Source organism: Lepidochelys olivacea, assembly GCF_965140295.1.
Source record: "Lepidochelys olivacea isolate rLepOli2 genome assembly, chromosome: 13".
NCBI lineage: Eukaryota > Metazoa > Chordata > Testudines > Cheloniidae > Lepidochelys > Lepidochelys olivacea.
Genome location: NC_140423.1, coordinates 36,375,811 through 36,489,536, shown reverse-complemented (window position 1 = coordinate 36,489,536; position 113,726 = coordinate 36,375,811). Strand labels below are relative to the sequence as shown.

Below are 113,726 nucleotides of genomic sequence, written 5' to 3'. Positions count from 1 at the left end.
CTGGAGGAGAGCGCGGTGCCTCCCGGGTCGACAACGAAGGGACGGAAACGGAAGAGGCGTAGTGTCCCAAGCCAGCCCGTGACATGGGGAGCAGTAAAAGCATTGGTCGCCGCGAGTCAACGACGGCTGGCAGCAAACCAACAGCCAGAGACTCCTGAGACTTTGTTTGTGGCAATTCTTGCCCAAATTACTGCTAATTCTGTATTGGTTGTATGCCTTTTGTGCCTGCTATTTCCTGTAGGGGTTGGCTCGGGAGCGCTTTCTCCGTTACGAGCCCGAATGACATATAACCTATGGGAAAGATTGGCTTCAATAGCAAATGTTACCCACTTTTGTTTATCTAATTCTGTAGCAGCTGGAGAATTGTTGGGTACATGCCTTATCCCAGTATGTCATCACCCTGAAGAAATAGGGAATGAGACGATGCTCGCTGCTTACACGAATCTCTCTTCCCAATACTCTGGTATGGCTAATTGGGGCCCGGCCAATTATACTTTGTCTCACCCGGCCATATCCCTCCACACACCGTACCCGGCCGGGGCCAACAATGTCACCTGTGCACATGTGGTTAACTGCACTAGTACAAGGGTGCCCTTGGGCTGTCGGCAAGTTTCTCAACCCTTTTTAAATTGTTCCCATGCCGTAAATGTTTCATACAATTATGGCCATATCATCCTACCATCAGGATGGTTTTTTACTTGCGGTTCACGCACCTTTAATTATATTCCTGCAAATTTAAGTGATGGCACCCTTTGCTGTCTTAGTAGAATGACACTTATATTGCCTTTTGCTGGTCAAAAACCTAGTAGAAGAAGTGTACCCCTTTCAGATGATTGTATTGCAGATGTTGAGCTTTTTAGTCGTGCTGAGTATACTGCTTTAGCGGCCTCTATTGTTGGGGTCCCCGCGCTTGCCATTTATACAGCCAGAACTTCAAATAACCTGGCATGCTTTGCGGCAAAGGCAATAAATACAACATCCCAGGCAATTGCCCTACTTAACACAGAGCAACACGAATTAAGGGATGTAATTTTGGATAACAGAGCAGCCATTGATTTTCTGCTCCTGAAACACCATCTAGGCTGCTCCACGTTTCAGCACATGTGTTGCTTTAATTTAACTGATAATAGTCGCTCCATAGAAACTAGACTGGCCGAATTGGCCAATCTTACAGCACACATACGCCAAGATCTGGGGTTTGAGGGCTTTTGAAATTGGCTTACAGGATGGCTGCCCTCTCTAGGATGGCTGCGACAACTTTTCACTTATGCTGTGTTTGTAATTGTTGGGCTTATATTTTGCTGCTGCTGTATATAATGTATTCCCTCCTTGCTAAGGCTTTGCAGAGATCTGCCCTGGTAGGCTCCCCGAGTTATGTCCTTGTCTGTCCGGGAGTTGAATCACTTACAAAAGCAAATTGATGGCTACCATGAGATGGCTGAGCATAAATAATAACAAAAGGGGGGATGAAGGGTTCATGTAGCGTTCATGCACCTGAAAACAGTCAGGGCACACCCTGACTGTTGTGTAGGAGCAATGCACACATTGCTCTGTTCTGTCCAAGGACACGGACCATGAAAACATGGACCATCTGGGAAGTCAAAATAAGGACATCAGCTGTGGGAAGCTTCCTCGGCCGAAGCTCAAGGCCTGAGAATAAAGATTGTAGTAGATAGAGGCTAGTAAATAGGAATATTAATCAAAGTCATATTATTTCCTTTGTTGATGCCTTTTGCGGTCGGTTGGGGTATGTGATGCGCAGGGGGGGAGAGAAATAAAAGAGGTGGAAAAGCTGACAGGGACGATCCCATCAGCAGACCAGCCTGCTTGCTTTCCTAAAGCCGTGTCCTGTCTTGTATTGAACCGCCACAAACCTCAGCCTGGACCAGTCCACACAAGAGATCCACTTTCTGGACACTATGGTCCTAATAAGCGATGGTCACATAAACACCACCTATACCAGAAAACCTACTGACCGCTATTCCTACCTACATGACTCCAGCTTTCACCCAGACCACACCACATGATCCATTGTCTACAGCCAAGCTCTACGATACAACCGCATTTGCTCCAACCCCTCAGACAGAGACAATCACCTACAAGATCTCTATCAAGCATTCTTACAACTTCAGTACCCACCTGCTGAAGTGAAGAAACAGACTGACAGAGCCAGAAGAGTACCCAGAAGTCACCTGCTACAGGACAGGCCCAACAAAGAAAAGAACAGAACGCCACTAGCCATCACCTTCAGCGCCCAACTAAAACCTCTCCAAAGCCTCATCAAAGATCTACAACCTATCCTGAAGGACGACCCATCACTCTCACAGATCTTGGGAGACAGGCCAGTCCTTGCTTACAGACAGCCCCCCAACCTGAAGCATATACTCACCAGCAACCACACACCACACAACAGAACCACTAACCCAGGAACCTATCCTGGCAACAAAGCCCGTTGCCAACTGTGTCCACATATCTATTCAGGGGACACCATCATAGGGCCTAATCACATCAGCCACACTATCAGAGGCTCTGTCATAAATATAAAGGGAAGGGTAAACACTTTTAAAATCCCTCCTGGCCAGAGGAAAAACCCTTTCACCTGTAAGGGTTAAGAAGCTAGGATAACCTCGCTGGCACCTGACCAATGAGGAGACAAGATATTTTCAAAACTGGAGGGGGGAGAAACAAAGGCTCGCTCTGTCTGTGTGATGCTTTTGCCGGGAACAGAAAGGAATGGCATCTTAGAACTTAGTAAGTAATCAAGCTAGAGATGCGTTAGATTCTGTTTTGTTTAAATGGCTGAGAAAGTAAGTTGTGCTGAATGGAATGTAGATTCCTGTTTTTGTGTCTTTTTGTAACTTAAGGTTTTGCCTAGAGGGATTCTCTATGTTTTGAATCTGATTACCCTGTAAGGTATTTACCATCCTGATTTTATAGAGGTGATTCTTTTACTTTTTCTTCAATTAAAATTCTTCTTTTAGGAACCTGATTGCTTTTTTCATTGTTTTTGAGATCCAAGGGTTTGGGTCTGTGTACATCTATGCAAATTGGTGAGAATTTTTATCAAGCTTTTCCCAGGAAAGGGGGTGTAGGGTTTGGGGGAAAGACATTTTCAAGCAGGCTCTTTCCCTGTTATATATATTTGTTAGATGCTTGGTGGTGGCAGCAAAAAAGTCCAAGGGCAAAGGGTAAAATAGCTTGTACCTTGGGGAAGTTTTAACCTAAGCTGGTAAAAATAAGTTTAGGGGTTTTTCATGCAGGTCCCCACATCTGTACCCTAGAGTTCAGAGTAGGGAAGGAACCTTGACAGGCTTGTTCACCTGCACATCTACGTTTGGGATAGATGCCATCGTGTGCCTGCAATGCCCCTCTGCCATGTACATTGGTCAAACTGGACAATCTCTACGTAAAAGAATAAATGGACACAAATCAGACGTCAAGAATTATAACATTCAAAAACCGGTTGGAGAACACTTCAACCTCACCCACCTTGTCTCTCTCATATCCTGGGACTAACATGGCTACCACAAAACTGCATACATTAACTAATGTGTGTGAGTTTCACAGTTACAGTGCTAGCTGCACCTTGTGCCTTTTCTGAGAGCCTCATGTCTTGGGTCTCCGACCCTTCCCTGTCCTGGGATGGTATTTTGTGCTTCTCCCACTGTTAAAAGGGGACACAGCCCTATGCACAAACTACTTATCACCCTGCAGGGCCAATTGAGCCAGAGAATGAAAATGACGCTATAGCCTGGTAGTTAGCGTGCTCACTTGGGTGAGGGGAGACCAAGGATCCACTCCCTTTGCTGCAATGGATTATACAAAACAGAACAGATTCAAGAGGAGCATTTGAGAGAAAGAGCTCCCCCATAGCCCAGTGGTTAGGGCTTTCCTCCAGTATCCCAAGTTCAAATCCCTCCTTCACTTCAGGCACATTGGAGAATCAAATGTGGGTCTTGCACATTGCATATCAATCCCCTAACCACTGGGGTAAAGCTTATAAAGAAGTAACCACCATCACCTCCCCTTGGTATTTTGTGAATTCTTTTCTTTACTTTGGCCTGAAAAACGAAACACAAAGTTCTAGATCAAAACAAAATTAAGCATTTCTATTTGATATTGCCGAAATGTTTCCACTGTTTTGGTTCCATGAAAACTAGTTGGAGAACTCTGCATGAACTTCAGTCTGCATTTTTCAGTGAATAAACTATTTATCTGAAAAATTTCACCAAGATCTAATTTACACTACTGACAATGTAGAATCACACCTCTGAACTCAAATCAATAGTGATTCTGGATATACATGGGTGTAACTGAAGGCATATTTGAGAGTGATATACCTGCCAAGCAGGCAGAGGGGGATTTTTACTCCTTCCTTTCTGCTGTTTTTCTCCAACACTTCCTCTTGCATGTGAGTTACTATCATTTTGCCACAAAAGCTACCATGACCAATTGGTGCAAATTGCACTGATTTTTCCATTTAAACCCCCTTTTTGTGTGGTCACCTTATGCCCAAGGTCTGAGTTTGCTGCCCCCTAAGGGCCACTCCAGTAATTTGGATGAAGTTACTCCTGAAAAGATCAGAATTAGCACCTGTCAAGGTTCCTTCCCCATTCTGAACTCTAGGGTACAGATGGGGGGACCTGCATGAAAAAAACCCTAAGCTTATTTTTACCAGCTTAGGTTAAAACTTCCCCAAGGTACAAACTATTTTACCTTTTGCCCCTGGACTTTATTGCTGCCACCACCAAGTGCCTAACAAATATATAACAGGGAAAGAGCCTGCTTGGAAACATCTTTCCCCCCCAAATCCTCCCAAATCCTACACCCCCTTTCCTGGGGAAGGCTTTATAAAATCCTTACCAATTTGCTTAGGTGAACACAGACCCAAACCCTTGGATCTTAAGAACAAGGAAAAAGCAATCACGTTCTTAAATGAAGAATTTTAATAGAAGAAAAAGTAAAAGAATCACCTCTGTAAAATCAGGATGGTAAATACCTTACAGGGTAATTAGATTCAAAACATAGGGAATCCCTCTAGGCAAAACCTTAAGTTACAAAAAAGACACAAAAACAGGAATCTACATTCCATTCAGCACAACTTATTTTCTCAGCCATTTAAACAAAACAGAATCTAACACATATCTAACTAAATTGCTTATTAGCCCTTTACAGGAGTTCTGACCTGCATTCCTGCTCTGGTCCCGGCAAAAGAAACACACAGACAGAGAGAAACCTTTGTTTCCTCCGCCCTCCAGCTTTGAAAATATCTTGTCTCCTCATTGGTCATTTTGGTCAGGTGCCAGCGAGGTTATCTTTAGCTTCTTAACCCTTTACAGGTGAAAGGGCTTTTCCTCTGGCCAGGAGGGATTTAAAGGTGGTTAGCCTACCCTTTATATTTATGACAGCACCATTGACTTTAACAGAGTTATTCTTTATTGACATGAGGTGTAAATGAAAGAAGAATTAGGCCCATATACTTGAAACGAATGAGGCCACCTATATTCAGACTGAAGAAAGTACTTTTCCTCCCTTCAATAGTCTAAGTATCCATCTATCGCAATATTAGCTCATCTAGCTGTAACCCATGAACACTGAGTGTGGAGCTATGTCCCCCTCTGCTGGTGACTGGGCCACATAGATGTTGATGGGTGTTGGCTAACAGAGATGGCTTTTTTAGCAAAGGCAGTAGAGGTTCATGTCTTAAGTTCCAGAGGTCCCAGGTTTAATTCCTGCAGCCAATAACCTATCCAGGGCCATGGTGCTTCATATCTATCTATTTTATAAGGTTTCCCACCACCATGGTGTCTGAGTGCCTCTTCACTTCATTAGGAGGTGAAACATCATGATGACATGAAAGAAAGAAACAAATCCACTGCAATTGAGTTCCTCCTCCTGGGATTTTCTGGTCTCCCTAACCTGCCAGTTTTACAGTTTATGTTGGTCCTAGTTACGTACATGATCATCCTGCTGGGGAATGCTCTCATCGTTCTTATAACATTTGCTGACCCAGCCCTTCACATCCCCATGTATTTTTTGATCTGGAACTTGTCCTTCCTGGAGATCTGCTACATCTCAGTTACCATCCCCGAAATGCTGGTCAACCTCCTCACAGGGAGAAAACCATCTCATTTTCCAGCTGTGCTGCACAGATGTATTTCCTCATCTCCCTAGGGGGCACAGAGTGCTGCCTGCTGGCCCTGATGCCATATGACAGATATATGGCCATATGCCGCCCCCTGGTGTATACTGTCATTATGAACAAAGGCATTTGCATGCAGCTTGTGGGCCTTGCATGGCTAAGCAGCAGCCTTGTGACACACTTGGGTATTTAATCTCCCCTTCTGCCCACCTAATGAGATTGACCATTTCTTCTGCGATGCTCCACCCATACTGGAGCTGGTCTGCAGAAACACCTACATTATTGAAATTGAAGCCCTTACCTCAACTGTATTATTGATCATGATCCAATTTGCGCTGATACTTTGGTCCTACATCTGCATCTTGGCCACAATCCTGAAGATGCCATCTGCTGAGGGATTGCATAAAACCTTCTCTACTTGCTCCTCACATCTCACTGTGGTGGTCTTGCTCTTCGGCACAGCTGGTCTCATCTACTTCCAGCCCAAGTCCAGTAGTTTGCCTAGTACCAGAAAATTCTTGTCCCTCTGCTACACCATCCTCACACCATTGTTAAACCCAGTTGTCTACAGCCTGAGGAACAATGAAGTGAAAGGAGCTCTAAGGAGAACCTGTGGCTGGATATTATCTTCCTGGGGACAACCATGATTTTGAGACAAATGAGTCTGGACTGAAATTTGCAGATCTGATTGTGACCCCAGAATTGGGATTACAATCTGGATCAGCATCTGCCTTTGCCATTCAAAAAGATTATTGAAAACTGGTTCCTCTTCATTAAGACTGTGGTGCACAAGCGATCTATAGAATTGATTCTATTGTCCATCACTTCTCATTCTGGGATGCTTTCTGCTCATCTGGACTCAGAATAGGACTCCCAGGAGTTCCCTCAAAGAGCTCAGCACCATTCTACTCCTGCTTTTTGCCTCAGTTTGCCTGATATTTCTTTTAGTGCTGGTGAACAAAATTATCTCAAAAACGTTTTTTTACAAAAAGGAAGTTTTCACTTAAGGAACCTACTTTCCATGGCAGTTTTCCATTTTTTAATCAGGAATACAAATCCTCTGCACATATTCCTTTGTTAGATTGGTTAGTTGGTTTTGGTCTTTTGTTTTGTTTTGTTTCTCATTTGCTGAAAACCAAAACATTTTTCTTTCTTTCTTTCTTTCTTTCTTTCTTTCTTTCTTTCTTTCTTTCTTTCTTTCTTTCTTTCTTTCTTTTTCTTTTTATTTTTGACAAAAATTTGAAATTTTCCAAAGGAAAAGAAATTCTGGCCCACTTTGATCAAATTTGTTGAAACTCTAATCAAACTTATTCACTCTAAAATTGGAGGAGAAAAAAACATGCAGAAGAAGAAAATGAAGTGGTGGTGGATGCAGTCAGTAGAAAGAGATGTGGTAATTACAGTCTCCTCTGCATTTAAGTTCTGTCTGTCTGTCCATCTAGGATATTTCTCTTATTATTGTTCACTTATTGTAATGATTTATGTATTTGCTTTTAATTGTATACCTCTCAATAACTGACACCGAAATTTCACTGGTGTAAATGGGACCAAAATTTCTCAGAACCTGTGTCATAACCATAAGGGTAGCCTAAAATTCCTCCTTAACTGTAAGGGGTTAAGAAGCTTAAATAACCTGGTTGGCACCTGACCAAAGGAACCAATGGGGACAAAAGATACTATCAAATCTGTGGAGGGGAGTGGGGGAGAGGGTTTGTTTTGGGTTCTTTGTTTCTGTGGCCATTCTCTCCTGGGACTGAGAGGGGCCACACAGAAATCCATCTTCTCCAACCCATCCTAATCCAAGTCTCCAATATTGCAACCAGTATAGGTAAGCCAGGCAAGGCAGATTAGTTTATTTTTTGTTTTGCTTGTGGATTTTCCCTGTGCTAAGAGGGAGGTTTATTCCTGTTTTCTGTAACTTCAAGGTTTTGCACAGAGGGGAATCCTCTGTGTTTTGAATCTGAATACCCTGTAAAGTATTTTCCATCCTGATTTTACAGAGATGATTTTTACCTTTCTTTTTTTTTTAAATAAAATCTTTCTTTTAAGAACCTGATTGATTTTTCCATTGTTCCAAGACCCAGGGGTTTGGGTCTTTGATCATTTTGTAACCATTTGGTTAGGATATTATTCTCAAGCCTACCCAGGAAAGGGGGTATAAGGGCTTGGGGGGATTGCTGGGGGAAGAGGAACACCAAGTGGTCCTTTTCCCTGGTTCTTTGTTAAATCACTTGGTGGTGGCAGCATACCTCAGTCCAAGGACAAATAGAGATTTGTGTCTTGGGGAAGTTTTTAACCTAAGCTCATAGAAATGAGCTTCGGGGGTCTTTCATGTGGGTCCCCACGTCTGTACCCTAGAGTTCAGAGTTGTGAGGGAACCCTGTTTTCTAACCTGGGTTCTAACTTTTTCTAACCTGGGTTCTAACCCTGTTTTCTAACTTTTATTCAACATGAAATGTACAAATATATATATATATATATATATATGAATGCTGTGTTAGGCCCAGACACTTTCATGACATTTACGCTTGCTTACTGTGGATTTGCTCCTGGATAAATTCAGTCATTTATATGAGGAGGAAAATATATGTACAAACAAGCATATGCCAATGATGGATAGAGAAAGAGAAAGAGAGCCTCCCTCTCTCTCTCCTTTTTTCTTGGTCAGTAATTCAGATTAGATGTAGCTCATTGCAGAAACCACAAAGTGCTCATTTCTAACCAATGAGAGTAAAATGTTCAAGAGTGTCTTCTTAGGAACCTAAGTCCCATGTGTAAAAGTGACATAGATGCCTAAATCTCATCAGCCTTGAACGTTAACTTACTATATTTGTTAGTCTATTTTTCTCAGCCCTCGCTGATTCTCTAGCTATCTGTCTGGTCTCAGTCTCTTTGGTATTTAGGTAAGTCAGTTATGTATGTGTGTGTATGTAGCTATAAGAAAAGGTGTGGCACCTTAGAGACTAACCAATTTATTTGAGCATAAGCTTTTGTGAGCTACAACTCACTTCATCTGATGCATAAAAGTGGAAAATGCAGTGAGGATGTTTTTATACACACAGACCATGAAAAAATGGGTGTTTATCACTTCAAAAGGTTTTCTCCCCCCACCCCACTCTCCTGCTGGCAATAGCCTATCTAAAGTGATCACTCTCCTTACAATGTTTATGATAATCAAGGTGGGTCATTTCCAGCACAAATCCAGGGTTTAACAAGAACGTCTGAGGAACGGGGGGGGGGGGGGTAGCTATGTGGTCAAATGAGTGAGAACCCATGTGTGTGCCATCAGCACCTTGAGTCATTCCTTCTTTCTCTCTGGCCCAATAGTTATTTAAATATGTAATGTAAAATGGAACAACTTCAGCAGGATAGAGCTCCACCTAAGAATACCCTATAGACCAGTGGTTAGAGCATTCATCTGGAATGTGGGAGGCCAACCGTTCAAGCCACACTTCTAAAATCAGGCAAAGTGCAGACTCAAACCTAGGTCTCCCACACAGAGGGTAAGCTTGAAGGAATAGAAGTATTCAGACACAGACCTCTCTGAATGTCTCTAGAGCTGCTGCACCTTGTAGAACTGATGACATAGTCATCAGATCAGGGTAAGAATGATTGGTTGCACTGATTGTTTGGACACTCAACTAGAAAGATGGAGCCTTTGGTTCTAGTCTTCATGCCAATGAAAATATAATTAGCCTACAAAGTGGAACAGTTTCAACAGGGAAGATTGAAAGCCACCTTCAAATACTGTAGCCCATGGATTAGGACACTCCTCTAGGAAATGTAGGTGCGAGGCATTGCTTCATAACATATTAAACAAGGGTCTCCCACTGTGAGGCTGGCAAACCAAGTGTCACTTCTGACCAAGGCCATAGGCTAAGCTAAGAACTGACAAACTCAGAGCTGGAAACCAAACCAGCTCACCTGTATGGCAGTTTTGTTCAAAATAGTTATTAGTTGTATAAGAATGTATTTAGTGTTTAGCCTCTATGAAATGTGTGTAAATTGCTGCATGCATTAATCTCACTTGTAATGTCTGTATCCCATGCTATTAGGAAATACATACATTTTGCTTTTTAACTATGTAAATGTTTGCTGTGAACTTGTGAACCCAGGCACGGGAATCATCTCCCCCTGCCCATTCAGGAGGCCTATCAGGATTAAACAGGTCATTAAGGAACATTGCAATACAAAGGATCAGTGAATGGCTCTACCACACCTTGGAAATGCTACATGCCAGGAAGCTCCTCTCATAGACTGGAAGGCCAAATGTAAAAGATAAAGCAGGGTCACAAAAAATTGTCATCTCTTTGCTGTTTGAGGGCCAGAGGCATTAAACTAAGGCAGCTATCCCCAGGGGTTACTCCTAGATCTGCCCTGAAAGAGATTTTGAATTGACAGATTACTACATCTCTGTCATCTTTAGGAATCATAGATGGTAACTCATTTGTCTGTATCTGTTTGCTTGCTTTAACCTGTAAACAACTCTCTTATTTCTTTCACCTAGTTAATAAACTTTAGATAGTTGTTTACAGGATTGGCTACAAGCATTTTTTTTTTGGTCGAGGATCTAGAGTACCAACTGATCTGGGGTAAGCGACTGGCCTCTTGGAACTGGAATCTACCTGAATATTTTTTTGATTTTTGGTATAAGTGATCATTTATCATGAAGTCTAGCTTGTTTGGGTGGCAGGATAGACTGGGGAGTCTAAGGGGAATGTCTGTAACTCCATGTTAAACCTGTTATAGGGATGCAGGAGTTCATATTTGTTTCTGGGTTGGTGAAAACTAATGACAGAAGACACCAACAGTTTGGGGTGTCTGTCCTCTTTTTGACAGTCTGCCCTGAGGTGGGCACCTATGGTCATGACCCACTCCAGGCGTGCAACACCCATATTTGAGAGGTATGTTCTAACTACTAGGCTACAGGATTAAAAGGGGCCCCAGCACCTCCTCCTCTGGGTGGGTTTGCAAATGCCGGAAAATAAAAAATTACTCATTAACATTTATGAATCTATGAAAAGCCTGTACAGAGGCTTCCCCACATTACAACATCATGGCCACTGAAAGCATCCATAGTGAGACAAAGAACAGCAGCATCACTGCCTGATGCTGTAGGTAGTGGCCAATGGAAGCAATTCAACTCAGTGATGGGCAGGACCTTCTTTGTGGAGGTCCACTCCTGGAAGTCATTTAAATTCTATTGAGTTTAACTCAGAGATTTGGCCCTGATGCACCACTCCTGCATTATTCCAGTTCTATGGACTCCGTGGATTAAAATAGGTTTATATCAGCTAAAAGTGGAATAGCACAGTTGTGAATCTGGCTCATATTCTTTCAGAGTATTTGAGATAATTCTACCAGGATTTATGAACTCTGGGCCAAAGTCAGCCCTGGTAGAAGTAGTACAACACCTCTGCAGCCAATGGTCATCATACAGACACCAGTGCTGAAGTTGTAACTTCTTAAGCACTCAGATAATGAAATGTGATAGAATATATGGGCCAAATTCTTGGCTGTTGTAAACTGGCATAACTTCACTCAAGATAATGGTCCATATCCCCAGATGGTGAAAATCAGTATCTCTCAATTAGAGGCAGTGGATGAGACATAGATAATAGATCCTCTATCTATCTATCTATCTATCTATCTATCTATCTATCTATCTATCTATCTATCTATCTATCTGAAGGGTTAATGTCTAGCTATTCCACCTGGAAGCAGGCGGGGCACACCCTGACTGTTTCCTAGAAGCAATGCACACATTGCTCTATCCAAGGACAAGGGCTAGATATGAACCCTGAGAACTTGATTGCTTGGACAGCAACTGTGGGAGGTTTCTTTAGCCTGGGCTCAAGGCCTGAGAACCAGGATTGTAGTAGATAGAGGATGGTAACTAAGCATATGAATCAACGTCATACATTCCTTTGTGTAGCAGTGTGTAATGCTTAGGGGGAGAAATATAATAAAAGGAGAAGGTGGAAGGCAGGGGGGGCAGAACAGCCCATCTCCGCTGACCAGCCTGCTTGCTTGCATAAAGCTGTGTTCTGTCTCATCACTGAACCGCAACAACTGGCACCCAAACGTGGGGCCCTCAGCACTCACCTCGCCCGGCAAGGGTTTCAGACACGTCACTCATCCACTTCGTGGATCCCGGTGAGTAATTTTCATTGTGGTAAGTATGGGAAGCTCCCTCTCTGCTTTGCAAGTGCAACACCGCAATGAGCTGCAGTATTTGCTGCGTAAGGCTCAGCATGACTGCCCGGCTCGAGAACTCACTCTCCTGCTACAGGAGGTGCGTGCCAAGTGCCCGTGGTATCCTGAAGCTGGAAGCCTTAAGCTAGCGGACTGGGAGCGATTGGGCCAGACATTGCACAAAGAGCCTCGGGCACCCGTGCAGGCTTTACATGCCTGGCACCTCTGCCGCGACGTGGTACAGCGTGTCGCCTCGGACAGACCCTCCCTCGCGAGGCTGGTGCTCTCGTCGCCCCCGTCCGCCCCTGCAGCCATCCCCCCTCCTGGCGATGCGACACAGCGTGTCGCCTTGGAAAGGCCCTCTCCAGCACCAACAGAGGAGCTGCCGATCCTGCCACCCCCGTCCGCTCCTGCAGCCATCCCTCCCCCTGCTTCGCCCCCAGTGCCTCTATTACCACCGCCTCCCTGGCCTTCCCCACCGGAGCCGGTGTGTGATCACCCTCCCCCCATGGGGCCCCCCGGAGAGTCATCTGCATCTGCTCAGAAGCTTTCGCTGGTGCAACAAATGGTTCACGCGGCGAAAGCTCGATCAGATCTTACAGCAGAGGAGCTGGCTGATCTGGTCTCCGTTTGCCCGGTGACCTGGCAGAATGATGACCAGGGCAACCCCGTGGGCACCTGGACCACTCTGCCATACTCGGTGGTTAGAGAGGTAAAGAAAGCAATTCGTGAATTTGGCCTGACTAGCACCTTTGTGCGTGGTCTCATTGAAGGGATGGGTGCTGGGTACTCCCTAATCCCTGAGGATTGGAAAACGCTGCTGCGCATGATGTTGTCACCCAGTCAGTATGTTATTTGGCTTAGTGAGTATCGGCAGATGGCAGAACGCCAAGCCCAGGTATATAGAGAGCAAGGTATCATTTATGAGCATTTGGCAGGGGAGGGCCAGTTTGCTACTATTGAGATGCAGTCTCAACTCCCTCAGGCCGTCTTCCCCATTATTTCCACCTGTGCCCAGCATGCTTTCAAGAAGGTCCCGGATTCAGGCAAGCCTACCAAAAGCTTTGTCAGTATCCGTCAGGGTGCCTTAGAGTCCTTTTTGGATTTTACCAACAGATTGCAGGAGGCTATCCTCCGACAGGTGGATAACACTGAGGCAGCTCACGAGCTCCTGTTAAAATTGGCAGTTGAAAATGCAAATGAGGATTGCCGCCGTGCTCTCCAGGCAGCACAAGTCTCTGGTATTTTAGAGCTCTCAGACATGCTGCGGGCGTGCCAGAACATTGGCACACAAGCCCACAAGGCTGGAGTTCTGGCTGCCACCCTCAGAAAAACTGGGAAGGAGGGGAAGCGCTGTTACCGCTGTGGAAAGGAGGGTCATTTTCAGCGGGAGTGCCGCTCATCTAAGGCACCAGCCCGACCCTCAAAGAAGTGCCCCAAGTGTGGGAAAGGTTATCACTGGGCTAATCAGTGTCGTAGCGGGTCAGGAAACCGCGCGACGGGTCCCCCCCGAACCCAGGGCCAAACGGGGGTGTTTCCTACTCAGGCAATCGCTCCTCTGCCTTGGAATCCGTAGACTCTATGAGGGCAGCGACTGCTGGAAGTGCAGGGCTTGATTTGATCATGCAGGAGGACACTGACTTTCAGCTGCCAGGGGAGGTCTGTGCCATACCTACACAGGTGACGGGACCTCTCCCTGCCGGCTTTGTAGGTCTTGTTCTCCCTCGCTCACATGCTGGGAAACAGGGCTTTTTTGTCATTCCAGGGGTCATTGATGCTGATTACACTGGCATTATTAAGGTTCAGGTGTGGACTCATCTTCCACAGTCGCTCCCGCGTGGACGGTCAATTGCACAATTGATTTTAGTCCCCTATCAGGTGCCAGCTGCCGAGGATCGAACTCGGGGTGGAGGAGGCTTTGGATCGACGTTGTCTCACTCGCCGTCTCACAGCGCGTCTTCTCCACTTGTTGCTCTGACAATGTCAGTCCGCCCCTCGAAACCTCAGTTAACACTTCTTTTAAATGATGTTCCTTTTACAGGGCTGGTGGACACTGGAGCTGACGTTACAGTGATTCGTGATCTGGAGTGGCCGGTTAGTTGGCCAACGGTTCCTTCTAAAGAGTTGTGGGGGATTGGGGGTAGCAAACCCGGGCGCCAAAGTTTGTCTTGGGTCACGGTCTCTAAACCAGGAGGCCGTGCCCTTGCTACAATCCGCCCTTTTGTGCTCCCTGTCCACCTCAATATTTGGGGCCGTGATTTACTTACAAAGTTAGACACCACCCTCGATATTAACATCTGATGGCTCTCCCCACCGAGGTGTAGTCACTTATCAGTTGGGTGACCCCCCTCATTGGCATTCTCGTTTTACACTGCCTCAGCGTTCTGCACAGCGTTCAGAATTGGCTGCTGTTATTTTGGCCTTTCAACTTTTTGCTGATTGTCCATTTAATTTAATTGTGGATACCCATTATGTTTATCAGGTAATTGATCATTTACCCCTTGCCCTCATTACCCCTCAGGTTGATGCAGACCTCCTTCGCCTGTTTTTGTCTTTACAGCATCTTCTTGCCACTCGTTATTTCCCTTACTTTGTTGCTTATATTTGCAGTCATACCCCTCTGCCTGGGCCACTCACTGAGGGCAATGCACAAGCCGATCGCGCGTTGCGTGGTCAGGTAAATTCCCTTTTTTCTGACCCCATTGAAAGCCATGCCTTTTTTCATCAGTCTGCCTCTGTTTTGGCCCGGCAGTTTCACATTCCTGCTGATCATGCACGTTCCATTGTTCGTTCCTGCCCCCACTGTGCTGCTGCTGCTCCTACTTTTTCTTATGCCGTTAACCCCCGAGGTACCGCAGCAAATCAGCTGTGGCAAATGGATGTTACTCATGTACCACAATTCCGCCCCTATTCATTTTTACATGTTTCCATTGATACCTATTCGGGATTCCTCTGGGCAACCCCACAGCGTGGGGAAGCCACTAACAAAGTTATTCACCATTTGCTGGCCTGCTTTTCTGTTATGGGTCGCCCTTGCCAAATTAAAACAGATAATGCCCCAGCCTACTGCTCTGCAGCCCTCTCCACCTTTTGTGCCCGCTGGGACATCCGTCTTAAACACGGAATCCCTTATAATTCCACGGGCCAAGCCATTGTTGAATGTGCCAATCGCACACTCAAAACCTTGCTAGATAAACAATTAAAACAAGGGGAGCTGCGTCTCCGAACCTTAGGAGACATTCAACAACAAATGTATATCCTCTTGTTTACTTTAAATAATTTAACACTGAATGCAGATCAGCAGACCCCTGCGGATCGGCATTTTCACAAATCTGAGGTACTGGAAAGACCGCGTGTCTTTTACCGTCAGCTGCCCGATCCACAGTGGCTGGGCCCAGCACCTCTAATCACTTGGGGTCGGGGATATGCTGCTGTGTCTCTCCCTGCAGGACCGTTGTGGGTTCCAGCCCGGTGCGTGCGACCAGCACTTAAACAACATGGCATGGCACCAGGGGCTGTCGAATCCCATACCAGAGTTTCAGCTGACCTTGGAGGAGACCGCGTTGCCCCCCGAGTCCACAACGGCGGGACGGAAACGGAGGAGGCGTAGCGTCCCAAGCCAGCCCGTGACATGGGGAGCAGTAAAAGCGTTGGTCGCCACGGCTCAACGAAAACTGGCAGCAGATCAGCAGCCAGAAACTCCTAAGACTTTGTTTGTGGCGATTCTCGCCCAAATCACTGCTAAATTCTGTGATGATTGTGTGCCTTTTGTGCCTGCTATTTCCTGTAGGGGTTGGCTCGGAAGCGCCTCCCCCGTTACAAGTCCGAAGGAGAATAAGATACTGCTCTTTGCTTATGCTAATCTTTTCTCCCAGTACTCTAGCATGGCTAATTGGGGCCCGGCCAACTATACTCTGCCTCGCACGGCTATATCCCTTCACACACCGTACCCGGCCGGGGCTCACAATGTCACCTGTGCGCGTGTAGTTAACTGCACTAGTACAAAGGTGCCATTGGGCTGTCAAAAAATTTCTCAATCCCTTTTAAATTGTTCCCATGCTGTTAATGTTTCATATAATTATGGCCATATCATCCTATCATCAGGATGGGTTTTTACTTGTGGTTCATGCACCTTTAATTATATTCCTGCAAATTTAAGTGATGGCACCCTTTGCTGTCTTAGTAGAATGATACTTATATTGCCTTTTGCTGGTCACAATTGTAGTAAAAGAAGTGTACCCCTTTTAGATGATTATATTGCAGATGTTAAGCTTTTGGTTATTTTGTGTTTGTAATCATTGGGCTTATTTTTTGTTGTTGCTGTGTACAATGTATTCCTTCCTTGTTAAGACTTTGTAAAATTTTGCCCTGGAAAGCTCCCCAGGTTATGTCCTTGTCTGTCTGGGAGTTAAATAGCATGACAAAACAAATTGGCGGCTACCATGAGATGGCCAACTTCAATAAACAAAAAAGGGGAGATGAAGGGTTAATGTCTAGCTATTCCACCTGGAAGCAGGCGGGGCACACCCTGACTGTTTCCTAGGAGCAATGCACACATTGCTCTATCCAAGGACAAGGGCTAGATATGAACCCTGAGAACTTGATTGCTTGGACAGCAACTGTGGGAGGTTTCTTTAGCCTGGGCTCAAGGCCTGAGAACCAGGATTGTAGTAGATAGAGGATGGTAACTAAGCATATGAATCAACGTCATACATTCCTTTGTGTAGCAGTGTGTAATGCTTAGGGGGAGAAATATAATAAAAGGAGAAGGTGGAAGGCAGGGGGGGCAGAACAGCCCATCTCCGCTGACCAGCCTGTTTGCTTGCATAAAGCTGTGTTCTGTCTCATCACTGAACCGCAACAATCTATCTATCTATCTATCTATCTATCTATCTATCTATCTATCTATCTATCTATCGCATGTTATAATTGCCTCCACAGTTCTGCAAACAAAAATCTGATCTCAGTGCTTAATTCAATGAAGTTCCAGTCTCACTACTTGCTACTCTGACATAAATTGGTGGAACTGATTTTAATCAATGGGGCCAGAAGCCCAGCTGACGTCAATCAGGGTAGCCCCAGCAGAGTCTATGGACCACTTCCCTTGCTGCTGCACATCAGCAGAGCTCCACTGAGATCAATGGGCCAGATCCCCAGCTTGGGTAAAGCAATGAATATCCATTGAAGTCAGTGGGCCAGATCCCCAGCTGATATAAATCAGTGTAGATCATCTGAGGTCATTGGGCCAGATCTCCAGCTTGGGTAAAACGATGTAAATCCTCTGAAATCAATGGTCAGTTGCCCAGATCCCCAGTATAGTTCCATTGAAGTCAGTAAAGCCAGCGTTATAAAATGGAATTATGGAGATTTAAGCATTTGAGAACATGGCCCATAAAAGCAGTTCATGGTTGAGAGTTACTTCACAGGGAGGCATCTATGCCTTATTTCTGCCTTTGGTCCAAATAATTGCTTTGTGTAATACTTCCAGGGTGGGGAGAAGTTGAACCCAGTGGTGGGGTATCCATCCCCTTGAGGGACTCTGGGACACCACACACACACACACCCTAAAAACTGGATGGGATCTTGGAGTGGGAGGATCAGGTTGCATGTTTACACTGAAAGGTTTTGAGGTAAGAAGGGTGGATGAAATCTCCTCCCCATATGTACTAGAGAGAAAAATTAAACAGGACCCCTGATGTATGGTGGCCTGCTAGCAGAATGTTTATTATCTGAATAGTTGAAATGTGAAATTCTGGAGGGTCATGGCAAAAAGGTCATCTAGGGAATAAACTTTTCCAGGAAATAAATCACTGGGTTCCTCTCCAATGCTTGTCAAGCATCCTATTTCCACCCATTTTTGTATAGGATAGATATATGTCACAGTTCAGTATTACTGACTCTGTATTCCCTCTCCATGGTCCCTTTAGGGCAGGGGTTCTCAAACTGGGGGTCAGGAACCCTCAGGGGGTCATGAAGTTATTACATGGGGGGTTGCGAGCTGTCAGCCTCCAGCCCAAACCCCACTTTGCCTCCAGCTTTTATAATGGTGTTAAATATATGAACAAGTGTTTTTAATTTGTAAGGAGGGTTATGTTCAGAAGCTTGCTATGTGAAAGGGGTCACCAGTACAAAAGTTTGAGAACCACTGCTTTAGGGCACACACTCTTGTATGGAAACTCCTCAGGCAACTCTCTGGAGCTGAGACATGCATCTCTCTCCCTCCTTACTGGGTTTTTTTCCAGGCTACACAGCCCCTTGCCTACACTGTGATATTCCCAGAAAGCTTAAACAGGCCAACATCTGCATTTTGCTTTCTCTTCTAAGGCAATGAATAGTGTAACAGCCTGTAGTGATAAGTTACCACGCGAGTCTTTCTAAGCAAGCACATTTGTACTTAAGGTGAAAGCATTACAGAGAAGAAATATGGAAAACAATGAAAGAATTTAAACACATGCTAAAAAGCTTACTAGAGGTCACCCCAACTCCAATCTTGGGCTCTGGTAGATGACAGTCCTTCAAAAACCACAGCTGGTTACAAGTTCATAACTGTCTCAGATTCAGAACAAGAACAACCATGAATAATTCATTCTTTCCTTTAGATAGCTCAGGCCTTTAATCTTAGCATCACATAATAGGTGATCAGAAGACAATACCATGGCGTCACAGTCTCAGTGCTGTGAAAAAGCTCTTAATGAAGCTTAGCCAGGACTCTGGTGCAGTGTGTCTCCTCTCAGGGCACTCTTTCACTAGGGCAAGAAGCCTGCTTGGCTTCCGTGCTTCCTGGGTCTGACTTTGGAGTGTTCAGCACCCTGTTCACCCTGTGAACTCCCTGCAGCAAGTCCATCTGGATGTCACACCTGGAGAACCTTATACACCCCCAAAGGGCCCATGCACACCAACTTTGCAGTCAGAAGTGACTCTCAGCCAGCACTGTAAAACAGAAGGTTTTATTAGTCCAAGGGAACACAGGATAGAACAGTGTTTGTTAGCACAGAAATCAGGAACTTTCAGTAAAGTCCATCTTGGGGGGACCCAGAACTCCAGAGCCCTGGCCCTCCGCCCTGAGTCACAAGCCAGGAGACTGACCAGCTTCCAGCTTCCTGGGCTCAGTCCCACCTGTTGCCTCTCCATCCTTTGTCTCTTTCTTGGACAAATGGGTCACCTGGCCTGCACCTCTCACTTTGCTCTCCAGTCTCTGGCTGATTCTTGTATAGGATGGGGCCTGGCCATCAGTTGACAGGCTGCAGAGTGTCGGCCATTCTCTGTCCCCAGGCAGCAAGTTGGTAGTCACACCTACCCTCCAGGGATTTCTACAATGATCACACACCCTTATCCCACCACCTAGATACTTGAGTAATACATATGGGAAACTGAGGCACACACAGTATTCAGAGAAAACATTAAGAATATTCCTACTTTGTCACATCTCTCCCACATTCAAGACCAAACTGAGCTGGTCACTTTATCCAGTGACCTGGGGAATTTCAAACCCCATCTCCCCTCATGACAAAGCATGGGCTATAACACTGGCATTCCCCGTAACATGGACCACTTCCATATCATAATCCTGGAGGGCCAGACTCCATGTCAGCATCTTGGCATTAGCCCCTTTCAGTTGGTGCAGCTTTTTAAGACTCCACACCTGGGCCAGAGAAAGGCCCCCTTCTCAGAGCAGCGCTTAAAAAGGCTGGGTTGGTGCAGAACCAGAGGTAGGAATTTACATTCACCTCCCCCTAGAGATTCCCCAGGCAAACCACTTGACTCAGTTTGCCTCTAAAGACCATTCTTGTCTGGCCCATTGCTCACTAGAGTCCTTTAAAGTTCATAACATTTCCCATGGTTCACATCACATCTCCTCCCTGATGATGATATGTACAAACACAGCCCAAAATAATACATAAACGTTGAATTGAGCACATGGACTCCAAAGACTTTCAGGGACTTACTGTATCTGTCCCATGCACAATGTTTAAAGACCACTTAGAAACGCGTAATTGATCTGGCCTGTAGTGAAGCCTCCCAGAACTGTGTTCTGTTTAAGAGAGTTTTCACAATGCACCCATCATCACAGTACCTTAGTGCTATCCTGTAGCACATTCATAAACAACTCTATAGTTAACTGGGATCCTGCTGTTCATTTATGAATATGAGCCACTGGACTGGGGAGGGAATATTAACCTATATACTTATTAAGAAGTAAAAAGGATCTTGGTGAAAAAACATCTTGCTTATAATTTTGCCCAGAGCTTCTTTTATCTCCTGGTTTCTCAGACTGTAAATGAGCGGATTTATTAGTGGGGAAACCACAGTATATACAACACAGCAGCCAGCATGTCCTGATACAGGGAAGATACTGATACTGGCCTTAGGTACGTATATATTCCAGTGCTGATAAACAATGAAAACACAACTAGGTGTGGCAGACAAGTGGAGAAGGCTTTATACCTGCCCTGTGCAGAGGGGATTCTCAGCACAGCAGGAAAGATGTGAATGTAGTACACAAATATTGAAATGAAGAAAAATAAACCCACCAAAGCACTTAATACAATAACCACAATTTCATTAGTGCTTGTATCAGCACAAGAAAGTTTCAGGAGCTGTGGGATAATGCAGAAGAACTGATCAACAACATTGGACCCACAGAAAGGTAATAGAAAGGTATTAGCAGTTTGGAGCAATGAATAGATACAGCTGCTTACCCAGGAACCAGCTGCCATCTCTGCACATGCCCCTCTGGTCATGATGATCCTGTAACGCAAAGGATGGCAGATTGCAATGTAGTGGTTATACGCCATTGCTGTGAGAAGGGTCACCTCTGCAAAGGCAAAGGTGATACCAAAATAGAGTTGAGCAGCACATCCAGAGAAAGAGATCAGCCTGGTGTTGTTTAAGGAGTTCACCATGGACTTGGGGACAGTGACGGAGATGTAGCAGATGTCTAGGAAAGACAAGTTGCCCAAGAAGAAGTACATGGGGGTGTCAAGGTGGTGGTCGAGCGCTATGGCTGTGATGATGAGAAGATTGCCCATCAGGGCTGCCAGGTAAATCACTAGAAATACCAAGAAGTGTAAAATCTGCAGCTCCCGAACATCAGAAAATCCCTGGAGGAGGAACTCAGTCACAGTGCTTTGGTTGGTCATTTCCTACCATGTGGAGAGAAATGCAAGGGTAAAAGCCAAGGTGAGGGTAGAAAAGAAGAAAAGAGGACAATATATGTACTTATTCCTATGTAGAAAAAAATCTGGTTCCTAGAACTAATGCAAAGGGTTTCCTTCTTCTCTAAGGTCATTGAGATCCAAGGAGAAAGTACTAGCGACCAATTATTCTCAGTGAAACATTTATTTGAGATACTTTTTACCTATTTCATGTTCATGATATGTCCTAGAGCAGCTTGCAATTTTCCCAAACTTATTTGCTTTTCAAAATGATTCACCCTCATTTACATCTAGAGAAACCGGTTGGGTCATATTCTCTGCTACTGTAAATTTTTACCTTCTATAAAACTGTGTCAGCTTACATCAGTGGAGAATTTGTCTGGCTGTTTTCAAATTATGCCCTCAATTATGGCAAGTAGAATCCTTATAATTAGACTTGGCAGAATTCAATATTTATTTTTGTAACTTCACCAGCCAATATCAATCTTAATTTTTAAACATTAGTATTACCAATTTATATTTTCACAGCTGCAAAAATTTATGAGTTTTAAGCATTTTTTCCTGGCATTTTATCTATTTAAATTTTCACAGTTGCAGGGAATTATTGGAACGGTATCATACAATGGGGGAGACAGACAATGCTTTTTAACGACATTGAGATTCAAAAAATTTAAGGTTTGTAACTATTAAAATACAAATTGTTAACATCATGTCAAAATATACAAAATTAAATAGTTAAAACTCTACTAAGTTCTCAAGTAGCATTTTTCTTATTTTATCGAGCAGTATCTTTTTATTATTATCAATGGAAATATGTTTTGTTGGTTTGTGTGTGTATGGTGAAATTAATATTTACTAATATTTACCAGAAAATCTCTAATTCTTCCAAGCCTACTTATAATTCAATACAGAGGACATGGGGGGAAAGTATCAACATTTTTATATACAGTACATGTGGAACCACATTTCTTTATAATTTTTCTTTCACTGAGATCTGGAAAGGAGATCTGGAAAGGAGATCTGGAAAGGAATACTGTCCTGTGATTTTGCCCTCAATGACACCCATGAAAGAGAATTGGCATGAGAAGCGGCTCTTGTAGATGCAATTTCTATTGAATTCAATCTCCTAATAAATTTGTGCTTAAGATTTACTGTAAGTGAAAACTGGAATTGTTCTGTCAGCTAGGCAAAAATAGACTTGCATGTGCCCTGAACACAGCAGTCAAATATGAATAGAATAATCTCTCATTCTGTTCCCTGCTCAGCACCTGGACACTTAGGCTGAGATTTTTTAAAGCTGCTGAAGGGACCTTGATGCCCAATTCCCATTCAAGTAGTGGGAGCTGGATGTGCAAATCCTTTAGGCATCCTTGAACATTTTAGCCTTAATCCTGGGGAAGAATTTACTGATTTACTGAATCTGTCAAATGAGAATAACTTTTTATTGCATTTGTTATTCTCTGGTAAAATTGCACAGTCAATGGGCATGTATTTACAATGTTATTTGGTGTTTGTTTATACTGCCAAAGAGCATCCGTTAGCTGCAAATCTCAGAGCCTACATCAACTTACTCGGGCTCGTACCACTGGCTAAAAGTAGCAGTGTAGACATTCCCGGATGGCCTGGAGGACCAATTCTAAAACCCAGTGAAGTGAAAGGATCTCAGAGCCCGGCTCCAGCCTGAACAGGAATGTCTACCCTGCTATTTTTAGCCCCGTAGCCTGAGACCCGTGAGCCCAAATCAATTGACTGAATCTTTGAAGCTTGCTGCTATGGGATTTTTTTTCTTCTTTGCTGTATAGACGTACTCATGGTGTCCAAAAAAGCCAGTGCTGTTTTTGGTGGAATAAACAGAAGGTGGTGATACGAGTCCCATTCTATCTAATTCCACGGGGCACCTAGAACAGAACACCCAGTGCTGGGCATCAAACAGAAAAATCATAAGAAATGAAGGCAGAAGTGGGGAGGAACAGAGTTTTTATAGGTTGGAGTGATTTAACTGTGAGGAAAGCTTATTCTGTCATAGAATCATAGGACTGGAAGGGACCTTGAGAAGTCTTCTTGTCCAGTCCCCTGCATTCATGGCAGGGCTAAGTATTATCTAGTCCATCCCTGACAGGTGTTTGTCTAACCTGCTCTTCAAAGTCTTCAATGATGGAGATTCCACAACCTTCCTAGGCAATTTATTCCAGTGCTTAAACACCCTGACAATTAGGAAGTTTTTCCTAATCTCCAACCTAAACCTCCCTTGCTTCAATTTAAGCCCTTTGTTTCTTGTCCTATCCTCAGAGGTTATAGAAGAACAATTTTTCACTCTCCTCCTTGTAACAACCTTTTATGTACTTGAAAACTGTTATCATGTCAGGTTTCAGAGTAACAGCCGTGTTAGTCCGTATTTGCAAAAAGAAAAGGAGTACTTGTGGCACCTTAGAGACTAACCAATTTATTTGAGCATAAGCTTTCGTGAGCTACAGCTCACTTCATCGGATGCTGTAGCTCACGAAAGCTTATGCTCAAATAAATTGGTTAGTTGCTAAGGTGCCACAAGTACTTCTTTTCTTTTTGTTATCATGTCCTCTCTCAATCTTCTCTTCTCCTGACTAAACAAACCCATTTTTAATCTTCCTTCATAGGTCATGTTTTCTTGACTTTTAATCATTTTTTTTTTGGTTCTTCTCTGGACTTTCTCCAATTTCTCCACATTTTTCCTGAAATGTGGCACCCAGAACTGGACACAATACTCCAGTTGAGGCCTAATCAGCTCAGAGTAGAGCAGAAGAAATACTTCTCTTGCTTAACACTCCCGCTAATACAACACAGAATGATGTTCACTTTTTTTGAAACAGTGATAGGGTTATTTAGCTTGTGGTCCACCATGACCCCCAGATCCCTTTCCACAGTACTCCTTCCTAGGCAGTCATTTCCCATTTTGCATGTGTGCAATTGATTGTTCCTTCCTAAGTGGAGTACTTTGCATTTGACCTTATAGAATTTCATCCTATTTACTTCAGACCATTTCTCCAATTTTTCCAGATAATTTTGAATTATAAACACATCTTCCAAAGCACTTGGAACCCCTCCCAGCTTTGTATCATCCGCAAATGTTATAAGTGTACTCTCTATGCCATTATATAAGTCATCCAACCATCCCCATAAGCATCTATCTATCTATCTATCTATCTATCTATCTATCTATCTATCTATCTATCTATCTATCTATCTATCTAATCTGCTTTACTTTTACAAAGTGCAACACCATCCTCTTGAATCAGACAGCACAGGACATCAACATTTATCATGGTAAATTATCCCACTAAAAGAATATTGATAGAGAGACAGATCTGGATCTCAGTGGAGAAATAAATTATAGAATCATAGAATATCAGGGTTGGAAGGGACTTCAGGAGGTCATCTAGTCCAACCCCCTGCTCAAAGCAGGACCAATCCTCAACTAAATCATCCCAGCCAGGGCTTTGTCAAGCCTGACCTTAAAAATATCTAAGGAAGGAGATTCCACTACCTCCCTAGGTAACTCATTCCAGTGTTTCACAGCCCTCCTAGTGAAAAAGGTTTTCCTAATATCCAAACTAAATCTCCCCCACTGCAACTAGAGACCATTACTCCTTGTTCTGTCATCTGCCACCACTGAGAACAGTCTAGATCCATCCTCTTTGGAACCCCCTTTCAGGTAGTTGAAAGTAGCTATCAAATCCCCCCTCATTCTTGTCTTCCGTAGACTAAATAATCCCAGTTCCCTCAGCCTCCCCTCATCAGTCATGTGTTCCAGTCCCCTAAACATTTTTGTTGCCCTCCGCTGGACTCTTTCCAATTTTTCCACATCCTTCTTGTAGTGTGGGGCCCAAAACTGGACACAGTACTCCAGATGAGGCCTCACTAATGTCAAATAGAGGGGAATGGTCACGTCCCTCGATCTGCTGGCAATGCCCCTATTTATACAGCTCAAAATGCCATTGGTCTTCTTGGCAACAAGGGCACACTGTTGACTCATATCCAGTTTTTCATCCACTGTAACCCCTAGGTCCTTTTCTGCAGAACTGCTGCCTAGCCATTCGGTCCCTAGTCTGTAGCAGTGCATGGGATTCTTCCATCCTAAGTGCAGGACTCTGAACTTGTCCTTTTTGAACCTCATCAGATTTCTTTTGGCCCAATCTTCTAATTTTTCTAGGGCCCTCTGGATCCTATCCCTACCCTCCAGGGTATCTACGTCTCCTCCCAGTTTAGTGTCATCTGCAAACTTGCTGAGGGTGCAATCCACACCATCCTCCAGATCATTTATGAAGATATTGAACAAAACCGGCCTCAGGACCAACCCCTGGGGCACTCCACTTGATACCGGCTGCCAACTAGACATGGAGCCATTGATCACTACTTGTTGAGCCGGGCAATCTAGCCAGCTTTCTATCCACCTTATAGTCCATTCATCCAGCCCATACTTCTTTAATTTGCTGGCAAGAATACTGTGGGAGACTGTGTCAAAAGCTTTGCTAAAGTCAAGGAACAACACGTCCACTGCTTTCCCCTCATATATACAAATATATACAAATATTACACAAACTTTGCATTCATTACAATGGACTCCAAAGACTTTGAAACTTAATACAGTCAGGTTTTTTCAATGCTATTGCAGGAACTTGCCACATCTGTCCCACGCACCATGTTTAAACACCACTTAGAGACACATTACTGATTTTAGCATGTAATGAAGACTCTCAGAATTGTGTTCTGCAGTACATGAGTTTTCATAATATACACACCATCACAGTACCTTAGCACTGTCCTGTAGTGCAGGGGTTCTCAAACTTCATTGTACCATGACAACCTTCTGACAACAACAATTATTACACAACCTGAAGCCTGAGCCCACCTGAGCCCCTCCACCCAGGGCAGGGGGTCAAATCCCAAGGGTTTCAGGCCCAGTTAGGGATCTACAACCTGAGCCCCTCTGCCCAGGCCTGAAGCCCTCCAGCTTCAACTTCAGCATTGGACGGTGGAGCTCAGGCTTCAGCCCTGGGCCCCAGAAAGTCTAAGTCAGCATTGGTGACCCCATTAAATTGGGGTCAGGACCCACTTTGGGGTTCCGACGCACAGTTTGAGAGCCGCTGCTGTAGTGAATTTAAAAGCATCTCTTCATTTGAAAGGAATTCCGCCATTCATTTATGAATACGAGACCCTGGACAGGGGAGGGAATATTAACCTATATACATATTAAGAAGTAAAAAGGCTCTTGGTAAAAAATATCTTGCTTGAAATTTTGCCCAGAGTTTCTTTTATCTCTTTGTTTCTCAGGCTGTAAATGAGTGGATTTATTACTGGGGTAACCACAGAATACAACATAGTAGCCAGCATGCCCTGATATGGGGAAGATTCTGATCCTGGCCTTAGCTACATGTATATTCCGTGCTAATAAACAATGAAAACACAAGTAGGTGTGGCAGACAAGTGGAGAAGGCTTTATACCTGCCCTGTGCAGAGGGGATTCTCAGCACAACAGAAAAGATGTGAATGTAGGACACCAATATGGAGATTAAGAAAAATAACCCCACAAAAGCACTACATACAATATCCACTATTTCATTAGCACTTGTATCAGCACGAGAGTTTCAGTAGCTGTGGGATATCACAGAAGAACTGATCAACTGGACACACTGGACACACAGAAAGGTAATAGGAAGGCATTAGCAGTGAGGAGCAATGAATAAACACAGCTGCTGATCCAGGAACCAGCTGCCATCTGTGCACATGCCCCTCTGGTCATGATGACCCTGTAACGCAAAGGATGGCAGATTGCAACGTAACGGTCATATGCCATCACTGTGAGAAGGACCAACTCTGAAAAGGCAAAGAAGATACCAAAATAGACTTGGGCAACAGAGCCAGAGAAAGAGATCTGTCTGGTGTTGGTTAGGGAGTTCACCATGGACTTGGGGATGGTGACGGATATGTAGCAGATGTCTAGGAAGAAATACATAGGGCTGTGAAGATGGTGGTCGAGGGCTACAGCTACGATGATAAGAAGATTGCCCATCAGGGCTGCCAGGTAAATCACCAGGAACACCACAAAGTGCAAAATCTGCAGCTCCCGAACATCAGAGAATCTCAGGAGAAGGAACTTGGTCACAGTGCTTTGGTTGGACATTTCCTGCTGTGTGGAGAGAAATGCAAGATAAAACCAGATGAGGGTAGAAAAGAAGAAAAGAGGACACTATATGTAGTTATTCTTCTGTAGAAAAGATTCTGGATTCTAGAACTAGTGCAAAGAATAGTCCTTTTCTAAGGTCATTCAGATCCAAGGAGAAAGTATTAGTGACAAATTATTCTCAATGAAACATTTATTCAGATACATTTTGCGAATTTAATGTTCATGCTATGTCCTATAGTCGATTGAAATTTTCCCAAATTTCTTTGCTCTTCAAAATGATTCAGCCTCATTTACAGCTAGAGAAATGCATTGGGACAAATTCTCTTTCACAATTACAATAATTCATGAGTTTTAAGCATTTTTTCCTTGCATTTTATCTATTTAAATTTTCACAGTTGCTGGAAATTATTTGGAGGACAACACAGAATGGGGCACAGACAATACTTGTGTAATGACATTGAAACTGAAAAAATTAAAGGTTTGTAACCGTTAAAATGCAAGTTGTCAATATCACGTCAAAATATTCAAAGTAAATACCCTGAAAACGAAGCACAACTAAGTTCTCAAGTAGGATTTTTCTTATTTTACATTGCTGCACATTTTTATTATTATCAGTGGAAATATTTTTCATTGGTTTTTGTGTATATATTGAAATTAATATTTACCGACTTTTCTTGATAAATCTCTTATTCTTCCAAGCATTCTTATAATTCAATAGAGAGGACATTGGCACACTCCATGGCCATGTATTTACAGTGTTATATAGGGTATGTCAGCATTGAAAAAAAACTCCCTTTAGCGATGAGTATCAGAGGCTAGGTCAACTGATTTGAGCTCGTGATACTGAGCTAAAAGTAGCAGTGTAGACATTCCCAGTTGGGCTGGAGGACCGGCTTTAAAACCCAGTGAAGTGAAAGGATCTCAGAGCCCAGCTCCAGCCTGAATGGGAATTTCTACTCTGCTATTTTCAGCCCTGTAGCCTGAGCCCCATGAGCTTGTGTCAGTTGACTGAATCTTTGAAGCTTGCTGCTGTGGGGCATTTTTATCCCCCAGTATGGACATACTTATGGTGTTAAAAAAAAAACAATGATGCTGTTTTTGGTGGGATAACCAAAAGAAACAGGTGGTGGTGGCTGGGAGTCTCATTCTATCTGATTCTCCAGGGCACCTTGAACAGTACATTCAGTGCTAGGCATCAAAAAGAAAAATAATGAAAAATGAAGACAGAAGTGGGGAGGAACAGAGTTTTTATAGGTTGGAAGGAATCAACTGTGAGGAAAATGTATTATGTCCCCATAAGCAGATATCTATATAACTGTCATAAATATAAAGGGAAGGGTAACCACCTTTCTATATACAGAACTATAAAATCCCTCCTGGCCAGAGGCAAAACCCTTTCACCTGTAAAGGGTTAAGAAGCTAAGATAACCTCGCTGGCACCTGACCAAAATGATCTATGAGGAGACAAGATACTTTCAAAGCTGGAGGAGGTGGTGGTGGGGAAGAAAGGGTCGGGCTGTCTGTGTGATGCTTTTGCCGGGAACAGATCAGGAATGCTCTTCAGAACTCCTCTAAAAAGTTAGTAAGCAATCTAGCTAGAAATGCGTTAGATTTTCTTTTGTTAAATGGCTGGTAAAATAGCTGTGCTGAATGGAATGCAGATTCCTGATTTTGTGTCTTTTTGTAACTTAAGGTTTTGCCTAGAGGGATTCTCTATGTTTTGAATCTGATTACCCTGTAAGGTATTTACCATCCTGATTTTACAGAGGGGATTCTTTTACTTTTTCTTCAATTAAAATTATTTTTTGAAGAACCTGATTGCTTTTTCCTTGTTCTTAAGATCCAAGGGTTTGGGTCTGTGTTCACCTATGCAAATTGGTGAGGATTTTTATCAAGCCTTTCTCAAGAAAGGGGGTGTAGGGCTTGGGGGGATATTTTGGGGGGAAGATGTCTCCAAGTGGGCTTTTTCCCTGTTCTTTGTTTAATACGCTTGGTGGTGGCAGCATAGGGTTCAAGGACAAGGCAAAGTTTGTACCTTGATGAAGTTTTTAACCTAAGCTAGTAAGAATAAGCTTAGGGGGTCTTTCATGCAGGTTCCCACATCTTTAACCGTAGAGTTCAGAGTCGGGAAGGAACCTTGACATGGTGGCAGAACAGTGGGATCAGTTTGAGATTATTTTTTGAGATCATTTTGAAGCAGAAGCACAGTAGGATTTTAAAAGAAATTTTTTTTCCCGTTTGGGCTGCTTAGAAGCAGGTTTTAAGCTGAAAGCAGTTAGAGTTTCGCTGTCTCTGCATGGGGGCCAGAGCAGCAGGCATAACAAACGGGATTTATCCTTTTTGAGCTGGAGTTTTTTCTACCTCAAGGCAGGGTAGTTAACCTCCTGCAGGAAAATTCACAAGTTTTTCACAGACCTGAAGAGGTTGTTTTTTTTCTTTTAAGCTAAGAGCAACTAGAGGGTTTTTCTGTCTATTTGCCTGGAGAAAAAAGATTTTTCTGTAGGCTAAGAATAACTATCAGAGAACATAGGTATCACATTACAGCACAAAAATTTTACAAGCCAGTTTTGTTTTGTTTTTTAACTCTCAGGTGTAAAGTTAGTTAAAAACAGAGAGGCTAAGATGACAGAACCCAAGGCAGAAAAAACCAAAGAGGCTGCCATAGGAGAGAAATAGAGGTAAAGGAAAAAGAAATGGAGGCAAAGGAAAAAGAGTGAAAGCATGCACTGGAGATGGAGAAAGCAAAGGCTCAGCAGAATATACCGGATAACCCTAACAATCTTTACCCAACAATCCACAAATGGGAGCAACTATGTCCACAGTATGATGAATCCAGTGATATTGCTGAATATTTTCTCACCTTTGAGAGACTGTGCACACTCTACAAAATTCCTGAAGCTCACAGAATGACCATGTTGGTTGCAAAATTGACTGGAAGAGATCTGGACATATTCAATAAGATGCCTATTGATGAGCCTTCTAACTATAATAAATTCAAGGATTTGGTTTTAAAGGAATTTCAAGTTACACCTGAAACTTACAGAGTAAAATTTAGAGCCCTTAAGAGAGGACCTGGACTAAGTAATGTGGCTTATCTAAACCAGATAAAGGATCTGTTAGATAAATGGGTCAAAGCAAGGAGTGTAACTAGGTTTTAAGGAATGTGTGATTTGATGGCTCAGGAACAATTCCTGAATATGTACAAGGAGGAAATGAAACAGTGTTTGTGGGATAAGGAAATGGAAGCAGAAAGTCTTGCTTCTTATGCTGATCAATACGAGCAGTCCCAGACCGCCAGGGAGGAGGGGCAAACCAGAACAAAACAGGTGGAGGAAAGAGAAAGAAACAACCCTGGTCGCAGTTGGAGCGGATACCAGAAGGGACAGCCTCAGACCTCACCCTACTACCGGTGGCGCCCAAGGCCCCAGCTACACCCCAAGGAACACTCCAGACACCTTATAGTCCTGCCACACTGTTCTTCAGCAACCCACCTCCCCCCAGTGACCCGTCAGCTGCATGATGTTTTAAATGTAACGAGCCGAGGCATGTAAAGGCCAACTGCCCCAAGAACCCCAACAGTTTACAGTTCATTGCACTAGAATAAAATCAGAGGTCCTCAGGCCCAGATACCTCCCAGATACCCTCAGAGCGGAGGGAAGCTGTGAGTGTGGGTGGGAAGAAGGTCACCATGTGGAGGGACACTGGAGCACAAGTGTCGGCTATCCATGCTTTCTTAGTGGACCCCAATTTAATCGACCCAGAGATCCAAGTGACGATTCAACCCTTTAAGTCAAACTCTTTTGACTTGCCTACAGCCAAGTTGCCAGTCCAGTACAAGGGCTGGTCAGGAACATGGACTTTTGCAGTCTATGATGATTATCCCATCCCCATGCTGTTGGGGGAAGACTTGGCCAATCATGTGAAGCTAGCCAAGAGGGTGGGAATGGTCACCCGCAGCCAAGCTAAGCAAGCTGTCACGCCTAGCTCTGTTCCAGAAACTTCTACCAGGACCCGGTAAGAGGTAATGGAACCAGACCCCATTCCAAAGTCTGCAAAGTAGTAGTGGATCCAGTCTCAGAGACCCAGACAGAGCCAGTCTCAGAACCGGAACTGGCAGAACAAACAGCACCAGAACCATTGCCAGCACTGAATCCAGTACTTGCAACCCCAACACCAGTGGGCCCCACTGAACCTGCACTGGCAGCAGCAGATAACCCTACACAAGAGGCTCAGCTGGAGCCTGAACCCCAACATAGTGCACCAGCGGAGAGCGGTTCACAGGCAACAGAAACAGCCCCATCACCTGCATCACTTCCAGAGGGACCACGCCCAAATCCACAATCCAGTGAGGAACTGATATCTTCAGCATCAAGGGAACAGTTCCAGACCGAACAGGAAGCAGATGAAAGCCTCCAAAGAGCTTGGATGGCGGCATGGAGCAACCCACTGCCTCTCAGCTCTTCTCAGCGATCCAGGTTTGTTGTAGAAAGAGGACTTTTATACAAGGAAACTCTTTCTGGTGGACACCAGAAAGACTGGCATCCTCAGAGACAGTTGGTAGTTCCAACTAAGTACTGGGTAAAGCTCTTAAGCTTAGCCCACGATCATCCTATTGGCCATGCCGGGCTGAACATAACCAAAGACCATTTGGGAAAGTCGTTCCACTGGGAGGGAATGGGCAAGGATATTTCTGCCTATGTCCGAACTTGTGAGGTGTGAAAAGAATGGGAAAACCCCAAGACCAGGTCAAAGCCCCTCTCCAGCCACTCCCCATCTTTAAGGATCCATTTCAGCAAGTAGCTGTGGATATTCTGGGTCCTTTTCCGAAAAAGGCACCCAGAAGAAAGCAGTACACGCTAACTTTCATGGATTTTGCACCCAATGGCCGGAAGCCGTAGCTCTGAGCAACACTGGGGCTAAAAGTGTGTGTCAGGCACTAACAGACATTTTTGCCAGGGTAGGTTGGCCCTCCAACGTCCTCACAGATGCAGGGACTAATTTCCTGGCAGGAACTAAGGAAAGCCTTTGGGAAGCTTATGGGGTAAATCACTTGGTTGCCGCTCCTTACCACCATCAAACAAATGGCATGGTGGAGAAGTTTAATGGAACTTTGGGGGGCATGATATGAAAATTCGTAAATGAACACTCCAATTATTGGAACCTAGTGTTGCAACAGTTGCTCTTTGCCTACAGAGCTGTACCACATCCCAGTTTCATGTTTTCACCATTTGAAGTTGTATATGGCCGTGAGGTTAAGGGGCCATTACAGTTGGTGAAGCAGCAATGGGAGGGGTTTACACCTTCTCCAGGAACTAAAATTTTGGACTTTGTAATTAACCTACAAACCACCCTCCAAACCTCTTTAGCCCTTGCTAAAGAAAACCTACAGGATGCTCAAAAAGAGCAAAAAGCATGGAATGATAAACATGCCACAGAGTGTTCCTTCTAAGTAGGGGACCAGATCACGGTCTTAAAGGTGCTCCAGGCCCATAAAATGGAAGTGTCATGGGAAGGGCAATTCACGGTCCAGGAGCGCCTGGGAGCTGTTAATTATCTCATAGCATTCCCCACCTCCAACCAAAAGTCGAAGGTGTACCATATTAATTCTCTAAAGCCCTTTAATTCAGAGAATTAAAGGTTTGTCAGTTTACAGCCCAGGGAGGAGATGACATTGAGTGGCCTGAAGGTGTCTACTATGAAGGGAAAAGTGCTGGTGGCGTGGAAGAGGTGAACCTCTCCATGACCCTTGGGCATATGCAGCGACAGCAGATCAAGGAGCTGTGCACTAGCTACGTGCCAATGTTCTCAGCCACACCAGGACTTAGTGAACGGGCATACCACTCCATTGACACAGGTAATGCTCACCCAATTAAAGTCCAACCTTACCTGGTGTCTCCTCAAGCTAAAACTGCTATAGACCGGGAGATCCAGGATATGCTACAGATGGGTGTAATCTGCGCCTCTGGCAGTGCATGGGCATCTCCAGTGGTTCTAGTTCCCAAACCAGAGGGGGAAATACGTTTTTGCATGGACTACCTTAAGCTAAATGCTGTAACTCGCCCAGACAACTATCCAATGCCACGCACAGATGAACTTTTGGAGAAACTGGGACAGGCCCAGTTCATCTCTACCTTTACCTTAACCAAGCAGTACTGGCAGGTACCACTAGATGAATCTGTCAAGGAATGGTAAGCCCTCATCACACATGTTGGGCTGTATGAATTTAATGTACTCCCTTTCGGGCTGTGGAATGCACCCGCCACCTTCCAAAGACTTATAGATGGTCTCCTAGCAGGATTGGGAGACTATGCAGTTGCCTACCTTGACAATGTGGCTATATTTTCGGATTCCTGGGCAGAACACCTGGAACATCTACAAAAAGTCTTTGAGCACATAAGGGAGGCAGGAGTAACTGTTAAGGCTAAGAAGTGTCAAATAGGCCTAAACAGAGTGACTTACCTTGGACACCAGGTGGGTAAAGGAACTATCAGCCCCCTACAGGCCAAAGTGGATGCTATACAAAAGTGGCCTTTCCCAAAGTGAAAGAAACAGGTCCAATCCTTCTTAGGCTTGGCTGGATATTACAGGCGATTTGTACCACAATACAGCCAAATCGCCGCCCCACTGACAGACCTAACCAAAAAGAAACAGCCAAATGCCGTTAAGTGGACCCAAGAGTGTCAGAAGGCCTTTAACGAGCTTAAAGCAACACTCATGTCTGACCCTGTGCTAAGGGCCCCAGACTTTGACAAACCATTCCTAGTAACCACAGATGCGTCCGAGCGTGGTGTGGGAGCAGTTTTAATGCAGGAAGGACCAGGTCAAGAATTCCATCCTGTAGTGTTTCTCAGCAAGAAGCTGTCTGAGAGGGAAAGCAACTGGTCAGTCAGTGGAAAAGAATGTTACATCATTGTCCACGCTCTGGAAAAGCTACGCCCATATGTTTGGGGATGGCGTTTCCACCTGCAAACAGACCATGCTGCGCTACAGTGGCTTCATACCACCACAAGAAATAACAAAAATCTTATTCGGTGGAATTTAGCTCTCCAAGATTTTGACTTCGACATCCAACACATCTCAGGAGCTTCTAACAAAGTGGCTGATGCACTCTCCCGTGAAAGTTTCCCAGAATCAACTGGTTAAAATCGTCCTTGAGATGTGGAAAATATTGTTAGTCTTTATATACTCAGTAGTATATTTAGAGGTGCATGTGTCTTATTAACTCTGTTTTCTCCTAGAGCTCCAGGAAGAAATCCCAGCCAGCGTTTCACCCTATCTGTGGTTTGGGGTGTGTGTCATAAATATAAAGGGAAGGCTAACCACCTTTAAATCCCTCCTGGCCAGAGGAAAATCCCTTTCACCTGTAAAGAGTTAAGAAGCTAAAGATAACCTCACTGGCACCTGACCAAAATGACCAATGAAGAGACAAAATACTTCCAAAGCTGGGGGGGGGCGGGAACAAAGGGTTCTCTCTGTCTGTGTGTCTTTTGCCGGGACCAGATCAGGAATGCAGGTCAGAACTCCTGTAAAAAAAATCAGTGAGCAATCTAGTTAGATATGCGTTAGATTCTGTTCTGTTTTGTTTAAATGGCGGATAAAATAGGTTGTGCTGAATGGAATGTATATTCCTGTTTTTGTGTCTTTTTGTAACTTAAGGTTTTGCCTAGAGGGATTTTCTGTGTTTTGAATCTGATTACCCTGTATTGTATTTACCATCCTGATTTTACAGAGGTGATTCTTTTACTTTTTCTTCAATTAAAATTCTTTTTTGAAGAACCTGATTGCTTTTTCCTTGTTCTTAAGATCCAAGGGTTTGGGTCTGTGTTCATCTATGCAAATTGGTGAGGATTTTTATCAAGCCTTCCCCAGGAAAGGGGGTGTAGGACTTGGGGGGATTTTGTGGGGAAAGACGTTTCCAAGTGGGCTCTTTCCCGGTTATATTTTGTTTGATGCTTGATGGTGGCAGCAATAAAGTCCAGGGACAAAAGGTAAAATAGTATGTACCTTGGGGAAGTTTTAACCTAAGCTGGTAAAAATAAGCTTAGGGGTTTTTTCATGCAGGTCCCCACATCTGTACCCTAGAGTTCAGAGTGGGAAAGGAACCTTGACAGCTGCTTAGCAGACTCTTGTTCATACTCCGACCTATTCATGATGATGACAGCACCTCCTTTGTCAGCCTTTTTTATTATGATGTCAGAGTTGTTTCTGAGGCTGTGGATGGCATTGTGTTCTGCACAGCTGAGATTATGGGGCAAGTGATGCTGCTTTTCCACCATTTCAGCCCATGCACGTCGCCGGAAGCTATCTATGTAGAAGTCTAGTCTGCTGTTTTGATCTTCAGGAGGAGTCCACCCACAATGCTTCTTTTTGCAGTGTTGGTAGTAAGGTATCTGTGGGTTAGAATGTTGTTCAGAGGTGTGTTGGAAATATTCCTTGAGTCAGAGATGTTGAAAATAGGATTCTAGGTCACCACAGAACTGTATCATGGTCGTGGGGGTGGAGGGGCAGAAGGAGAGGGCCCGAGATAGGACAGATTCTTCTGCTGGGCTAAGAGTATAGTTGGATAGATTAACATTTTTTAGAAATGAATTGAGTTTACTCTAGCAGCACCTCTTTGAGGGTGGTCTATGTTATTCCCATGCAGACAGGGAAACCAGAGCATGGGTGTTTGATACACAGCTTCCCAACAGGGGGTGGTAGAATACGATATTATGCTTCGGTATTGTGCTCTCTTTTCTTATGGATGACCACTGAACAATAAAGAAGATTTGGGTGGAGGGATAGCTCAGTGGTTTGAGATTTGGCCTGCTAAACCCAGGGTTGTGAGTTCAATCCTTGAGGGGGCCATTTAGGGATTGGGGCAAAAATTAGGGATTGGTCCTGCTTTGAGCAGGGGGTTGGACTAGAAGACCTCCTGAGGTCCCTTCCAACCCTGATATTCTATGATTCTAAGTGACTCAGCAAAGGTCATCCGGGGGTCTGTGGTTGAGCCAGGAATGTAACCAGGCTTTCTGAGTTCAACAATGATGCCTTCTGAATTAGTTGGTTGAAAAAGGAATGTTCTCCAGCCTAATTTACCAAATGAAACATAAGGGCAAATATGACCATTTTACTGGTTTCCAACTGGAGTAAAGTTGGTAATGTATAAGAAAATCTGCAGGAAATTCCTTTTTCACACTCTTTTTACTGTTTAAAGCAATAAAACCACCTGATTAATGTATTGTCTTTGAATGTAAATGGGATTTGAGCATCTAACTTCCTTAGTCTCCTTTGAAAATCCCAGCCATAGTTCATAAAGTCTACAATGTTATTGACTAACCTGAAAACAAATAAAAATAATAATACCAGCAAAACTCCACAAAATTATGGATCTTTTGACATGTACCATAGCTAATGTGGAACATTTCTTACCATTAAGCCATGATTTGAACTCTGGAAGCTCTCTGGAAGCCGTTTTGTGAAATGTTTTGTTCAATGGAAGGACCTGACATGGTCATCATCTCTTCTAAAATAATTCTTCTTTCTGCTCAGCCTACCGAAAGGATCAATGAGTAAGTGGCTGAGATTTGGGAGGTGGGCAATCCTGAATTTGACAGCTGTGTCCTACTGGTTCAGGAGGCATTGATGAGTTTTGATGTATTGATGAATTTAAGCTCCCAAGCTCATCTTTTGAAAGGTTTCCTTTGAGGATGAGGACTGAGAGGTCAGATATGGAGTGATCATTTTGTGAAAAGTGTTTGCCCATCAGTGATAGTTTGCTTTTGTCTTTTATCATTTTTCTGTGTGAGTTCTTTCATGAGCGTACTGATTGTCTCATTTCACCGATATTGTTGCTGTTGGGGTAGTTGGTGCTTTGGATGAGTTTTACACCATATGTTATGATTGGCATGTGTAGGCCTACAGAGTCTTAGAAGGACAAGCTTGTGTGACCAGAGGCTGGTGGTCTCAGGGAGCTAATCCACATCAGGCACAAACAAGTCTCCCTTGCACCAAGGACAGGTGTTGGCAAAGTGCCTCCCAAACCCAGGTTCCTCTGGGAAGCATCACCATGGCCACGGGAATTTAACCTGAAAGTTTCACCAAAATGACCAGCACTTCATCAATCCACTCATCCACCCCTCCATGAATGATTGTGATGTATGAAAAATATCAGTCCAGAAAGTTAATGAGAAATCTAGCTCAGTAGTAGAAATGGTTGAGATTTTCCATTAGAAACATGGAGGAGGGGGGCAGAGGGGAGGAGTTTGGGCAGAAAATGGCTATTTCATCAAAATGGACTTTTCCTTGGGGAAATGTCAATTTTCAATTTTTAAAAAATAGTGGTTGATTTTTGTTGTTGAAAATCTCAAAAAAATCATCAAAAAATGTAGCTGAAAATGGATTTTTTTTCCAAATTTTTTCATGGGATGTGTGTGGATGGAATTCCTGATTAGTTCTACTCAGAAGAAACCACAGCATGATAGGCATTGAATTTTATGCTCACAGCACAAACACAGAGAAATTTAGATGCAAACATAAAACACTCTTGCTGGAAGGTTGCAACATAATATAACTTTATTTCTTAGAATACAGAACGACAGTTCACAAAACCCCCAAACCAGTGGGAGACAAAGCAGGCTTCTCCCTCAGGCATAATTCACTGCACCTTGCTCTAGGTTGGCTCTGTGCAGACTGACTCCTACTCCTAGATTGCAGGCTTCTCTACAGAGCCCTTTGCCTGCATGCAGGACCAGTAAACCCCTTCCAAACTTGGAATGATAACTTGTGATTTTAACACACTTGTCAATACACAATACAATTCAATACATGGCACATTCAGTGAACACCTGTAAATCACATTGATTTCAGTGGGACTGACATTCCGTATGGTTTGTTTCAATGGGATGACGTTCATGAAGGACTGACTTGAGCCAGAGATAGCAGGATCGGACTCCGAGTTCAGATAACATGAGCTGCATCACGTGGTCTCCATTTTCATTTTGATCTAAAGGCATTAGCTTGAATTCTCTGAACTGCTGTGAAAGTCCCAAGTTTCCTGACAACTTTCCTCAGGGCCTCCTTTACTTCTTTGTTTCTCAGGCTGTAGATGAGGGGGTTGACCTGTGGTGTGAGGATGGTGTAGAAGGCAGAGAAGACTTTGAATCATAGAATATCAGGGTTGGAAGGGACCCCAGAAGGTCATCTAGTCCAACCCCCTGCTCAAAGCAGGACCAATTCCCAGTTAAATCATCCCAGCCAGGGCTTTGTCAAGCCTGACCTTAAAAACCTCTAAGGAAGGAGATTCTACCACCTCCCTAGGTAACGCATTCCAGTGTTTCACCACCCTCTTAGTGAAAAAGTTTTTCCTAATATCCAATCTAAACCTCCCCCACTGCAACTTGAGACCATTACTCCTCGTTCTGTCATCTGCTACCATTGAGAACAGTCTAGAGCCATCCTCTTTGGAACCCCCTTTCAGGTAGTTGAAAGCAGCTATCAAATCCCCCCTCATTCTTCTCTTCTGCAGGCTAAACAATCCCAGCTCCCTCAGCCTCTCCTCATAACTCATGTGTTCCAGACCCCTAATCATTTTTGTTGCCCTTCGCTGGACTCTCTCCAATTTATCCACATCCTTCTTGTAGTGTGGGGCCCAAAACTGGACACAGTACTCCAGATGAGGCCTCACCAATGTCGAATAGAGGGGAACGATCACATCCCTCGATCTGCTCGCTATGCCCCTACTTATACATCCCAAAATGCCATTGGCCTTCTTGGCAACAAGGGCACACTGCTGACTCATATCCAGCTTCTCGTCCACTGTCACCCCTAGGTCCTTTTCCGCAGAACTGCTGCCTAGCCATTCGGTCCCTAGTCTGTAGCTGTGCATTGGGTTCTTCCGTCCTAAGTGCAGGACCCTGCACTTATCCTTATTGAACCTCATCAGATTTCTTTTGGCCCAATCCTCTAATTTGTCTAGGTCCTTCTGTATCCTATCCCTCCCCTCCAGCGTATCTACCACTCCTCCCAGTTTAGTATCATCCGCAAATTTGCTGAGAGTGCAATCCACACCATCCTCCAGATCATTTATGAAGATATTGAACAAAACTCGCCCCAGGACCGACCCTTGGGGTACTCCACTTGATACCGGCTGTCAACTAGATATGGAGCCATTGATCATTACCCGTTGAGCCCGACAATCTAGCCAGCTTTCTACCCACCTTGTAGTGCATTCATCCAGCCCATACTTCCTTAACTTGCTGACAAGAATACTGTGGGAGACCGTGTCAAAAGCTTTGCTAAAGTCAAGAAACAATACATCCACTGCTTTCCCTTCATCCACAGAACCAGTAATCTCATCATAAAAGGCAATTAGATTAGTCAGGCATGACCTTCCCTTGGTGAATCCATGCTGGCTGTTCCTGATCACTTTCCTCTCATGCAAGTGCTTCAGGATTGATTCTTTGAGGACCTGCTCCATGATTTTTCCAGGGACTGAAGTGAGGCTGACTGGCCTGTAGTTCCCAGGATCCTCCTTCTTCCCTTTTTTAAAGATTGGCACTACATTAGCCTTTTTCCAGTCACCCGGGACTTCCCCGGTTCGCCACGAGTTTTCAAAGATAATGGTCAATGGCTCTGCAATCACAGCCGCCAATTCCTTCAGCACTCTCGGATGCAACTCGTCCAGCCCCATGGACTTGTGCACGTCCAGCTTTTCTAAATAGTCCCTAACCACCTCTATCTCCACAGAGGGCTGGCCATCTCTTCCCCATTTTGTGATGCCCAGCGCAGCAGTCTGGGAGCTGACCTCGTTAGTGAAAACAGAGGCAAAAAAAGCATTGAGTACATTAGCTTTTTCCACATCCTCTGTCACTAGGTTGCCTCCCTCATTCAGTAAGGGGCCCACACATTCCTTGGCTTTCTTCTTGTTGCCAACATACCTGAAGAAACCCTTCTTGTTACTCTTGACATCTCTGGCTAGCTGCAGCTCCAGGTGCGATTTGGCCCTCCTGATAACATTCCTACATGCCCGAGCAATATTTTTATACTTTTCCCTGGTCATATGTCCAACCTTCCACTTCTTGTAAGCTTCTTTTTTATGTTTAAGATCCGCTAGGATTTCACCATTAAGCCAAGCTGGTCGCCTGCCATATTTACTATTCTTTCGACTCATTGGGATGGTTTGTCCCTGTAACATCAACAGGGATTCCTTGAAATACAGCCAGCTCTCCTGGACTCCTTTCCCCTTCAAGTTAGTCCCCGAGGGGATCCTGGCCATCCGTTCCCTGAGGCAGTCAAAGTCTGCTTTCCTGAAGTCCAGGGTCCGTATCCTGCTGCTTACCTTTCTTCCCTGCGTCAGGATCCTGAACTCAACCAACTCATGGTCACTGCCTCCCAGATTCCCATCCACTTTTGCTTCCCCCACTAATTCTACCCGGTTTGTGAGTAGCAGGTCAAGAAAAGCGCCCCCCCTAGTTGGCTCCTCTAGCACTTGCGCCAGGAAATTGTCCCCTACACTTTCCAAAAACTTCCTGGATTGTCTATGCACCGCTGTATTGCTCTCCCAGCAGATATCAGGAAAATTAAAGTCACCCATGAGAATCAGGGCATGCGATCTAGTAGCTTCCGTGAGCTGCCGGAAGAAAGCCTCATCTACCTCATCCCCCTGGTCCGGTGGTCTATAGCAGACTCCCACCACTACATCACTCTTGTTGCACACACTTCTAAACTTAATCCAGAGACACTCAGGTTTTTCTGCAGTTTCGTACCGGAGCTCTGAGCAGTCATACTGCTCCCTTACATACAGTGCTACTCCCCAACATTTTCTGCCCTGCCTGTCCTTCCTGAACAGTTTATAACCATCCATGGTCATGCCTCGCAGTGTGTTGATGTCTGGGAGCAAGTAAACAATGATTAGGGTCCCATAGTAAATGGTCACCACCATGAGGTGAGAGGAGCAAGTGGAAAATACCTTTTGCCTGCCAGTGCTGGAAGGGATTCTCAGGATGGTGGTGATGATAGAAATGTAGGAAGTCAGAGTTAATAGAAATGGTGGTAGTGTGAATAAGGAGGACAGTAGGAAAGCCACAAGTACCATGCTGTGGGTGTCACTGCAGGAGAGTTTTATCACTATGTTGAATTCACACAGGAAATGGTCAATTTTATTGGGACCGCAGAACATTAACATCGATATCCCAGATACTATTATGGAAGCAGCCACAAATCCACTAATCCAAGACCCTATCATTAGCTGGAAGCAGAACCTATCATTCATAAGGGACACATAGTGCAGTGGTTTTCATATCGCTAAATACCTATCATAAGACATCGCTGCCAGGAGATAGCATTCTGAACATGCCAAGACTCCAAAACAATAAAGCTTCATGAAGCAGCCACTCACAGAAATGGTTCTGTCCCCAGTCCGGAGACTGGCCAGCATCCTGGGCAGGATGTTGGAGGTGTAGCAAGTCTCTAAGCAGGACAGGTTCCCCAAGAAGAAGTACATGGGGGTCTGAAGGTGCGGATCAGCCACAACTAGCACAACAGTGAGGATGTTCCCAGCCCTGGTCATGATGTAGATCACTAGAAACAACAGCAAGAGAAGAACCTGCAGTTCTGGGACATTCCCAAATCCCAGGAGGATAAATTCCATGATGAACGTTTGATTTCTGCTTTCATGTGTGCCAGGGGGAGTATCCATGGGAGGGGGGAAGAGAACGCTGCAATGATAATAAAGAGACATTTGCTTTTGTAGTACAGTGCCAACATTTACAATTCAATTATTGCAAAAAAGGACCCTCTGATGATTACCATCCCTAGTCTTACTTGAAGAAACTGGACTGGGGTGTTTACCACCAGCTATCACTGCTGCTGGAGAAATCTAAACATTTTCCTCAGCAGTATTGCTTGTATATTTCTCTTGACACATGATCCGTTGCTGGAGTGACACCTCTCCAATGCACTCTGGGTGGGCTGCATTGTAGCATGGAACTCAGAAGACCTGGGTTTTGTTTCCAACCTTTGGTCAGTCATTTCACCTCTCAGCTGAGAGACCATGCACAATGTTCTGCATTCAGAAATATAGAAACAACTTCCTCTTGCCATCATGTCTGCTGTTTATATTTATGCCCATCAGTGTGATTGTTTATAGCTATTTCACTATGATCATTCTTAATGGAGGACAGATGGAAGGATGCATTGATTTCTCTACACTGGACATTTTGGCTACCACATCACTTTACAACCACTCATTTTATTTTTAGTTTTTCCCCATGTCACCCTTGGAGCCCAATAGTTCAATGAATGGAAGTCAATGGGACTGATTATAGTGTGCAAAATTAAGTATGTGGGCAATCTTTGTAAGATCAGGGCGTTAGTTGTGATACCATAGTGATGTAGATAGATAGATAGGATCCTGGGAACTACAGGCCAGTCAGCCTCACCTCAGTCCCTGGAAAAATCATGGAGCAGGTCCTCAAAGAATCAATCCTGAAGCACTTGCATGAGAGGAAAGTGATCAGGAACAGCCAGCATGGATTCACCAAGGGAAGGTCATGCCTCACTAATCTAATCGCCTTTTATGATGAGATTACTGGTTCTATGGATGAAGGGAAAGCAGTGGATGTATTGTTTCTTGACTTTAGCAAAGCTTTTGACACGGTCTCCCACAGTATTCTTGTCAGCAAGTTAAGGAAGTATGGGCTGGATGAATGCACTATAAGGTGGGTAGAAAGCTGGCTAGATTGTCGGGCTCACCGGGTAGTGATCAATGGCTCCATGTCTAGTTGGCAGCCGGTATCAAGTGGAGTGCCCCAAGGGTCGGTCCTGGGGCCGGTTTTGTTCAATATCTTCATAAATGATCTGGAGGATGGTGTGGATTGCACTCTCAGCAAATTTGTGGATGATACTAAACTGGGAGGAGTGGTAGATACGCTGGAGGGGAGGGATAGGATACAGAAGGACCTAGACAAATTGGAGGATTGGGCCAAAAGAAATCTGATGAGGTTCAATAAGGATAAGTGCAGGGTCCTGCACTTAGGATGGAAGAATCCAATGCACCGCTACAGACTAGGGACCGAATGGCTAGGCAGCAGTTCTGCGGAAAAGGACCTAGGGGTGACAGTGGACGAGAAGCTGGATATGAGTCAGCAGTGTGCCCTTGTTGCCAAGAAGGCCAATGGCATTTTGGGATGTATAAGTAGGGGCATAGCGAGCAGATCGAGGGACGTGATCGTTCCCCTCTATTCGACATTGGTGAGGCCTCATCTGAAGTACTGTGTCCAGTTTTGGGCCCCACACTACAAGAAGGATGTGGATAAATTGGAGAGAGTCCAGCGAAGGGCAACAAAAATGATTAGGGGTCTAGAACACATGACTTATGAGGAGAGGCTGAGGGAGCTGGGATTGTTTAGCCTGCAGAAGAGAAGAATGAGGGGGGATTTGATAGCTGCTTTCAACTACCTGAAAGGGGGTTCCAAAGAGGATGGCTCTAGACTGTTCTCAATGGTAGCAGATGACAGAACGAGGAGTAATGGTCTCAAGTTGCAGTGGGGGAGGTTTAGATTGGATATTAGGAAAAACTTTTTCACTAAGAGGGTGGTGAAACACTGGAATGCGTTACCTAGGGAGGTGGTAGAATCTCCTTCCTTAGAGGTTTTTAAAGTCAGGCTTGACAAAGCCCTGGCTGGGATGATTTAACTGGGAATAGGTCCTGCTTTGAGCAGGGGGTTCGACTAGATGACCTTCAGGGGTCCCTTCCAACCCTGATATTCTATGATTCTATGATTCTATGATAGATAGATAGATAGATAGATTTTTCTGTCCGTGTTGCTAACCTCTAGCTCTGTCTGTTTCCTTCTGTCGTGTATGTCATTCAGAGATGTATTTGAAAATACTTTGGGTATTTCATTAACATGCCCCTTTCAGATAATTAACGCAGACATTAAATGAAATGTGAGGTAACACTGGCCCTCTAACTTCCATTTTTTTAAATCAACGCCCACTTGTATGGTCTGTTGGCCAATTCTCCACCACTGGCATTTCTCGAGAGGATTGAATAACACAGAACAAAGAAGTTATTTCATGAATTGCAGCTTTTCATCATTTCTATTACTTTCTTTTTTGAATTGTCTGAGAACAGAAACAAAAATTCTCCAATATATTCATGATATAAAAGTGCTCATAGAGTTCATCAGTAAAGAATATTTTGTCTCCAGATCATTCTCAGAAAGTGTGTTACTCAAAATTTACACAGTGCTGTTCTGTTACATTTCTCTGGCGGTGTTTCCTCCACCCTTCATTGGATGACTGCCTAGCCTGGCATGTACTATAAGTTGAGGCTTAAAGGTATCATTTAACTTTGTCTCCTGGGCTGTATTTCAGCTTGTTAATCTTAAGGGTCATGTCCTCAGCTGATATAAATCACAATAGCTCCACCGGCATTAATGCAGCTACATCAGTTTATATGAGGTGTGGGTCTGGCCTTGTGTGCTCATATGTTCATGGAACGCAAATGCAAAAGGGTTGTGTGACCGAATGCACCCCTCTATTGCAGTAATCTTGGTACAACTTATGCCTTGTGAGGTATCATTTGAAAACTAATAACTTGCTGGTCAATACTATTCTGGTGAAATGTATGTAGCAAAATGATATGTCAAATTATGAAATCCCCCTCTATGATGTTATAAGCCCATGTTCAAAAGCACATAGCCCAAAACAAAGAAATGCATGTTTACCTCAGTTTACATATAAATAGTAAACAGGGTCCTCTGGACAGCAAGAGGGGGTAGACTGGTTTCTCAAAGACAAAGGACAAGCTGATGCCTCTAGCCATGTGTTATCAAAATTGATGGGCAATTGCCTTTCAGGTGGCCATTCTTTGAGCAACTGGTTTGGAATGTAGTATCCAAAACAGAGATGAGAAAAGTATAGAACAAAGCAGCAAGTTATGGAGCTGTTACAAACTGGTGGGTTGGATTTTCATGATGTATAGCGTTTTGTAACTTATCAAAATGTATTATAAAGGTAACTAGCTTCAATGCATATTTCTGGAGCATATCTTTTGATTTCCATCCTCTTTGAAACAGCCCGTCACATATTGGAAGACTGTTCTCAGGTCCCCCCCTCGGTCGTCTTTTCTCAAGCGTGAACACGCCCAGTTTTTTTAACCTTTCCTCACAACTCAGATTTGCTAAACCCTTTGATCATTTTCATTGCTCTCCATTGGACTCTCTCCACTTTGTGCACATCTTTCTTAAGCCCTACACACAGTACTCCAGCTGAGGCCTCACTAGTGCTGATATAATTACTTCTTGTATCTTACATACGACACTCCTGTTAATACACCACAGAATATTAGCTGTTTTTTCCGCAAATTCAATTTGTGATCCACTCTAACCCCCAGATCCTTTTTAGCCATAATTGTGCATTTGATTTTTTCTTCCTAACTTTGCATTTGCCTTTATTGAATTTCATCTTGTTGATTTCAGATGAAATCTCCAGTTTGTCAAGGTCATTTTGAATGCTTATCCTGTCCTCCAAAGTGCTTGCAAAGACTTCCCGCTTGGTGTCATCTGCAGATCTTATAAGCATACACTCCACTCCATTATCCAAATCATTAATGAAAATATTGGATAATATCAGACCCAGGACAGATCCCTTTGGGACCCCACTAGATACATTCTCCCAGTTTAACAGAGAACCATTGATAACTACTCTTTGGATACATCTAAATGGCAAAAACAAAACAAAACAAAAACACACCAAAAACTACCCAGCAGCAGTGAGTCTCAGAACCTGGGTCTGCAGACTTGGTCTTGTAGGGTTCATTCTGCAACAATAAAAATAGCCATGTAGACATTCTGGCTTGGGCTGGAGGTCAGGCTCTGAAACCCATTCCTCTCCCTGAGCTTCAAACTGGTAGTCTACATGGCTATTTTTAATGCCATAGCATAATCCCCGCAAGCCCAAGTCTATAGATACAGGCTCTGAGACTTGCAGACACAGGGTTAGTTTTTTTGCTGTGTGGATGTACCTTTTCAGTACAGCCTTTCAATCAGTTTTTTACTCATATTATAGTAATTTAATGTAGATCACATTTCCCTGGTTTGCTTATGAAAAAGTCATGGAGGACTGCATCAAACGGCTTACTAAAATCAAAATATATCATATCTATTGCTCCTCCCCTATCCAATAGACCAGTTTATACACATGTGAACATAAAAACAATGATGCACACAAGCATATGAACATGTGATCGTAATCACCAAAAATGCAATCAAATGCAAAAGCACAATTCTATTCACATATATACACAAGGATGCAGAAACCTACAAATGCAAACACGCATATGTATATATATATATACAAGGACATGACCCAAAAATATAGAAACAGATAAAACATGTTGGCTATAATTTATTAAGCCATCTAGAGGATTTAGATACTTATTTCCCATTGGCAATTAAAAGCATAGATTATTTTTTTCAGACATTCCAGTCGAAATGTAAACCTTTCAAGTTGGACAGGTGAAAAAATGTTTTGGGTTTGGTGGGGGTTTTTTGTTGTATTTTTCCCTTGTGGAAAATTTCAACTGTTCATTGAAAAACAAAAAAATCTCACAAAGCATTTTTGGGGGTACTTTTGCAACCAAACCTCCAAAATTTCCACCCAAAACCTGAAAATTCATCTGTTTTCAGGTTTTATAATTTTATATATATATATAAATTTTATCCATTCCCCTCTAACTTACCTGCTTGGGAGCAAATTGCTTCTGCTTCAGCACAATTCTCCAAGTGACAAAAGGCACCCATTTATATACATTTTGGTGTTCACCAGGGAGGTACCCTGAAAGAGGCTCTGCTGTGATGTTTCAAAGCAACCAGAACTGCCCTTAGTTATCATAGTTAAAGAGCAGACGCTTCCAGACTTACACAGCTGGCTACACCTGATGTAGCGAGCTATCAAAAAATGGGCAGTTTAGATCAGTCTGGTTCAGGCTCAGAGAGCTGGTGAGTTGGTTTGTGTTTGAACCAAGCTGTGAGTGATGTCATGCTGGGTTCGCGACCATTGCTTTGCAGTGATTGTGACTAGGGTAGCATCATGAAACACTGATGTCACCAGGACGCAGGCACTGTTGAAGCCACTGCCATTGTTTAGTGACCCCCAAGAAGTAATCAGTGGGTCCTCATGGAAATTAAACATGTGTAGTTGATTCTTTTTTTTTCCCACTAGAGAAACACCCAGAGGCCCAGAGGTTAGAGGTCACAGAAAGTCCATCACAGCCTCAGAACAATACAGTATTTCTTTTTATGGCCACATGTTGCTGTAGCTTTTCTGCATTAGGATATATGATCAAAGCTGCCTTGCTAGGGTATGTACAAATAATAGGCTTCCATGTGTCTCAGCTAACACACCACAGGCTCTAGAGGCCTCATTAAAGCTCTGCCAAAGAGAAAGGAAGAAGGTGTTGGCTGGGGACATGGAAGAGGAGTCAGGGCAGAGCAATTGTCCAACTTACATGGAGAGTGTTGGCAAGAAATTTGGGCCCCATTAAAGTCAAAAGCAAAACTTCTGTTGAATTAACAATAGTAGTGACATAAGTTACTAGAGACTAGAGCAGATCTTGAATAAAGTGGAAATGAAATTGTTAAGGTGGATGCTTGGAGGTATAAGAATGGTCTATGCTTGGAACGAACAAATTAGAGGAAGTGTGAAGACGGTACTGATTATAGAAAAGCTAAGAGAATCCAGGTTTAGATGATTTGGGCGTGTGAAAGGAAAATTGGAAGAACAGATGGGAAACAGCCTGTTGAACTTAGAAGAGGAGGGTAACAGAATGATGATCCAAAGCTAGATGGATGGATGTCCTACAAAAGGATCTGGTTAGCTGAAAAGTTTCAGAGGAACTGCTTCAAGACAGACTGGAATGGAGAAGAAGGACTTGAAGAGCTGACTCTGTTTAGGTGGGATGCAAGCTAGAAGAAGAAAAGCAGTAGTAACATGGGTTCAGGTTGTGGTGATGATGGTGGAATAAGTCACAGAAGCAGTAGTAGTATAATTAGTAAATGGCTTAATCGTGTCCTCACCATGAGCTTAGCTCCTGGATTAGACCAAGAGGCTGATTCTGACCGATATAGTGCTTCTCTGGTAAGGGGCTATGACTGATCTCCTCCTGGGCCCATACCATCCTCCTGTATCCAGTGCAGGAGTGTATGGGCGTGCCCTGCACCCTTTTCATTCTCAGGGTTGAAGCAACGGTCTGAAGGCTTGCTGTAGGTGCCTGGCTGGGGCTAACTGGTCACCACATTTGGGATTTGGAAGGCCTTTCCTCCAGGTCAGATTTGCAGGGACCTCATGGGATTTCACCTTTCTCTTCAGCATGGAGTGTGGATCACCTGCTAGGATCAAATGGTCACATCTCAGCTGATCAATTCCCTGCCACAGGGACCTCAACCATTCATAGCACCTAAGTCTATTTACCCCTTCACATAACACAAGAACTAAGGATCACCCAATGAAATTAAGAGGCAGCAGGTTTAAAACAAACAAAAGGAAGTACTTTTTCACATTACATACAATCAACTATGGAACTCATTGTCAGGGGACATTGCCAGGCCAAAATATAACTGGGTTAAAAAAAGATTGAGATAAGTTTATGGAGGATAGGTCCATCAATGGCTATTAGCCAAAACAGTCAGGGACTTAACCCCATGATTTAGGTGTCCCTAAACCTCCAACTGCCAGGAACTGGGATTGGATGACAGGGGATGGATCATTCACTAATTGCCCTGTTCTGTTCATTCCCTCTGAAGCACCTGGCATTGGCCACTGTCAGAAGACAGGTTTCAGAGTAACAGCCGTGTTAGTCTGTATTCGCAAAAAGAAAAGGAGTACTTGTGGCACCTTAGAGACTAACCAATTTATTTGAGCATAAGCTTTCGTGAGCTACAGCTCACTTCATCTGCATCCGATGAAGTGAGCTGTAGCTCACGAAAGCTTATGCTCAAATAAATTGGTTAGTCTCTAAGGTGCCACAAGTCCTCCTTTTCTTTTTGTCAGAAGACAGGATACCGGACTAGACTGAACAATGGTCTGATCTAGTATGGCCATTCTTATGTTCCTGTTCTGTGCCTGTGGCATACAACAGCTTAGTCTTCTGAGGGCTGAAATACCTTTAGTTTAATTGAAATCATTGTTTAGTATGTGGGTGAAACGTAATGACCTATGATAACAGAAGGGCAGAATGGATGAGCTAATGGTCCCTTATAGCCTAAGCCTTTATGAAACCATAGAAACTTTTGCCCCCTTTAGTACCACTGAATAACTCCTGCTGTGAGGTGTCCAAGTAAATGTAGTAGTAGCAACAAGAGTAATAATGGGTACTAAGATAATGTCTATGTTTGACTGCTTCTACTTCATTTACATATGCAGAACATCCTACCCTGTGTTCAAAATCCAATATGAATATTAACCAGGTAACCCCATCACACTCCTCTTACAAACTTTGGCCATCCATAACACAAGCTATATGCCTATTAAACCCCCTGGCAGGAAGGAAACATGAAGGAATCTCAAGCTTCCTCTTTTGTAATGCAACTGGTTTGTTGTGTGGTGATGTAACGTACACTATCCTTTCAGACCACTGATGGTTAGCAAGTTGTGTTTGTCCAGTTCTGATGGGGACTTGGATTTACACCAGGGTCTGTGATACATGGTGGTGTATTTGGATCCCTGTTCTCTCAATACCAGGTCCTTTTTAGAAGACTATAGTGAAAGAAAAATATTAATTTTAATTAATTAATTAATTAATTAATTTTATTGATGTGTCTAAAATACAAGAGGTTTGTATCTATGAAACAACAAGGAATAGGGGAGAGAGAATATTTTATTTTATTTTATTTTAAAGAGAGAGAGAGAATCTGGAGTAGATTATGATGATGACAGACAGATTGTTAGAGAGGTTGGTAGATCGATAGATGAATGTGTGGAGGGATAGATCGATAGATAGATTGATAGGTCATTCTTTACAGTGTTATTACTATTATGCAAGGTAATTTAGAGTAGAAGAAAAGAGAGCATTCCTGATGCGAAGATATACTGAGACACGTTTTTTCCCCCAATTAATTTTGACCATAATTTTGATTACCTATTCTGTTCATTCCCTCTGGGGCAACTGGCAATTGGCCACTGTCAGAAGACAGGATACTGGGCTAGACTGAACAATGGTCTGATCTAGCATGGCCATTCTTATGTTCTTATGACTAGGGCCCTAACAAATTCACGGCCATGAAAAAGGCATCATGGATTGTGAAATCTGGTATCCCCCTGTGAAATCTGGTCTTTTGTGTGCTTTTTGTGTGCACTGCCTTCAGAGCTGAGCAGCCAGAGAGCAGCAGCTTTTGGCTGGGCACCCAGATATGAAGGTAGCACCCCACCATCAGCAGCACAGAATTAAGGGTGGCAATACCATTCCATGCCACCCTTACTTCTGTGATGGTGGTGACCCTGCCTTCAGAGCTGGGCTCCCGGCCAGCAGCCCCCCGCTCTCCAGCTGCCCAGCTCCGACGGTAGCTCCACTGTCAGCAGCAGCCCAGAAGTCAGGGTAGCAGTACCCTAACCTGCCCCCCACAATAACCCCGTGACCACCCCACAACTCCTTTTTGGGTCAGGACCCCTCCAACTACAACACTGAGAAATTTCAGATTTGAATAGCTGAAATTATGAAATTTATGATTTTTAAAATCCTGTGAACATGAAATTGACCAAAAAGGGACCGTGAATTTGGTAGGGCCCTACTTATGACCAATAAGAGAAAAAAAATTAGGAAAAAATTCAAAATTGCAAGAATCTGCACATTTCCAAAGGTTTAAAAGAGTTTATTTCAATAGTTTTCTAGAGTTTTAACACAATTTTCTTCTCAATGTTTTTTAAACAATATTGAAATGACTGTTGAACTTTTGTCATTTACAAAATACCATGTAAATGAAACATTTTGATAACCCTTTAAATGGTATTTTCTCTTAAACATGATAAAAATGTCATGATATTTTTGTAGAGAATGAATATTTTTGAAAATCTTGTCTGTATTTTAGGGGTTATTTTCATTTCAAAGATGGACATTTTTGAAGGGAAATATTAAATATTTATTATTATTATTAACATTAGTGCTAAAATATTACATATCCATGAATACAAATATTCACATAACATAGCTACATAACATTTAATTTCATTATATTTTTAAGGACCTGTTTTCTATCTATACATGCACACAGACATGTATGTGTAGAGAGATAGATATCTTTATACAACTACATGTGTCAGTGCACACATTTTGGAATTGGCATTATTTATGTTCCTCTTTTTATTTATTTCACTGATGTGCAAAAATTCAGTGTCAGAAGATCAATCAGACACTTTTTATCTCTTCACTTACACTCTGTCCCCACTTCTTCGATGCCCCTTCCCCACCCCAGGACTTCCTGTATAATTTCAGATACCTCAGAAATTTGAAACAACAATCATATTTTCATTTAAAATCAACCTCTCACAGAAAAATATATTTTAATTTCCTATCACCCCATTCAAAATTACAGTGGCCTGGGGAGCGTTATGTCATGAAATCTTGAAATAAAATAGATATGATCAAAATTTTTCGAGAAGAATGTTTTTCCAGTGAAAAACAGCTTATCTTGAAAATTCAGCTTTCCATGAAAAGCTGTCCCCAACTTTGAAATGTTTCCATTTTCCACAAAAGTTTCAGTGACATTTTAATCTATACAGCAAAAACAACAAGGAGTCCTTGTGGCACCTTGTCACAGATACATCTGATGAAGTGGGCTCTCGCCCATGAAAGCTTATGCCCAAATAAATGTGTTAGTCTCTATGGTGCCACAAAGATTCCTCATTGTTTTTGCTGATGCAGACTAACACGGCTACCACTCTGAAACCTTTAATCTATATATTACTGTGGAATCAGCATTGTACAATTTTATTTGGTAGATAGATAGAGCTTCTCAAAAAAATGGAAAATTGGAGTTTTGGTTAAAACTAAATTTTTCACAGAAAATTAAATTTTCATCAGAAAATCCAAAAAAAATGTATATACTTTTGTTTTAGAGCTGAAATATTTTCACTTCTTGGTAGTTTTTTGCCCTTTTTTAAAAATTTAAAGTCAAAATTTACTGATGCTAATTTTCCCTATTGGGAAAAAAATCAACCAGCTTTGTCAGACAGTTAGATACATTGATTAAATGGCTAATCTTGCACACAATGTGTCAAAATATCCAATGGATGGAAGCTTATTCTAGAGAAATTCAAACTGTAAATAAGTAATATCTCTTCAACAGTGAGATTAAGTAACAATTGGAACTACTTATCCAGGGATGTGATGGATTTCTATCACCTGAAGTGTTTAAAGTATCTGGCTGGTGAATCTTGCCCATATGCTCAGGGTTTAGCTGATCGCCATATTTGGGGTCGGGAAGGAATTTTCCTCCAGGGCAGATTGGAAGAGGCCCTGGAGGTTTTTCGCCTTCCTCTGTAGCATGGGGCACAGGTCACTTGCTGGAGGATTTTCTGCTCCTTGAAGTCTTTAAACCATGATTTGAGGACTTCAATAGCTCAGACATAGGTAAGGTTTTTTGCAGGAGTGGGTGGGTGAGATTCTGTGGCCTGCGCTGTGCAGGAGGTCAGACTAGATGATCATAATGGTCCCTTCTGACCTTAGTATCTATGAATCTAAAGCAAGACTAATGTAGGAAGTACTGAGAGAAATTATATTCCATATAGTATGCAGACTAGATGATTGTAATGGCCTCATTTGCCCTTAAAATCTATAGAAAGATAGATAATTCTTCACTGTATTGGAACTGACCTGCAAGGTAAATTGTTAAAGGAAAAGAGTGATTTCCTGACCCAAAGACATAGTGAGAACAAGGTTTTCTTCCCTCATGAATTTGCACATTTAGAGAAAATATTGTGTTAAGACAAAATAAAAAAATCGGGAATATTTTCATTTCAAGGAGTTAAAAACAAGTTTATTTCAATAGTTTTTGTACAATTTTTTCAATCCATTTTTTTCATTTTGTTGAACATATTATAGAAATGGCTATTAATTCTTTTCATTTACCAAACAGTGGATAAATGAAACATTTTAAGAATCCTTTAAATGTGATTTTCTTTGAAAAAATATTAAAAATGTCATATTTTTTGCAGAAAATTACATTTTTTTATTATTTTCATAGGAAAAAACACATATAACTAAGGACCACACACATGAACAAGAGTTTACCAGAGGGGTGGGTGTTAAGGGATGGGGCACAGCATGCTGAGCTCTGATTGGGCAGGGATGGTGTCCCTAGCCTCTGTTTGCCAAAAGCTGGGAATGGGTGACACAACAGGAGACACAACAGGTATCACTTAATGGTTACCTGTTCTGTTCATTCCCTCTGGGGCACCTGGCATTGGCCACTGTGATAAGACAGGATACTGGGTTAGATGGACCTTGGGTCTGACCCAGTATGGCCATTCTTATGTACCTCCATTTCATGCAAATGTTAGCAAATCGAGTTTGCCTTTACTGATTTTTGTGGGAAAGGCACACATTTCACAAGAGCTTTCCTCAGGGCCCTGTTCACCTCCTTGTTTCTCAGGCTGTAGATGAGGGGGTTGACCATGGGAGTCAGGACTGTGTAGAAGACAGAGAATACTTTGTTCAGGTTTCCCACTGTAGCACGATCTGGTAGCATGTAGACAATCATTAGTGTTCCATAGAAAATTGTCACCAAAATGAGGTGAGAAGAGCAGGTGGAAAAGGCTTTTTGCCTCTTGGTGGTGGAAGGGATTCTCAGGATAGAGGCGATGATAGAAATGTAGGATATCACAGTTAATAGGAATGTGGGAAGGGTGAAGATGGAGGAGAGTATGAAGGTCACAAGTTCCATCTGGCTGGTGTCACTGCAGCAGAGTTTGATCAGAGGGGTGAAATCACAGAAGAAATGATCAATTTCATTTGGGCCGCAGAAAGTGAACTGTGCTAACAAAGATGTTGTGACAGTGCTAGCCAGAAAGCCACTAATCCAAGACAAAGATACCATCTGGAGACACAAGCTGACATTCATCTGCATTGCATAGTGCAGGGGTTTACATATTGCTAAGTACCGATCATAAGACATCACTGCTAGGAGAGCACATTCTACAGCTACCAGGGAGCTGAACCAATTAAATTGCATGATGCACCCGCTAACAGAAATGGTTCTGTCCCCTGTCAGGAGACTGGCCAGCATCCTGGGCAGGATGGTGGAGGTATAGCCGATCTCCAAGCAGGACAGGTTCCCCAGGAAGAAGTACATGGGGGTGTGCAGGTGTTGGTTAGCAACAATTAGAACAACGATGAGGATGTTCCCAGACATGGTCACAAAGTAGATCACTAGGAACAGCGGGAAGAGAAGAATCTGTAGTTCAGGGAGATCCCCAAATCCCAGCAGGATTAATTTTGTGATGGGCGTTTGATTTCCAGCTTCTGCATGGGTCTGGAAGTGAAGCTGGGGGAAGAAAAGAAACTTTATAGTATGTTTAGTATTAACTAAGTATCAACTAGTATTGCAAGGAGATCAGTTTTATACAAAATTGGTTTACATGTGTTCCAAATTTTGTTTTTATTTTTTCTTGTGGCGTTTTCACTCGGATCTCTCCTAATGGCAATCATATGGAGGCTCAGTGTCTCTACAAAAACCATTACTGGCTTTATTGGTAACTCAATTATACTGAAAATGCATGTCCACTTTTTTGTCCTTTGATAAGGCACTCAGACACCGCAGGAATGATCATGTGAGAGAGAGAGAGGTTGTTTGAATCAAAGAATGGGAAGTCAGACAAACAGAGATAGATTGAGATCGATGGACAGAAGAATGGATAGGCAGACTGACAAAGAGAGAGACAGAGTGACACACACTCAAGAATGAATGAGCAGAGAGAGAGAGTAATTGTTGGAAGTGAAGTATAGTGAGGCAGATGAACACAGATAGATATCTTTCATTATTACCGCTTTCCAGGTTTTGCCCTCTGTCAAGGTTCCTTCCCCAATCTGAACTCTAGGGTACAGATGTGGGGACCTGCATGAAAAAAACCCTTAAGCTTATTTTTACCACCTTAGGTTAAAACTTCCCCAAGGTACAAACTATTTTACCTTTTGTCCCTGGACTTTATTGCTGCCACCACCAAGCATCTAACAAATATATAACAGGGAAAGAGCCCGCTTGAAAACGTCTTTCCCCCCAAAATCCTCCCCAAACCCTACACCCCCTTTCCTGGGGAAGGCTTGATAAAAATCCTCACCAATTTGCATAGGTGACCACAGACCCAAACCCTTGGATCTTAAGAACAAGGGAAAAGCAATCAGGTTCTTCAAAGAAGAATTTTAATTGAAGAAAAAGTAAAAGAATCACCTCTGTAAAATCAGGATGGTAAATACCTTACAGGGTAATCAGATTCAAAACATAGAGAATCCCTCTAGGCAAAACCTTAAGTTCCAAAAAGACACACAGACAGGAATCTACAGTCCATTCAGCACAGCTGTTTTATCAGCCATTTAAATAAAACAGAATCTAATGCATCTCTAGCTAGATTACTTACTAAGTTCTAAGACTCCATTCCTGTTCTGTCCCCGGCAAAAGCATCACACAGACAGAGAGAACCTTTGTTTCTCCTCTCCACCCCCTCCAGCTTTGAAAGTATCTTGTCTCCTCATTGGTCATTTTGGTCAGGTGCCAGCGAGGTTATCCTAGCTTCTTAACCCTTTACTGGTGAAAGGCTTTTTCCTCTGGTCAGGAGGGATTTTAAAGGTGTTTACCCTCCCTTTATATTTATGAGACCCTCCAATTCAATACATATTCATTTTGGCTGTCCCTCTATGAATTGCCTGCATCTTCCCAGGCTGAATTTTGTTTTCTCCTTTTCTACCCATATTTCTAACCTCTGACTCTTTCTTCATCCTGACTTCAAACGCTCAATGGAATTCAGTTCCAAACCAATAATGGAGGAAGACATTCCTATGAAACCCCTTCTACTTTCCCTCTTGCTAATACTGACTCTAAATCAACACAGTGATTTACATCTGCTACTCCCTGGTGAAGGAAATGTCAAAAAAAAGGTTATGACTCCTTTCTGTCTAAAGTATTATGACCCCAATTCAAGAAGATACTCAACTTGCACTTAGCTTTTAGCACAGGAGCAGTCCGATTAACTTACATGGGATTGCTCATAAGCTTAAAGTTATGCATATGTTTAAGTACCTTCCTGAATCAGAGTCTATAGTGGTTTCCAACTTAGAGGGGCAAATGTTGCAGTGGAAACAAAGGATTCCGCAAGATGATCTATCAAATCTTTTATCTTCCCTAAAGAGGATAGAAAACTGGAACTACTTACAAAGGGATGTGATATAGTCTCTGTCACTTAAAGTTATAAAAGTCATGACTGAATATGTTTCTTAAAGGTATGCCCTAATTTCAACCAGAAGTTGTCATTCTATGCAAGAATCACTGGCTGAAATTATCTTGCCTGTATTATGCAGGAGGTCAGACTAGATGACCATAATGGTTCTTTCTGTCCTTAAATTCCATAAATCTGTAAATTGGTTTACCTTTAAGAAGGAGGTATTACCAGCCAAAATCTCTGATGTGAACTCTTCACTCATAGTATTGACACCAGGATATGGGTTCTGCTGTCTATCTTCCATCCTCCTCCTCATCATTATGATGCATGGGTGCCGGCTTCCTCTGGAGGAGCACCCATGGAGTCAGCGACTATGTTCAGGTGAGATCGTTCAATAAGGAGTTTTGCCTATGCTTGACTATATGTGTCAGTTCTGCTACCCAGCTGCATTCATTTTGCCTTCTATCCGTCTATTGAATGTCAGCGTCTCTCCTAATTCCTTATTTATTCGTTGTGGGAGAAGGGGAAACCTCCCTTGACATTTTAGCTGATGGCGGCAATAACAATGGCAGGGGTTTCCATGTGGGATTTGAACACAGTCCTCCCTTTTGTTCTTTTGAAAAAATCAGCCATTTTATTTATCGTTAGATATAGAGATGGTCCAGACTCTTTTTTAAAAACGTTTGTTTTCCACTGGAGAATGCCAGCTTATCAACACTGACACTGTTCTTTCAGAAGAGAAAGTTTTGACACACTTCCTTGTGTTGGGAATCCAAAATGACTGAGCTTGTCCAAACACCTCGTCTCAACATTTCCTAAATGAAAAGCTTCCAATTATTGTTGCAGCCACATTTGCATTTTTGCATTTCACATTGAAATTTATTTTAACTTATTGTAAAAAATAAAAAGGTCAAAATTGAAATGAAACATTTTGAAATTATGGGAGCAATGCATGTCAGCCGACCCAATCCCAGTTTTGTGGGGGGTGGGGGGATTATCTTTTCACAGTAACATTCAGGTTGAGATTTTCAGAGTTGCCCAAGGGAGTTAGATGCCTAATTTCCATTAGAAGGAAGGGGAATGGACGTCCCATCCCTTAAAGGGCTCTGAATCTCTCATACGACCCTTGTCCACTGATCAAAGGCAAAGTATGTTATCTCAGTATGGTTTCTATATTTTTCTTATTATTGGTTTAATACCAAGAGATCTCAGCTGAGACTAGGGCCCCATTGTGCTAAGTCCTGTGCGTGCACATAGTAAAAAACAGATCCTGCCGTGCTGAGAGTACAATCTAAATGGATTAAAGGTGGGAGTGGAAACTGAGTCACATAGCAGGGAAGTGACAGTGCTAAAAGTCAGTGGTAGCTCTAGAAAAGGAGCCCAGGTTTTCTGACTCCTTGTCCCAAGCTCTATAAAGTGTGCACAGCATTACTTCTACAAACTGTTGGCATTATCGAGTCATTTAAAGGCTCATATTTTCAAAGTTGCCCAGCAGATACGAACACACAGTTCCAACCACATCATGTGGGCATCTCTAAAAATCCCAGCTAAAATCTGTACATTTAATCCTGCAGGAAACTCAATATTTGTGACTTTATTTAGTCACAGGAACATGCAAACTCAGACTGACCAAAATCACAAACACTTTTAGAGCTCATGTAGTGAATTTTGTGGATCTCAATTTAAATGTCAAGGTGCTGTTAAGTTATCAACATCATCTCTATGTCGAGCTCTGCAGAGATTCTTTACAGCCTATGGACTCAGGCTTACAAGCACTTTCAATAGACTATGATCAATGGCTCCATGTCTAGTTGGCAGCCGGTATCAAGTGGAGTGCCCCAAGGGTCGGTCCTGGGGCTGGTTTTATTCAATATCTTCATAAATGATCTGGAGGATGGTGTGGATTGCACTCTCAGCAAATTTGCGGATGATACTAAACTGGGAGGAGTGGTAGATACGCTGGAGGGGAGGGATAGGATACAGAAGGACCTAGACCAATTGGAAGATTGGGCCAAAAGGAATCTGATGAGGTTCAATAAGGATAAGTGCAGGGTCCTGCACTTAGGACGGAAGAACCCAATGCACAGCTACAGACTAGGGACCAAATGGCTAGGCAGCAGTTCTGCGGAAAAGGACCTAGGGGTGACAGTGGACGAGAAGCTGGATATGAGTCAGCAGTGTGCCCTTGTTGCCAAGAAGGCCAATGGCATTTTGGGATGTTTAAGTAGGGGCATAGCGAGCAGATCGAGGGACGTGATCGTTCCCCTCTATTCGACATTGGTGAGGCCTCATCTGAAGTACTGTGTCCAGTTTTGGGCCCCACACTTCAAGAAGGATGTGGATAAATTGGAGAGAGTCCAGCGAAGGGCAACGAAAATGATTAGGGGACTGGAACACATGACTTATGAGGAGAGGCTGAGGGAGCTGGGATTGTTTAGCCTGCAGAAGAGAAGAATGAGGGGGGATTTGATAGCTGCTTTCAACTACCTGAAAGGGGGTTCCAAAGAGGATGGCTCTAGACTGTTCTCAATGGTAGCAGATGACAGAACGAGGAGTAATGGTCTCAAGTTGCAGTGGGGGAGGTTTAGATTGGATATTAGGAAAAACTTTTTCACTAAGAGGGTGGTGAAACACTGGAATGAGTTACCTAGGGAGGTGGTAGAATCTCCTTCCTTAGAGGTTGTTAAGGTTAGGCTTGACAAAGCCCTGGCTGGGATGATTTAACTGGGAATTGGTCCTGCTTTGAGCAGGGGGTTGGACTAGATGACCTTCTGGGGTCCCTTCCAACCCTGATATTCTATGATTCTATGATTCTATGATTCTATGTAACTGAGAAAAGTTACTCATATGTATGTGTTGGTATGACCCACTCATGAGTGTATATTACCAGCCTCCGTCCCTAACCCCGAAGCCCCGTGCTAATTCATAGAGTATATGACTTTTACAGCCCATACTTACAAAGGTTTGGCTTTTTAGCTCATTCTGTACTGGTTCATATATTTAGCCCTTAACACTCCCTGTTCAGTTCTGGATGTGCCAGCCACAAGGGTGGTTGGAATATTTAGGACTAGGTCTCAATGAACATATATTAAAGCAGCAATCCTAAAAGTACAGTGCAAACCTTTGATCCTTAAAATTTGAGGGTTTCCAAGCTGCCTAGGAGAATGGGCCCCCAATTCCCATTAGATTTAATGGGATTTGAGTATCCATATCAGCAAGGCAGCTTTGAAAATCTCAGCTAAAATCTCTAAGTTTAAAATGACATGAAACTCAGCATTTATAATTCTATGAAGCCATATTAAGATGCAAAATTTGGATTGACAAAAAACACAGAAATCTTGTGTTATCTTGGATTGACAAAAAACACAGAAATCCCTTTTTTGCTTGCAAAAAACCCCATAACTACCAAATAACAAACAAAGAAAGAAACAAAAAAACCCTCTTAACTGAAAAATCTGAAAACCAAACATTTTCAGTCCAAACACAACTTTTGTTTTCAGCTGAAATGTCTTGGTTTTCAACCAAACCCCTAATATTTTCATCTGGAAAACCCTAAATATATTTTATTTTGACAAAAAAAATTTTTTTGGTTGGGGGAGCTAAAAGAAAAAAGGATTGTCAGGGTTTCTTTTTGATAAGCAGAGTCACTTCTTTCCAGTATAAGTCCCCCATCCTGCAAGTATGACCAGTTTTTCTTTGTCCTAGATGTATAACCTCTATTCAGCACTGGTGAGGCCACATCTGGAGTACTGCATCCAGTTTTCAACCACCCACTACAGAAAGGATGTGGACAAATTGGAGTATGGGCTGTAAAAGTCATATACTCTATGGATCAGCACGGGGCTTCGGGGTTAGGGATGGAGGCTGGAAAAAAAGGTCGTTTTTTTCAGGAACCCAGATAAAGTTTGGTGGTGGTAGTGGAAGTCCAAGGGCAAAGGGTAAAATAGTTTGTACCTTGGGGAAGTTTTAACCTAAGCTGGTAAAAGTAAGCTCAGGAGGTTTTCATGCAGGTCCCCACATCTGTACCCTAGAGTTCAGAGTGGAGAAGGAACCTTGACATGGTGGCAGAGTGGTGGTGTTAACTTGAAATCATTTTGAGATCAATTTAAGATTTTTTGAACCAGAAAAACAGATTTTAAAAGGACATTTTTAAAATCCTTTGGGCTGCTAGAAAGCAGCTCTCCAACTGGAAATAGTTGGAAGGGTTTTGGGGTTTTTTTTGCTTTGCTTTGGGGCCAGAACAGAGACAAAAGGGAATTATCTTTTCTGAATTGCAGTTTTTTCTACCTAAAGGCAGAGTAGTTAACCTCCTGCAAGGAAATTCACAAGTCTTCACAGACCTGAAGCTTTTTTTTTTACCTAAAAGTAACTAGAGGGGTTTTCTGCCTATTTGCCTGGAGACAAAGGTGTTAGGGTTTGTTTGTTTTTTTAGGATTTCTCTGTAGGCTGACAATCACTATCAGAGAATATAGGTATCATATTCAGCACAGCAAAATTTTACAAGCCAAGTCTTTTTTTCTTTGTTTTGGTTTTCTGTCTAACTCTCTGGTGTAAAGTTAGTTAAAAACAGAGAGGTTAGGATGACAGACTCCACAGCTCAACAAAAGCTGGAATTAGCCAGATTTGAGGCTGAGACAAAAACAAAAGAAACATGAAAGACAGATAGAACTCATGCGGATGGAAATGGAGGCAAAGGACAAAGAAATTGAGGCAAAGGACAAAGAAAGAGAGGCAGCGAAAGAGGCAGAACAACACTAAGCGGCTGCTCACAGGAGAGCTATGGAGGCAAAGGAAAAAGAACTGGAGGAGAAGGAAAAAGAGAGGAAGCATGAACTGGAGATGGAGAAGGCAAGGGCTCCGCAGAATATACCAACAAACCCTAGCAATCCTTCTCCAGGTACCACTTCCCAGCCCAGTAAGTTCCCCACCTACAAGGCAGGCGATGATATCGAGGCCTTCTTAGAAACTTTGAAAGGGCCTGCCATTAAATTTCACTCAAGTACCCCATTCTTCAAGCCTAATATGTTGACTAGAGCACCTTCCGAACAAGAATTCAGTCTTGATCTGAAGACATCAAGAGATGAAGAATCTCACTCTTCCTTGGTAGTTTGTTCCACTGATTAATCAACATCAGAAAGTGTGCCTAATTTCTAATCTGGATTTTTCCGGCTTCAGTTTCCAGCCATTGGTTCTTGTTATGCCTTTCTCCACTAGATTAAAGAACACTTTCATACTCAGTATTTTCTCCCAGTGAAAGTAATGTAATTTCTCCCTGTGATCGACTCCCCTCTCAATCTTTATTGAATTATCTAGCTCTCTCACTGTTGGGCATATTCTCCAACCCATAGATCATTTGTGTGTGTGTGTGAGTTTTTCTTTCTTTCTTTCTTTCTTTCTTTCTTTCTTTCTTTCTTTCTTTCTTTCTTTCTTTCTTTCTTTCTTTCTTCACCCTCCCATTTTTTCATCATGCTTTCTAAGGATGCAAAACTGGTTGCAGTATTCCAGTACCAGTCTCAGCCAATGCCGTATATGCAAATAAAATCCTCACCTCCTCATTACTCCCCTGTTTATACATGCAAGGATCACATTAGCCCTGTTTTTCATATCATTGCACTAGGAAATTTTGTTCAGTTCTTTGTCCACTATGACCTCTAAATCCTTCTCACTCCTTTTTTCCTGGATAGAGTCTCCCATTCTGTACATATGTCTGGGATTCCATATTGGAAAACTTTGCCTTTTTCTCTTTTAAAATATATTCTGTTTGACTAGGCCCAACTTACTAAAAGCTTCAGATCACTCTGTGTGACTGCCTTTTTCCTCATCTTGATTTACCACTCTGTAAATCTTTGTGTCTTCTATAAATTTTATCAGCAATGATTTTGTATTTTCTTCCAGATCTTTGATGAAAATGTTGCAATGCTGCAATGACCTATTGGCCATGTTAAAACTCTCCTGTAGTGATACACACCAGGTTAGGCCGGTTACCTTTGTGTTGGTGTCTGTAGGGACATTACCCCATTTCTGCTATCTGTGGCCTCCTACATTTATACCATCATCAGCATCCTGAGAATCAAGACCACCACCGGGAGGAAAAAGGATTTCTCCACCTGCTCCTCTCACCTGATTGTGGTGACCATCTTCCAAGGGACCTTGATCATTGTGTATCTGTCACCGACAGCTGACACTTGGAGAGAGCTGAATAAAGTCTTCCCTCCCTTTCACATGGTCCTGACTACCGTGATCAACCCCCTCATCTAAAGCAGTGAATCAGTGCATGCCTTTCAAAAAAAGCCACCATGTTCCATGTGTATTTTAGAGGCTTTTCAATGCTGAGATAAAATTGTCATTTTAAAAATAGCACGGGAAGACAATGAAAATATAGCTTGTCTTGTCATTTATTGAGGTTCTGTTTCTTCTCGAGAAAGTCATACGGGGAAAATTCTGCATGGCCAACACAATTATTATTGTATACAGTAGAATTTCAGAGTTACAGACACCTCGGGTATGGAGGTTGTTTGTAACTCTTAAGTGTTCTGTAACTCTGAACAAGACGTTAAGGGGTTCAGTGGTGGAGGGGGATTGGATTATTTTATATTACAAATTGTATATTATAGTCGTGCCTAGAAGCCCTACCTGGGATTGGGGCTCCATTGTACTAAGTATCGTACATACAAACAGTGAGAGACAGCCCCTGCCCCAAAGAACTCACAGTCCAAATAGACAAGGCAGACACAGGGTGGGAGGAGGAGGAGAGGCACTGGGAGGGGAAAGGACTTTCCCAAGATTACACACTCAAGCCTGGGCTACACCTAAACATTAGGTTGACCTAGCTACATCGATGAGGACTGTGAAAAATGTCATGTCCTGTGCAATTTAGAGGGTCTAATGAAGACCCACTAAATTGACAGCAGAGCAATCTCCGGTCGACCACTGTACTCCAATCAAAAAATCATAGAATCATAGAATATCAGGGTTGGAAGGGACCTCAGGAGGTCATCTAGTCCAACCCCCTGCTCAAAGCAGGAACAATCCCCAACTAAACCATCCTAGCTGGGGCTTAGAATCATAGAATCATAGAATATCAGGGTTGGAAGGGACCCCAGAAGGTCATCTAGTCCAACCCCCTGCTCAAAGCAGGACCAATTCCCAGTTAAATCATCCCAGCCAGGGCTTTGTCAAGCCTGACCTTAAAAACTTCAAAGGAAGGAGATTCCACCACCTCGCTAGGTAACGCATTCCAGTGCTTCACCACCCTCCTAGTAAAAAAGTTTTTTCCTAATATCCAACCTAAACCTCCCTCACTGCAACTTGAGACCATTACTCCTTGTTCTGTCATCTGCTACCACTGAGAGCAGTCTAGAGCCATCCTCTTTGGAACCCCCTTTCAAGTAGTTGAAAGCAGCTATCAAATCCCCCCTCAATCTTCTCTTCTGCAGACTAAACAATCCCAGTTCCCTCAGCCTCTCCTCATAAGTCATGTGTTCCAGTCCCCTAATCATTTTTGTTCCCCTCCGCTGGATGCTTTCCAAGTTTTTCACATCCTTCTTGTAGTGTGGGGCCCAAAACTGGACACAGTACTCCAGATGAGGCCTCACCAATGTCCAATTGAGGGGAACGATCACGTTCTTCGATCTCCTGGCAATGCCCCTTCTTATACATCCCAAAATGCCATTGGCCTTCTTGGCAACAAGGGCACACTGTTGACTCATATCCAGCTTCTCGTCCACTGTAACCCCTAGGTCCATATCTGCAGAACTCCTGCTGAGCCATTCGGTCCCTAGTCTGTAGCGGTGCAGGGGATTCTTCCATCCTAAGTGCAGGACTCTGCACTTGTCCTTGTTGAACCTCATCAGATTTCTTTTGGCCCAATCCTCCAATTTGTCTACATCCCTCTGTATCCTATCCCTACCCTCCAGTGTATCTACCTCTCCTCCCAGTTAAGTGTCATCTGCAAACTTGCTGAGGGTGCAATCCACACCATTCTCCAGATCATTAATGAAGATATTGAACAAAACCAGCCCCAGGACCGACCCTTGGGGCACTCCACTTGATACTGGCTGCCAACTAGACATGGAGCCATTGATCGCTACCCATTGAGCTCGACGATCTAGCCAACATTCTATCCACCTTATAGTCCATTCATCCAGCCCACACTTCTTTAACTTGCTGGCAAGAATACTGTGGGAGACTGTGTGAAAAGCTTTGCTAAAGTCAAGGAACAACACGTCCCCTGCTTTCCCCTCATCCACAGAGCCAGTTATCTCATCATAGAAGGCAGTTAGATTAGTCAGGCATGACTTGCCCTTGGTGAATCCATGCTGACTGTTCCTGATCACTTTCCTCTCCTCTAAGTGCTTCAGAATTGATTCCTTGAGGACCTGCTCCATGATTTTTGCCAGGGACTGAGGTGAGGCTGACTGGCCTGTAGTTCCCAGGATCCTTCTTCTTCCCTTTTTTAGAGATGGGCACTACATTAGCCTTTTTCCACTCATCCGGGACCTTCCCCAATCAACATGAGTTTTCAAAGATAATGGCCAATGGCTCTGCACATCCGCCGACTCCTTTAGCTCTCTCGGATGCAGCGCATCCGGCCCCATGGACTTGTGCATGTCCAGCTTTTCTAAATAGTCCCGAACCACTTCTTTCTCCACAGAGGGCTGGTCACCTCCTCCCCATGCTGTGCTGCCTACTGCAGTAATCTGGGAGCTGATCTTGTTCGTGAAGACAGAGGCAAAGTAAGCATTGAGTACATTAGCTTTTTCCACATCCTCTGTCTCTAGGTTGTCTCCCTCATTCCGTAAGGAGCCCACACTTTCATAGAATCATAGAATCATAGCATATCAGAGTTGGAAGGGACCCCAGAAGGTCATCTAGTCCAACCCCCTGCTCAAAGCAGGACCAATTCCCAGTTAAATCATCCCAGCCAGGGCTTTGTCAAGCCTGACCTTAAAAACCTCTAAGGAAGGAGATACTACCATCTCCCTAGGTAACGCATTCCAGTGTTTCACCACCATCCTAGTGAAAAAGTTTTTTCCTAATATCCAACCTAAACCTCCCTCACTGCAACTTGAGACCATTACTCCTTGTTCTGTCATCTGCTACCATTGAGAACAGTCTAGAGCCATCCTCTTTGGAACCCCCTTTCAGGTAGTTGAAAGCAGCTATCAAATCCCCCCTCATTCTTCTCTTCTGCAGGCTAAACAATCCCAGCTCCCTCAGCCTCTCCTCATAAGTCATGTGTTCCAGACCCCTAATCATTTTTGTTGCCCTTCGCTGGACTCTCTCCAATTTATCCACATCCTTCTTGTAGTGTGGGGCCCAAAACTGGACACAGTACTCCAGATGAGGCCTCACCAATGTCGAATAGAGGGGAACGATCACGTCCCTTGATCTGCTCGCTATGCCCCTACTTATACATCCCAAAATGCCATTGGCCTTCTTGGCAACAAGGGCACAAGTTTCCTTGACTTTCTTCTTGTTGCTAACATACCTGAAGAAACCCTTCTTGTTACTCTTAACATCTCTTGCTAGCTGCAACTCCAGATGCGATTTGGCCTTCCTGATCTCCAGGTGCAATTTGGCCTTCCTGATTTCACTCCTGCATCCCCGAGCAATATTTTTATACTCTTCCCTGCTCGTTTGTCCAATCTTCCACTTCCTGTGAGCTTCTTTTTTGTGTTTAAGATCAGCAAGGATTTCACTGTTAAGCCAAACTGGTCGCCTGCCATATTTACTATTCTTTCTACACTTCGGGAGGGTTTGTTCCTGTAACCTGAATAAGGATTCTTTAAAATACAGCCAGCTCTCCTGGACTCCTTTCCCCCTCATGTTATTCTCTCAGGAGATCCTGCCCATCAGTTCCCTGAGGGAGTCAAAGTCTACTTTTCTGAAGTCCAGGGTCCTTTCTTCCTTGTGTCAGGATCCTGAACTTGACCATCTCATGGTCACTGCTGCTTAGGTACCCATCCAGTTTTGCTTCCCCTACTAATTGTTCCCGGTTTGTGACAACAGGTCAAGAAGAGCTCTGCCCCTAGTTGGTTCCTCCAGCACTTGCACCAGAAAGTTGTCCCCTACTCTTTCCAAAAACTTCCTGGATTGTCTGTGCACCACTGTATTGCTCTCCCAGCAGATTTCAGGGTGATTGACGTCTCCCATGAGAACCAGGGCCTGTGATCTAGTAACTTCCTTTAGTTGCTGGAGTTCCAGCTCTCCAAGAAGATTGAGAGGGGACATGATAACAGTTTTCAAGTACATAAGAGTTGTTACAAGGAGGAGGGAGAAAAATTGTTCTTCTTAACTTCTGAGGATAGGACAAGAAGCAATGGGCTTAAACTGCAGCAAGGGAGGTTTAGGTTGGACACTAGGAAAAACTTCCTAACTGACAGGGTGGTTAAGCACTGGAACAGATTGCCTAGGGAAGTTGTGGAGTCTCCATCACTGGAGATTTTTAAGAGCAGCTTAGACAAACACCTGTCAGGGATGGACTAGATAATACTTAGTCCTGCCTTGAGTGCAGTGGACTGGACTAGATGACCTCTCAAGGTCCCTTCCAGTCCTATGATTCTATGTTTTTGACACAACTTTGTTCAAAAACATAAAGAAAACCAAATAAACAAACAAATAAAAATGCAATTCACTATGGTTGAAATATTCCATTTTCACTTTATTAGGATGGAACATTTTGATTTTTTTATTTGAAATATCTTCTTTTGTTTAGAAATGAATTTTATGTTATATCATAACTTGTAGTGGAATATAATGTAAAATTCTATACAATGCAATTAAAATATCATAAAAATAAAATATCACAAATTCGAATACAAAAATAAAAGTAAAATTATATATAATAAAACTTTAAAAAGTCAAAATTGAACCAATGTGTTTTCTTATTTTGTATCAGGTCTATCTCTGCTATATACCAGAAAGAAAGAAAAAAATCCTGACCATCATTTGATAATCACATTGGTTGATAGCGCTAAATACTCCAGCTTGGTTCACTTCAGGTGCTCTTCCCATTCATTCTCACCACCAAATATATATTTTTACCATCTTTTTAAGCCACTGGCCTGTATAACATCCTCAGTTAAGGATGCACTGAGAAGAAGTGGACTTTCACTTACTCTGCTTTTAACCTTATTTTCTATTTTATTGTTTCACTATTTCTTTCTCTTGAGAAAGTTTGGCCTTCTCTAATAATTCATTTCATTATATATGGGCTGGTCAAAAAAATTCTGCTGAAACTTCTTTTGAACAGAAAATTAGATTTTCAAGGAAATATTTCATGAAAAGTGTCTTTTTTCCATAGAAAATTGCCTTGAAAAATTAATTCTCTAAAGATTCAATGGGAGATGGGCACCTAATTTCTATAGGAAATGTCCTCAAATCTCAGGGATTTGCAGGATTGAGCCCTGTACAGTTGTGGTGTTTTCAATCTCTCTGGCTGGGATTCTCAAAGAAACCCAAAAGATCAATGAATCTGTAAACTTCAGGGGTCGTACCCTATGACTGGAGAATTGCTAATATAGGTCCTATTTTTAAGAAAGGGAAAAAAGTGATCCAGCAAACTGCAGACCTTTTAGTTTGACCTCAATTGTATGCAAGGTCTTGGAACAAATTTTGGAAGACAAAGCAGTTAAGAACATAGAGGTGAACAGTAATTGGGATAAAATGCAACACAGTTTTACAAAAGGTTGATCATGCTGGACCAACCTGATCTCCTTCTTTGAGAAGATAACGGATTTTTTAGACAAAGGAAATGTAGTAGATCTAATCTACCTGGCTTTCAGTAAGGCATTTGATACAATTCCACCTGGGAAATTATTAGTTAAATTGGAGAAGATGGGGATTAATATGAAAATTGAAAGGTGGATAAAGAACTGGTTAAAGGGGAGACTACAATGGGTCATACCAAAAGGTGAACTATCAGGGTTGAAGGAGGTTACAAGTGGAGTTCCTCAGGGATCGGTCTTGGGACCAATTTTATTTGACATTTTTATTACTGACCTTGGCACAAAAAGTGGGAGTGTGCTAATAACATTTGCTGATGACACAAAAATGTTAGGTATTGCCAATTTGGAGGAGGACCAGAATATCATATAAGATGATCTGGGCATCCCTGTAAACTGGAATTAATAGAAATGGAATGAAATGTAATAGTGCAAAGTGCAAGTTCATGCATTTAGGAACTAACAACAATAATTTTTGCTATAAACTGGGGACGTATCCGTTGGAAGTGGCAGAGGAGGAGAAAGACCTGGGTATATTGGTTGATCACAGGATGACTATGAGCCACCAATGTGATGCAGCTGTGAAAAAGGGCTAATGCAGTCCTAGGATGCATCAGGAAAGACATTTCCAGTAGAAACAGAAAAGTGTTAATATATTATGTAAGGCACTGATGAGAGCTCGTCTGGAATACTGAGCAATTCTGGTCTCCCATGTTTGAGAAAGATGAATTCAGACTGGAACAGGTACAGAGAAGGGTTACTAGGGTGATCAGAGGAATGGAAAACCTACCTTGCGAGAGGAGGCTCAAAGAGCGTGGCTTGTTTACCCTAACTAAAAGAAGACTGAGGGGAGATATGATTCTTCTCTATAAATATATCAGAGGAAAAATATCAGGGAGGGAGAGGAGTTATTTAAGTTAAGCCCCAATGTGGACACAAGAACAAATGGACACGTTTAGACTTGAAATTAGATAAAGGTTTCTATCCACCAGAGGAATGAAGTTTGGAACAGCCTTCCAAGGAGAACGGTAGGGGCCAAAAAAACCTAACTGACCACCTTATTTGGGACTAGGAAGGAATTTCCCCCAGGTCAGACTGGCAGAGCCCCTGGGGGCTTCCACCTTCCTCTGCAGAATGGTGCATGGGTAACTTGCTGGTTTAAACTAGTGTAAATGGTGAATTCTCTGAAACCTGAAGTCTTTAAATCGTTATTTGAGGTCTTCAGTATCTCAGACGGAGGTTAGGGGTCTATGAGAGGAGTGAGTGGGTGAGGTTCTGTGGCCTGCAATGGGTAGGAGATCAGACTAGATGATCCTGATGGTTCCTTCTGGACTTAAAGTTCATGAATTTATGAGCCCCATAGCGGTATTTAGGTGCCTAAAAAAGCAGCTGGCTGTCCAGAGGGATATTCAATAGTGCCCAAGCCCCTAACTCCCACTTGTATGCCTTTAAAAACTGTCCCTTATGCTCCTAAATCACATAGGTGCTTCTGTAAATTGGACTTGTTAGCTTCCAGTTTCCCGAGCCCTTACAAAGTCCTGAGGTGGGCTGCGGCTGCAGGTGCTATCATGATACAAACCATAAATTATCATAATAAAATATTGCTCTTTGGCTCAATCTGCCACAGTCCCAGTGATTTTCCCTGTGACCATTCCTGCCCAGCAATTCTCAGCTGCTAGTTCAGTTGCAGAGCTTCCCAAGGGGCTTTCCTGGTACTTGTGTACATTGAAAACGTTGTGAATGACCCAGCTCGACTGAAATCACAGGGGATGCACAAGGGGAGGGTGATTTCACACATAATTCAATTACGGGCTCTGGCCAGGGATGTGGGACCCACATTGAGAGGTTGATTAGATGTGAAATGACAAGCGATGGGAGTGTCAGTCATTGCAGTTACAGACACATCAAAGATGCTCCCAGCTTTGCCTCTGGGATGCCCAGCTGGTAAGAACCCCATTCATCTAGTCTAATGAGACCCTACAGGACATGCAAAGCTACACTGTTTCCTTGCCGTGACTTCCTACCTTAATTAGCAGGGAGGCAATTTTTAACCAAGCTCTAAAAAGTCCCTGTGGACCCAGGGCACTGACTGGGCTTAGGGCCAAGAAAATCCTTCACCTAATGAAACACCCAGAAAAAAAAGGCTTCTGATTTTATTCTTTCACAGCAGGGTTCCCAACTAGCAAAAGACAGCAGAGAGACAAATCTCTGTTAGCATGCCTGCTTAATTCATTAGGTGAAAGCAAGGGGAACAATCACAATACAAACACAAACCTATTGTCATTATTATTAATAAATTGGGCACATATTACAACAATAGTTTACTTTTATAGTCTTATTGATGATGATCAGAAATTGGCCTATGTTCATATGCCTATTGTCATATAGCGATAATAATAATTGGAATTGTGCTGTCTCTCTGCCCAAGGGATGGAGTTTCCAAAGGGCCTAAGGGAGTTAGGCACTTTACTCCATTGTGATGCATTAGGAGTTGGGTGTTTTAACTGAAAATCCCCAGCTTGGGGAATTTCACCCAAAGTGATATCAAATGCATGTATTAGACAAAGTGACTCAGTCGAGGACAAGACAATTTTCCTCTAAACTCTTTCCATTCTACCAATCTTAGGCATCTGGCAATGACAATCATTTATATTTAGGCTCAGAATTATTTGAATTTTATTAGTAAAAGTTGATTTCATCACATACATACAAACTGATGTAAGGTCTGAATGGAAAAGTTACAATTCATAAAATATTATTATCCTGGTTAAATCTATGTGTCATCTTTATAGCTAAAGTAATGAATATTGACAAGGTATTTGTATCTCAGATGTGTCTGTTCTTCGGTGACACCTCAAAAATAGATTCATAGCAAGGCCAGACAGCTATGTGTTGATTTCCCGTTGAGGACACTTCACTCTAACAATGGATCATAGAAGAAACTCATTCCACCCAGATAGCTCTCCGTGAGGATGCTTCAGACACTGAGCACCAGTGACCACCCCCTGTGAGTCAGCCAACTATGTAAGGACATGTGATATGCTCATGTGACCCTGGACACCATCTTGCTCCAGTAACTTTCCAAAAATAGGGGCCGATGTCTGTGTTTGGAACAGTAATTTTCCACTCACATGGCAGAGGATATGAACAAACACCTGAGACATCTCCATTTTCTCTTTGTTTCCTGCTTCATTTCCCTGGGCCAGATTTCTACCAAGGAAGATCTAAAGAACGTCTCATGACCCCCAATGTGTTTGGGTGATTCCAGAGAGACTTTTGTAAACTAGTAGTTTATTCCATTAGTGCTGTAATCCTGAATTATGAATACTGAAAATCACTTGTATGTATATGATCATTTCACCATTCAATAACAACCTTTTTTTCTTTCTTTTTTTATATTATTAAATGTTTATTTTTTTGGTTACTAAAAGGATTGGCATCCGCATGATTATTAGGTAAAATCGGAGTTATATATTGACCTGGCTAAGTAGCTGATCTCTTGGGATTGGAAGCACCCTATATCTGATAAAATTGGTTTTCAGCAACCACGCATCATAAAATCCAGTGGCTGGGTGGTGAGCCAAGGGTTGGACTATGTAAGGAGACTGCATTTTTGACTTCTTGTTAACGAGTGTGGTGAGACAGAAGTTCACTTTTGTTGCTGGCTTGGTATAATCTAATGAGAGTAAAACCACAAGTTTGGGGTAATCTGCCCTATTTCTCATCAGTTTGTCCTGAATTTGGCATTCTCAGTTGTGATCTATAGAGGCACGGAGACATAGCTTATTGCCCTTCCCATGGGGTAATAAGTGATACTGATATAGAGCACCATTGTACAGCATAACTGCATCCACACTGGGGTGGATGTGTGTGCTGGTTTATATCAGTATTGCTAAAGCAGTATAACTCTGGTGTAGAAACAGCTCAGGATGGCAGAGTTTGGGCTTCAACCCCCGTTATCTGCCCAGGGCAGCAGGGATCCGGCTCTGGCTCCAGCTCTGGCCACATGTCTCCTCCGGGGGTAATGTAGTCATTTTTGTTGTCAGAAGCGGGTTGCAATGAAGTCTGAAAACTGCTGCCTTAGTCATTGACAGAGATGGGACTAGAGCCTCAGGTTACATCTACACTGCAAAGTCGGTGGTGCTGAGTCTGAGAGCCTTGTTCAGTTGACTCAAATTCATTGGGCTCAGGCTGTGGGAGTGTAGACATTCAGTCTTGGGCTGGAGCCCGATCTCTGAATCCTGTTGAGGGGTAAGGGTCTTGGAGACTGGGCTCTAGACCAGCTGGGAATGTCTACACTGAACTGTTTTGTTCTACAGCCCAAGCTCTGCGAGTTCTCATCAATTGTCCCAGACTCTAAGACTTGATGCTGTGTTGTTTTCGTTGCAGAGTAGACATACACACTGTCCCCTAACCTAATGCTCGGTTCCCTGGACCACACTAGCAGTCCACTACAGAGGTATGCAGGAAATGGTTTTCCCATTGCACTAAATTTTTCAAGTTATGGAAAAAATGTTCCCATCCAGAACTGGGATGAACAGTAGAAATCTCAGAAATGTTCCTGAACAGAAAATCTGCAAAAAAAACTTTCCATTTGTGTCTGTTGAAAGATTTGTTTTGATAATTTCCAAATGTGTTGTTTCAGCTTTGACCATTGCTTATATCGTTTTCTCTAATTAGCTTAAATTTTGAAAAGAAAGGTAGCTTTGAACTGGAAAATCCCATTTTCTGACCAACTCTACCAGTTATCACTCCACCTCTTTGCTAAATACCTCTACACACTCACTTTGTTAAGAACACCCTTTAAGTTTGCCTTCACTCTACTGCTGTTGGCTTGTGTGTCTGAATACTTTAACATTTGCAGAGTTGTTGTAGCCATGTTGGTCCCATAATATCAGAAGAAGAGCTCTATGTCTCTTTCACCAATCGAAGTTGGTCCAATAAAAGATATTACCTGACCCACCTTCTCTCTTTAATGATTTAAATTATCTCATCACACAATAGACCACATCTCACTCTCAGATATACTGGCAACTCCAGACTACTCTAAGCACACAGGAATTGCAGGCTAGTGGTTAAGACTTTTCAGGAGACCAAGGTTCAGATCTTTCCTCTGCTATAAACTCCCTATGTGATAATAAACAAGTCACCTGGGGTTGGTTTTTTAAAGGTATTAAGGCACCTAGTGGGATTGTTAAAAGCCTTTCGGCACCTACAGTGGATAACAGGCAATAGAGGTGCCTTACATAGATTGACATTAAGGAACTTACTCCAGATTTACACCAGTATAGTTGAGAACAAAATTTCCCCCGTGTCTTTACACCACTGAGATGTATTATTTATACCCAACAGTGTCCTCTGCCTCCTGTTATTTGATTTTGTGCTAAACATTCTCTGTAGCCCAAATGAGTCAGACTCTTCCCTCACAACTAGTGTAAGTGCATTAACTCCAATGGAGTTACTCCTGCTTCACACTAGGGGCCATGAGTTGGGAATCAGCTCCCTTGACTCCAGTAGCGTTACTGGAGAATTAGAGTAAGTGAGAGGGGAATCAGACTCATAGACTCTCATGGAGTCACTCCTGATTTACACCAGGATGGGTGAGGGGAGAATCAGGCATGTTAGAACTTCTGTTCAAGGAAGGATTTCAAGATTAGCACCATAGGCAGTGACTCCGAGGTATCAGAATCTTACAATAAACAGGGAATCATGATCAAACAGGTGTGTTTTTAATGGGATCCTGCAGGGCTCAATTCTTGTTCATATGCTATTGAACATTTTTATCAATGACCTAGAAGAAAACATAAAGTTTTCAGATGACACAAAAGTTGCATGTTTCAAGATTGTCAAATAAGAGGCTCAAATGGCATTATTAATAGAAGATTATTAATCAAAGTTTAATACAGTACTATGAAGAATACAGAAAATATAGACACTTTACCATCCCCTGTAGATGATGTAGAGAAGTCAGTTTGGGCCCTTTCTCTGTACCTGATGGAATGCTGACAGTATTCATACCGACTCTAACTTTTGTTTTATAGGTTGTGAGACAACCAAACTCCCTTTCTGGGGGGAAAATCCTTTCCCAAGCTTAACTCCACCATGTGTTCTGTTTTCCTAATTACTGATAGACTGTCTTTTATGGTTCTCAGTTTACCTGAGTGGCGAGTAAAATGTAATCTCTAACCTGGACATTATGACTAAGAACTGTGACAACCAACAGTTCTCAATGAGTTAAAAACATCTTTCAGTGGGTCATTACTTTCCTCCATGGCAGAACCCCTGTGCAATTACAAGTGTCCCTTATCAACCATCCACTTTTCTTTATAACATACATTTGTAGACACTTTGATTAGTTTGAGGGGTCCTTTCTCTGGACACCTGGTCTGTAGGGTCTTTTCCCTGGACACCTGGTCTGTATTAGTAAAGACAGGGTAAAAATGTTACACACATTCCATTGTAGAGACCATTTTCCCTTCACCCATCAGGTTAAATTGAAGGACAGGGAACTTTTTTTAGCTGAAATATATGTAGGACAATAAATGTATAGATACAAAAAATGTAAAAGGCTGTTGTCTAGCCTATAAAAGAATTCTCAGGGTTTAACATACAAAAATCATAAAAAGGGGGATTGTAAATAATGAAGAGGACAGGTCGCTGATATCGAGTTATCTGGATCAGTTTACAAACTGGATCCATTTTTAAGTTGCAAAGTCAAGCCTGGTGGTATACAGTTGCCATGCAGCCATAATTCTGCCCCTTGTTCATCCATCCTATGCACTGAACAAGACAGATCTCTTGTGGAACAAAACAGTATATGATCATGCAATGAAAGAGTGTATCATAATGCATACGCACAAGGGGGCAGAGGTAAGGTTACACAGAAGCTGTAGAACCTGGCATTTCCCAGCTGCTGTGTGTAGTATTTGACTTTGCAACTTAAATAATGTTCTTTTGTGCATTAATTCTTATTCTGTGCAGCTATAAGAGCCCCCCTTCATGCCTTCTCAGCGGGGTTTAATCCTGAACCCCGAGCTCTTATCACTTACACTACACAATAAACTACATGAGCTGTCAGCAGACAGCTGCTAGTCAAGAGATCAGGGGAATGGGAGAAGACAGGAGCTTCCCACTAGCTCATCTGCATTGGGCTACTCTTTCTACTCTACTGTGGATCCAACAGATGTAGGGCAACTGTGACTTAGCCAGGGAGCTGCTGGGTGCTAAATATGGTTTATGGGCTGGAAGTTAGGCATCCATGTCCCTGTGACTATCAATATGAGGCTTGGCACCAAGAGCCCGTAGGCCTTTTTGAAAGTCCCAGCCTATAAGCTTTTCTCAGGTTTGGGGGGTTATCTAATTCCACATATCAGGGTAGTTTCTTTTGGTTCCTATGATTGAACATCTTGGCCATGGAATCAACTTCCTGAAGGCAATGAATGCATCAGATCTGTCTGTCTGACAGCCCCTCTTTGCATGTTGTCCCCCATATCCTCCTCCCTTAGTCCCCCACACTCCCTTCTCTCAAACGAAAGTGTAACAGAAAGAAAACAAGCCTTGATGAGAGGGCAATATGAGAGAAGGACATTATCCACATGCTGCCTTCAGCAAGGTTGTTGCAAACCAAGAGTAAGTCTGCTCACTGTGTTGGAGGCCAGATAAGAAAGAAAGAAAGAAAGAAAGAAAGAAAGAAAGAAAGAAAGAAAGAAAGAAAGAAAGAAAATCCAATTATTTTACCTATGGAAACACCTATGGCCCCATTGTGCTAGAGACAATCCCTGCCCTGAAGAGCCAGCCTAAACAAACAAAACTGAGAAAGGGGAAACAAATTTTCCAAGGTCTTACATCAGCTAGTCATGGCAGAAGCGGGGAACAGACCCCAGCTGTACTGATTTGTAACCCTGTGCTCTACTCACTGAGCCAGGTTGTCTTACAAGCATCGGTTGTTATGGCTACTTGCCTTTGTGGAGTCAGAAGCTTTTCAAAGGAGTCTGAAGCAGTTTGAAAATCTTACCCTTGGTGACTCTTTCATGCTGTTCTCTTAGAGCTCAGCCAGGGAGGTTTTGGTCCTCCTTGTAATGGAAACAGTAACAATCGCTGGCATGAAAGGGCACTGAGGAGAAATAGTAGGAATTTCTGTCTGTTCAGAAAGGAAGAGATATGTGATCTTTTACTGACTTGAATATCAGGACGGTTGTGCTGAATCTGTGGAACAAATGGGCCTTTTTATCATATTCGCACCACAGGGGGAAAACAATTTCCATTTTCTGGATGGCTCCCCTGGGGCAGAATGTCCGAACAACGTGAGGGTTACTGGTCTGTGAATAGCAAGCCAAGTGTTCCCTACAGAGATGAAAGTCAAGCATTATTGTGCGGACAAGAACTGCTGGGAAAATAAGTAAGCAAAGCAGTGATCCTAAGGGAATTAAATGCTCATATCTCTTTGAATATAATTGAATATCCCAATCTAAAAAAATAAGACACTGGTTTGCAAATATTGTGCTTTCTTTCTTTCTTTCTTTCTTTCTTTCTTTCTTTCTTTCTTTCTTTCTTTCTTTCTTTCTTTCTTTCTTAAAACTACTGAATTTGGTCCACCGTGATTCTGTACGTAGTTCCTTATGATTCCTGATCCCATTCGGCCATGGAGGGTTAAAACAGATGTAGCAAATTAGATGCAGTTTGCAGAGGGTTATAGTATCTATGAACACTCTGGCTGAAACCCCATCATGGTCCAGTGGTGACATGAAGGAAGCAGAAATTATTATTTTTAAATGGAAAAATGAGGCAGTTGGTAGCAATCAATGTAAATTGGAAGTTCTGAATGTGGAAATTTGATGAGGAAATCTAAATACATCAGGAAAGAAATTAGAGCAGAGAATAGGAGAGAGGTGATTTTCCATCTGTAGACTTCATTGGGGAGATCAATATTTGAATTCTGCCTACAGTTCTGGCTGGAGTGCATATTTTTAAAGGGATGTTGAAAATCTAGAGAGAATTTTATAATTGGGGTAAAATCACAAAGGAAATGGTGACAGGTTTCAGAGTGGTAGTTGTGTTAGTCTGTATCAGCAAAAACAATGACGAGTCCTTAGAGACTAACAAATTTATTTGGGCATAAGCTTTCATGGGCTACAACCCACTTCATCAGATGCATGGAGTGGAAAATACAGGAGCAGGTATAAATATATGAAAAGATAAGGAGTTGCCTTAGCAAGTCTGAGGTCAGTCTAACGAGACAATTCAATTAACATCAGGATACCAAGGGAGGGAAAATAACTTTTGTAGTGGTAATGAGAGTGGCCCTTATCAAACAGCTGACAAGAAGGTGTGAGTAACAGTAGGGGGAAATTAGTATGGGGGAAATTAGGTTTAGGTTTTCTAATGACCCAACCACTCCCAGTCTTTATTCAGGCCAAATTTGATGGTCAATTTCATTGGGGCCGCAGAAAGTTAATTGTGACAAAAAACATGTTATTATTATATAGTCTGGAAATCCATTTATACAAGACTAGGTGAATGGCTGGAGGGAAAACCTGCTATTTATAAGGGCTGCATAATTGAAGGGTTTCTATATCATAGAATCATAGAATCATAGAATATCAGGGTTGGAAGGGACCTCAGGAGGTCATCTAGTCCAACCCCCTGCTCAAAGCAGGACCGATCCCCAATTAAATCATCCCAGCCAGGACTTTGTCAAGCCTGACCTTAAAAACTTCAAAGGAAGGAGATTCTACCACCTCCCTAGGTAACACCTTCCAGTGTTTCACCACCCTCATAGTGAAAAAGTTTTTCCTAATATCCAACCTAAATCTCCCCCACTGCAACTTAAGAGCATTACTCCTTCTTCTGTCATCTGCTACCACTGAGAACAGGCTAGAGCCATCCTCTTTGGAACCCCCTTTCAGGTAGTTGAAAGCAGCTATCAAATCCCCCCTCATTCTTCTCTTCCGCAGACTAAACATCCCCAGTTCCCTCAGCCTCTCCTCATAACTCATGTATTCCAGTCCTCTAATCATTTTTGTTGCCCTCCACTGGACTCTTTCCAATTTCTCCACATCCTTCTTGTAGTGTGGGGCCCAAAACTGGACACAGTACTCCAGATGAGGCCTCACTAATGTCAAATAGAGGGGAATGGTCACGTCCCTCGATCTGCTGGCAATGCCCCTACTTATACATCCCAAAATGCCATTGGCCTTCTTGGCAACAAGGGCACACTGTTGACTCATATCCAGCTTCTCATCCACTGTTACCCCTAGGTCCTTTTCTGCAGAACTGCTGCCGAGCCATTTGGTCCCTAGTCTGTAGCGGTGCATTGGATTCTTCAGTCCTAAGTGCCGGAGTCCTTGTTGAACCTCATCAGATTTCTTTTGGCCCAATCCTCCAATTTGTCTAGGTCCCTCTGTATCTGTCAAGGTTCCTTACCCACTCTGAACTCTAGGGTACAGATGTGGGGACCTGCATGAAAACCTTAAGCTTACTTTTACCAGCTTAGGTTAAAACTTCCCCAAGGTACAAACTATTTTACCCTTTGCCCCTGGACTTCCACTGCCACCACCAAACTTTATCTGGGTTCCTGAGAAAACGTATTTTGGACACGTCTTTCCCCCCAAAATCCTCCCAACCCTTGCACCCCACTTCCTGGGGAAGGTTTGGTAAAAACCCTCACCAATTTGCATAGGTGACCACAGACCCAAACCCTTGGATCTTAGAACAATGAAAAAGCATTCAGTTTCCTTACAAGAAGACTTTTAATAGAAGAACAAAAAGAATCACCTCTGTAAAATCAGGATGGTAAATACCTTACAGGGTAATTAGATTCAAAACATAGAGAATCCCTCTAGGCAAAACCTTAAGTTACAAAAAAGACACACAGACAGGAATATTCATTCTATTCAGTACAGCTATTTTCTCAGCCATTTAGAGAAATCATAATCTAACACATACCTAGCTAGATTACTTACTAAGTTCTAAGGTTTCAGAGTAACAGCCATGTTAGTCTGTATTCGCAAAAAGAAAAGGAGTACTTGTGGCACCTTAGAGACTAACCAATTTATTTGAGCATAAGCTTTCGTGAGCTACAGCTCACTTCATTGGATGCACTTCTCCGATGAAGTGAGCTGTAGCTCACAAAAGCTTATGCTCAAATAAATTGGTTAGTCTCTAAGGTGCCACAAGTACTCCTTTTCTTTTTACTAAGTTCTAAGACTCCATTCCTGTTCTGTCCCCGGCAAAAGCATCACACAGACAGACCCAGACCCTTTGTTTTTCTCCCTCCTCCCAGCTTTTGAAAGTATCTTGTCTCCTCATTGGTCATTTTGGTCAGGTGCCAGCGAGGTTACCTTTAGCTTCTTAACCCTTTATAGGTGAGAGGATTTTTCCTCTGGCCAGGAGGGATTTTAAAGGGATTTACCCTTCCCTTTATATTTATGACAGTATCCTATCCCTACCCTCCAGTGTCTACCTCTCCTCCCAGTTTAGTGTCATCTGCAAACTTGCTGAGGGTTATCCCACCAAGTCTCTGTTATTCCAATCACATCATAATTCCTTGACTTTGCCAGGACTTCCAGTTCTCCCTGCTTTTTTCCCAGGCTTCTTGCATTTGTGTATAGGCACTTGAGATAACCCGCTGATCGCCCCTCTTTCTCAGTATGAGGCAGGAGCCCTCTCCTCTCACACGCTCCTGCTCGCGCTCCTGCTCATGCTTCCTCCCGGTATCCCACTTCCCCACTTACCTCAGGGCTTTGGTCTCCTTCCCCCGGTGAACCTAGTTTAAAGCCATCCTCACTAGGTTAGCCAGCCTGCTTGCGAACATGCTCTTCCCTCTCTTCGTTAGGTGGAGCCCATCTCTGCCTAGCACTCCTCCTTCTTGGAACACCATCCCATGGTCAAAGAATCCAAAGCCTTCTCCCTGACACCACCTATGTAGCCATTCGTTGACTTCCACGATTCGACGGTCTCTACCCCGGCCTTTTCCTTCCACGGGGAGGATGGACGAGAACACCACTTGCGCCTCAAACTCCTTTATCCTTCTTCCCAGAGCCACGTAGTCCACAGTGATCTGCTCAAGGTCATTCTTGGCAGTATCATATCTCTTAATACGGATCATAAAATGTCACTGATAGGAGACACATTCTGCAGTTACCAGACAACCAAAGCAATACAATTGTACAATACAGCCCCCAGCAGAAATGGTTCCATCCCCAATCAGAGACTGTCCAGCATCCTGGGCAGGATGGTGGAGGTAAAGCAGGTCTCCAAGTAGACAAGTTCCCCAGGAAGCAGTACATGGGGTTGTGAAAGTGCCGATCAGCCACAGCTAGCACAATGATGAGGATGTTCCGAGCCATGGTAATGATATAGATCACTAGAAACAGTAAAACTTGCAAGTTTATGGAGATTCCCGAATCCCAGGAGGATGAATTGAATGATGAATTTCAATTGTGCCCTTCCTCTTTCTCTGTTTTGAAAAGGAAATTCCTCAAACTGACCCCCCGCCCCAACAAATGATTCTGGCTTCAGCAAATCAGTGTTTTTTGATGGAAAAAAGAAAAACATTTTGTCAAAAAATTCCTGAACATCTCCACTCCTTAAATCCACAAGCTCCTACTCCCCCCCCCATCCAATCCACCTACACACACATTGCATGCCTACATTAAAGTTATCACTGATTTAGCAGAGAAGGGATCGAAGGTAGAATTAAACCTGGGAAAGTTTTATCAGCGTATTACTATATCTCATCTCCAAGGCATCATCAGTGATCTACAACCCATCCTGGACAACGATCCCCCACTTTCACAGGCCTTGGGAGGCAGGCCAGTCCTCGCCCACAGACAGCCCCCAAACCTGAAGCATATTCGCATCAGCAACTACACACTGCACCATACTGACTCTAACTCAGGAACCAATCCATGCAACAAACCTCGATGCCAACTCTGCCCACATATCTACACCAGCAACACCATCACAGGACCTAACCCGATCAGCCACACCATCACAGGTGCATTCACTTCCATGTCCACCAATGTAATATACGCCATCATGTGCCAGCAATGCCCCTCTGCCATGTACATCGGCCAAACTGGACAGTCCCTACGTAAAAGGATAAAAGGATACAAATCAGATATTAGGAATGGCAATATACAAAACCCTGTAGGAGAACACTTCAGCCTCCCTGGGCACACAATAGCAGATTTCAAGGCAGCCATCCCGCAGCAAAAGAACTTCAGGACCAGACTTCAATGAGAAACTGCTGAACTTCAGTTCACTTGCAAATTGGACACCATCTGCTCAGGGTTAAACACAGACTGTGACTGGCTCGCCAGCTACAAAAGCAGTTTCTCCTCCCTTGGTGTTCACACCTCCACTGCTAGAAGAGGGCCTCATCCTCCCTGATTGAACTAACCTTGTTATTCCTAGCCTGATTCTTGCTTGCATATTTATACCTGCCTCTGGAAATTTCCACTACATGCATCCTACGAAGTGGCTATTCACCGATGAAAGCTTATGCTCCAATACGTCTCTTAGTCAATAAGGTGCCACAGGACTCTTGGCCCTTTTTGTATATCCCATCTTGGCAGACCAGATTCTGGTCTCATTTATGGTTGAGTTAATCTTGATCAATATCACTTAAACCCAAGGAGTTACTCTGGATTGACACCAGTCTGATTAGGCTTGGCAGCATTTGATTTGTATTTTTCATAATTTTGACAGATATTTTAATCACTTTTTCAATTTTTATTTATTTACATATTCACAGTTGTGGAAAATTTAGGGGGGCAGGTGTCTGACAATAGAGGAGGTCAGAATATAACTAATGACAGTAAATTCTGAGGTTTATGACTATAGCTTTAAACCTTTATAACTATTAAAACATAAATTGTCAATGTCACATGTCAAAATACACAAAGAAAAGATCCTCAAATGAGTCCTCAAGCAGCATTTTTCATACTTTGCATACCTGTAAATTTCCTCTATTATAGATGGAAATATTTTTTATCTGTTTGTGTGTGTACAGTGAAACTGAGGTTTAGGACATTTACCAATAGAAATCGAATGCTTCCAAGCCTAAGTGTAAATGTGATTAGAATGCAGTTGGCTCTTCCATGGTTGAGTTGACATATTCTGTATTGGAAATGAAGTGTAAACTGTTAGCATTAGTTCCAGTATCCATCCAATCCATTTATGGATTCATAGAATCTAAGGACAGAAGCGAACCATGGTATTTATGTAGTCACATGTCCTGTGTAATAAACGTCGTAGGACTTCCCTGAAATAACTTCTTATTGAACAAGAGCTGATCTCTTAGGAAAAAACAAAACAAAACATCCATTCTTGTTTAAAAATTGACAGTGACAGAGAATCCACCAGAACCTCTCGTAAGTTGTCCCAATGATTAATTACCCACAGTATTAGAAATTTACAATTTATTTTGTCTTAATTTGTCTAGATTCAACTTCCAGCCATGGGATTTTTATAAGAACATAAGAATGGCCATACTTGGTCAGACCAAAGATCCATCCAGATCCAGTATACTGTGCCAACAGGGGCCAATGCCAGCTGCCCAGAGGGAGTGAACCTAACAGGTAATGATCAAGTGATCTCTCTCCTGCCATCCATCTCCACCGTCTGACAAACAGAGGCTAGGGACACCATTCCTTACCCATCCTGGCTAATAGCCATTAATGGACGTAACCTCCATGAATTTATCTAGTTCTCTTTTAAACCCTCTTATAGTCCTAGCCTTCACAACCTCCTCAGGCAAGGAGTTCCACAGGTTGACTGTGTGCTGTGTGAAGAAGAACTTCCTTTTATTTGTTTTAAATCTGCTGCCCGTTAATTTCATTTGGTGGCCCCTAGTTCTTATATTATGGGAACAAGTAAACAACTTTTCCTTATTCACTTTCTCCACACCACTCATGATTTTATATACCTCTATCATATCCCCCCTTAGTCTCCTCTTTTCCAAACTGAAAAGTTCTAGTCTCTTTAATCTCTCCTCATATGGGACCTGTTCCAAACCCCTAATCATTTTAGTTGCCCATCTCTGAACCTTTTCTAATGCCAGTATATCTTTTCTGAGGTGAGGAGACCACATCTGTATGCAGTATTCAAGATGTGGGTGTACCATGGATTTATATAAGGGCAATATGATATTCTCCATCTTATTCTCTATCCCTTTTTTAATGATTCCTAACATCCTGTTTGCTTTTTTGACTGCCATTGCACACTGCGTGGACATCTTCAGAGAACTATCCACGATGATGCCAAGATCTCTTTCCTGATTAGTTGTAGCTAAATTAGCCCCCATCATATTGTATGCATAGTTGGGGTTACTTTTTCCAATGTGCATTACTTTACATTTATCCACATTTAATTTCATTTGCCATTTTGTTGCCCAATCACTTAGTTTTGTGAGATCTTTATGAAGTTCCTCACAGTCTACTTTGGTCTTAACTATCTTGAGCAGTTTATTATCATCTGCAAACTTTGCCCCCTCACTGTTTACTCCTTTCTCAAGATCATTTATGAATAAGTTGAATTGGATTGGTCCTACGACTGATTTGTTGAACACCACTATTTACCCCTCTCCATTCTGAAAATTTACCATTTTATTCCTACCCTTTGTTCCCTGTCTTTTGACCAGTTCTCAATCTATGAAAGAATCTTCCCTCTTATCCCATGACAACTTAATTCACGTAAGAGCCTTTGGTGAGGGATCTTGTCTAAGGCTTTCTGGAAATCTAAGTACACTATGTCCACTGAATCCCCCTTGCCCACATCTTTGTTGACCCTTTCAAAGAACTCTAATAGATTAGTAAGACATGATTTCCCTTTACAGAAACCATGTTGACTTTTCCCCAACAATTTATGTTCTTCTATGTGTCTGACAATTTTATTCTTTACTGTTGTTTCAACTAATTTGCCAGGTACTGACATTAGACTTACGTTAGACTGTAATTGCTGGGATCACTTCTAGAGCCCTTTTTAAATATTGGCATTACTTTAGCTATCTTCCAGTCACTGGGTACAGAATCTGCTTTAAAGGACAGGTTACAAATCATAGTTAATAGTTCCACAATATTACATTTGAGTTTTTTCGGAACTCTTGGGTGAATGCCTGCTAGATTGAAGAACTCTCTATTAGCAAATATTTTTTTCCTTTTACAGGTACTTACAGACTGTGATCAAATCACCCCTTATCATTCTCTTTCTTAAGATAAATAGATGGAGCTCCTAGAGATTATCACTATAAGGCAGGTTTTCTAATCCTTTAATCATTCTCGTGGCTCTTCTTTGAATCCTCTCCAATTTAACAACATTCTTTTTTCAATGTGGACACCAGAAATGGACACAATATTCCATCACTGGTCACACTGGTGCAAAAAACAGAGGTAAAATAACCTCTTTCTTCCTTCTCAAGATTTCCCTGTTTATGCATCCAAAGATTGCATTAGCCCCTTTTGGCCAAAATGTCTCCACAGCATCAAAGCTGGGAGCTTGTGTTCTGCTGTTTACCCATCATGGCACCTGGACCTTTTTTCAGAGTCACTGCTTCCCATGATAGAATCCCCCATCCTGTAAGTATGGTCTACATTCTTTGTTCTTAGATGTATAACTTTATATATATATCTGTATTAAAACACCTATTGTTTGCTAGTGCCCAGCTTACTAAGTGATCCAGATATCTCTGTGTCACTGACTTGTCGACTTCATTATTTACCACCTCCACAATTTTTGTGACATCAACAAACTTTATCAGTGATGATATTATGTTCTCCAGGTCATAGATGAAAATTATTCCCTATTTACAATTCCATTTTGAGACCTTTCAGTTAATCATTTAGGAATGAATGAATGAATGAATGAATGAATGAATGAAGAGAATTTTTAATATGATTTCCTCATTTTTTTACATATAATGATATTTCTTTGCTGCCAAACTACCCCAATGTCCAACAAATAACAATACACATTAAAAAAAGCTAATATCAAAGTACACCAAATTATGTACTTTTAGTATTTACAGACCTGGGCTGAATTTTCCACCTTGCACTCTCTGCAACCTTATCCACACCACACATGATTTCTGTCACCAAGAACCAATATCTGCATGACCCCCAAAATAATTAGCCCTGGTCTTAACACGAAATGTAGAAGTAAATGCACCTCTCTGGAAACTGAGTGATAGATACAGTTGCCCAAAAACTCATCAGACCAGGTTGTTGCATGGTTCTATTTGATTCATTGACATTATCCCATTTAAAGTAAGATGGCCACTGAGTGCTAATTACCCTGATTGGCCAGACCTAAAACACATGGAGATTTAGTCTCTCTCCCTTGAGTTAACCCAGATTAATTTATCTTCCTGTCATGAAACCCCGCTCAGTTTTTATAAATACAATCCTTTTTCTGAGAGCTGTTCTCAGGACTTCCTTGACCTCTTTGTTTCTCAAGCTGTTGAAGAGCAGATTGACCAGGGGAGTAAGGGTGGTGTAGAAGACAGAGAACATTTTGTGCAGGTCTCTAAGTTCATTGGTGTTGGGTAGCACATAGACAATAACGAGGATCCCATAGAAAAATGAAATGACAGTGAGGTGGGAGGAGCAGGTGGAAAAGGCTTTTTGCTTCCCGCTAGTGGAATGGATTCTCAGGGTGGTGGAGATGATACAAATATAGGAAGTCAGGATGAGCAGAAATGCTGGCAGGGTGTCTACAGAGGAGATGAGGGAACTCACCATATCAGCTAGGCTGGTGTCACCACAGGAGACTTTAATCACTGGGGTGAACTCACAAAGGAAATGGTCAATGGTCAGAAAGTTGACAGTGACATCAGAAACATTCCTATTGTGCTAACTAGGAGTCCACTTGTCCAACAGCCTGTCATGAGCTGGAGGCAGAACCTGGCATTCATTTGGGCTGCATAATGCAGAGGTTCACATATCGCTAAATATCCGTCGTAAGACATCATGGCTAAAATGTAACATTCTGCTTCTAACATGAAACCAAAACAATAAAATTGTACAAAGCACCCCCTGACAGAAATGGCTCTGTCCCCAGTCCGGAGACTTGCCAGCATCCTGGGCAGGATGGCTGAGCTGTAGCAGGTCTCCAAGCAGGACAAGTTCCCCAGGAAGAAGTACATGGGGGTGTGAAGGTGCTGATACACCACAACTAACACAATGATGAGGGTGTTGCTGGTCATGGTCATAACAAAGATCACTGGAAACAGCAGGAAGAGAAGAACATGCAGTTCTGGGACATTCCCAAATCCCAAGATCCCAAATCCCTTGGTCATTTGAGAATGGCGCTAAGAACATAAGAATGGCCATGCCATGACAGAACATTGGTCCATCTAGCCTACTATCATGTCTTCTGACAGTGACCCATGAAAGATGTTTCAGAGGGAATGAACAGAACAGGGCAATTATTGAGTGATCTGTCCCCTATTCAACAGTCTCAGTATCTGGTAGTCAGAGATTTAGGAACATATGGAGCATGGGATTGTGTTTCTGACCATTCTGGCTAATAACTATTGATGGAGCTATCCTCCAAGGAATTATCTAGTTCTTTTTTGAACCCAGTTATTCTTTTGGCCTTCACAAAATCCTCTGGCAACAATTCCACAGGTTGACTGTGAGTTTTCTGAAGAAATACTTCCTTTTGTTTGTTTTAAACCTGCTGCCTATTAATTTCATTGGGTAAAATTCTTGTGTTATGTGAAGGGATAATTAACACTTCCTTATTCACCATCGCCACACCATTAATGGTTTTATGGACCTCTAACATACCCCTTAGTCATCTCTTTTCTAATCTGAACACCAGTCTCTTTAATTCTCCTCATATGGAAGCTGTCCCATACCCCTAATCATTTTTGTTCCCCTTCTCTGTATCTTTTCCAATTCTAATACATCTTTTTTTCAGATGGGGCAACTAGACCTGCAGGCAGTATTCCAGGTGTGTGTGTACCATGGATTATATAGGGGCATTATGATATTTACTGTCTCATGTCTATCCCTTGGTGTTGTTTTGTCTCCTAATAAGCATAGCTGGCCATGAAGTTCAATAATGAATTTAGTGGCTCTTACAGTGTCCTTTGCATGGAATTGATCCATGGTACCAAAGTGTCAAATCCAACGAGCACCACTTTACTTACAATACTGCTTTCAAAAGCATGGGCAGGTGTTAAAGTCTGCTACAAACGCACTTTGAAAAATGGATATATCTTGCCCTCATTCCTATTAATTTTCATTCCTGAGGTTTACCCTCTTCATAGTATCCTCAGAATGGAGACTTCTGGCAGGGTCAAAAGTCTTAAGAATATTTTTTTTAAATACACAAAAAAAGGAATAGGGGAAAACCATGTTAATATCACTTAATACCTGACGGCGTTTTCATTGGACCAAGTGGTCACTTTTTACTTGGTTTGTTTTCCTGCAGGATGAGCAGTCAGAACCAAAACCCATTGTAAACCCCCATTTAGAACCAACATTTTTCAGATTGGGCATTTTCCTTTTTTGGAATAAATAATGAAAAAAAAAGTTTTGAAATTGTCCACAGAAGGGGTGTGTGTATGTGGGGTGGGATGTGTGATTGGAATCATTCACCAGTTCTACTGAACAGATCCCTGCTTTTGTTTAATTTGAGAAAGAGGGAAATTTTCCTGAGACTGAAACAATTAATGGAGAATCTAGTAAATACAAAGTAGAAAGACTTTGTGTTACATCACAAATAGCTATTCTCGGTAGGCCTAGATTTTCTTGGTAAATATCAATAAATGTCAATTTCACCATTCATAAAATAGTTCTATCCAGTGCTATAATTATATGATTCTATGATTTCAATCAATTTCTCAGAGTTTATTGGAAGACCCAACATTTCTGCCGTGCTCTCCTCAGGGCCTCTTTGACCTTTTTGTTTTTCAGGCTGTAGATGAGGGGATTGATCAGGGGTGTCAAGACAGTGTAAAGGACAGAAACAAATTTGTTCAGGTTTCTGAGTGCTCCAGTGTTTGGTAACATGTAGACAGTTATTAGAGTCCCATAATAAATTGTGACCATGATAAGATGGGAGGAGCAGGTGGAAAAGGCCTTTTGCTTGCCATTGATGGAAGAGATTCTCAGGATGGTGGAGATGATATAAACATAAGATGCTAGGGTCAAAAGAAATGGTAGAATGATGTTTGTGGAAGAGAAGATGAGGGTTGCCAGATTAACCAGACCGGTGTCACTGCAGGAGAGGTTAATCATTTGGGTGAGATCACAGAAGAAATTATCAATTTCATTAGGGCCACAGAAGGCTAATTGTGATACCAAATATATTATTATAGCAAGAATGATGAATGAACTTAGCCAAGATCCAGCTGCTAGCTGCATACAGAACCTGCCATTCATAAGTGTTGCATAGCGCAGGGGTTTACATATTGCTAAGTACCGATCATAAGACATCGAAACTAGCAGATAACACTCAACAGTCAATAGGACACCAAACCAATAAAACTGAACCATGCAGCCGGTAACAGAAACAGTTCTGTCCCCAGTCAGGAAACTGGCCATCATCCTGGGCACGATGGTTGAGGAGTAGCAGATTTCCAACCAGGACAAGTTCCCCAGGAAGAAGTACATGGGACTGTGAAGGTGCTGATCAACCACAACTAGCACAACAATGACCAAGTTCGCAGCCATGGTGACAATGTAGATACCTAGAAACAGCAAGAAGAACAGAATTTGCAGTCCAGGGAGATTCCCGAATCCCAGCAGGATGAATTCGGAGATAGACGTTTGATTTTCCCCTTCTCCTTTCTCCATTCTTCATCTGATTCAACTAGTGATTGAGAAAAAGTAATGATTAGTTAAGGAGTTTGTTGTACAATGCTGTGATTTCCCTCTATGTGATTCCTTACAAATTCAGCGTGCCAGCTAAGATCAAAGTTTATAATCTCACCCAAATGAGGAACTGCTTCTCACCCAGGTATTGCATAGAGCTAAGAATAGAATTTCTCCACCACAGAGCAGCATCCCAACAAAAGAACAACAACACAGTGTATTTGTGACTTTCCTACACCTGTTCTCAACTTCTTTCATTCAGCAATTCATAAATTTACTGGCCAAAAGGTACTCTGAAATCATGTCGTCAGATGTCTACTACAAAAACACACCAAAGAATGTTCCTAGATAGACCTGCACTCAGCTCAATTAATTGTTTATGGCTAAAACATATTTTCTAGGAAAGCAGGAGATTCATAGATGTCTAAGCAGAAAGATAGATAGAGGAATGTGAAAGGGGGTTGGTACAAGGATAGATAAAAAACAAGTACAGAGACTGTGACAGAGGCTTGACAGAGGGATAGATATAAGGGATTAGAAGCATGAATAAAGGGTTTATTAGAGAGCTCGATAGACAAGTGGGTGGCAGGCAGATCTCCTTGTCCTTCATCAATCTCTCTAGAAATAAATCATGATGAGATGCTAAGGTCCTTACTCAGGTAAAGCTCCCAGTGAGTGAAGACACTGACCAAGAGGAGTGTCCTTCAGTGTGAGGGCTGAGTTTGAGGATTTGCCATGAGATTGCTTACACTCACCTTTAATCCTCAGCTTGAAGCTGTGATCTCTCTATCGATAGTGACTGGATCTGGCCTCACAGTCAATCTTGTCCTTTCAGCTCCTAGGGAGATAGCTGTGTGTTGCTGTTGGGACAGGGTCTCTCTCCTGCTGCCCAGCATGCCTGTCAACAGGACACAAATCCATAATGTCCCCTGCTCTGGATTCTTTCACCCTTTATTGGGGAAAGCAGCCTCCCCTTGGCCACCTCTGCTGCTGGGATCTCCCTTGGGCCCCCTGCTGGTGATCACTTAAAATTATTGTCATAGGAAAATTAACACTGTGTATCATTTGTTAAAAGAGAATAACACCAAAGCTGATGGCATAGGAATGGGGTGAAGGGGTCCCCCTGGGATGAATTAATTAAAGGGGGATGCCATATCCTTGTATAGAGAATAGGCAAAGTAGAGGCAGGTGGTAATGAGGAACAGTCTCTAGTAATAGAGTCACATTTAAAAACCACACTTGAAGGTAATCAACTGAATATTGATACAATGTAGAAGTGCTTATATACCAAGGCTAGAAGTCTAATTACTAAGATGGGTGAAAAGGAATGCATGGCTTCAAGTGGGGGTATTGATATAATAGGCATCATGTTGTTGGTAGAAAGTTGGAGGAATGAGGATAATCAATGGGACACGTAGTACCAGGGTATAAAATATGTAGGAATGGCAGAGTAGATTACACTGGGACTGGGAGTGACATTATATGTTTAAAGCATGGAGTCAAATCATGTAAAAATCTTAAATGGATTCAACTCATAGAATCAATCATAGAATCATAGAATATCAGAGTTGGAAGGGACCTCAGGAGGTCATCTAGTCCAACCCCCTGCACAAAGCAGGATCAATCAACCAACTAAATCATCCCAGCCGGGGCTTTGTCAAGTCTGACCTTAAAAACTTCAAAGGAAGGAGATTCCACCACCTCCCTAGGTAACGCATTCCAGTGTTTCACCACCATCCTAGTGAAAAAGTTTTTCCTAATATCCAACCTAAACCTCCCTCACTGCAACTTGAGACCTTTACTCCTTGTTCTGTCATCTGCTACCACTGAGAACAGTCTAGATCCATCCTCTTTGGAACCCCCTTTCAAGTAGTTGAAAGCAGCTATCAAATCCCCCCTCATTCTTCTCTTCCGTAGACTAAACAATCCCAGTTCCCTCAGTCTCTCCTCATAAGTCATGTGTTCCAGTCCCCTAATCATTTTTGTTGCCCTCCGCTGGACTCTTTCCAATTTTTCCACAACCTTCTTGTAGTGTGGGGCCCAAAACTGGACACAGTACTCCAGATGAGGCCTCACCAATGTTGAATAGAGGGGAACAATCAGGTCCCTCGATCTGCTGGCAATGCCCCTACATATACGTCCCAAAATGCCATTGGCCTTCTTGGCAACAAGGGCACACTGTTGACTCATATCCAGCTTCTCATCCACTGTAACCCCTAGGTCCTTTTCTGCAGAACTGCTGCCGAGCCATTTGGTCCCTAGTCTTAGCGGTACATGGGATTCTTCCGTCCTAAGTGCAGGACTCTGCACTTGTCCTTGTTTAACCTCATCAGATTTCTTTTGGCCCAATCCTCTGATTTGTCTAGGTCCCTCTGTATCCTATCCCTACCCTCCAGCATATCTACCAGCGTATCATAGAATCTCTATGGATAGAAATTACATGCTTCAAGAATAAGTGTATAGAAGTGGGAATATACTACTGACCGTCTGACGAACATGGTGACAGGGATGGTGAATTGCTAATGAAGCTTAGAGAGGCAACAAAATCAGAAAATACAAGTGGCCTGCAAGCAGAATGGGAAGTATTTAAAAATAGCATAATAGAGATTCAGATTAAATGTATATCCTAAATCAGAAAGGACAATAAGAGGACCAAAAGAATGCCAACGTGGCTAAACAGCAGAGTAATGGAGATCATTGGATGCAAAAAAGGCATCCTGTAAAATTTGGAAGTCCAATGCCAGTAAGAATAGTGGGAAGTAGCACAAAATCTGTCAGATTAAGTGTAAATGTATCATAACCAGGTCATAAAAGAATTTGAAAAGCAAATGCTGAAGAAGAAAACAAACAAACAAACAAACAAACTATATATATATGTAGATCAGAAGCAGGAAGCCTGCCCAAAAGGCAGTGGGGACATTAGATGACCAAGATGTTAAAGGAGCACTCAAGGAAAACAAGGCCATTGCAGAGAACCTCAATGAACTTTTTGTGCTGATCTTCACTGCAGAGGATGTGGGGGAAGATCCCCATCATCAGACATTCTTTTTTGGGCAACAAATCTGAAATAAGTTCCCACACTGATGTGTCAGTAGAAAAGGTTTTAGAACAAATTGATAAATGAAACAGGAATAAGTAACCAGGATCAGATGGGATTCATCCACAAATTCTGTAGCACCTCAGATATGAAATTGCAGATCGCTAACTGTGTGAAATCAGCCTCTGTACAAGATGACTAGAAGGTAGGAAATGCAATACCAATTTTCAAAAATGGGGTGACCCTGGTAATGACAGGCTGGTAAGCCTACCTTCAATACCAGGAAAACTGGTTGAAATTATAGTAGAGAACAGAATTATCAGACATATAGGTGAACATGATTTGTTGGAGAAGAGTCTGTACACCTATTGTAAAGGGAAATCATGCCTCACCAATCTATTAGAATTCTTTGAGGGTGTCAACAAGCATGTGGATAAGGGTGATTCTGTTGATATAGGGTACCTGGAATTTCAGAAAACCTTTGACAAGATCCCTCAGCAGAGACTCTTAAGCAAAATAAGCAGTCATGGTATAAAAGGGGAGGTCCTCTCATGGATCAATGACAGATTAAAAGACAGGAAACAGAAGGTAGGAATAAATGGTTCGTTTTCACAATGAGACAGATAAACAGCAGGCACCCACAAGGATCTGTATGCTAGCCAACATATTAATTAATGATCTGGAAAAGGGAGTAAATAGTAAAGTGGCAAAGTCTGCAGATGATAAAAAACTATAGCAGATAGCTATAGCAGATGATAAAAAACAAAGTTTGCAGATAATAAAGAACTATAGTACTATAGCAGATAGCTATTTCCAAAGCTGACTGTAAAAAATTACAGGGAGATCTCACAAAATTGGTTGGCTGGGTAACAAAACGAAAGATGAAATTTAATATTTAATATTTTAATATTATAAGTGTAAAGTAATGCATAGTGGGAAAATAGTCCAAAGTATGTATACATAATGATGGGTTCTAAATTAGCTGGCACTCCTCAGGAAAGAGATCTGGGAGTCATTGAGTATAGTGTGGAAAAGTGAATAAAGAAGTCTTATCTAACTTTTCTCACAATACAAAAACAGAGGTCACCTGATGAAATTCATAGGCAGCAGGTTTAATACAACAAGAGGAAACACTTTTTTTATACAATGCAAAATTAACCTGTGGAACTCATTTCCATGGGATAGTGTATTGGCCAAACGTATAACTGTGTTCAGAATAAAGGTTAATGATGTTGACAGATTTGTATCTATATAATATAGCATTCCAAATGTGTCCTGTTGTAAGGCCGTTCCACTCCAGTAGCTTCGTATAAACACTGGCCTGGTTTGAGACTGAAAAATCTTAGCTATGTCATTTGGTTCCCTCTCTTCTATTATAAATCTTAAGAGATATTGACTCCCTTAAAGAAAAATCCAATCTTTACATCTACATGGGCCATCATACAGTGTTTTAAGATGATCATAGCATCTGTTTTTACACATTCTCTTCTCATAACACTATGGGCTAGCCCATGCATCAGGATCAATCCGCACTTAAAACAATTTGGATAGAAAAAGTATTAACAAAAATTCAAGATATAATACAAGATGATAGACTGGCCTCCTTTGATTGCATATGCAACAAATATCAGCTACCACTGTCACACAGTTCCTTCCTTCAGTGGCTAAGCTCAAGGATTCATGCAAGGATAGAGGGGAATTGGTCTGTTTCTATGCTATCACCTTTAAGAGCATGTTAAGAAATACGGAAACAAAAGTCCTTTTATAGGAATGACTTATAGGTGGCTTACTGCTTTGCATTACCCTCTCAATCTCAGTCTCAAAGAAAAAATGGGAAAAGTAACCTAGCCATACTATCACAAGAGAAAACTGATTCTTCAGGTTCTTTATCCTTGCAATTGTTCTAGAACAAAATATTAAACAGGTGCTGCTGGACTCCAGAATGTTGGTTTAAAGCTAGATTGGCACCACACAATGAAAGTTGGAGGTGCCAAGAGCCCCATGACAACCTTCCACATGTCCTCTACACCTGTCAAAAATGCATGTTTCCTGGAACGTCCTACCTGTCAGGGTGGTTGAGCACTGGAATAAATTGCCTAGGGAGGTTGAGGAATCTCCATCACTGTAGATTTTTAAGAGCAGGTTAGACAAACAACTGTCAGGGATGGTCTAAATAGTCCTGCCATGAGTGGACCTCTCAAGGTCTCTTCCAGTCCTATGATTCTATGAGTTAGTGCTCTCACAAAAACTTTAAGTTTTTCCTTCTGCAAGTTTGTGTATTTTGGGGGTGCTGGAGGAGTTGATATTACCAGGCAGTAATTATTTTAGTGACCAAAAGAGTTATTTTGAGAAAATGGAAATATGCAATTTCTCCATCCTACACAGACTTGCTTAGTGAACTCTCCATGATGGCATTAATGGAAAAAATGACTCTGTCTTATAGAAACACTTGGAAAACATATGAAGATATCTGGTCACACATGAAACTGTTGCATACTTTTGCAGTTTAGTATTTATTAGTCTTTGATACTCAGAGGATATGTTCTCACACGTTTACCTATTTAGTCACTTTAATAGTTGATGCCCTGGATGACCTCTGCGGGTTCAGGTTTTTAGCTGTTTACTTGTTTGGTTCCAGGTTTAGAAAATAACAAACATTGAATTTGGTTATTTATATACTATATTCATCTTGGGCATGTATTTATAGATGTTTCATTTTGTTATGTGTTTAATGTCAAAACAATGAAATTAAGGTTTAAAGATGGATCTCTCATTCACACCATGGCTTCCCACTGTCCCCATTTTTCCTATTTCTCATTGCAATGGGAGAACCACTGGTTTAGAGAGACTGAGATAAGATAGGGAATAACAACCAATGCAGCTGTGTCAATTTACACCTGCTGAGGATCTGCCCAATTTACCTAAATAAATACAACTAAATAGGAGATGCAAATGTAAAAAATGCTGAGTATCTCCTTGCTATAACTCAGGAGGGCTGACAAGGACTTGGGCCACCTAAATGGGTCATTTCAGACCAGAACTGATTTATTGCCATATCAATTACCCTCTCTAAATCCTACCTTTCTGGAGAGCTCTCCTCAGGGCCTCCTTGACCTCTTTGTTTCTCAGGCTGTAGATGAGGAGATTGAGCTGGGGTGTCAAGACAGTGTAAAGCAGTGGTCCACTGCTTTTTTAGGGAAAGCCCTTGGCAGGCCAGGCCAGTTTGTTTGCCTGCCGCGCCCACAGGTTCATCCGATCGCGGCTCCCACTGGCCCTGGTTCGCTGCTCCAGGACAATGGGGGCTGCGGAAAGTGTGGCCAGCACTTCCCTAGGCCTGCGCCACTTCCCGCAGCCCCCACTGACCAGGAGTGGCGAACAGCGGCCAGTGGGAGCCGTGATTGTCCAAACCTGTGGACGTGGCAGATAAACAAACAGTCAAGGCCCGCCAGGGGCTTTCCCTGAACAAGTGGTGAACCAGCTTTGAGAACCAGTGATGTAAAGGACAGAAAACACTTTGTGTAGGGCTCTGAGTGCTTGTTTAGGGCTCTGGTGTTTGATAATATGTAGACAGTCATTAGGGTCACATAGAAAATTGTAACCACAATAAGGTGGGAGGAGCAAGTAGAAAAGGCCTTTTGCCTTCCAGGGGTAGATTCTCAGGATGGTGGAGATGATATAAACATAAGATGTCAGGGTCAAAAGAAATGGGGGGACAGTGTCTATTGAGAAGAACATGAGGGTCACCAGGGTAACCAGACTGATGTTGCGGCAGGAGAGTTTAATGACTGGGGTGAGATGACAAAAAAAAAAGATCAATTTCATTAGGGCCACAGAATGCTAATTGCAACACCAAAGATATTAATATGGTAATAAGTATGAATAAACTTCCCCAAGATCCAGCTGCTAGCTGGATACAGAACCTGCCATTCATATGGGTGACATAGTGCAGCAGGTTACATATGCTAAGAAGCAATCAAAAGACTTCACAGCTAGCAGGTAACACTCAGTGGTCAGTAGCAGAGCAAAGCAGTAAAACTGTATGATGCACTGGCTAACAGAAATGGTCCTGTTTCCGGTCAGGAGATTCGCCAGCATCCTGGGGTGGAGGTGTAGCAGATTTCCAAGCCGGACAAATTCCCCAGGAAGAAGTATATGGGGGTGTGACGGTGCTGATCAGCCACAACTAGTGCCCCAATGAGCATGTTCACATCCATGGTGACTATGTAGATCACTAAAAACAGCAAGAAGAAAAGAATGTGGAGTTCAGGGAGGTTCCTGAATCCCAGCAGGATGAATTCGGAGATAGACTTTTGATTTTCCCCTTCTCCTTTCTCCATGAGATGTACATCGGTTTCCTCTTTCTCCTCTCTCCATGTGACATATCTCGTGATAGAGGAAAAGTAATAATTAGTTAGGGCGGATGCTGTACAATGAAACTGGGTGGCATTTTGATGGCGACGCTTCTCCTCCGGTGGCCTCCGGTGGCATTTTGGTGGTAGGTTCCTCGGCGGATGTGCTCCTCTACTCTTCGTTCCTTGGCGCCGGCCCTGATGGTGGGCGTACATAAATGCCCCAGCGAGCACCATGGCACCCATGGGCACCGCATTGGGGACCACTGGATTAATAGATTTTGTTGCTCAAAAGGGCTATTAGATCCTGTATAACACACACCGTGGTTTCCCACAGTTTCTCCCACATTGAACTCAATAACCTGTGTTTGGCTAACGGAGATCTTCTAGAAAAGCGTCCAGAGCCAGATCTTTAAGGCTATTTAGCAACTTAGTAGGAATTTAAAAGAATCTAGGCTCCCAAGAATTAGCAGCTTCAATGGGTTTTAGCCATCTCGATGCCTTTAAAAATGTGACCTGCCGTCTTGATTGGACGGCATCAAGAGACAGGGAATCCACAACTGTCCTTCGGAGTTTGCCCACAGGTTAATCACCCTCACTTTTAAAAAAGTGTGTTCAATTCTAATTTAAATTAGTCTGACTTTCACTTGCAGCCATTGGTTTTTGTCCTTCCTTTGTCCACTAATTTCAAGAGCCCTTTAGTACCTTCTCCTTCCTCCCTATTCCCTGTAACCAAGTCAGCTCTCAGTCTTATTTTTGATAAGCTAAACAGTTGGGCTCTTTGAACCGTTTCTCACTGTGAAACATTTTCTCCAGCCCTGGCATAATTTTTGTGTCTCTTTGATTTACGATCATCTGTGATCTTGCAACATTCTTCTTAAAATGTGGACCCCAGAACTGGATGCAGTATTCCATTGCCTGTCTCACCAGTGCTGTATAGAGAGGTGGTTACACTTTCCTGCTCATTATTCTTCTGTTTGTCCATCCAAAGATCACATCTGGTCTTTTAACCATGGCATCACAGGGGGAGCTTATTCTGAGTTGCTCCTAAACTTATTTGATGGGAGATAGGGCCATACGGACAGACGCTATAGGACATGAATGTAATTGTATCTAGCTAGTGCCTTAAATGAGGGTGGGATACTGATCAGCAGCACAGAAGCAAGAGACTGTATAGAGATTCCTGCCCAATGCACAAAGGAAATCCCCCAATCAGTCACACATGCAGATTCCTCTCATTCTTATTGCCTTAGTGACCGATCAAGGAAAACTAAACCCTCTTATTATTGGTCATGAATTGTGAACTATTGATCAACTATTAAAGGTTACTGATTAATTCCTGGCTATATGTGTTCGTGGTGATCCCATGGGATTAGGTCCTTCTAGGAGCTGTAAAAACATATAACCAATTAATAGCTCTCAGCAATTCCTTGACTGTCATGACTCTGTTGGGGTGTAACTACAGATCAGCTCTGAGTAGCAAAAAGAGCAGTACTACACAGGGCCACACTCTCTGTTCAGTAACGTCAGGAGCTCTAAAGGGATATAGCAGGGGGAAGAAAGGAAAGTGTACCCTTGTGAGGTTCTTACATAACCCCATTACAGCAGCACACCTTATAATATCTCAGTGAGGTACAGCAATGCTGTTATCCACATTTTATGGGTGGAGGGCTGAAGCAGAGACAGAAAAAGCCAGATTTTTAAAGGCATTTTGTGCCTAGTGCCATTTTCAAAAGCAGTTAGTGCCTAGCTCCCAACTCACTAAGCACCCAAATACCTTTAAAAATCAGGCCCAGAGTGACTTGATTGGACTACACATGGATGCGGTGGCAGAGCAGAAAACATAAGTCAGGTCTCCCAAACATCACCATAGTGTGCCAATCATTGGACTATCCTTGCTCTTGAGTGCAAGGTTGGAGCAGCAAATGGCCAGGCAAAGTTCGTTATGCAGGTGTCACTGCTTCCCAAGCTGTAAGGAATGCCAGTGCATTTCTAACATGCACCCCACAAGAAATGCTGAGGGGCTTCAACTCCCATTGTAATCCAGGGAGAAGATTCTCAACAAGAGACATGTAGTATCTCCCTGGACTGGGTGGGGCAGGTGAACCCTGAGAAAACAATGGGCTGCCAGCAGAAAGAGAGACAGACAGAGAGAAGGTAAAAGAAGGATATACAGATAGAGGGATGTGTAAGGAGAAGAGTGGATAGAGCGAGGTTTTGGTCACAGAGACAGATACTTGTTTAAAGGTTAGATAGATCTTTAAAGAACTCAACAGAGAGATGAACCGATAAATAAGTAGACAGAGATCGATGAGTAATTTTCCTCGATAGATAGATAGATAGATAGATAGATAGATAGATAGATAGATAGATAGATAGATAGATAGATAGATAAGGGGCTTGACACATAGAGCTTCTTTGTGTTTCATCCATTTCTCTCACAGTATCATGATGAGATGCTTAAGTCCTTATTCAGGCGAAGCTGCCAGGAAGTGAGGACCCTGTCTAATAGGAGTGTTCTTCTAAGTGAGGTAAAGTCTGAGGAAGAGTTTGATGCTGGTAACACTCGCCTTTAATCCTCAGCATGAAGGAGTGACTTCTCCATTGACGGTGACTGGGTTTGGTCTTAGAGTGAGGTTTGTCCTCTGCTCGTGAGATACCTATATGTGGCTGGGGGATGTCTCTCTCTCCTGTAGCCCAGCATGATTGTTTGCATCACACAAATTGTTATATGACTAGATCCTTGCAGGGTTTATCATGTACAGCAGCCTCCCCCTGGCCCTTCCTGCTTCTGGGATATTCCTTGGGCCCTGCTGCCAGTTATCTTTTACAATTACCTTCATAGGGGAATTAACACTGTATTGTTAGTTAAACCAGTGTCACACTAAAGCTGATGCCACGAGTATTCTAATTCCAGAGGAAATCTCCCCTTTCCCCCCATGTGCTGTATCTGTCCCAAGAGCCCCAGAGAATGGCAAATAATTTTCCATATCTTTATTAATAACATATGGCTATCCATAGATCTCAAAGCACTTTATACCACATGGCAGTATCTTTATCCCTATTATACAGATCTGGAAACTGAAGCAAGGGGAAAGGAAGTGATTCCAAAGGGTTGTGAAACATGACATTGGCATAGCTGGGTGTAGCTTACAGGCTTCCACAGTCAAAGTGTATCACCATGGCTGCTGGACCACACAGACTGGGAGCCTTTGTCTGTTAACATTCAAAGTTTTCTGTTATATGTCACAGGGATTTGTGTTGCTGCCCATTCCTGTAGCATCTGAGCAAATTCAGCATAAAATCAACTGTAATAGCAAAATCCTTTCTTGATTTAATGCAAACTCTGATTTAATTTCCTCTTTTTTGGTGGGGTGGGGACGAAACCCTCTGCTTTGGGGTGGAGTTTTTCGTATTGATTTTTTCTATTATATTCATTCTCTTTTTCTGGGTGGGGATTTGGTTGGATTTTGGGAGTAGAAGGCGGAGTCATTTTACATTGTTAAATACTATAGAATCATGGAAGATCAGGGCTGGAAGGGACCTCAGGAGGCATCTAGTCCAACCTCCTGCTCAAAGCAGGACCTACCACAACTAAATCATCCCAGCCAGGGCTTTGTCAAGCCAGGCCTTAAAAACCTCTAAGAATGGAGATTCCACCACCTCCCTAGGTAATGTCCTGGTCAGCCCCTGTAGCAATCACCAAAAGCACAAGGGGTGTTACAATTGACTATGGTGACTCCTTAAGGACTCAAATAGAGTTGGGATCCTCATTGCGCTGCATGCTACACACACACGGGGAGAGAAACTCCCTGCTCCAAAACATTTCCAATTGAAATAGACAAAAGTGGTGCTGAGAAAAGAGAGGCCAATGGCTTGGCTGAGACCCCACCTGAGATCAGAATAAATAACAGAAAACAGGTGTTCTTATTTCTAGCCCAGTGCTTTACTCGCTGGAGCCCAGTGTAAGACATGAGGGGTCACATACACTCTCCATAGCTCAAGTATTAGAGCACTGGGGCTTGTAAACCAAGGATATCTCAACAATATGGGATATTTTGCAAAGATTAATGGAGAATCCAAGGAACACAGACAACAGGCTGTCACAAATGCAATAGGCTTCTGACAAGGTCAAAAGATTTAGAAATATTATTTAAAATACATGGGGGAAAAAGTGAGAAGGGGAAAAACAACCCCAATCTATTATATAATAACTGAATACATAGCTTTTTTTTACTGGGCTGGTTGGTCACTTGTAAGCTGGTTTGATTTTCTTAGGAAAAGTAGATTCTGAAGAGATTACACACAGTGAATGAGTAGTTTGAACCAGAGCCCACTTAAAGCCAGCATTTTTCAGACTGAAGGTTTTCAGTTTTTTGGAAAAAATCCTGTTTTTTTTTAAATTTTCTATTAGCAATATATATTGTATATATACTTATGGCGATTGAAGATGATGGATATATATATCATCCATTACTTCTCCTAAACAGACCCCTGCCTTTGTTTAATGTGAGACTTTCAGAACATTTTCAAAAGATTGGAAGAATTAATAGGGAAATCTAATAAATCCAGAACAGAACGGTTCTTATTACTATATCTCAAATCACCTTACAAGTATTCAGAAAATGTTTGAAGAATTATTTAAAAACACTCAAGGGGAAAACAGAAAGAAACCACCACATTTATTGCCACTTAATACTGAACAGTTCCCGGTCATGCCAGCTGGTAATTCTTTAGTTCATTTGTTTTGTTGTGGGAAAAGCTGTGATGCCCTGATGCAGAGCCCTTTAAGGTCAATGGGAATCTTTCCCTTGATTTCAGTGGGAGTTGGACTAGTCCCTCAAATCTTCTTTGAAAACTCTGAAACTCAACTGAGGGCTAATGTAAACAAATCCATAAAGACAGAGGCAGGGATTTTCAAAACAGCATAGGAAAAGTAGGAACCAAATCCCAGTGCAGCTGAACAGCTGTTTCCTGGCACGCAGGAGGTGCTGGGAGAGAGGGGAAGGAGTTGATAAGTGGGGCCCGCAGACCCCCTGGGGTACCCTCATGGACCCCCAAGGGTCCGTGGATCACAGTTTGAAAAAGCCTGACTTAGATGGTTCCTTTCAGACTAATTAAATGATTTATTCCCATTTCAATCAATTTCTCTGAATTCATAGGAATACCAGACATTTCTGCAGAGCTCTCCTCAGGGCTTCCTTGACCTCTTTGTTTCCCAGGCTGTAGATGAGGGGATTGATCACGGGTGTCAAGACTGTGTAGAAGAATGAAAACACTTTATTTGGGGCTCTCAGGGCCCCAGTGTTTGGTAATATGTAGACAGTTATTAGGGTCCCATAGAAAAATGTAACCACAATAAGATGGGAGGAGCAGGTAGAAAAGGCCTTTTGTTTCCCAGTGGTGGAAGGGATTCTCAGGATGGTGGAGATGATATAAACATAAGATGCCAGGGTCAAAAAATATGGAAAACCAATGTTTATGGACGAGAAGATGAGGGTCGCCAGGGTAACCAGACAAGTGTCACTGCAGGAGAGATTAGTCACTGGGCTGAGATCACAAAAGAAATGATCAATTTCATTAGGGCCACAGAAGGCTAATTGTGACACCAAACACATTAATATGTTAAGAACTATGAATGAACTTAGCCACGATCCAGCTGCTAGCTGCATACAGAACCTGCCATTCATAAGTGTTGCATACGCAGGGGTTTACATGTAGCTAACTACCAATCATAAGACATAATGGCTAACATATAACATTCAGCAGTTGCTAGGAAAGCAAACCAATAAAACTGAACCACGCAGCCCATAACAGAAATGGTTCTGTCCCCAGTCAGGAAAGTGGCCAGCATCCTGGGCAGGATGGTGGAGGTGTAGCAGGTCTCCAAGCAGGACAAGTTTCCCAGAAAGAAGTACATGGGGGTGTGAAGGTGCTGATCAAACACAACTAGCACTACAATGAGCATGTTCACAGCCATGGTGACTATATAGATCCCTAGAAACAGCAAGAAGAACAGAATTTGCAGTCCAGGAAGATTCCCGAATCCCAGCAGGATGAATTCTGTGATAGATGTTTGATTTCCCCCTTCCCCTTTCTCCATGTGATGCAACTAAGGATTGAGAAAAAGTACTGATTTGTTAAGGAGTTTGCTGTACAATGGTGTGGTTTCCCTCTATCTGATTAATTATAAATTCAGGGTGCCAATGAAGACCAGGGTTTATATTCCCTCCCAGCTGAGGAACGGCTTCTCACCCAGGTGTTGCACAGAGCTAGGAATAGAATTTCCCCACTATCCCAGCCAAAGAGCAGCAACACAGTGAATTTCTCATTTTTTCTACACCAGTTCTCAACTTTTTTCATTCATCAATTCATGGAATTATAGGCCAAAAGGGACTATTAGCTCATCTCATCTGACATCCCCTATAACACACACCAAAGAATGTCCCCAGTTAGTTCTGCATTGAGCTCAATTAATTGTGTTTGGCAAAAAACATATTTTCAGAAAAAGCATCCAGAGCCAGATATTTAAAGGTATTTCGGGATCTAGTGGGATTTACAAAGGCATCCAGGCAACTAAAACTCATTGATCTGAATGAGTGTTAGGCAGGTAACTACTTTTGAAAATCCAAGTAGGCACCGAAATACCTTTAAAATTCTGGCCCGGGGTGACTTCCTCAAGGCTATACAGGAAGGTGGTGGTAGAGCAGAGAATAGAACCCAAGTCTAGTCTAGAAACCAAAGGACAACGTAGTGCCCTAACCATTGGACTACCCTTCCTCTTGAAAGCTAAGATGGAGCATTAAATGGCCAGAGAAAGTTTGTCCCACTGGTGCCACTACTTAATCTGTAAGGATTTCCAGTCTCCATGCATTTCACATGTAGAGCCCTTTCCTGTGTGGTGCTCAGACCCTCCCAGGAAGTGCTGCAGGCCCTCTGCTCCCTCTGAAATCCATGCCGAAGACACTCAACAGAAGATACGTAGAATCTCACAGGTCTGGGGTGGGCAGGCACATAGGAATCTGCACTGCAGGAAGGGCTGAGTAGGCAGCTGAGAAACAGTTGAGAAACTGAGGAGAAAGGAGGAGAAAGGTCTTTGAGAAACTGAAGTGATGTCCAGGATAGGGAAACAGACAGATAGAAGGATGTGTAAGGTGATTGATGGATAGATGGAGGAGTTTGTATGGGAACAGTCAGAAGTTTAAGGAGATAGGTAGATAAATGTGTAAGGGACTCAACGGAGATTTAGAGGTGTCTAAATAAAAAGATAGAGGGATGTGAAAGGGGTTTGGTAGAGGGAGAGATAAAAAGAGAGACTGTAGAAGAGGCTTGATATAGGGATAAATATAAGGGCTTAGAAGGATACATAATGGCTTATTAGAGAGAGAGATGGGGGTGGGGAGGTGGTAGACAGATCTCCTTTGTCTTTCATCAATTTCTCTAGCAATAAATCACCATCACATTCTAAAGTCCTTATCAGGCAAAGATCCAGTGAGCAAAGACACTAACCAAGAGGAGTGTCCTCTGAGGAAGAGATTGCGGGTTTGCCCTGAGACTGATCTCACTCACCTTTAATCCTCATCATGAAGCAACAACCATTCCATTGACGGTGCCTGGGTCTAGCCTCACAGTCAGTCTTGTCCTTTCGGTTCTTGGAGAGATAGCTGCATGTTGCTGTTGGGATGGGTCTCTCTCCTGCTGCTCAGTGTGCCAGTCTGCATGACACAAATCCTTAATGTCTCCTGCTCTGGATTCTTGCATCCTTTATTGGGGAAAGTAGCCTCCCCCATCCACCTCTGCTGCTGGGAGCTCCTTTGGGCCTCCTGCTGGTGATCACTTAGAATTACCTTCATAGGGAAAGTATTAACAACGTGCTGTTTTGTTAAAACAGTGTAACACCAAACCTGACGCTTCCGGCATTCTCATTCCAAAGGAAATTTTCCTTTTCCCCCATGTGCTCTGTGTATGTCAAGAACTCAAGAGAATGGGGAATAAGTTTCCATGCCTTTAATAATAATATCTAGTTCTAACAGGCTGTTTTCCATCCATGGATCTCAAAGCACACAACACAGTATGGCCAGCATACTTATACCCAATTGACTGATGAGGAAACTGAGGCACAGAGAATGGACACAATTTCCAAAGAGTCATGAAACAGCCACTGGCATACATGGAAATAGCTTCCAGGGTTCCTGCACCAATATGTCGGCCCTCGCTGCTGGGCCACAAAGATTGAGAGCTTTTGTCTATTACCATTCAAAGATTTCAGTGTGTATCTGAGGGATTTGTATCACTGCCCATCACTGTAGTTATTCTCCACTCAGGAACTTATTCTCTACACCAGTCCTGACTGTACTCCTAATACATGCCATGGGTGGCGTACCCAAGCCCATTTATCCACTGACACTTTAAAAACTCCCACACCCCAATCTGGATCTATGCTGGAGTTATGTGATATGTATGTACCTCGTGAACCTTGTAACTGATACTTGCAATCCCCCATAACCCAAGCCCGACCCCAGATGTACAGTGCCTTCCCTCTTAACTTGTGTAAATTTGATTTTAAACATTAACTTTAATAAAAAAATTAAATCTGGGTAACTTCAACATCACATCAATAAGCATAGCAAAGTCCCTTGTAGATTTAATGGAGTCTCTGTCTCGTGTTACTTTTTGGTGTGAAAACAAAACCCTCTGCTTTGGGTTGAAATTTTTCATTTTTGATTTTTTAGACTGTATTCATTCCTTTTTCCCTGAGTTGGGATTTGGTTGTGGGTTTGGGGATAGAAAGGGGAGTGATTTTATATTGCCCAGCAAAAATTACCAAAAACACAAGGGCTGTGATTATTTTATGTTGGTGACTCCTTAAGGACTCAAATAGAGATGGGGGGCCCCATTGTAATGGGTGCTACACACACAAAGAGGAAGTGTCTGTCCCTGTCCCAAAAACTTGCACTTGACATAGACCAAGGGGAGTGGGAAGGGACAGATACAATGGTTTGTCCAAGACCGCACTTCAGGTCAGAGCAGCAAACAGAATCCAGATCTCTTGATTCACTGTCCAGTGCCTTACCCATTGGAGCACTGTGTAAGATTCAAGACATTTAAAAAGTCTTCAAAACTCAGGCATTGGAGGCCAGCACTTGTAAATCCCAGGTTATGTGTGCTAATCTCACTGAAGTTTCTTGCTTTTTTTTAGAAGGCCTTGTGCCCTCACCGAGGTTTGAAATGCCCAAGGACTGTGGTTGGGGGAGTGAAAGATGTGAAGGTAATTAAACACTGGAAAAATTCACCAAAGTCATGATGGATTCTCTATCACTGGAAATTTTTAAATCAAGATTGGATGTTTTTCTAAAAGACCTGCTCTAGGAACTCTTTGAGGGACTATGTCTACACTACAAACTTTGGTTGATGCAAGTTACTTCGTCATAAATCCTTTACAGATACTATGTCACTTGTGTGCATGCATGCTTGGCTCCTTGCGTACACACCAGGATTGCTTGTGTCAATCCACAATGCAGTACACCATGAGTAGGTATCCTGGTGTTCAACTCACCATCATCCAGCTCACTGTCTTTTGGGAAGTTTTGGCAATGCATTATGGGGCAGAAATGAGTCAGGCAGGGGTGAGTGGGAGCAAGAGTCGACTTCCCACCATTCAATTTCTCCATCCCATAATGCCCTCCATATCCCATCATTTTTGCACCTTTCTTAAAAATACAACAATCTTGCATGACCCTTCTCTCTCTCTGACAGAAGCGTGGAAACTGCACAGCTCTGCACTATTGTCAAGACTGTTGCAAACAGAGGATGCACGTGTGATGGGTTGGATCACAGAAACCCCTTTGGGACTGCCACCTGATGTGCTTAGACTACCTCTGAGCTTGTTTTCCCTGCCAGCTTGGGACTTCAGTGCCCTGCCTGGTTTGAGCCAGACACACTAGCCTGCTACAAACACAGACCCAGGTCTGAACTACATCCCACAAAAGCTGCAGGCTTAACCGAAAACAGCTTAAGAAGTGTTCCTGTCTCCAGCACTCAGATATCCAACTCCCAATGGGGTCCATACCCCAAATAAATCCATGTTACCCTGTATGAAGCTTATACAATTTATAAGTTTACCCTATATAAGCTTTATACAGGGTAAACTCATAAATTGTTCGCCCTCTAGAACACTGATAGAGAGATATGTACAGGTGTCCCACCCAGCTGTTCCGCCCACACCCCTGGTATTAATACGTAATCTGGGTTAATTAATAAGTAAAAAGTTATTTTATTAAATACGAAAAAGTAGGCTTTAAATGATTCCAAGCGTAAGCAGAGTCAGAGTGAGCTCTACCCTGACAGGTGATGAGCTGTGTAAAAGGACTTCAGGTGCTGATCTCGTTTGCATGGGCACACCCACCCTGCCTAGCATGATGGACTGCTTGCCCAAATGGTCAGTTTGGCTTCTGTGGGATCCCCAGTCTCTTTGTTGTTGGGGAAGGAGTAATAAAGTTGTTATCCTGGTTATGTGAATCAAGGACAGTAGAACTGTACTTGGCATTTTATGACAGAGGGACTCACCCTCAACCAAGTAGCACTTGCTAGGCAAGGACATGGGTTCCAAAGTCTAGGGAATTTAAGAGAACCTGGGGGTAAGTATATGTACCTGGTAGTTTGGGCCCCTTCTGAGGGTCCTAAGCACCACTTTGACTCCCTCTTCCTCCATAGGGTAATAACAGAGCTAATTTTTACTCCATTGGGAGTCTTGTCATAATCTGCAGAGCTGAAATCACTGACATCTAAGCATTAGACCAACTTTGGGCTCATGGTTCTGAGTGCACCAGCATTGTTCCAGTTTCTTTCATGTATCCTTTGGGGGTGGAGAGGCTACCTCTTGAGCCAGCAGAAGACAAAATGGAGGGGTCTCCCAGGGCTTTATATACTTTTTCTCTTGTGGGTGGAAATCCCTCCCTGCCCCTGTGTAGAATCCCCTCGACAAGATGGAGTTTTGGAATCATCTGGGCAAGTCACATGTCCATGCATGACTTAGTTCTCTACAGGAACATTCCCAGGAAAGCTCAGATGTGGACTGGCATCTATCAAAGTCTATTGTCAGCTTAAGTGTTTCTTGATTGGGCACTTACTGAGAATAGTCTTTTTTCAAGAAGCTGACCAAATACTTCACTGAGGCTACTTAAAATCAAACAAGTACACAGCCAATATTCATAATTTTGAATACAAAAATGATATATGCATACAAATGGGATGAATATATCCAGTAGATCATAACCTTTTCAGAGATATGTTACATGGCATATGTAGCATAAAACATATTCCAGTTATATCATATTTACATTCATAAGCATATTTCTATAAAGCATAATAGGGTGCAACATCACAGCATGATCCTCCAATATTTGGAGAGCTGCAAGAAGAAACGCAGCAGCAGGGAAATGTAACAATTTCATGGAGGACAGATTGCTGTGGGACAGAGTGCAAATCAATTCAACGTTGTTGGTAGCAGTCACAGAGCAGTGGTAGATGGTAGAGCGCAGCTTCTGGACCCAAGAAATGAGCACTGACTGGTGGGATCTGTAGCCTTTTATTTTATTTCAAGTGAATTTAACTAACTATGTATAGTTAATTACATTAATTTACTATTAAGTAATTTTGTATTATATTACCATGGTTCTGTCTCTGTTGGCTACAGTTTCAAGCTCACATTGAAAGGTAACTCTGTCATTTGTCTCAGATCTAGTCTCCAAGAACACACAAAGACCAAGGAAAGTAACATAAGCCATTCACAAGAACAATGTCTAGTCTGCCTTATCCATTTTACTAAAGTTATCAGCAAGGTTATGATTATCTAAGCATATAAAATTCCTAAAAATACCCATGCATACGTCATGCTCACATCTGCCTTGAAAATCCTAGGGTCTGAGGGGTACCTCAATAATTGATCATCAATAGAGAGATGGTTCCTGCTGGAGTTTCCCTGAAGTTAACACATTTTTCCCATTCAGATCACCCTCTTTTAATTCAATCTCTTTGGTCACTCGATTACAGACCTAAAAGTTGCAATTCTTCAACAAGAAAACTTCAAAACCAGACTCCAAGGAGAGACTGCTGAATTGGAATTAATTTGCAAACTGGATACAATTAACTTAGGCTTGAATAGAGACTGGGAGTGGATGGGTCATTACACAGCGTAAAACTATTTCCCCATGTTTGTTCCCCCCCTCCACCCCTACTGTTCCTCAGACGTTCTTGTCAACTGCTGGAAATGGCCCACCTTGATTATCACTACAAAAGGTTCCCCCCACCCCCGCTCTCCTGATGGTAATATCTCACCTTAAGTGATCACTCTGGTTACAGTGTGTATGGTAACACCCATTGTTTCATGTTCTCTATGTATATAAATCTCGCCACTGTATTTTCCACTGAATGCATCCGATGAAGTGAGCTGTAGCTCATGAAAGCTTATGCTCAAATAAATTTGTTAGTCTCTAAGGTGCCACAAGTCCTCCTTTTCTTTTTGCGAATACAGACTAACACGGCTGCTACTCTGAAACCATCTTTTGACTGGACCAGCTGGTCGCTTGTTAACTGGTTTGTTTTTCTTAGGAAAAGTGGATTTCTGAAGATATTAAACATAGTGGATGAATAATCGGAACTAGAGCCCATTTAAAATCAACAGTTTTCAGACTCAGGGTTTTGAACAAATCCTGAAAGAAAAAGAACATTTTCATAGGGGAAAAAATTATCTACCATCTCTATTAAACAGATCCCACCTTTGTTTCACTGGAGACATTCAAAACATTTGTCTGAGTGAAATAATAAATGGGAAATATAATAAATATAGATTAGGAAGTTCTCATAGTTATAGCTCAAACAACCTAAGAAGTGTTCGGAAAATGTATGAACAAGTACTTAAAAAATTCAAGAGGAAAACAGAAAATAAAATGTATTATCACAGAATACTCAACAGTATATGATCAAGCCAACTGGTAAATTTTTACTTTATATTTATTTTGCAGTTGGAAAGGTGATGATGAACTGAAGATGAATAGCCTGATTTAGACCTGTGGAGACCAATGGGAACCATTCTGTTGACTTCAGTGGGTGTTGGCTTTGTTTCTTATATCTTCTTTGAAAGTCCTCAAACTTAACTGATGATTAATGTCTACAAATCTCTGAAGATATAGGCTGGAGTTTTCAAGACATCTTAACAAACTTAGGAGCTCAGCTCCCACTGACTTTCAACAAAGATTGGATGCTGAGCTGCCAACCCCACCTTTGAACATCTCTCCCATTCACACTAGGGTTATACACTTTCCTCACTCTTCCTGTATCTCCTTGCAAAACAAGAACCCTGGGCAGCCAGAAGTAGAGACTGAAACAATACTGGGAATAAAAAAAGAATGCTTTAATCTCCCATCATGCACTTGAACTGTATTTTTTATTTAGGCAAAGATAGTTTGAGCTCAGGATGAGATTTTTAAAAATATATTTAGAGGAAGATCATTGTCTGGTTTAAATGGCATCGCACTGTAGAAATGAATGTCCCTCTAGACATTGACACCGGTTGAGGATCTGCCATTGTTTACCTAAATAAATACAACTCTTAAAAAATCCTTTGTATCTTCATCCTAAAACTCAGGATGATTTAACTGATAAGAACTTGGACCATGTAGATGGTTCCTTTCTGACTAATGATTTGATATAATCCCATTTCAATCAATTTATCTGAATTCATGGGAACATCCTATACTTCCGCAGAAATTTCCTCAGGGACTCCTTGACCTCTTTGTTTCTCAAGCTGTAGATGAGAGGATTGATCAGGGGTGTCAAGACCGTGTAGAAGACAGAAAACACTTTGTTTGGGGCTCTGAGTGCACCAGTATTTGGTGACATGTAGACAATCATTAAGGTCCCATAGAAAATTGTAACCACAATAAGGTGGGAGGAGCAGGTGGAAAAGGCCTTTTGCCTCCCAGAGGTGGAAGGGATTCTCAGGATGGTGGAGATGATATAAACATAGGATGTCAGGGTCAACATAAATGGGGGAACAGTGTCTATGGAGGACAATATGAGGGTCGCCAGGGTCACCAGACTGGTGTCGCTGCAGGAGAGATTGATCACTGGGGTGAGGTCACAAAAGAAATGATCAATTTCATTAGGGCCACAGAAGGCTAATTGTGACACCAAACACATTAATATGTTAAGAACTATGAATGAACTTAGCCACGATCCAGCTGCTAGTTGGATACAGAACCTGCCATTCATACGAGTGACATAGTGCAGAGGTTTACATATCGCTAAGTATCGATCATAAGACATCGCAGCTAGCAGATAACACTCAGTGGTCACTAGGAAACCAAACAAATAAAACTTCACAATGCAGCCTGTAACAGAAAGGGTCCTGTCCCCAGTCAGCATCCTGGGAAGGATGGTTGAGTTGCAACAGATCTCCAAGCAGGACAAATTTCCCAGGAAGAAGTACATGGGGGTGTGAAGGTGCTGATCAAACACAACTAGCACTACAATGAGAGTGTTTGCAGCCATGGTGACTATATAGATCCCTAGAAACAGCAGGAAGAAAAGAATTTGCATTCCAGGAAGATTCCCAAATCCCATCAGGATGAATTCTGTGACAGACGTTTTATTTCCCCCTTCTCCTTTCTCCATGAGGTGTGTGTAGGTTTCCACTTTCGCCATTATCTGTGTAATGTAACTGGTGATTGAGAAAAAGCAAGTGATCTAGATATTTGCCTAGCTTTACAACAGGCTAAATAAGAAACTAGTGAAGTCAGTGCAAACTACATGGACAAGGAGTAATGGTCTCAAGTTGCAGTGGGGGAGGTTTAGGTTGGATATTAGGAAAAACTTTTTCACTAGGAGGGTGGTGAAACACTGGAATGCGTTACCTAGGGAGGTGGTAGAATCTCCTTCCTTAGAAGTTTTTAAGGTCAGGCTTGACAAAGCCCTGGCTGGGATGATTTAATTGGGGATTGGTCCTGCTTTTGAGTAGGGGGTTGGACTAGATGACCTCCTGAGGTCCCTTCCAACCCTGATATTCTATGATTCTATGATTCTATGATTCAAACAAACAAAATGAGAAAGTCAGCAATTTTTCAGAAATAGTGTGCTGTGACACTTTTGTATTTTTATGTCTGATTTTGCAAGCAAGTATTTTTTAGTGAGATGAAACTTGGGGTATGCAAGACAAATCAGACTCTTGAAAGTGTTACAGTAGTCTGGAAAGATTGAGAACCGCTGGCATAGGGTATTAGGATATAGATTCCCCTCCAGCACACCCAAATAGCTGCAAAACTGTTAATTTATCACGTTTCTACTAGGGCTGTCAATTAATCACAGTTAACTCAAAAAAAATTAATCATGATTAATCGCCGTTTTAATCGCAATGTTAAACAATAGAATACCAGTTAAAATGTTTTAAACGTTTTGGATGTTTTTCTACATTTTCAAATATATTGATTTCAATGACAACACAGAATACAAAGTGTACAGTGCTCACTTTCTATTATTATTTTTATTCCAAATATTTACACTATAAAATGATAAACAAAAGAAACAGTATTTTTCAATTCACCTCATACAAGTAGCATAGTGCAATCTCTTTACTGTAAATGTGCAACTTACAAATGTAGAATTTTTTTGTTACATAACTGAACTCAAAAACAAAATGATGCAAAACTTTACAGCTTACAAGTCCACTCAGTCCTACTTATTGTTCAGCCAATTGCTAAGACAAACAAGTTTGTTTACATTTATGGGAGACAATACTCCCCACTTATTTACAATGTCACCAGAAAGTGAGAACAGCCATTTGCATGAGACTTTTATAGCTGGCGTTGTACGGTATTTACATGCCAGATATGCTAAACATCTGTATACCCCTTAATGCTTTGGCCACCATTCCAGAGGACATACTTCCATGCTGATGACACTCGTTAAAAAAATAATGTGTTAATTAAATTTGTGACTGAACTCCTTGGGGGAGAATTGTTTGTCTCCAGTTCTATTTTACCTGCATTCTACCATAGATTTCATGTTATGGCAGTCTCAGAAGATGACCCAGCACATGTTCATTTTAAGAACACTTTCTCTGCAGATTTCACAAAACACAAAGCAGGTACCAGTGTGAGATTTCTAAGGATAGATACAGCACTAGACCCAATGTTTAAGAGTCTGAAGTGCCTTCCAAAATCTGAGAGGGACAAGGTGTGGAACATGCTTTCAGAAGTCTTAAAAGAGCAACATTCCAGTGTGGAAACTACAGACCCAAACCATCAAAAAAGAAAATCAACTTTCTGCTGGTGGCATCTGACTCAGATGATGAAAATGAACATGTGTCGGTCCACACTGCTTTGGATCATAACTGAGCAGAACCTGTCAGCAGAATGGACGAATGTCCTCTCGAATGGTGGTTGAAGCATGAAGGGACATATGAATCTTTAGCACATCTGGCATGTAAATATCTTGTGATACAGGCTACAACAGTGCCAGGAGAACACTTGTTCTCAGTTTCAGATGACATGATCAAGAAGCAAGCAGCATTATCTCCTGCAAATGTAAACAAACTTGCTTGTCTGAGCAATTAACTAAACAAGAAGTAGGACTGAATGGGCTTGTAGATTCTAAAGTCTCATATTGTTTTATTTTTTAATACAGTTACTTTTTGTACATAATTCTACATTTGTAAGTTGCACTTTCGTGATAAAG

At 42.5% G+C, this 113,726-nt stretch overlaps 4 protein-coding genes and 3 pseudogenes across 8 annotated transcripts; 1 reads left to right on the top strand and 6 right to left on the bottom strand.

Moving 5' to 3' along the window:
• The first annotated feature begins 12,310 nt into the window (after positions 1-12,310).
• On the top strand, positions 12,311-16,812 carry LOC311529737 (endogenous retrovirus group K member 21 Gag polyprotein-like). 2 transcript variants are annotated; one of them, XM_084645933.1, is made up of 2 exons: positions 12,311-14,431; positions 15,787-16,812. In XM_084645933.1, exon 1 carries the CDS (start codon positions 12,324-12,326, stop codon positions 13,911-13,913), a length of 1,590 nt encoding a protein of 529 aa, XP_084502059.1. In that variant the 5' UTR covers positions 12,311-12,323; the 3' UTR covers positions 13,914-14,431; positions 15,787-16,812. The 2 variants fall into 2 exon arrangements, with proteins under 2 accessions (XP_084502059.1, XP_084502060.1); XM_084645934.1 differs by having other exon boundaries at positions 14,948-16,812.
• Positions 16,813-20,628: 3,816 nt separating this feature from the next.
• LOC311529760 (olfactory receptor 14A16-like) lies at positions 20,629-21,477 on the bottom strand (the record flags this gene model as incomplete). The annotated part of the gene is made up of 1 exon (XM_084645959.1): positions 20,629-21,477. The coding sequence occupies one exon, from the start codon at positions 21,475-21,477 to the stop codon at positions 20,629-20,631; it is 849 nt and encodes a 282-aa protein (XP_084502085.1).
• Positions 21,478-26,718: 5,241 nt separating this feature from the next.
• LOC311529902 (olfactory receptor 14C36-like) lies at positions 26,719-27,649 on the bottom strand (annotated as a pseudogene). The gene has a single exon. The product of its transcript is annotated as an olfactory receptor 14C36-like (transcript).
• A 10,977-nt stretch (positions 27,650-38,626) lies between these two features.
• LOC311529900 (olfactory receptor 6N1-like) lies at positions 38,627-42,329 on the bottom strand (annotated as a pseudogene). The gene is made up of 2 exons: positions 41,489-42,329; positions 38,627-38,787 (listed from the first exon to the last, which is right to left on the bottom strand). The product of its transcript is annotated as an olfactory receptor 6N1-like (transcript).
• An 11,857-nt stretch (positions 42,330-54,186) lies between these two features.
• On the bottom strand, positions 54,187-89,591 carry LOC311529499 (olfactory receptor 11A1-like; the record flags this gene model as incomplete). The annotated part of the gene is made up of 2 exons (XM_084645443.1): positions 54,187-55,119; positions 89,547-89,591. The coding sequence occupies 2 exons, from the start codon at positions 89,589-89,591 to the stop codon at positions 54,187-54,189; spliced, it is 978 nt and encodes a 325-aa protein (XP_084501569.1).
• Positions 89,592-102,151: 12,560 nt separating this feature from the next.
• On the bottom strand, positions 102,152-103,071 carry LOC311529498 (olfactory receptor 11A1-like; annotated as a pseudogene). Its single transcript has one exon. The product of its transcript is annotated as an olfactory receptor 11A1-like (transcript).
• Positions 103,072-110,732: 7,661 nt separating this feature from the next.
• Positions 110,733-111,545, bottom strand: LOC311529497 (olfactory receptor 11A1-like; the record flags this gene model as incomplete). Its single annotated transcript, XM_084645442.1, has 1 exon — positions 110,733-111,545. One exon carries the CDS (start codon positions 111,543-111,545, stop codon positions 110,733-110,735), a length of 813 nt encoding a protein of 270 aa, XP_084501568.1.
• Between the last annotated feature and the right edge of the window lie 2,181 nt (positions 111,546-113,726).

Excerpts from the sequence above, each read along its gene's own strand:
- LOC311529737 (XM_084645933.1), top strand. The coding sequence starts at position 12,324 with ATGGGAAGCTCCCTCTCTGCTTTGCAAGTGCAACACCGCAATGAGCTG.